The 140,967-nt window shown below is 49.2% G+C and overlaps 4 protein-coding genes and 1 long non-coding RNA gene across 8 annotated transcripts; 2 read left to right on the forward strand and 3 right to left on the reverse strand.

Annotated features, from left to right (window-relative positions):
• Positions 1-1,266: 1,266 nt before the first annotated feature.
• Positions 1,267-11,455, reverse strand: ATP6V0E1 (ATPase H+ transporting V0 subunit e1). Of its 2 annotated transcripts, XM_038149835.1 has the most exons (4): positions 11,297-11,454; positions 9,575-9,622; positions 4,514-4,640; positions 1,267-1,772 (listed from the first exon to the last, which is right to left on the reverse strand). In XM_038149835.1, exons 1-3 carry the CDS (start codon positions 11,398-11,400, stop codon positions 4,547-4,549), a joined length of 246 nt encoding a protein of 81 aa, XP_038005763.1. In that variant the 5' UTR covers positions 11,401-11,454; the 3' UTR covers positions 1,267-1,772; positions 4,514-4,546. The 2 variants fall into 2 exon arrangements, with proteins under 2 accessions (XP_038005763.1, XP_038005762.1); XM_038149834.1 differs by lacking the exons at positions 1,267-1,772; positions 4,514-4,640 and adding an exon at positions 4,647-5,841 and having other exon boundaries at positions 11,297-11,455.
• A 1,306-nt stretch (positions 11,456-12,761) lies between these two features.
• On the reverse strand, positions 12,762-17,364 carry RPL26L1 (ribosomal protein L26 like 1). Its single transcript, XM_038149832.1, has 4 exons — positions 17,298-17,364; positions 16,329-16,501; positions 14,891-15,031; positions 12,762-12,932 (listed from the first exon to the last, which is right to left on the reverse strand). The coding sequence occupies exons 2-4, from the start codon at positions 16,494-16,496 to the stop codon at positions 12,804-12,806; spliced, it is 438 nt and encodes a 145-aa protein (XP_038005760.1). The 5' UTR covers positions 16,497-16,501; positions 17,298-17,364; the 3' UTR covers positions 12,762-12,803.
• A 4,717-nt stretch (positions 17,365-22,081) lies between these two features.
• ERGIC1 (endoplasmic reticulum-golgi intermediate compartment 1) lies at positions 22,082-77,023 on the reverse strand. Of its 2 annotated transcripts, none has more exons than XM_038149932.1 (10): positions 76,851-77,023; positions 55,405-55,466; positions 49,079-49,151; positions 39,654-39,748; positions 38,894-39,018; positions 36,475-36,579; positions 33,296-33,356; positions 32,137-32,237; positions 29,438-29,560; positions 22,082-22,943 (listed from the first exon to the last, which is right to left on the reverse strand). In XM_038149932.1, exons 1-10 carry the CDS (start codon positions 77,006-77,008, stop codon positions 22,836-22,838), a joined length of 1,011 nt encoding a protein of 336 aa, XP_038005860.1. In that variant the 5' UTR covers positions 77,009-77,023; the 3' UTR covers positions 22,082-22,835. The 2 variants fall into 2 exon arrangements, with proteins under 2 accessions (XP_038005860.1, XP_038005861.1); XM_038149933.1 differs by lacking the exon at positions 76,851-77,023 and adding an exon at positions 56,121-56,165.
• Positions 77,024-77,048: 25 nt separating this feature from the next.
• Positions 77,049-81,806, forward strand: LOC119706355. Its single transcript, XR_005258510.1, has 2 exons — positions 77,049-77,089; positions 81,402-81,806. It is a non-coding gene; the product is annotated as an uncharacterized LOC119706355 (long non-coding RNA).
• A 24,531-nt stretch (positions 81,807-106,337) lies between these two features.
• DUSP1 (dual specificity phosphatase 1) lies at positions 106,338-108,948 on the forward strand. Of its 2 annotated transcripts, XM_038150416.1 has the most exons (4): positions 106,338-106,800; positions 106,915-107,063; positions 107,171-107,390; positions 107,894-108,948. In XM_038150416.1, the coding sequence occupies exons 1-4, from the start codon at positions 106,431-106,433 to the stop codon at positions 108,262-108,264; spliced, it is 1,110 nt and encodes a 369-aa protein (XP_038006344.1). In that variant the 5' UTR covers positions 106,338-106,430; the 3' UTR covers positions 108,265-108,948. The 2 variants fall into 2 exon arrangements, with proteins under 2 accessions (XP_038006344.1, XP_038006343.1); XM_038150415.1 differs by having other exon boundaries at positions 106,338-107,063.
• The last annotated feature ends 32,019 nt before the right edge of the window (positions 108,949-140,967 follow it).

Here is a 140,967-nt window from a genome sequence, read left to right on the forward strand (position 1 = left end):
TCAATTCAGCACTGGTGAGACACCCAGGGGAACTCTTTTACTTCTCTCTTGTAGAGCAAGTGATAGCTTAGCACCTAAAATAGAAAGCTTGTTAAAGGCAGTGGTAACACAATAAACAGCAGTTTGTCACTGAGGGCTTTCTCCTGGGACATTTCACTTCAGGCTAAATATGACAAGCAGATCAACATATTTCAAAATCTCAAATCTGTCAACGATATCTTGGAGTATTTCTCTCCCTCTCCTCATACAATGTCAACAGATTTTATTCTCCACACACTTCAAAAATCAAACAACTTTTCTATGATCACTTGGTTTCAATTTTCCTAGGAATTTTTGGTACCCAGTGTGTAACGTGGCAGCGTACAACATCTTGCATGGCAAAACACAGCTCTTAGAAGGTGACATGACAAAAAAATGTCCCTGTTCCAGTCCCAACAGCTGCTATGTTTATTTGTAATAACGGGCACGTTCTTCCTTCTTTTGCAATTCACACTGTCCTCTGTTGGATCACTGCAAGTTACGTGTCAGGATCTTGGAATTTCCTGTGTAGTAATGAGTGCTGTCCCACTGAATGGTGCTATCCAAGAGGGAAAAGCAAATAAAATATGAACCATTCCCTTTAGTCCTTGTGCATAACAAGGAAGGGAATAATTGCAGTTTATCTGGACGTGAGGTAAGGAAGCTTTCGGGGAGCAGCATTTGCACCCTTTGAAGCTGTTCCTCAGCAAACAATTGACCAGATCCATCCCAGTCCCAGGGACTCAGCTGGCACTGAGGAGCCTCGGGAACCTCCTGCCTGCACTGCCATGTGCTTTCCCAGGTCTGCAATCCGCACGCGAGGGTCAGGTCAGTGCACAACAACTGGAATGTTTGCTGTTCAACCCAATCCGTTTGCTCCTGTAATGTCCTCCAAATGTGCCAGGGATTAATCAGCCTCCTGTCACAGTCACAGTGAAGGCTTCACCCAAATTAACCACATCACCTTTGCTGCTCTGAGTACCCCTCAGACAATGGGAAGTTCCTGGAAAAGAGGCTCTCAAGCCAAGCACTCACTTATTCCTGCACCTTTCAGCAATTTTAAATTAAATTTAATTTAATTCTATTATAGATCTACCCCAGAGGTCTCGACACAGGCAAAAATCCCCCATCTATTCCTACTATTTAACTTCATTACAATTCATCCACATCATCTAAATATCCTCAGCTCAACTCCAAGGATCCAATTAAACCCACCGAAAAATAACAGTTAAGCATGGCACGAGAACGTTTTGTATCAAGCAGAGGATTAGTTTTATTTCCAGGCATGAGAAATTTAAGGCCAGATTTCTCAAGAATACAATTCATTTGGAGAAAAAAATAAAATTGCCAGCAGCATGTGGTAGCACTGCTTCTCCTCTCCTCACACAGTTTATTGCACACATTTTTGTCCAGTGCAAACAGAACAGGGGTGAAGAGCACAATGACAGACGAGCTAAGACCTGCAAATATGAAGAGTTATTACAGATAAAATGAACAGGAAATGTGATTCCGTGACCCGTAAAAACAGAAATTTCCATCACATCTGGAGTTAACAGTCAAAAATTGACAGTACCAAAGAGGAGTATAAATTGCATTAGGCACTCTGTTAAATGGAACAGTAGGAAAAACCACAGGACTTTGAAGAAGCCACTTGAAGAACGTGAGAAAGGTTAAGGCATTACTGCAGGCTTCGTACCCAAGCAGCTACAGCAAGGGCACCTTTGGGTCAGTGGAGGTTTTCATCTCTGCTGCACCTGCAAAGCAAGAGGCACCTTCATTATTCCTTCCACGGAGACATTGCTAACTGAAGGGCTGGCTTTAAACACAGCTGTTTCCATTCCACAAACGCACTGAGCAATGCTCAAGAACTGGAGATAATTCATCTGTGGGGATGTTTTCTTGGCAGTTTCATTTGTGAAGTTACTGCAAGTAGTTTTAGTTACATTATAAGCTGGTAGAACAACTATTTCCCTCCAGTGTTTTCACTGCTGTAACAGCACCCAGCGAGCTGGATGGCAGCCCTTCTCCACTTGCACAAAGACAGCTCCTGCCCTGAGAACACAGGCTGTGAATTCACCAAGCCAAGGAGAAAAGGCACTGTTGGATCACAGCTTGGAAGAGTGCACAGCCTGGATTTGCCATGGCTACAGAGCTCTGCGTGCTCTTGCACGCTGCCATCCGAGCCGTTAACTCGGTGATGTATCAAGAGAATTGCTAGAAAATCATCCCTTGGATGGGGGGAGACTGAAAACACAGAGCAAACTTGTGGAATTTGGCACAGATCAATCAAGGCAGCATATGCAGAGTTCCTCAGCAGAACACGAGGAGCTCACTGGAGCATTTTCAGGCTGCTCAGTTAAGTAAAATGGGTTTGCTGTAATCATCTTTATTTTTAAGGATCTTTCCACTTTGGGAGTTAGCACTTCATTTTCTTTGCATTTTCCATACCAATCCACCCAAACCTCAACTGAAAAGAACAGGAGGCAGAATCAAGTATAGTACACGTCCCCTGAATGCTGGAAAAGCACAGCTCAAAATCCAGAAATAACTGCTTGCTACACTGATGGGAATCCATGCGGTGTCAGAGAGATATCCCAGCTCTTATCAGATGGAATCTCACTCACAGCTCCTGTCTAGGCACAAACTCCACAGGAGCAGGGACAGGACATGGAGCACCTCAGCCCTGCAAGAGCACTCAACACTGCAGTGCTGTGACCTGGGACAGCACATTTCAAGCAATAAAGAACAGATATTTGAGGATTATTATATGCTTTTACTTTTCTAAACCTTTCCTTTTCAGAGACAACAACCTTAATTTTATTCCAAAATCAAGCCAATAAAATCAGATTAAAGGTTAAAACAAACTCCTCCATGTAACAAAACAGCATGTGCTATGCAGGGCTGAAACGCTCCATTAGTAAGTTTTAAAATGACAGCTCCTCAGAAACTCTGCAGTCAGCTGCAAACACACAAGGTCCCTCTCTTCCTTGGTACAAATTTAACTCCAGTTCTCTGAAAATCCTTCACTGGAATGGAGGGGAAAGGCCTGGTTCTGGTTCTCCTGGTTAGCAGGAGTTCTCTGGTTCTCCTGGTTCTCCTGGTTAGCAGGAGTTCTCTGGTTTTGGTTCTCCTGGTTAGCAGGAGTTCTCTGGTTCTGGTTCTCCTGGTTAGCAGGAGTTCTCTGGTTTTGGTTCTCCTGGTTAGCAGGAGTTCTCTGGTTCTGGTTCTCCTGGTTAGCAGGAGTTCTCTGGTTCTGGTTCTCCTGGTTAGCAGGAGTCCAGAGGTTGTGTCTCACCTCCTGCCCGTCCTTGCTGGTTTCAACACACAGACCGTGAAACCAAATTTTTGTGTCCAGATAACTCCAATTTCAGATCCCAGGCAACTGAATCATCATGGGATTCAGGGATCTCTGTGCCCATTACCAAAACACACCGTTCTCTGTTTTAGCTAACTAATTATACGTTAGCACCCAAGCAGTGAAAATGCTCCTAGGAAATGCTGCTTGACTGACTTAGCTAATTACAGGCCTGGAGCTGAAGCAGGGCCAAGTCTACCTTTAGCTTCTGCTGGGTGCTTAAAAGGAGCTGCAGACACACACACAGGCCCAGCCTGACAACATCCCAGTTCCCAGGGAGCCTTCTCTGAAACTGGGGAGCGAGTGTCCAGGACACTTCCCAGAAGGCATTTAACAGAGCTCTAACGTCAACTGTCGCTGCACTGAGCTGAGACTGTGTTGTACAAGGACAAACAAAAAATGTGTTTAATTATTCAGTTACCAGCTTAAAAACTATAATCGTGGCTGCTTGTTTCCACGTTTCCTTCATTTGAACCTTCAATTCCTAATGCTGCCCTCCTGAACAAGCCCAGCAGCGGCGAGGTACTTTTAGCACAACGCTTTATTTTTGCTGGCCCTGTCAAAAAGCCCAGGAACTGCAAGAACCACATTCCAGCAGCACTGCCCTGATAGCAACCACCAGGCTCAGGCAGGATTAAAGCTGCACACAGGCTGTCATTAAAAACAAAATAAACCATCAAGCTGTGAGCTCAGGAGATAAAGGACATTCTAATGGCAGCTCCCATTCCAGCTTCCCAGGTGAATGAGGGCAATGCTGTGTTGCCTTGGAAATCAGGACAGGTCTTGGATGAAATGGTTGCAGGCTTGAGGAGAGGTTTAACAGTTGGTAAAGATCAGGAAACCCACTCGTGTTACCCCAGTGCAATTATATCTTTTTTTGGAAGTAATGTTTTCTTCTCCTTACAAACCCCTGAACTACATGACAGGATAGAAAGAAAAACACCTGTCAATAATTCAGTTCAAGCTTGTTTCACCTATCCAATCAAGACTAACACCCAAAATGTTTTGTTGCAGCCTACAGAAAGACAGATTTCTCCTACCAAAGAGCGACAGTAGTTTGAGCACACTGCTCACATTTCTGTTCAAGGTCTCCTGAAGCTTTGACACAGCAAATGCATCAATGGATGTGATCATACTCACCTGCCAGGGAGCTGCAGCACAGCACACGCATCCTCAAGGCCAGTGGTATCTGAGGTACCAGATTGTTTCATTGCTTAACTGCGGCCCAAAGAGAGGGTTGAGCTGAGCCAGAATTGCAATCAGCCAACTGCAAGACACCCCCCCAGCCCAACAGAGACAAATCAGCCGAATGACAGCTTGTGACAATGGAAAGCTTGTCCAAAACGAGGACTAGCAGAGAAGAAAAGGCTATTTTGGGAAGGTCTAGCTCAAATAAAAATTCTACTCCAGCTCATGCACAAGGACCAGCCACCAGCAATGAAATTATGGCACCAAATCATTCTGCAGCTGAAATAGATTGTCCTGGTCAACTGAAAGCAACACAAAACCTCCTGACAGCACTGCCCTCACACCTCTCTTCTGACAGAAAAGTGTTTGGAGACACATGAAACTCAGGTATTTGGGGGCTCAGAAGAGGAAAACATAAGAGACAAGAGCTTTTTTCAGTGCCTTTGAAGCATCCTTTAAACAACAACCTCTGAGAAACATCCTCTCTCTCATTTGCTTCTCAGTGCACAACAACCTGTCCTTGCAGATGTGGGGTATTTTTCAGAGATTTAACAGAAGTGAATTTAAACCTGGCACAGAGGTCAAAAAACATGGACCTGAAGCAAAAGGATACAAAATAACACAAAAAAAGACAAAAAAAAAACCAACCCCACAAGAACAACCCCAGTATGACACAAAGCCCAGACCATCAGCACAGCAGCCTTGTCACTGGAGCAGAGCACAAAGCAGAAGCCATGGCCAGAACTGAGAACAAGAGGAATGTAGTTTGTGGAAAATATCCAGGAAAGCTAAACAGAAATAAATATTCCACTCTTAAAAGACAGATTTGCTTTGTAAACGTTACAAGAATCAGAAAAAGCAATGGATGCTTCCATGGATTTAAATCTATGTTAAATACTAACTATATAAACACATTTAGTGAACACACTGGCTCATCTGTCTGCTATTTCTAGAATGCTTTGTAAGGAGGAGAAAAAGCAGAGCAGCTTTGTAACGGGAGCTGCCACAAATGTATCAGAGTGCTTAGGCAGTCATGGAAAATTCCACACCAACCTCGATGCTCTGACCAGCAAACCCAGCGCAGGTCGGCCGCCTGCAACAGCCACGAAGGCAAAGATGTGGGTCAGACTTGGAGAAAACTCATCAATCCTCCTCAAATGGACCAATATCTCTCTGCAATGCCCCTTTCAGTTTTGCACGGGGTAGAACTCCAGCTAGAACAAGCAGCTGAGCCTGCAGCAGTCCATCGGGCACACAAGCCTTGGAACACGTAGCAGGCTCTAAAAAGGAATTAAAACATCAGCAAGACACCCCTGAGAGCAGCCAAAAACCTTGAGGTTGACACGTTTCTGCTTTGCTGTCCAAAGCAGTGACAACAATGTATTTTGAGACCACGGTGTTAAATCTACTTAAGGGAAAAGCAAATTAGCTCTTGAAATCATCAGGGAATTTCTTTTGCGAGGGTTAATTTTTCAGATCCAACAGACAGATCCAAAGAGCGCTGTGCCATCTGCCTCCAGCATCCTGAAGTCACACAAGTGGGAGGAGGGTAGAACACTAAAAGCCTGTTAAAGCACATTATTATTCCTTTTGTCACTGCGGAGCAGGAAGGAACTCCTTGCACGAATCTCTCACCTCCCGAGCTGGGGCTCAGCATGGCCGTGAATTAAAGGAGCTGGGAGCACATTCAGGAGCTCAGCCTGTGGGAGCAGGCTTTGGGAAAAGCAGCGCGGAGGTTTCAAAAGGCATTTGTTGGGGCCGTGCTGGATACCCGAGCTCGCAGCCAGGGAGGCATCAGGGCAGCAGCACACTCCTCCCCCTGCCCTGCGAGGGCTGAGGAATTTAAAGCACTTGTTAGGCTGCAACTGCCTGGCATTCGAGGTAAGTAATGAAAAAGCTTTTCCCGTGCTTTGTTGAAGGGATGCTGCTTTACACAATAATCCAGCGTGGCAACACAAACAAAACGCAGCACTCAGAGTAAAACAAACCTCTGTATCCGAGCTGCAATGTTCCAGAGCCGCTAAAAGCAGGTATGGCATTCGAGCCACCCACAGGTCCTTAAATTCTACCAGATCCCACTTAGAACAGTCGCTGTTAATTATCCAGCTCAGACAAGGAAATTAAAGTCCCTTCTGTTGCACCAGGGAGATTTTTTTAAAAGGTCTTCCCACCACAAGTGCCATCTGTCTGTGCTCGTGTTACAAATTAAGGTCCTGCTATCTCTGTTTAAATGTCAATTTGGGCATCCATATTTGAGTCCTGTTAGAATCAGCAGCAAATAATGCTATTTTCCAAGCAGCCTGTGCTCTGCTGGGACACGGTGACACAGTTCAGGAACTGCTTTGTGCACAGCAAAATAGATTTAGACTCTGACAGTACCTCACAATATGGTGTAACCTCTAATCTCTGCAGCAGGAGCTCCTTGGGCTTTGCCTTAGACTTTATGAGGTTCCTGAGGATGGTTTATTCCTCAAAAGGCTGCTGGGTACAGGATCTGTACACAAATCAGATGCAAATACCTTCCACAGAACAACCAAATGAACCCCATGTAATGAATGAGGTTATTCAAAATTATCACTGCTAAATCTGAATACAGAAGAAACAGCTTAAAGCTGAAACACATTGACTTCAAATTAATTTCAGTGACAATCAATTCATCCATCAAGTGGTGTTTAATGGAGACAGGAAATTGTTTTTTCCCCATTTTCAACTGGAAAGGGAACTCAGAGAGTATAAAAGCAGGTCCAGCAGAGACTAACCAGCTGCACAGAGAACACAGAACAGCCCCAGCCACCTGCTGAGGACACACAAACACCTGAAATTATTTTAATCCCAACAAATCTAATGAAGAACTCCCAGGAACAACTCTTTGGGCTTCTTTCAAGGCTGGTATGAAAAATTAAGCTCTTTCTTTAACCACACAAAATTAAAGTCTTAAATGTTATCAGTGCCTCCTCCCCCTAAACAAAAAGAATGCAAGAACAATAAAGTTCCCTACGTTTGAATAAAACACAGGGAAAAGGCTGGACCAGATCTTTTGAGGTCCTTTCCAAACAGGGCTGTTGTACAATTTTATACAGAATAAATGAGCAAATAAAAATTTAAGACTCTGTGATGAGGCAAGTTCTGTCTTGGAACATGATGAGAAAAATCTGCTTTTGTTGCATTCTGGCAAGCAGACTCTACAAATGCAATTTCTGTGGCAGGGTACAACTACAGAGCCTTGAAAATATCCTAAGATTTTGCTTTGAGAAAACAAATTAGAGCCCACAAAATTACCAAAGAAGCCCTGGACACACAAGAGCAGTTTATAAAACATGTTAATAACTGCAGGCTTTATAATGGGTCTGTTTAGATAAAATAATCAACTAAACCTACAAGTCACATCCCACTGTACATTTCAGAGTTCACAGAATTTAGCCTAAAGTTAAGAAATTCTACAAAAAATGCATTTCACATCACAATGCAGAGGATGCTGCAGATGCCACACGGCCTCTGCTTCAAGGAAAACTCTCCTTCAAACAATCCAGACACCAAAGCTCAAGGGTTTTAGAAGAGTGGGACATTGTTTCTGTAGGAAAAAACCCCAAGGGAGAAATTTAAATTAAAATAAAACCAAAAGAAAGCTCAACCCCCCTCCTAATTAAACCCACCCAACTTACTGGCAAGCCAGTAAAAATCACCAAAAAATTGTCCTTTCTTAGCCAAACATTTGGGATCTGTTATGAGACTGGGCTGCTACAAACTTCATGTGCAGGGCAAGGAGACCTCCAGAGCACTGGGAGTCCCAAATTCCAACCCCAAATTCAAGCTGCTTGCACAAATTCTCAAATTTCTCTATCCACTCAGCAAAACTTCAATTAAAAAACGTCGGTGGATACAAAACAGAGCCAGGTTTGCTGGATTTCAACAGTTAAGGGAGTTCTTAGGAGCTGATGTATCAAATATGAATAGAAATAAGTTTTCTAGAGTATAAACTGATACCAACCCTGAGCATCACACTGCTAACCAAAGCAAAGCTGTGTAAGCTACAGGCTAACCCAACAGGGCTCTCCTGGAACATGCCAACACTTCTCTAAATATTCATATTCCATTCCTTGGAATAGCACAAATAATGCCTGAATAGTTCAAGAAAGTACAAATACCACTGGGGTTCCAGTGGAGCTCCAAATGGTAATTTTTGTAACAAGTTAACCATTATGATAAAAGCAGACTTTTAGCACTTTACTCTCTCTGTAACAAATTCTTTCAAAGTTATTTCTGCACAGCAGTTTTTCACAAGATCAGCCTTACAGTCTTTAAAAGAGGGAGAGAAAAGCACAAGCAAGCTTTGTCTTGCACTCTCCAGCTATAGCTGGCTTAAATCCTGATGAAAAATCATTACATGAAGAGCTCCCAACAAGTCACTCTGCAATTGCTACTAAATCTCCTACAGAAAGGAGGCAGCCTCAAAATACACTGCACATTTAAAGAGAAATTGTCTTAATATATCAAAGTCTCCCTAAAAAACCCACCAGGCAGCAGCTTTTCCACCCACCACTCCACCAGATTCTGAGAATATGTCCAAGGAATCGAAAAGCAAAACTGATCAGGGGGTTTGAGTTAGTGTTACCTCAGGATTAAACAGAAAGTGGAAAGGGGGAAGGCAAAAAAAGCCTAAGAATCAGGAAAATCTTAGAATTATCATTCTACTGTGAGCAGATGAGGCAGGGAACTGGAGAGGAGGAACAGCAAGTCCGTGCAGAGGACAGCTCACAGTCATGTGGCACAGGACCACAGGAGGAGGAGGAATTCCACAGGAGGAATTCGGGTTCCTTTTAACACAGCATTTTCCAAGGGGAGCATTTCTTCAGCACACTGAAGGTGTTTAGAACTGCAAGAGCTGTCAAAGAACAGGTCTAAATTCTGTGAACATTCTAAAAGCTTCTGACTGCTCCGAGGCTGTAAGAAAGGAACTTGTGGTCACAAGAGGAGCGGGCCTTTGCTCAGAGGCAGGGCAGTGTTTGTACTTACAACAGGTAGCAGCAAACAGCACAGGTCACCAGCATGGTGTTGATCACTCTGCCAAGAGGAAGGAGAAACGCCATCAGGTGAGGTGTTGTGAGTGAGCACAAGCCCCACAGAGCCCACAGCAAACAAGGACAAGTTTAACTCTGGTCAGATGAAAGATGACTCAACGTGAATGTTCTGGCTTCTTCCAGCTGAGCAAACTGCAGAGCTGAGATCTGCAGGACTGACACAGCTCTGCCAAACCCGACTGAACCAAATCACTGCGAACAGCAGCAAAATCTGAGGCAGTGTCCTCCCATCAGTGAACCCTGGGGCTGGATGCACTCAAGAAGTGCTTTCTCCATTTGCAGAATTCTGCTTAAAGGAAGTTTTAGTGTCAAATTGTCCCTTTGAATTTTATGTGATGAACGAGGGGTTTACAAAGAGAATACAAAATAAAAACCTCAAAGCTGTAGTGTACACTAAAAATGTACAGTTTTCCTTTCTTGGTGAAGCACAGCTGTGTCAGAATCCACTGGAAAGCTGAAAAGAAGGAAGAACCAAGCTCTTGAAATTGAAAAGGGTAAAACTGCAGCTACACACACAGAAGGGTTTGAAATGGGAGGAGAGGAAATTTTTAACAGTGATCTCTGCAGCTCATTGAACTCAGTGACAAAGTGGGTTTTTTTTAAATCTTTAAATTATAAAAAGGCATTTCCATCTACGTATTTCCTCCCCAACTGAGTAACAAAACTTTATGGGAGGTCAGTAACTTCTGTTGGTGAGGCACACAATTCCCACACTTCCATGCCTGGAAGCCATTTTTCCAAGGCATTTCTGAGGACAGGCAAATTTCCAGGCATGAAACACACATCAGCTTTGGAAGTGAGGCAGGAAATATCAGAGCTTGGGGAATATTGAGGGTTTAGATAAAGAACTGAGAGAAAAGACAGTTGGTACCTGTGGAGTAGAGGGAGTGTCAGAGAGAGGAAGAGAGATTAAGAAGCCATTATCTCCTAGAGAAAAGAGAAAGACAAAAACTTGTCTGCTTTTTAATCTGAGCAGCCACAACCACTGCAGGAAAAACCTCAGCTGAGAAGCCCAGCTGCTGCCCCCAGCTACAAGGGCACCAGCACACACTGAACCCAGAAATCCACCACCAATCCTTTCCAGCCTCAGGCAGCGTGAAACCAGAGGACGGTGGAGTCAGTTAGGAAAGGTCAAGCAAGGGAAGAAAGAGGAAGTTGTTGCTCAAACACCGCCTGACAAGGAACCACCTTGACACAGGACGTTCTGCCTGCAGAGGTTTCACAAAATGGTTTGGGTTGGAAAACACCTTAAACCTCATCTCGTTCCACCCCCTGCCATGGCAGGGACACCTTCCACTGTCCCAGGCTGCTCCCAGCCTCAGTGTCCAGCCCGGCCTTGGGCACTGCCAGGGATCCAGGGGCAGCCCCAGCTGCTGCGGGCACCCTGTGCCAGGGCCTCGGGGAAACCCAAACCCTCGAGGGGCCCTGGGGGCACCGCCCGGCTCTGGCAGCCCCTCAGGGGCGGCTGTTCCGCTGCGCCTCGGCCGGGCCCAGCCCGCCCGAGCTGCGCCAGCGCCCGCGGGGCTGCGGCGGCCCCGGGCCCGGGCAACCTCGGGGCGCCTCAGGGCTCCGGGGCCGCCTCCGCCGGGGCCTCCCCCCACAGCCGCGGGGCACGGAAGGGAAGGGGCCCGCTGCCCGCCGCCCCCCGGTCACTCACCCGCGGTTCGGCCCCTTGGGTACGAGCCAGGGCAGGACGCCGCCGACCACCCCCCAGAACACGCTCATGACGATGATGGGCACCGCCAGGCCGCCGTACGCCATGGCCGCGCTCTGAGGGGAGGGGGGCGGGGCCTCCCGCCACGCCCCGCGCGGAGGGGCCAATCAGCGCTCGCCACGTCACCGGGGCCGGCGGGAGCGCGCGGCGAGGGAGCCACGGGGCCGCGGGAGCGCGCGGGGCACGCACGATGGGATTGGAATAGGATGGGATTGGAATGGGATGGGATCAGGACTGCGATGGGATTGGAATGGGATGGGATCAGGACTGCGATGGGATTGGAATGGGATGGGATCGGGGCTGCGATGGGATCGGAATGGGATGGGATCCGCGATAGGATCGGGGCTGCGATGGGATTGGAATGTGATGGGATCTGCGATGGGATCGGGGCTGCGATGGGATTGGAATGGGATGGGATCAGGACTGCGATGGGATTGGAATGGGATGGGATCTGCGATGGGAACAGGGCTGCGATGGGATCGGGACTGCCCTGGGATCGCCGGCCCGGCCCCGCTCCCCATGCCCACCCCAAAGAGGCTGCCGGGAAAGCGGACACGAAGCTCCTGCCGGGTAAGGGCTGGCTCTGAGCTCCTCGGGGATGCAGGACACGATCCCACAGAGCAGCTCTGCACCTGGAAAGGTCCCGGTAATGAAGAAACCTCATGGAATTCCTCAAACACACTCACAGTGAAGAAATTTGGTGTTGAGCAGCACGAACTGGAGGGGTAAAACCCCTGAGCACTCATGAGAGAAACGCACTCCCAGTCCAGGGGACACAGCTTCACTGCCAGGCGTGGGAATGGCTTCCAGAACAATTTTCCTCGGTTTTAGACGCCACTGCTGTGCAGGCAGAGGCATTTCTGTCCCTCTGCAGCAGCAGCAGAGGGCCATGCACTGAGCCGGCCAGGTCACTGAGCTGCAGCGCTGTTTCCAAGAGCAGCTCTCGCTCATGGAGGTACAAAGAGCCAGCAAGAGCTGCTCTCACAGGAAATTCATCCAGAACAGCACCAACAGCACCGAGACTGCTGCACCCCATCCCTTCCCAAAGCAGCCAGCTCTGCCTCAGCAGCACCACTCATAAACCCCCTTCTCCTCATTAACATAAGACCTGAGTTAATTATATATACAGTGCACAGAATGAACATGTTAATATTTAAAACCATGGACACATCTAATGAAGAGACAGAAATACAGTCACTGTTAAGATGGACGTTTCAAGATTGCACTGCTCTTTCAGGCTGGTTTCAACATTTCTTTACAGTTTGGAAAAACCTGTTTTTCTTCAACAGTAAAAAGGTACAAAGCACCTTTTAATTTAGTGTATTCTTTACAAAGTCAAAAGGCAAGTGGCAATATTTAAATGCTGAGCAGGACACATCAATATTTTTGAAAGAAGACACGCAGCAGGTTGAATTTTAGCAGTTTTTAATGGTGTCAAGCAGGAAACCAGCTACTCTTGCATCTTCTCGATTGTCTCCTCCTTGTACTTGCCCTTCTCCTTGCCAACCTGGCGGGACTTGGCTTTGCGCTCCAGGATCTTCTTGCGGTCCTTGTCCAGCTTTAGCCTGGTGATCACCACCTGGACAGAGCACAGGCACGTCAGGCTCCCTGTCCAGCCCCAAGCCACCCGAGCACAGAGCTGATCCCACCAGCACAGAGGCAGCAGTCAAAGCTGGCCCCGGACGCTTCCAGAGGCAGCCCCAGCTTCTCCAGGCACCCTCGGCCTCATCACCCCCCAGGGAAGAATTTACCCAACAAATCTGCCACAGTGATCTCTTATGAAAATCCTTTTGCCAGGATTTTTTCTCCTGAGAAGCTGAGGAGCCTCAGGAACAAAATGTAAACAGTAACTCCCTGCTGCTGTGGGATGCAACAGCAACTTTGATGGGTCCATGTTGGGTGTTTTTAATTAATAACCCACCAAGGATGCAGCTGGCTCAGACTCTGGTCAGTCACCAGCCTTTGTTATTCATTCCATTCTATTCTTGTCTTGCCTTCTGATGAATCCTTTCTCTCTATTCTTTTAATATAGTTTTAGTACAGCATTTTTAATATAATACATAAAATAAAATAATAAATCAGCCTTCTGAAACATGGAGTCCAGATTCTCATCTCCTCCCTCGTCCTGGGGACCCTCGAACACAACCACACAATTCCTGTCCTGCCTCCTCAAACTGGCAAAGAAATGAATGTGTTGGTATTACTGAAAGCACTAGCTGGAAAACAGAACTAACAATCAAATCCCAGAAATGCCATACAGGCATAATTTCTCCTTAATTCCTTGTGCATTTAGGTCTCAGCTGTAATTCCCACCTCTCTGCCCACGAGAGGTACAAACTGTTCACACTGCAAGTCTGTAACAAAGCATTCCTCTGCTCTCTGCGTTAATAACCAGAATCTTTATGCAGAGCTTTACTGAGGTCTAGTTCCCAATTAATGACAATTTTCCCAGAGTGAAGAAGCAGCAGGAAATTCAATTTCTCTCGCTGCTATCCAGCACACAGACACACGCACTGGCTCCACCACAATGTCACCTTATCAGTCAGCTGTTGTTGCTGCACACAAGTCGTGATGTTTTGGAAGAATTCTGCCCTCCCTCGGCTGAACACACCAACCATTTACACCAGAAAACCTGCTGCACCTGGATTTTTTCCACCAACACTTCCATCTCTGTGCCCACGTGGCAAGGCTGAGCAGACTGAATTAATCTGCTTCAAGCCAGGTTTTGGCAAGTTCTTGTGTTTACTTTGAAATGTTTCCTGTTATGATCTAAACAGGCTTTGCCTGGTTTTCACCAGCTCTAAATACCTCAGGCTGAGCCCAGGTTCAGAAGTATTCAGTTCACAACTGCCTGTGAGAGCAATCACAACTCTGAGCATCTGTCTAAGCCTCCCCAGCACCTCCTCATGCAGTCCACGTGCCACACAGCAAAGATGAACGATGGCTTTAAGCGATGCATTCTGTGCTTTGAAAACATCCTCTCTTCAGAGATGTATTTTAGCAAGATTCCAAAGTTCCTACTCCTAGAAACAATGAGGAGTTCATGGTTTCAACTCACATCTCTCCTCGTGACACCCTGACATTTCCTTGAGGCAACATCTCCATTTGTGACTCACAGAACCCCACAATGGTTTGGGCTGGAAGGGACCTTAAAGCTCATGCAGTGCCACCCTGCCATGGCAGGGACACCTCCCATTGTCCCAGGGGGCTCCAAGCCCTGTCCAGCCAGGCCTGGGGCACTGCCAGGGACACAGGGGCAGCCCCAGCTGCTCTGGGCACCCTGTGTCCACCCTGAGGGGGCACAATCCCAGCCCCTCCTGCTCCCCCCTGGGATCAGCCCAGGCCGTGGGGGGCTCCTGGGGGCCAAGGCAGGTCCAGCTCTTGGCCAGCAGCACCCCCAGACCCTTCTCCAGGGCTGCTCCAGGGCTGACCCAGGTGCATTCCCAGCACTCGGTGCCAAGTCCCACCCCAGCCCAGGGCATCCCTCTGTCCCCAGCGGGGCTGGCAGGTGCCAGGCAGCCCCGGGTGCCCCCGTACCTTGCTGGGGTGGATGCCCACGTGCACCGTGGTGCCGTTGGCCTTCTCGCGCTGCACGCGCTCGATGTAGATCACATACTTCTTCCTGTACACCTGCACCACCTTCCCGATCTGCTGGCCCTTGTAGTGTCCCCTCACCACCTGCACACACACAGCAAACACCCCCTGAGCTCCAGAACCAGCCCACCCCACACAGCAAACACCCTCTGAGCTCCAGAACCAGCCCAGCCCACCCCCCTGAGCTCCAGAACCAGCCCAGCCCACCCCCCTGAGCTCCAGAAGCAGCCCACCCCACACCCCTGAGCTCCAGAAGCAGCCCACCCCACACAGCCCACCCCCCTGAGCTCCAGAAGCAGCCCACCCCACCCCCCTGAGCTCCAGAAGCAGCCCTGCAGCACCAGCCCACCCCACAAACCATGCCTGAGCCACCGAGCTGAGCAGCACAGGATCCAAGCCACAGAGCTCACAATTTCAGCATTACCAGCATGGACATCTAAAGGATCAGGACTGTGCTTCCCCCATTTCCTCTGCAGTAAACCCTAATGAGGGAGCCCTGTAGTTTTGCAGCTGAGTTCCAATTTTGAACAGTTCTTACCCTAATTTTTCAATTATCATTGTGTTTTATATTAAAAAGACACTTAACTTGGATTCATTTCTAATCTATATTAAAAAGCCACTTAGCTTGGGTTCATTTCTAATCCAATCTTTCAAATATCACAGGGAGCAAACAGCCTATAGAACAGAAACAATTCTTTGCTTTGTGCTTTACAGTTGAGTTTTTAGCTCAGCACAGTGATCGCTGCATGCTGCTGAAGAGCAGAACTGCCAGCACACCTGTGTCACCCTCAGCACTGAGGTGACTTTAAAATGAATTGAAAGTGAATTTGAATGAAGTGAATTTGAGAAACACTTGACAGCCCAAGTGATGACTTGATTAACTTAGATTGTCTCTGCCATGCTGAAGGCAAAGCTCCAGCACCAGTATAAATCTGTCTCGTCCTTGCCTTCTGCACAGGCTGTACATGAAAACAGAACCCCAGAAGCAGCTGCCTTGAAAAACACTGCCCACATCATCAAACCCAAATCATGCCCCATCCCCACCTTGTCCCCAGCCCAGAGCCCCGAGTGCCACCTTGGACACCTCCAGGGATGGGGATCCAAACCTCCCTGAGAAGTTCCAGGGCCTGAGCCCCCTTTCCATGGGGAAATTCCTGCTGTGCCCACCCTGAGCCTGCCCTGGCCCAGCCTGAGGCCGCTCCCTCTCATCCTGGATGCCCCCCTGGCTGTCCCCTCCTGGCAGGAGCTGTGCAGAGCCACAAGGGCCCCCCTGAGCCTCCTTTTCTCCAGGCTGAGCCCCTTCCCAGCTCCCTCAGGGATTCTCCAGCCCCTTCCCAGCTCTGAAACCCCCGGAAGCAGCCGAGGAGGGGCAGGGCAGTACCTGCACCTCGTCGTCCTTGCGGATGGGCATGGAGCGCACGTTGTACTTCTGCCGCAGCTCCTTGGACAGGGGCGAGGACATGATTTTCCTGCGGATGTGGGAGGGGGCATTGAAGTGCCGTTTGCGGTTCTTGCTGCGGTCCGAGGTCACGAAAGGGTTGAACTTCATTTTGGCTGCACAAAAAAAATAAAACAACAAACCCAGAGCAGTTGGAGAGGGGCTCACAGCACGCACGCTGCACTCCATCACCCACGCGCAGAGCATAAAAAAAGCAATTCCACCTGGTTTTAATTTCACCACTGACCAACAAATATCCCAAAATAAGGTGAAGCCTCTGCCCTGGCTGCCAGTGAGCCTGTGACTGACACACGTGCACATCACACCGTTCTTCCAGCCCACAGCCGCCCGCTCCCAGCGCTCAGGACGCCGGGATGCTGCCCTGCACCGCTGTCATTTACTATATTAATTTATAAAAATGTGTATTGTGGGCTTGCAGAGAACGCGCACTGCTCCAGCACCCCCGCTAGCGCTCCTCACCACTACAGGTAACACATCTGCAAACCCCCGGTAATCCCGGCCTTCCCTAAACTTTACCAACAGCGCTACAGGACCGCCTGTCAGGGCACCACTGATCCTGACAGCAAAGGATAAATTAAATCAATGACAAATTAAACCAATGACAAATTAAATTAAAGGCCGGTTTTGCTCCACTCCCCAGCTTATACGTGCACGCCGCGGCGCCTCCCATGCGGGCTGGGCTGCGCTAACTCAGTAACGCGCCGGGGAAGCGCAGCCTGAGGAGGCCGAGCTCCCCCCGCAGCCCGTCCCGCAGCCCCGGGCGGGCTCCCGGCCACTCGAGCCCCTTCCCGCTCCCCGCCGCTGCCCCGCGGAGGCTCCGCCGGCCGGAGATGACCGCGCACGGCCCCGATGGCCGCGGATGGCGGCTCCCGGCGGCTCCCGGCGCCTCACCCGCTGCCGCCGCCGCGCCGCCCGCCCGGAAGAGGAGCCAGGGGCGCTTCCGCTTCCGCTTCCGCCCGCGGCCCCGCGGGCACCGAGCACCGCCCCCTGGCGGGCGGAGGACGGCGCTGCAGCGGGGACAGAGCGGGACAGAACCGGGATAGAGCCGGGATAGAACCGGGACAGAGCCGGGATAGAACCGGGATAGAGCCGGGATAAAACCGGGATAGAACCGGGATAGAGCCGGGACAGAGCCGGGATAGAACCGGGATAGAGCCGGGATAGAACCGGGATAGAGCCGGGATAAAACCGGGATAGAACCGGGACAGAGCCGGGATAGAGCCGGGATAGAACCGGGATAGAGCCGGGATAAAACCGGGATAGAACCGGGACAGAGCCGGGATAGAGCCGGGATAGAACCAGGATAGAGAGGGCATAGAACCGGGACAGAGCCGGGACAGAGCCGGGAGAGAACCGGGATAGAGAGGGCATAGAGCCAGAGCGCATCTCGGTTAAACCCAGGACACAGCTGGGACACAGCTGGGACAGACCCAGGATACACCTGGCACACATCTGGGCGTCATCCCTGGTGCCCAGCTGAGCATCACGCCCTGGTGGTACCCACCTGGCACCATCCCCTGGTACCCATCTGGGCACTGCCCCGGTACAGACCTGCTGGCACTGTCCCCGGTGCCACCTGGGCACCCCCCTGTCCGTCAGTCCTGCCCTGATGTTCACCAGCAGCTCCTCCTCTCCATGAAGGAGGGTGACACTGGTTCCTCCTGCCCAGCCCAGCCCAGCCCATGTCCCTCAGCCCCAAGGGACACCAGTGACACCAGTGCCATGTCCCTCAGCCCCAGGGACACCAATGACATTGATCCCATGTCCCTCAGCCCCAAGGGACACCGGTGACACCAGTCCCATGTCCCTCAGCCCCAAGGGACACCGGTGACACCAGTGCCATGTCCCTCAGCCCCAGGGACACCAATGACATTGATCCCATGTCCCTCAGCCCCAAGGGACACCGGTGACACCAGTGCCATGTCCCTCAGCCCAAAGGGACACCAGTGCCATGTCCCTCTGCCCCAGGGACACCGGTGACACCAGTGGCATGTCCCTCTGCCCCAGGGACACCAGTTCCCCTGCCCAGCCCCTGCTCCTGTGTCTCTGTCACCTCCGTCCCTGTCCCCATAACCCAGCTCACCTGCACAACCCGTTCCCCCCTCAGGTAGATGTGGCCCTAGGACATATTTTCAGGACATAGATTAATTTATTCTCAATAAAAATCGGTAGAAATTAACCAATTAATTGGCTTGGTTGGGTTTGGGGTTTTTTTTTATAAGGATAGGCTGGAAAAGTTTGGGACTGTGTGGCGGCAGGCTGGGATTTGGACAAACAGCTTCCCCAGAGCCTTTATTTGCCATCTACAGAGAAGGGACTTCCAGCAGCACCCCATCGCTTGTGGAAGTGTGAGTTCCAGGCACTGGAACAGGCAGGAGCTCTTCCTTCACAAAGATAAAGGGAACATAAAGGCAATTGTTTCCCTTCCCAACATAAAGGGAATTGTTTTCCTGAGATGGTGCAGATTTCCTGGGCCCAAAGTCACTGTGCTGTAACCCCCTGCTGTTCCATCCTTAAAAACTGCCCCAGACATTTATTTCTAAATGGTTATGAAGCAAGGCTAAGTGGGCATTAAAGGAGGGGAGGGGACAAAAACTGGGTTATTTCACATACCAAGGAGCACAGCGGCTAAAGCCAAACCCAGCAAGTCCCAAACACAGTCCATTCACCTTTCCTTAAAAAAAGGGAGGCTGGGACACTTGGTACCGTACAAAACCCAGCACTGAATGTCCAGACATGACTCAGGGCTGATTACAAAAGAGCCTCGTGCTAACTTTCACCACAGTGACCTGGCTCCCAGTGATTTCACTGTGTGATAACGCTCAGTCCACTGAAATCATAACTGAAAACAAAAGAAAAAAAGCTCCTTTGGATTGATTTTGCAACAAGGAGTGCAACAAGAAGCCAATCAAAACACGTAAGAGTTTTATTTTTAATTATGGAACTAAAAAGGCTAATAGTTTATTAACATAAGGTTGCAAATTAAAAAGACAAACGCCAGAACTCCTTAACAGTCTCCACTGTAGAAATGTAAAAGACTTGTGCTTTAAGCATGGCCGTACCAGACACCCAGGGCTGCTCCTCCTCCCTGCCCCTCTCCCACATTCCAGGGACAAACCCCTCGCTGACTTCCCCAATCTGCAAATTCAAACAATTCCTGTAAAGCAGAGACTCACCACAGCCATGGCCAGCCCCAGCAGCCCGTGTGTCACACAGAAAGGAACAATAAAGGAGGAATTCTCAGGAGCTGGTGGCACCCGGACCCTGCAGATCTCATTTGTTACAGCGCACATGAACGCAAGGATTTGAGGGATCAGATCAAACATTCACAGACTCATCTCTCCCGGGTTTCTGTACCCCGTTTCCATTTTATTTTCTTTTAAAAATCCTCTTCAGCAGTCCAGACGCTGCCTAGAATACACCTAGTAACCTTCCCTAAAGCTGGAAGTTTTTAACTCCACCACTGCAAAGCATCCTCAGCCTCAAGGTCTCACCGTAGGGTGGAGTCTGGAGTTACAGGGAACAATTTCAAGTGGGAGTTTCAAATATTTCCTACAGGGTTGTCTTTTTTGGAAACCAAATACTTTTATGAAAACACTGACTTGAAAGGGCAAAATCAGAGCCCTGCAACTGAGGGTTTCCTTCTGCTCTGACTGGAAATTCTTTTGTGTGCAAGGACGTTTAAAAGCACCACTAAGCTCATTTTCTCTTCAGAAAATTCCGATTGAAAGTGAGATCTGATGGGTGCAGAGGCAGTAACTGCCTTGCTTTCACATCTGGAGAGATGAAGAGCAGATTCTGCTGTAAGCACACGATGCAGTACCACGGAGTGACCCCGCAGGACAAGCTCACCACAAATCCCAGCAGCCCCAGAAGTGGCCTTGGCTGGGCAGCTCTCAAAGGCTTAGACCTGGTTTAGAGAACCCAGGTACAGATGTTTCTCCTGCCACAACTTGAGTACAATTTGGTTTCCATATTTTGCAAAAAAAACCCCAAAAAATTGATTTATTACCTTATTGCAGGGCATGTTTTGGCAGAGAGAACAGGCACGCTGAAGTGTGCTACTTCCAAAAAAAAAAAAAAACAAAACCCAAACAAAGCAATTTCACTGGTCTGGTTCAGAGAACTGGCCTGGACTGCACAGGAGGCAGCTTAATACAGACAGGGAAAAGGATGGGAGTAACACACCAGGGGACACAAAGAAGCTGCAACCACCTTTGTTTGTGTCAAGGAAATTGTACCAGAGGAGAAATTTCAGGAAATGAACTGTACTGCAAAGATCTCCCCTTGCCAGCTTAGGAGAAGGATGCACGAAATAAATCTCAGTGTAAGGAAGATGCTAAAATATTCAAAATCTCCTTGTTGGAATCCACTGCTCCCAAGCTGTCAGCAGAGACTGACCACAATCAGGACATTTTAGCTGTGAGTTTCAGCTGGTCACAGTGGATTAGAGGAAATCCTTCAGCCAGCAGGAGAAGCAATTGCCATGGAAAATCCCACATCCAGGGGTTCCACTCACAGGCACACGGACACACTCCCAGAGGAGCACAAGCATCTCACTGGAAACGTTCATTTTTGTAAATGGGGAATTAAAAAACCTCATACATGAACAGGTACAGGAAGTTCCACAATCCAGTTTGCACCTGAAGTAAGAGCAATCAGTCCAGAGAAGAACAGGGCAAAATTCCAATGCTGTCTGGTCACTGCAGGGCAGAGCATGGCAGGGGCACAGGAGCTGGCTGCTTCTTTTTGGTGGGTGGATTAAACTGGCTACACCTTCCCTGCTCCCAAGGCAAGGAGAGAATTTCAACAGACAATCAGGAATTCTTTTGAAATGCATCTGACTCTAACAATAACACTGAATGCTCAACAATTCATATCATCACAGCGTCAAGTTTGGATATTTTGCCTCCAGGAAAAGGCAATGGATATCATCCAAGAGAAACCCTGCACCCATCTTAGAATTTACAGCACTGAGTTCAAGATCTTTTATTTTATGATTATTTTTGTTTAATCCATCCTGAAAGACTTAAAATTTGTGTCTCCTCAGCTCAGACATTCTCAAGGCATGTGGAGACTGTCACTACTCAAGGAACACTGATGAGGCTCTGGAAAATGCACTGCTGGGCATCGGGTCTCATTTTTGGGACCACATGACATGCAAGACACCCCTGGCAGGAGTTTTCCCCTCACACCTCTGTGTTTTGGAGGCTCCAGAAGACAAGGCTTGAAGGAATGGACAGGGAAGCTCAGGAATCTTTTTAAGGGATCAAACAAAACTCCCAGCAAGGGTCAGCCTGTGGGAATGCTGCCCTGGGTACCTGTGGGAGAGCAGTGTCAGTCCAGGGCTCAGAAAAGATGCCTGGCTGAGTTTTGAAGGAAAAGGGAGGCACCTTAAATCCTGAAAAGTCAGAATTCCTGTGTTTGACAGGTGTATTGAATACACACACGCAAAGCAAGAGAGGAAGCTGTGCTCACCCACCCAGAGGGCTGCACCATTTTTCTGAGCACAGAGAACAGAAAACCTCTTTTCAAAAACAACAACAACAGCAATAATAAAGCAGAAGTGCAGAATCCAGACTTTTGGGCGGTCTGTGTTCAGAAACAGAAGAAAGAAAAGCTAATGCTGCAAAGACAACTATTCCCTTTGGAAGCAAAGGCCACGTAAAACTCTGTTGCTCAGTTTGGTTTTTACTTCATGCCACCTGTAAACACAAGACTGGATAGTCAGTGAGTGGGAAGGAATGAAACCACTTTTACATCCAGAGTAAAAGAAATGCCCTCCACTGCTGGGATCACAGATTACCTAGGAAAAGGTAGCTGGGGAAGGCTTCCTGTTCTTTTTTCACTTCATTAGAAAGGTTGTATCTGAACAACTGAGCTTTCAATAGAAGCACAAAACATTTCTTGGTACGTTATTTCTGCCCTCTGTCTCTTAGGTTTGTGTGGGGACTAACACTTTCCACTCCTCACCAACAGATACATCACCTTTTTGGCACCACGGGTGGAATTTCTTCCTCATGTGTCATTTTGCCCTATACAAAAGTCGATTGTCTGATCATGCAAATCCAACAGAACTCCAAAAAGTGCCACAAGACAGTTCAGCTCTTTGCCATCTACTCCCTAGTTTGTACACTGCCATAGGAACCTCCCAGAGGACAGACTGCCATCCTCACTGAGATCTCAAATGGCATTTCCACCTCTCTTTCTGGGGGGAGGGAATCCACACCCTGATTCCACCGATTTTTCCCTCTCAGAGCTCTGAAATGCATGGAGATTTCTTTGATTTGTTGAAGATGTCTTCACTGAGCAGCCTGATTAGAGAAAAACATACTGATTCAATCAAATAGAAAATAAAGACAAAAACAGGTAGTGGTAGATTTCTCAATCTTTGCTCCTGTCCTTGGAGTCGAGGGTAGAGTTTCACTGCTACTGCATTTTGCCCAGCTGGATCTTCTTCCAGGCCTCTGATGCTGTGAAAATGCAGGAGTCCAGGATCCCAGCCACAGTAAATGTTCCTCCAATGATGGCACATATCTGCAATCACAGAGAGAGGAAACACCTTTGTCAACAATGAGAGGAACTTTTACCCAGCTTGAGCTGCAGGAGGGATCCTGCTGCTCTGGAAGCACAGTAAGACGTGGCTAACAGCACTGGGGATGGAATTCCATGAGGATCATTCACAAAAAGCATTCCCTGCAGTGGAATAAATGAGTGCTGGACTCCTCACAGCCTGAGCCCATCACAAATCCCAGCTCCACAGCTCAAACACTGCTCCTGTAAGGGCTAAACTCCACCTAACTCAGCTTTCCAGAAGCTCTGTGTTGCTCACATCTTCCAATACTGTTTTCTGTTAAAAAAAACCACAGTCTTCTGGTATTTTCCCCATTTCTCAAGGTAATTTACAAACAGGCAGAAGACTCTGAGATAGCACGTGAAGGGCAGTGAGTAACAGAGAAACCCAGCTGCCAGGGACACCACAGCTCTGCCTAACACTTTCCATGACAGGGCTGCTCACAGCAGCCAACTCAACTCTTTGTGGGACAGAATTTTCCACACAAGATGTGGATCTTGGGTCGAATTAAGACACGTAATTACTTCCAAGAACAGGGCTAGGAAAAAAATTAATCTCCTGATTAGCATTAACAGCCTACTTCACTTCTCAAGTGCGACAAAAACACAGAAATATTCTGTGTATTCTGTCAAACCAGAGTCTTTGTGGAAACAGAATCAGAGTCCTCTAGGCTGGAGGAGACCAACAACACAAAGTATTTCCCTGCTACAATGGCTCACTGGTTTGGGATTAGTCTCTCCTTCAGCCCTAGCTCATAAGAAATCCCCTTTTTCCCAGGCAGGCCCTTGTCAGGAGATAAGCTCCATACTCTGTTCCCCTTCTCACAACCCCGCTGTTATTCTCAGAACCACCTCATCCTACACAGCATAAAAGACCAAATTAAAAGAGCACCAAATTATCAAGTAAAAAATGTGGGAGTGGGGAAGTTAGAGCTGTGTAATTAGAACCTGGCTGGTACCATTGGTAGGTCACGCTGTGGTGTGTCACACTGCCTGCTGGCACCCTGGGACTTTCTTCCCCTCCTGTGGTGTTTGACTTCTGCCTCCCCACCAGGTGGTTTGTCTGAAGCCAGTCTTGAGCAGTACTCAGATGTTCTTCTGTCAAAAACAGCGTGGCAGCAGGAGCAGGGTGTGGCTGTCCCCTGTGCTGGCACTGCTGAGGTGACACCGTGGGGCTGTGATCAGCTCTGGCCTCTCGTGGTGAGAGACCCTGAGGGGCTGGAGCATGCCCAGGGAAGGGAGCAGGGCTGGAGGAGCTGAGGGAGCTGGGAAGGGGCTCAGCCTGGAGAAAAGGAGGCTCAGGGGGCCCTTGTGGCTCTGCACAGCTCCTGCCAGGAGGGGACAGCCAGGTGGGCATCCAGGATGAGAGGGAGCGGCCTCAGGCTGGGCCAGGACAGGCTCAGGGTGGGCACAGCAGGAATTTCCCCATGGAAAGGGGGCTCAGGCCCTGGAACTGCCCAGGAAGGTTTGGAGAGCCCATCCCTGGAGGTGGCACTCGGGGCTCTGGGCTGGGGACAGGGTGGGGATGGGCACAGCTGGGACTCGATGGGCTGGGAAGTCTTTTCCAACCGAAATGATTCCATGATAAACGTTATAAAAGTGCAACACAGCTGGCCCAGAAGGGAACTGGTGCCACACTACACACACCCTGCCACGTCTCTGCTCCCACAAGCACCCCATGGGCCAAGGCACAGACAAAAACCAACGCAGGAGCAGCAGCAGCACTGAGGAGAGGGAACAGACAGCTCATGAAGGGTGAGCAAAGGCAGTGAGCACCACAGCTCCTTTCCACCATCTGAATATCCAGTGAGCTCAGTGAAACAAGGAGCTGCAGGAAAGGGGGCTTTTGCAGCACACTCAGCATTGCTGCAGAGCGAGGCTGCTAAAACCAGAGCACCAGCCCGAGGCAAAGTCAGGATTTTTAGGGGACAGCTCCTGCTCCTGTACTCCCTCCCTGCTGTCCCTCGGGGTGTGACACAGGGTGACTTCCCAGGGAAATGCCCACCACGGAGCTGGGTTATTTCAGCTCAGAGCAGCTCAGCTGACGGGAGATGTCACACCACAAACACAAAGCCCGTCCAACACGCAGGCTCTGCATCACAGGCAGGAAAATCTGACTTCAGTGCAGCAGCACAAGGGGCTGGGGAATAGAAAAAAAAATCTAAATTCATCTGCAGAGCTCTGTGGTGCTGAGTGGGGATGAGTCACACACACCTGGCACTGGCTGGGGCCTCCTGCACACACAGCTTTGAGTCCTGGTGACGGAAGAAGGGCTTGGAGGGCTTGTGACCAGTGCTGGCTCCAGGTCAGCACAGGAGCTGCACCAAATGTTCCTTGATCATCACAGCTCTGATACGTAAGGGAGGCATCAGGCACTCGCCTGGGTTTAATGGAATGAGTTCTTGGCAATGATCTGCCTTCAGCTCCATGAGGTCTGTGGGATCAGGCCCAGCCATGAAGGATGAAGGGAAAGAGACACAGAAGGGGAATAATCCCAGCTGTGAGAGCCCTCTGGACAGGAGGGATTCACCTTGAGCAGAAGGAGACCACAGCAGAGTGGGATGCAGGCTGGTGCCTACAGTGGGTACACAGGAGGAGGCAAAGCTGCTGGCAAGGTGACAGAAAGGCAAGTGTCAGACACATGACTGTGCCCCTCTGGGATGTCCTAAAGTCTGAAAATGACTTTTAAAGTCAGAGGGGACCAGGAGGACCCTCAGGCAATTCCTAGGAAGGTAAGCTGCAGAATCCCAGCCAGAGATTTTCAGCACATTTTGCATTATTTGGCTTTAAAAATGCCACAGGACTGAACCTGTGACACCTGCCAGCACCAGCTCCCATGGCTGAAGTTACTCTGCTCCAGCTCCCACCTTCCATTATTTCCAGTTTCACTTTTTTTCACACTCAGAGGCCAGATGAGTCCTCTCATACCAGAAAAAAAATTTCTTTGGATTTTGAATGGTTCAGCAGAACTTTGGCTGCTTTTCTGCCTGCTCTCCCCTCCCAGCCCCTACACTGATCTCATGATAAAACCTTCTTTCAGTTTGGCCACTTAGAATAACTCATGAATTTTCAGCAGTGAAACTTTTCCCCTTGCTTCATAACCTCAACCAGGAGCTCTTGAAGGCTCCTCTTTATGAGGGATGAGTTGATTTTAAGCACTGCAGTTTGACAGGCAAAAAAACCCCACGTTTAACACGCTGCCAAGTGTCTGTGCTTAACTCCAAGATCCCTGGCAAACTCATGGAACAGTGACAGTGGCAGCACTGACCCACAAGAAACATAAAATCTTATTTAGTACTGATCTTTTTTGAGCATGACATGCAAAGCAAAAAAAAAAAAAACACCAAAAAACCTTATTTTAAACTAAAAGCTTTGGTTTAAAAGGAAGCACCTCTCACATGGTACAGAAAATTAGGGTAATTCTTCACACCACAAAGATCTAAGGAGCAGGCATGAGTTAGAATGGGGACAGAGAGGATGTGGGAATGCTGCTGCAGGGCTGTAACCCTGCTCTTGGCAGTGCTGAGGTTTGGGAGGGCAAAGCCATGAGTGACAAAGAGCAACAGATAACCCTACCAGCAGCAGGACATGCTTTGGCTCTCTGCTGAGCAGCCAACACCCCTCAGCAGCGTGTCCTTCCCTCCATCAGTGACCCCTAAAGCCTCTCTGAAGTCCCAGGATCACCCCCCATGCCAGCAGTAATTTGAATTTAGTGAAAGCCACAGGGGAGCCCAAGTAAACAGTGAAGGAGCCCCTCTCCCAGAGCCTGTCTTGTGGTTTTTAACCTGAGCAGCTGCTGCTCAGAACAAGCTGCTGCTTTCCATGGCCAGGCAGTGACTGCACAGGCTCCCAGTCCCCGCTGGCCCTCAGCCCAGTGCTGGCCATCACTAACTGGTCTCCAGAGCAACTGTGATGCAAAAGGCCAGGCTGGAGAGACAGGAAGGGGCTAAAGAACAGATCATGTCACCAAACATGTCACTGGAGGGGCTCAGATCCTCTGCAGTGCTGCTCCCCCTGCCCGCCGTTCAGGGCCACTGGGAGGCTGTGGAGCTGTGATGCAGAGCCAAGGCTGCTCTCCTGAGCAGCAATCCTGGCCCAAAGGAGCCCAGAGCAGCTCAGCAGGGCCAGATGGCCCGGACTGAGCCATCCAGCCCCTGGAACAAGGCTCTGCCTGCACACCAGGAGTGTCTGTCACACCTGTGTGACATCCCGACACGGCCACCAGCATCATCCTCATCCCCCAGAGAGAGGACATCCAGCTGGAACAGCCCCAGGGAGCTGCCTGACACCACAGCCATGTACAGGACCAAAGAAAGCAGCCCAAAATCAACTGCAAAACTCCCCTGAAGTAGTCAGAAAGTGCCTGGCTACCTTTAAAGACAGAACAGGGCAAAATTCATCCTGGGGCCAGTGATTCAACACTCAGTCCAGTGAGGAACAGGGTGTGTGGAGAGGACTGTTATTTTGGGGGAGAGGAGAAACTGAAACTCTTATTTAATGAAAGTTAATCAACCTGTAAATCTTATCAGAAACAGAAGTGGAACTGCTGTTCCATTTTTGGATTCTAAGTAGGAAACACACACTTCAGTTTTTGAGGTTATGGGATTCAAATTCAGATGAGATACAAACCCAAAATGTCACTGTGGCAAGCAGGGAGGAAATTCTCTCCTGTGGTCCCTAATGTCAACCCAGAAGCAGGATATCATTCAAAAAACATGCTTTTTATAGGCATATAATGGCAGATCAGCAGTGAATCAATGCTGATAATAAAATTAAAGAATAATCCCAGCTATCCAATCATTTCCCTTGAAAACACCTCCACACCCTCGCCCCCAACAAGATGTGTAAGAAACTTCTGGGAGCACAATTTTAGGGAAAGAAGCAGAGGCAGAATGAGATGCCAAGCCGTGAAATACTGATGTTTGACCTTTTTTAGGATTATGTTTTGAAGGCAAGTAGCTGTGCTAAGAAGAGAAAGTCTTTCACCACAACATTTAGGTTTGACTTCAAGCCCTCTTATGTGGTTATTTGTGTATTCTATTCTCTGTCTAAAGTTCAGTGAAGGGGACTCGCTGTTTATCAAAAGTTGCAACATCAAAATCTTGAAGTGCAACTCAACCACACTGTTTATGTGAATTCCAGCTGAAACAGTCAAGCAGTTTAAAAATCAGAATTTGAGATCTTCACTGCAGCCAATTTATCAACTGCTTCCCATTCCACCATGCCTCACTGGCACAGCTCACTGCAGCTTCAATTTTAAGCCAACTCCCTGAAGACACTTTTTTTTTTTTTTTTTTTAAAGTTCTGGAGGATCTTTAAATAGCTCCTTGCCTAATGAGCAGTTTGGCCAGCACAGCTTTGTTCTGGATGCTGAGATCAGGACTGCAGGATGCTCTCTGGACAGATCCAAATGTAACTCGTCAGGAAAACACCTCTGGAATTTGATCATGCAGCTCTTTTCCACTTCTACTGAGAACTCAATACCTGGATCTGGCACTCCTCATTAAGCCAAGCAGCAGAACTCAATAAAACTCAGTGTAAAAAAAAAATATTCAGTGTCAGGAGAGGAGAGGAGAGGAGAGGAGAGGAGAGGAGAGGAGAGGAGAGGAGAGGAGAGGAGAGGAGAGGAGAGGAGAGGAGAGGAGAGGAGAGGAGAGGAGAGGAGAGGAGAGGAGAGGAGAGGAGAGGAGAGGAGAGGAGAGGAGAGGAGAGGAGAGGAGAGGAGAGGAGAGGAGAGGAGAGGAGAGGAGAGGAGAGGAGAGGAGAGGAGAGGAGAGGCTGCTGATAAAACCTTCACTGCCAGTTTTCTTCCTATTTACTGTAAAAATCACCCAAACACCAACAGATAGCAAGGGCAGGCAGCTCTGTGTTATCTGACAGCTCTCCTCCCCTCACTGGAACAACAGAAAACCCTCTGGTGAGACCAGGATGACTTTGGGGTGGAAAAGGGTGGGCAGGCCCTGGCACAGGGTGCCCAGAGCAGCTGGGGCTGCCCCTGGATCCCTGGCAGTGCCCAAGGCCAGGCTGGACAGGGCTTGGAGCAGCCTGGGACAGTGGAAGGTGTCCCTGCCATGGCAGGGGGTGGAATGGGATGGGCTTTAAGGTGTTTTCCAATCCAAACCATTCTAGATTCTCTGCACATTTGACCTCATCATTACTGAGCAGTTTATTGCAGTTTTCAGCTCCACTTCCAAGCTTCTGACGTGCTGCAAGAGAGCCAATCCTGCCTAGACAGAGCCTGGCCCTTCTGGAATAGGTTCATTTCCCTTCTTTTTGTGTCCAGCTATTAAATCAAGCTGTCATCTCCCACTCCAGCCCCACCCCAGTGCTGTGCTGCTTTATCCCCACCACATCACAGTGCCCTGAGGCAGAAACTCAATTCCTGTGGGCAAGAAAGGCTCAGGAGGGACATGAAAGGCAGGCAGAGGAAGGGAGAAGGAGAGGTTAGGGTAACTCACCGATGTGATGAACCTGTACAAAGGCTGCCTCCTCTCTGTGTACTTCACTGTGATGGGGCTCAGGTCGTAGCGGAACCAGATGGCCGGGATGATGCGGCCCGTGTGGCTGTAGGCCACGTATTCCTGGGGAAAAACGGGCAAAAAAAGGGGAAAATGGCACAAAATGTCAGCAAGCTCACTGCAGAGAGTGTCTGCCAGAAAACTGCCTCCGTGGGCTTGGCCTTCACCCGGCAGTTTTGTAGCAGTGAGCAGATGGAAAGAGGCAAACAGTGAATTCCTGTGTGACTGCTCACCTCCCGTCCTTATCCAAGAGGAAAACAATCTCCTTCCAGCCTGATAATGAAAGAGCTGGGGACAGAGTGATGGTGATTACTCTCACCTTCATTCAGAGTCACAGGACTAAACAGAAAGGCTGTCGTGATTCTCCATCCTTCATCTCAAACAGATCTGCTCTGTTTAAACACAAACAGCCTGGCTGCAGGTGAAGTTTTGATTCTGTAAATCACATGTACGACTGTATTTTGTATATAAATCATTCACCAAACAGATGGAATTTAGTTTGTAAGAACCTGAAAATCCCTCCTTGTCCTTGCATTCCTTTGTCAGGCCCCCTCCCCACTGGCAATGGGAATGCTTTGCCCTCTTAGTATGAATCATCAAACCACGTTTAAAACTCCTGCTGAAAGCCAGGATGAAACTGCATACAGAAAAATATTGGCAAAGGTTCAAAAAATACCCCAGGCTGCTTTGGGAGAGACATCTTCCACATTCCCAGTGCCAATTTCCTTTAATCCATTTGTTTCCTGCCAGGTGCAGTGGCAGGCACAGCCACAGGACAGCACCCAGCAGGACACACTGCCCACTACCAGCACCAGCTTGCTAACTAAAGCCACATCTTCCCGAGATAACATTTTGTCTGTGCTGTCCGTGGAGATAGGCATCAGTTTTCAGACATTCACAGGGTGAAGAAAAACCCCAGGAAAGCAGGCTGGGGAGCCAGCAGTCCAGGGACAGCCCAGCGTGGCACAGGCTGCCTCTCCCTCCCTCAGCCCTGAGACAAGCTGCCAGCTCACATCTCCCCTCCTGCTGCAACTCTCCTTCACAAAGAGGCAAAGACAGCCTCAAACACCTCAGAAAGATGAAAAAAGAGTAAGCAACAGGACACTCGTGAGCATGACACCAAAAAAAATTAATTTTGCTCTCTGTGTGCTGGTGAAGCAGTATTTATCTTCAATCTTCTTAAATAAACCCCAAATTTCCCTATTTTTAGGTGGTTCATCCCATGATGACAAGAGAAGCAGAAGTCCCCAGTTGTGACATTTTCAAGGTTTTACTGGAGTTCTGCAGCTCACTTTGGGACAGTGGTTCTGTGGGAAGTGAGGAGCCAGAGGAGCTAAGAGAGGAGACAGAGTTTACACCCTTCAGACTCTCCTCATGGCAGCCACTCTGTGCCAGGCTGCGCCAGGGGCTTCCCATTTCCCCTTCCCACTGCTCAGTGTGGAGTGAAGGATGGAAGCACCACGAGAAGAAAGCACAGCCGTGCTTCTCAGCACCTCAGTTTTGACAGGACTGACCTCATTTTTTCCTTCCTCTCCCCTTCTCCCCACCAGCACTCCTGCCCTAATGAGTCAGACTTGGCTGAGCGCCCCCATGTGCAGCCAAGCTCACAGAAGTGTCAAAAGCTCCTGCTAGTTTCCAAATTACTTTCAGAACTCCTGTCACAGGAGCCTTATCAGAACAGCAGTTGTGACATTAAGCAGAACAAATACATTGTAATCTGAACAGAGGGAGATGTCCAAATCCCTGGGATGCAGCATCCAAGCAAGCCCAAAAGTCACCAGTCAGGAACATTAATCTGAGAACTAGTCCAGCAGAGCGTGTGCTTAGGGCAAACTTGAAGTAATTGGATATTACAGATTTTGGACTTTCATTTAGCATCTGAATGGCAAATAATTTTCAACTGGAAGATGCTTTCTACTGTAAAAAGTGAATAGAGTCCTTTTTATTTCTCAAAAAATTCAATACATTGAACTATTAAAACGCTGGATGTGGCACTCATGCCCTGGGCTGGGTGACAAGGTGGGAATTGGTCACTGGTAGGATTTGGTGATCTTGGATCTTTTCCAAAGGAATGGATTCTGTGGTAATTCACTATCATAATGCCGGGACTGTGAAATACTCAACCAACACATATTTGCTGCTACAGTTCAGTGATTTAATGTCTGAAAGAAACATTTGTAAAAAGCTAAAAACTCTGCTGATTTATTTGTCTCATCCATCCATCCCAAGTGAGACTGCTTAGTTACTGAAAGCAGGTGTAAGCGATGTTTTGTGCGCTCAGCTGGATTACAGTTTCCATTCAGATGCACCTTGCCAGGCACAGCAGCAGCTCCTGCAGCCTGTAAACACCTCCCACACCACCGACAGCAATCCACCCCAGCCAAACTGCCAGCAGGAAGAACACCTTCCTCAGGAATGAAAGCAGCACCACCACCTTTGACAAGCCCTCCCAACCCCAACCCTGGCAAACCAGCGGCAGGAAAAGCCCCACTCTGAGCAGCTTCAGTTCCTCCTTCTCCCAGCAGAGGCTACTGCTCACCTACGAACCCACAGGGCACGGAGAGCAGCAGGAGTGCTGGCTGAACGTGCCCTGGGATGCAGAGAGGAGCCTCTGGATGGAGAGGCAGCTGCTTCTTTACCTTGTTGGCCACGGTGTACTGGTAGGAGTATCGCTGCTTGCCGCTCATGTCCTCGTACACCGTGGGCACGATCTTCAGGATGTAGTCGTGAGAGGCAAGGGCTGTGCTCGGGGAAGGAGGGGAAGGACACGTTAGCACCGAGAGAAAGGAGCCAGCCCACAGAACAAGTCACAAAAAAGGGTGACTCCCTCCTCCTTATCTCAGGGACAGAGCCTCACATGCCACATTTGTGCCCTCTGTTCAGAACTCTGGCAGGTGCTTGGGTGACACCAGAAGCCGCCCACCACTTCTGTAGGACCACAACCCACCCAAGGTTCGGGTTACTCCAACCTTCCTAACTGCTTGCAACTATAAATGGTAAGACTTTTACCACACCACAAACAGCCTGGTTAAATCAGGAACTGGCTGAGGTTAGGGCTGCAGCCCACTGAGATCATTTTGACTAAAAAACCTGAGGTATCACAACCTGAGTACTTCCATTTCTTTCTTGCTTTCTCTTCCTTCTCCTACAGCTGCTTAACTCTTTTTTTTTTTTCTTCATTATTCAAATGGCTCATTCAGTTTTTTATGTCTGCTAGAACAGTTCTAAAACAGAATTCTAAATGACATCTCTGAAGGATCCTCTAGCCAAAGTGTAACACGATGACATTTGGCTCCTGGAGGTAAAAAAGCCCCACAAACCCCAACTGTACAGCTTCAGGAACAGCCATAAAAATTTCGTTCCAAGAAATGGACAGGAATTATGTCCTGGAGGAGTCTGAAGATTTGAGAGACAACTCTCTACACTGAATTGGAGCATGCATTGAATTTTCCTTTCCGTGCTGGGCCATGAAAATGCCCCTCTTGCCATCCACACAGTAGAAATTTCAAGGCAATTTGCAACACAAGTGCAAGGCAAAGTTCTGGTGGAAGTAACAGCAGCAAAGGGACACTAAAGGAACAGGATATGGATAAAAGCCTCCATAAGGACTGCAAAGGACCTTTTGGGCTAAGCCTTTTCTGTAGCACCGGAGGAAATGGAAACGTCAGCCAGCAATGTCTGGATCATTTTGGCTACAGAGGCAAATGAAAGACTTCTGGATAAAGCAGTGTTGCATGAATGGCCCTGCTTTCCCTCCTGCAGAGGGTGGCTGAGAGCTGCAGTCCCCAGGATACCCACGGTTTGAGCTGAGCTTGTCTGCTCCCTCCAAGGCATTGAATGCTCCGTGAACGTTATGGACCTGGAAAGCAAAAAGGAGGATGAAGAAACTCTGCTCTGACTTGATACTCTTGACCTTTGCTTCCCTGCCCTGTAACCAGGGGATCAGCCTGATTCAACCCTTCCAAAAAACAAAGCCTCAACCCAGTAAAAGATGACCCCAAATATCTTTCAGTGACCATCATCACAGTGGTTGGCTCCAAGTGAAAAAGCTGATTTCACAACACCTTACAAGATGAAACTCCAAAACGACTCCAAAGCTAAAGGAATTGCAGTTGGAAGAGGCCAGTTGTGAAATTTTCACCGTGAGGTATTTCCTAAGAGCTTTGCAGAGTTAACTGTGAAATTAATTTTATCAGGCTGAAAGGGAAGCAGATGGGAGTCACACTGGGGTTAAAACTCAGCAGTGTTCTCCTCTAAAGGTGGCTCCTGTCAGGGCAGCTGGGTCTGTACAACTCAGCCTTGCAGATGGCAAGGACACATCCCAACACCGACATCCCTTCAGCTTTCCCTGCAGCTGATTTCAGAGCTGTGAGTGTCTGTTTGCTCAGAATAACAGCATTTCCATGCCCTGCACACGCTGTGACCTGGAGTCTGATCTCCACCAACACGATAATCCACATGAGAACTCTCCAGACAGGGAAAAGCCCATGGCAGCAGCTGTAGGTCAGAGGTTGTGCTGCTCACAAGGTACAAAGAAAGGACAAAGAATTCCATAACCCAGAAATTCCTGACCTTAAGTCAGACAACAGAGAAGAAGAGTTTGGAAGGAGGATCTGGTCATGGGTGTGACAGTTTCACCTCACCAACAGGGCAATGCCATCTCCCTCCCAGACCCTCTCAAGAGCTGACAGCACATGGATGTGTCTGTCTCATCCTCACGGACATTTCCCTGTTCCCAGCACTACAGAGTGGATGAGGGAGGAAGCAGCAAGTGAACCAGTTCTGCTCAGCAAAAAGGAAATTCTGGACAGACAAAATCAAGCACGTTCAACTGGAAGGTGCTGGGAACAGGAGCAGAGCAAAAGCAACAGCTGATCCTGCTGCAAGGCCTTTTGCTCTGCTGGAATTTCACACAACCACGACCATTCCCAAACCACATCTGCAGGCTGTGCTCATTCTTTACCCACTCTAAAAGGCAAAAGAACAAAAAGAAGCCCCTGGAGTGGGCTCCAGTGTTGTGTTCCATTCTTGATACAGCTAAAAAGTCTCCTACAGAATATCTGGGCCAGAGACTTTAGGGTCCACTTCAAACTTGTGGTAGATTTTCCCCTCATCAAGAACAAAATTCAAACCAATGAGTTCCTACCTCCAGCCATCAGGTAACCCAGTAAAGAGAGAGATGTGGAAATAGGAGATCTTGCATTTTTAATCATAATTTCTACTGAGTTCTACATTATGGTGTTGAATAATCCTGGCTTTAACCTTGTCAGGAGAGTTGTCTGCCCCTGACAGTAAAAAGGCATCATCTCCTGCTCTCCTCATCCCCCTCCTTACTGGACTACCTGCATGAGTTTTAATTCTGCAGGTTTTCATTCTGATCTCATCTAAATGAGGATGAAAAATCTACAGGAAGTCTGCCACTACTGTGCACGAGGTACTGATGAAGACTCAAAGCTCATTCAGTGCCAGATGATATTTAAATCTCTGCTTCAAAGAGATTGGTTTTTCTGGAGAACACAGCCTGTCCCTCGGTGGATCACTGTGGCAGAGTCAGTCCCAACCCACAAAGAACAAACTCCCAGCACATGACACAAGTGAATGAGAAGCTCCTCACCCTCTGCAAGGAATATAAGCTTTTATTACATCAAAGCAGGTGGAGACAACCTGAAATATTCAAAGGTGCAGCTAGGCAGATTTAAAGCTCCCCACACTTGCTGGCTCTCGCTGCTTGCTGAGTCGTGGTAGCACCTGTTTGGTGAAGATATCCTTCTTTAATTTGTGCTGCTGAGCTGCTGCTTGCCTGCAGCACCGAGGTGCTCCCTCGCTGAGCACTCAGACCACGAGCAGTTATCCTCAACTCTGAAAATATCCTCTGAACTTGCCCCAGTCAGGAGCCAAGTCCACATTTGCTAGACAGGTTCCTCACCACAAGAACTGAAGACACTTGCTGCTTGTCTCTCCAGGCTCCTCCTTCCTGCTGATTCACACTCCAGCTGCCTTACCCCAGCCCTCCATGATACAACAATGGGAGTGCTCCCTCAGAGCACCCATTTCCCACGCAGGCTGCACAACTCCCCATCACCACTCACCTCCTATTTTTCATAATCTCAGTGTGCTTTACAGACATTAAGCCAAGCTTATTTATACGCTAATATTTCCTGGTTCCCACACAAGATAATTCCTAAAAGAAGCCCGGAGCAGAACCAGAAGACTACAAAGCAACGCTTAGACTCGTTAGCATGAAAAAGGGTTTTGGAAGTGGGTGTACAAGGAGCAGACTAATGAGACGTCTGTGCTGAGGAAAGAAGATTACAGAGAGACTAGGGCTAAGCAATGTTTAGGGTGAGTCTCAAGCTGGGTGTGCACATGTGGAACTCCCACCTGTGAGGGCAGCTCCTTGGAAGTAGGCTAGAGAAGTGCTGTAATCTGTCCTTATTGAGAAACCAGGTAATATTACATAACTTGCAGCACTTGGTGAAATTCTATCCACTGGGCAAGTGCATGCATTCAGCTTCTTCCCAGCAGGGAATTGGCAGTGCTAGGCCTAACTTGTGTTTCACAGAGCAAATTTGACTAATAGGTGTCTGCTATACAAGCAGAGTGAAGTGAATTAAAAAGAGCTTGACTGCTGCTGTGGTGAACACAGTAGCCAGCACACATCCTCCCTGAGTGCCTCACTGCTCCTCCACAAAGGTTTGTTTGCTGTGTTCACGCTAAAACCAGGATTTTGCTGAGCCACAACCCTCATTTCTAACTCTCTCTACAGAGTTTTCCAAAAGCACTTTGAGTTTCAGAAGAACACAGCACAGTTGCTCTGTGACTGGACACTGCTCCTGCCCCAGCTGGTGGCAGCTGTGAACTCTTCCAGCCTAGAGCTTACATTGCAGGGACACACAGGCCTTCCATAAAACCAAAGTGTCTAATGTTAAACCACTCTCACTGCATTCCCCTGGAGCCAGGGAATTTTCAGGACTCACCTGTAGCTTGTCCCCAAATGAGAGCTTGTGGATGACGTGAGTCATGTCGGGGTTCTGGGGCTGCGCCGTCGCGCTGTGCGTCGACACGTGGAAGTTACCAGGGACCTAAAATTAGCCACGACAGGGAAGACAGGATTTCACGTTTTATCCCTCAAGGCATTGCTAGGCTCTGTGATGTGACCTGGGAATGCCTGGATCCATCCAGGAAGGCGGAAGAATCCATGATACCTTCCTGCAGCTGACCAACACCACCACCCTCGAGTCCTGCAGCCCCGGAGCCTGGCACCCCCAGACTGCTGATGTTCCTGACCAGGGGATGATGGGTGGGTCACTCCCAGCTCCAGGGATCCCCAGCACTTAAGGCTATGTCTTTCATCCCTGTTAAAATAAAATTCCTGTCTCTCTTGCTCAATGTCTTACTCCCACATCTGGCATTTGCAAAAGGGGCCCACTGCTGCAGAGCAGCCCAGGAAGCTGGGGATGTATTTCTCTTCTGGTACCCGTCATGAGCAACTTTACCTCTGGGATTGTGTGCAAGAATGAGTTTTATATAAAGAGAAAATCCACCACCAAACCCACATGGGCATCCTGTACAAACTAACCTAGATCTTCCCCTTGGCAGGAGCCAGCAGGGGCCCTTCCTTTTAATTTTTTGAATGGAGGGAAATACAAAGAACTGAAAAGCACAAGTTTCACTTAAAGGCTCAGTTCCGAGACAGAAAATGAGCCCTGGTGTCTCTCTGATGGCACCACTCTGCATGCACACACTTTTCAGGTCACTACTAGCCCTGAAGTCCTTCAGCAGATTCAGCTCAATCATGGAGGGTGCAAGAATATTTTCCTATTGAGAAAAGGTTGTGAAATGAAGCAACCCTGAGGAGCAATGTGGCACAGCCCAAGGCAGGAGTGGGAGGGTGGTTATACAACTGCTGCCCAGCTGCTCTCTGCAGAGACACCTCATCAGCAGGGCCATGGGAGGCCACATGCCCTTCCATGTGCTTTCAGGAAAGCTGATTTAATGACCTGAGGAACAGCAGAGCACTCCTGGGAACACTTTCAGGTGTGGACAGCAGCTGTGTCACAAACAAGCTGAGCAAACAGGGCGTCAGGCCCTGCAGCAAGCAGCACACAGCATCATCTCGCTGTCACCCTGTCCTCCCTCAGCAGCTGGGGCAGCAACACCCAAGTGAGAGCCTTGGTCAAGTTTCCGAGGCTGGCCGGGTCCCACTGCAGCTCCCAGCTCAGCCCGTCCAATTCCTGCCAAGGGACTGCAGACTGCCAGGTCACACACAGGAGATTTGGGCTTCCAGAGCCAGAAGTCCTGGGTCAGCTCCCCTGCCTGTGACAGCTGTCCCAGCCACCAAACGGGACACAAATGAGCAGTGGAGGAAGCTCCTCAGTGCCGCATTCTGCACCCCCTTCTGGAGCTGCTTTGTGAGCAGGACACCCCACATTCCAGCAGACAAACCCCCAGGTACCTCAGCTCTGTGCTCTGGGAATCGTCTGGACAAGAACTACCTTTCCAGAAGCCCTTTCCCAGTTTTGTGGACCACCAGCTGCCAGCGATCCTGGCGGCTTGGAGATGAGGAAAAAGTCCTCTTTTTACAGCCCTAATCCTTTCCATGCCACAGAATCAGCAAGAGGTCCTGCCTGTTATTTTTAGATGTGCTTTAACACGACCTGGGAGGACAAGAAGGAAGTAGGATTTTGTAGCCCGTGGTACACCAAGAGGAGTGAATAAAGGGTGTGCCCTTCTTAGGACATCAGCGGGTCCCACCAGTGCCTCCCCCACCCCAGCAAGTCATCTCCAGCATTACATAGCAAGATTATTCAATCTTGAACACACCCATCCCAAAGAGGAGCCTCCTCCAGGCCTGGATTTTCATTCCTTGAGACAGAAGCAGAGCATCCCCACCAAGCATGCGTGGGGCCACGTGCTGTATTCCAAACATCCCAGCACGGAGCCCTGGCAGCCTCCAGCAGGGAACATTCCAGTCATTCTGCAGCTCAGAACAAAGGAGAGCTGGGATGCAGCCACTGCCAAAGACCTCTCCACACTGAGTCAGGTTTTGGAGGTGCAGAAGTCGTGAGGAGTAAACCCAGGAGCCCTTTGGCATCTGTAGGGTTTTCACACAGCCCCTGAACATCGAGCTGCTGCACAGAGCTGCTCTCTCTGATCAGCAATTCCTTCTCCTTTACCTGCTTTGGAGAGTGCAGCAAACCCCTGATCTAACACGTTCCCTGTGGGTCTGGCCATGCAGCCTCCTCTCCCCACACTGCCTTGAATTTCTGTCTGACCAGGCTCATAAACACACACACAGCAGGAGAGACACAGATTTCCAAATTTTCATTTTTACAAATGGATTCTGCCAGCATTTCCCCAGCCAGCACACCCTCACCCCCTGTCAGTGCCACTCGCCTTGTTGATGCTGAAGTGGCCCTCAAACCTGCAGCCATCCCCATTATTGAGAGGGATCTTCATGGAGTTGTCAATGTGACCCACTTCGTGCCTTCCCATTTCATCCTGGATGTCCAGTCCAACCACTGCAGGGGTGGGAGGGAAAAGATAATTTAAAAAAAAAAAATCAAACAAAATAAGTAACAGGAGGGTTGCACAGGAAAAGCATGTATTGCTTTTATTTGAAAAAAAATCCACACCTTTTTTCCTGACATTTGACTAAACAGAGGCAATAATGCCCTTTGTCAAAGATTGTTATACCAGAAAAGCTTTGTAACCAAACTTTTCACGCTGCCTATTTGACACAAATACACCTCCCATGTCCTGCCAGCTGCCTGCGCTCCCAATCACACAAACAAACTTCAGGCAGACAAGGCAGGTGACCTGGGAAGAGCCAACAGCCAGCTGGTGCATTCACAGTTCCAAATGGAACTTGGGAGGTTTCTTGCTCCCAGACACAAAAAGGTTGCTATTAAAAAAATAAAAAAAAAAAAAAAGGAAATGAGATTCAGAAAGAAGCCAGTGAAGGAGATCAGCCACTGACACATGGTCCAAGAAAACAGGTGCCCTGGCCTGGAACAGAAAGCAATGGGATATTGGCAGAGGCTGCAGCTACTTCTTTCCATCCTGTTACAGAAGAAGGGCCACTGTGTCAGTCTGGGCCCACTTGAAGTATTACTTGAAATTACAAAGAAAAGCTGCTAAGTGAAGGGGTACTCACATTCACAGTGCAGGTTTGGCAAACTGATGTTCAGGTTCACTTCTATTTTCCCTCCGCTGTCTTTGTCTGGGTCATCCACGTAGAGCTCATTCACTCTGGAGGGCAGAAACACAGGTGGGCTCAGGCACAGGGCTGCTTCCCACAGGGAAAACCCAAAAACTTGCATGGGCAGGGGGAAAAGGGGACTGGAAAGAGGAGGTTTGATTGTGTGATGGCTACAACAGAGTTACAGAGAGAAGGGAAAGCTCTCCAGGATGGAATGGGGGCAAATAATGGCTTAATTTGATTTCTTGTTCAGCAAGTGCAGGAGGCTCTAAAAAAGTTCTGCACCAGTAAAAACCAAAAAATTCTGTTCTGTGCTTCCTATATCCTTCTCCACCCTGAGGTTTCAGAGGTGCTACAGAACAAGAGCCTGATGCTGAAGAGATGGCAGGTTATTGATCCAGCCTGCCCTCCCCTGGGCTGCTACTCCTTTTAGGCAGGAGGGAAGCATGTGTTTTTCCATTTGTGCCACAAATAGCTCTAGAGAAAGGCTGCTCTCAACTACCCCCAGGAAAGCTTATTTGTGTCACTAATTGCTTTTTGTTATTGCCACCCAGCTGACAGAGCAGCAGCAAGAGAAGGAAGGCAGCAGGACATATTTGTATTCCTCTCCTTAATATCACATTTCAGGCTATGAATGGTAACCAAAAGTGGTGACTAAAATTGAGGAGAAGGGGATTTGAGCCAGGAACAGATGGGAAGAAACATCCTGGACAGCAGGATCTCACACACTACACCAGCCTCCCAAAGAGTAATGTTGTCTCATAGCACCCACAGTGCTGGCACGCATCTCGCAGGAGACAAAACACAGATAGACAGGCAGAGGAATGCAGGAGTAGAAATATTTATTGTTGGCACGCACAATCCATCCGACAGGTAAAAATAAACCCAAACAACCCCAGTGCTGAATGTGCTGAATGGTCCTGGAGAATCCACTCTGGGGAGACTCACCCCATTGATCTGAGACGATGGTGAGATTACCTAGAAGCTCTTTTGCCCGTTCAACAAATAAGATTTGACAATTTATCTTCCAGCTGGGCAGATTATAAAGCGATGGGAGCTTAGATTCAGGCAAATTACATAAAATAAAAGACTAAGTGCTCTGCAGCATTTTTATTTTACATTCAAAGTGCACTAAACTCTTTGACGAGCCCCACTGGAGAGTCCACATGCTAAGAGTCAAAGCAGACTAAGGCAGCTACAAGACAGATTCAAAGTGATTTTGCTCTGCTGCTACATCTCTGGGCCACGGTGAACTGTTTGCCCCGTGGATGCAGAAGAAACAAACCTTCACACTGAGAAACACACTCGCTGCCAGGTTTTTTGGAGGCAATTACTCACAGGTCAGTGGGGTTTACAGACACTCATTTAAAACCAGCACAGCATTTGTCTTCAGCTTCACAGCCCTACCTTTCTCTGTTTTTAATTGGCTTGACAAGTTGCTTGCAATCATTACTCAACCTATTTTTCAAGTGATTAATAAAAATGACACAGAGGGAGGGGAAAGATTGCTCATCAGTGACCTAGTTAGCAGCTTTTTGGCTGAGCCCTCTCCTCCTGGGTGGAATGCATTCTCTCCTCTACGTGTTCATTACTGCCAGATTGGGCAGATTGGATTAAGTCATACATCCAACTAGGGCCGGGAGGAGCAGCTCCAGCCAGGATGGGCACTAATCCCCCAGAGCAAGGCACCTCTCAGTGCTGCCGCAGTGCTCCCATCCATTTCTCAGCCCATTTCAGAGCTCCTGGCTCCTTCCCAGGGCTGTGCTGGCTGAGATGCCCAGCAGTGCCACAGGCACCTTGGCATTCCTGGCTAAAGGAGCGTTCACAGCAGGGCTGGCAGAGCACAGTCAGGTCCAGCAGCTCAGCTCAACATCCCAGCTCTCTGGAGAAAAGCCCTAGCATGGTCAGTGTTTGTATTTGCTGATTTCTAACCCTGAACCTGTCAGAAATCATGCAGCTCCCACAGCGAAGGCGCAGGAGCCGCTCGGTGACGAGCGAGTGAGAAAGAAATGTCTGATTCCTCTGGCAGAAATCAGAGGATGAACTGTGCACAGGCAGCCCGTGGGAGCTCTGACAGAGGAAGGCAAGTGCTGAGCTCACCTGGCTGCTCGCTGGATCACTGAGGCACAGAGAAGTAGGGCAGCTCGTGCAGGTCACACAGCCCAGGAGCTGCAGGTGAAGGAAACTGGTTTCCTGTCCCACAGTCCGGTCACTGGACCAGTGACTCCCAGCCTGTCCCTTGGGCAAGGCTCACAGCCACTTCCTCCTCCTCCTCCTCCTCTTCACCCAGTAGCCCCCTGCCCCTCTCCTACTCAGGTTCCAAATTTCACAACCCACTCTATCACTGCACAGACATCAGGCAGCTCATACAGGGGATCCTTCCTTTCCTTCCCCTCACTGCAGCCTGCAGCCTCACCTTTCATGGAGCACCCACCCAGCTGGTTCCAGTCCAGCCACTGTCTCCTCATGGCACGATCGGCTCCTGCTGAGGCCCAAAGTGACAAATCCAGCTCCAAAGTGCATCCTCTGTGTGTCACTGATATTCCCTCTCACCACGGGGAACCAAGGGTACAATGACAACCCACCACAGGCTGCACTTGCTGGGGCAAACCTCACAAGAAGCGTTGTTGTCAACAAACTGGACATTTCTCTCCTCAAATATCTGGAGTATTGGAATTCTGGAAATCTCACATGCAAATTTCCATGCTCACAGCTATTCCTTCCAGTGAACCACTGGCACCCAGGTTTGGGGGGCAAAGGGCTGGCACTCACATGTCCCTTGCCATCCTCCTCCCCTGGGCCACGAAGCCAAATTGCACGCAGCCTTCCTACTATTTAATCAGACTCTCCTGGGATGCCAGGAAAAGCACTATTTACCCCCTCTAGCCACTCTCCCTGAAGGACTAAGGTCTCTGGTGGAAGAAGTTGACTCTAATTGATAGCTGTCTGTCCTGGAATACAAAGTGTCCCAGGAGGAAGAGTGCTTTAACGGTAAATCTGGGATGATCACAAGGGAAATAAAACCCGAGGCCAGGCAGAGAGAGGCAGTGATACTGGTCATATTGTGGCTCCAAAGGCAGGGTTTACCTTCTCCACACATGTAGGAGTTGGTGTTTTCCTGGCTGCTACTAAGGAATATTGGAATAAAAGCAGCACAATGAAGGAGGGTGCAGAGCTCTGAAAGTACAAGGTGAGAGCTGGACCTCCCACCCCCACAGAGCCTCCCACCACTGACCCGAGGAACAGCAGGGAAGTTTCTCCATGATCCACACATCAGGAATCTGCTTGACTTCTAGAAAGAGCCACTTGCAAATACTTCACATTCCTGAGTGATGCTGCTGGGCTGCTTACCCCGTCTGCTTACAAACTTCCAGCGTTCCACGCAAAAAGCTGGAGGGACCCTTTGTCCAGATCATGCCAATGGCACGAGAGAGCCAGGGAAAGGGGGCCACAGCAGCCAGAGGGCACGCCATGGCTTCAGGGTTTTATCCAAAGAAAGTCAGACCTGTTCCCTGTGCTTTAGGTCTCAGATTTATGACACAACAGCTTCGTTTCCCCAGAAACAAAACTTCCACAGTAACTTGTTTCCACCCAGCAGCTCTGGCCACTAACTGCAGCATTTCAACAGCTGAAGAGCCTTTGGATCCGAGGGTGGGCACTGCACCCACCTTCCAGAGCTTCACACACTGTGTGGGTGCTCTCTAAACACGTCTGCCTTGGCCTCTGTCCTCCTTGTCCCAAGTCCCTGCTTCAGGTTTAGCCTTTTTTCCCCCCTTTCACAGCAAACAATCAGCCAGCCTCCTCCTCAGTCATCAGCCACAGAGAAAATACAGCCACTTCCTCCAGAAAGCTGCACCTTGTCCTCCAAGGAGGCACCCTCTGATCTCCAGGACCCCATGCCTAAGAGGGAAAATAATTCTTCCTTCTTGAGGAAGCCCAAAGCTTCTCAAAAGACTTTCTCAGGTGAGCCCTCTTGGCTCCACTTGCCCTTTCAGCTCTAATCAACCACCTTCCAGAAACACAACCCTCCAGTGCTGAGACTCCTGCATCACCACATTTTCAGTGGTGCCAGAGCAGAGAGCACTAGACAGATCTTCTTTTCCATTTGCGTGAAGAAACAACAACAAGCAGGTCAGCAAACTCTCTACTGCGTCATGTGTCTGTTGCTCTGACATTTGTCATCTTCTGCATCCCAATCAGCTCCTCAGTGTGAAGGTGCTTGTCCCAGGTCAGCTGTGGAGCACAGCAAACACGGTGCCCTACAAAGGAAGGAATTACAGCTCTCCAGGAGACAGGAAGAAGGAGAAGGGTTGGAAAGACGTCAATGTAGACTTGAGTCAGGAATTGCAAATGACATCATGACACGACCTTCCGCTTCCTGCAAGCCCACACAGGGCACAGCAACCTGCACAAACCCCTAACACCTCCTGTTAGGTAATCCCCACCTTGCCTCACAAACATCAATTAAGCTTCTTACCTGCCTACCTCTCTCAGGGCTGCTGAGGATTACATCCTTCTGCAGAAAAGTCTCTGTCTCAAGGTCAGTCCGTAGCAGGAGCAGGATTACAACTCCAATTCCCTTTGCCTACAAAGCTGTGCTGCCTGTGCTGGGCTGCTTGGCTCCAGCGTTTCATCTGCCTCAAATGGATGAGCCAGCAGGGCTGGAGGTGCATCTCCAGCTCAGTGGCAGGACACAGGAATTGTGGCATCTCTGGGCTTGTGCTCCCAGATCAGGGTCCCCTGCTGCAGCTGGATCACACTCTGCTGGCTGGTACCATTTCCATGGGCTGAGAGCCACAAAACACACCCCACACACTCTGGAGAGCTGTGGGATAAAATACTCTGAAGACAGGTCTGGTGACAAACCTGCTGCTCTGCAGGATCAGTCCTGGGCATGCAAATGAATCCAGGGGATTCATCCAAGGGAATCCAAGGGAACACTGCTCCCTTAAACTCCTGGAGTTTTGCTTCCTCCCACACTCCTGACAGCCTTCTTGGGGCTATCCTGTTTCAGGCCAGGAACTGGGCTTTGATCATCCTTGTGGGTCCCTTCCAGCTCAAGATACTCTGTGCCTCTGTGATTCATGGTTTATGCTTTCATGAAAAGGCAGTAATTTTCCTGCAGATATTCTGCTTAAGTAATTAATTGCCTTGCGGGGGGCTCAGCTTTCCAATTAGCAAACTTGTCACTTCAGATAGGTTTTTGTCTGTTTATTACATAAAAACAAAAAAAAAAAAAGCAAACACTGCCAGGAACAGTCTGTTGCTTCCTACAGTGTGCTGTGGCAGAGGAATTAGTGTTGAGCAGAAACATTCATACCACGAGCACCACATTCATACCCTCCTACCCCTTCCCCTGGCTGCCAATGCAAGGCAGACTAGATTAGTTAATTACATCTTTAATCTTTAATAATGATGGAATACTTGGAAAACTATTATTGATCTTACAGGACATAATTCATGACCTAATTAGGGTGATAAAACGGTGAGATTATCATCTTGCCAGCTATTAACGTCTAGCACTGATCTGAGCTAATTAGAGAAGAGAGGGGTGATTTCTATGCTTCTGATTTAAACACAGCAGCAGAGGAACGAGGAGGCTACTAAAGGCAGAACAAGCCATTTCTAGCCCTCAGACGACTTTCAACTCAACCAACTGTTGGTCTTGCCCAGGAAAAATCGGACACGTTTAACCCTTTAGCTGAATTTCTTCAGCCACTTGAGTCATTGGCTCAGTGGGACAAGAGCGTTTGATGCTGTTCATCTTTCAGAGGTTCAAATGTGGAGCACAGACCTCCTTTTCTTTAACAGAATTGAGGAGATTCATCAAGGTTCTTGCTATGGAATCACTTAAGTTGGAAAAGACCTCCGAGATCATCGAGGCCAACCTGTGACCCATCCCCACCTTGTCACCCAGCCCCGAGCACTGAGTGCCACATCCAGGTGTTCCCTGGACACCTCCAGGGATGGGGACATTCCAATGCCTGAAGTTTGGACTAAGTCTTCAGTCACTCTTAGTCTGGACTAAAAAAAAAACAACTTAAAAATCAAGAGGATCCTTGACTTCCAGAGTTAAACTCACTCTCCCCTTAATGGCAATGATGGGTTGTGACTGAGAAAAGAATAAAGCTCTTTTCCCTCACCAGCCCTTCACTGTGCTTTTCCTGGGAAGGATGCAGCCCCACCTAAGTGCCAAGCTTGGATTTCCTTCATGGCTGCTCACAGGCCTGTTAGGGTCACACGATAAATCTGGAAGATGAACAACTTGGGAGTTTTCTACCCTCCTCAGGGCTGGTCTCCCCAGGAAACCCGTCAGCAGCAGAATAGGACGTGCCTTTAGAGTGTGTTACCTCTTCCATGAGCTTCCTGCAGTGTCTTGGTTTGACTTCCTAACTGGAGTCAGCTCCTGAGCACAGCCCCAGCCCCGGCGCTCATTAGAAATGCCCACACGAGTTATGACACAGCTGCCGCCCTCCCCACACAGGTAATGTTTGGGTTTAGGGCTATGACTGTGATCCTCGAGATGAGGGCGTCATTTCTTGGCTCTCTGCCACCCAGACAAGCCTTCAGCAGCTGAGACTGTAAATGCTACCACAACGGGCTGGTCAAGGAAAAACAGCTTTGAAGTTGGGCAAGAGCAGCCAAACCGAGATTTCGAGTAATACCAGGCACCGAGGCTGCTGCACTCCTGTGAACGTGAAGAAAGTGCAGCAGTGGGCAGGAGCCACTGAGGGTTTGGGGTCAGCGTGGTGCAGAGCAGATTCTTCTTTTCTCATGTTGCAGCGCGAGCTCAACAAACCACACCAAGCTCTTGCTTGAAGTGCAGCCACCAAGGGAAGCTCTCGGTGCTGGGAGTCAGACAGGGAATCCTGTGGGCACCAGTGCCCTGAGGGAGCTGTCCCTGCACACACCCCACACACAGTAACTCTGTGGAACAGGCTCTGAGGGAAGCAGGAGCGCTCAGCAGGGAACCTGCCACGTCTCGGATGTAAAACACCAGGCTAAGGGCTCACCTTGTCATCAAAATTGTGCCTCTCTCCCCACCCAGCTTGGCTCTGTCAAGTGCTTTAAGGGAAATATGACACAAAAGGAGAAAGAGTGATGCAGTCTCACAGCAGGGCTGGCAGTGACAAAGCAGGAAAGTTCATCCCATGTATCTGCACACCTGGAATCATTCAGGCCCTGGCTGGCATTGGGAAACTTCAATCTGGGTGAGGTATCTGTTGTAGAAGACTCTTAATACTAAAAAAACACCTTGAAACTTGCAATAAAAGTTGATGAGAGCTGAACAGTTTGCACATAAGGAATCTTCCACATATCTGTAAGTATTTGGATCACGGGAAAGCAAGGCTCAGAAACCTTTCTGAGACAGTATTTCCTCTGTTATTTGCTATTACCCAGCTCAATGGCAGCACAGAGCTCTCACAAGTTCCAGACCACGCAGAGCTCCCCAATCTTATTCCCAATGATGAGGCTCTGCTGCCTCACAACACACTGCCAGTAATACCTGACTGAAAGGGAACCACAAGAGGCTCACAACAACTTGTGCTGGGTTTCTCAGAAGAGAAACCAATGAGTGAGAAATGGAAAATAAAAGTTTACTCCTGCTTTCAAAGTCGCCGAACTGGGAAGGACTTGAAGTGACTTTCTGCAGTATTTCCGCTGTTCTGGGAGAGCCTTTTCACAAGTGCTGGGGGTGAATGTTCCCAGCAAGAGTCTGGTGACTTGTAACTCACCAGAAGGAGGTTTTCCTACTCTTTTGTGTGAGCTTTTGTGTTGGACAGTCCATGACGAATCAGGTTCCTGCAGTCATTTGTCCCAGACTCCTGTATGACATCCCCTCTCAAATTTTACTGCTTTATTGCCTGCAAACACCTCCTCCCCACACAGCTCCTGCTGGGAAAGGCACTTCACCATCTCTCTGAGGTTTTAATGAGGAACTCATCAGCTGAGCGTGCTTACAGCACTTCCCAATATTTCTGTGGAAAATGCATCATCTTCTTAAGGAAAAAGCGAGGAGATTCCTCAGAGAATGATGCAATTGTGCTGTTCAAAAAGGAATTTCTAGTCAGGAAACTGCCACTACATAAAGATGTGCTCTCCAGTAACTGGGTCAAAACTAGGTAAATATTACTAATTCCTCCTGTAAAGCATCAACTGAAAGAAAAAAGAAAACCAGGCACGAGAATGAGATCTAAGAGGAGAGCAAGAAAAAGCAGTGCTTTACTTGAAGCAGTCTGCCTAGCTTTTCTGTGTTTTAAAACAAGAAACCCAAGGAAACTCAGCTCTGTGAAGAGGCTGAAAAGGTGACCCCGGATTTCACAAGCAAACACACGGAACTGAAGTCAAAGAAACTGTGAGTAAGCAAGAAATCTGAGATAGCATCTCTGAAGCAAACGTGCAACAGGCACAAAAAATGATCTCCAGCTTGATTACACTCCTGCCTTCAGTTAAACATCAGTCAACCTTAACATTATTCCTGAAGTTATACTCTTGATCCAAGACTGAGCTGCACAAAAACAATGGAAGAGCCTCTTGGTTATCAAAATGGTCAATCTGAGCAAGGCTTCAGAGCCTTTTAGCTCAGCAATGACATCTGTTGCTATCAGGACCATCATGGGAGCCTGACAGAAGTTCCACCCTTCCCAACTATCCAGGAACCGTGCCTCACACTCTGAGCTCGCTGCCACATCAGCAGGGTGATGGAGAAGGTTTCCTAGAGCCCAAAACAAAGGCTGATGTGTTAAGAGTTACTAAAAGTTTACTTTGAGGCAGGAAGAATATGAGAACAAGGGGAAAAAATAAAAATCTGATTAACTCAGTGTTAATAAGTACTTCATACTTGTTCAATGAGCAATTTTTAAAAGTAGAAATTATTTCCTTTTTTCTCACAGCTGTCACCACCTGGGGCAACTTGTCCTCAGGCACAAAACCTGTGAATAAGGTTTTGTGCCTAGTAAGGCTCTACAAAAGAAGAAAAAATTCACACATTAATAAAACTACCTGCATGAATCAGAGATTCAGCTCTGACATCATAAAAAAAAAGCAATTATTGATATTAAATTAATAATTTTTATTTTATGCAATCCATTTCTCCATGCTGCTAATTATGCAATCCAGCACGCAGCTAATAAAGGATCAAGCAAGTCTGGAACAGCTTCCTCTATCAAAAATAGTTCAGAACCAAGTTTGCCTATTAATTTTAGCAAATTAAAAAAGCTGAATAGATGTCTGAGAATTTGGACTCAACCTAAAGGAATCCCAAACCCATTAGGCAACTAAATGACCTAGTGAAATTACAGGAATATTTCTCTCAGATAACAGTAAAGCTGTAAAGATTCACATCCACACAAACAGGGGAAAACATGACTTTTACTTACATTTCAGTGGCTATGAATCCGGTGAGCTCAGACAGGAAGAGGAACAATATGAAGAGACAGCAGCAGACAGAGACTGGAACAGAGGCAAGGCGAGGAAAAGGTTAGTTCTGAATGTCTTACAAAGACAAAAACTGTTTTCACACAGCCATATCCCTGCCCCTATGGATATGCCACCCATACACAACAGAGAATTAACAAGGACCCAAAGGAGCCCACCAGAGCAGTGACTCCAACGCCATGCCAATATCCAAACATCCTGAGGAACCGTTAAAAATTCCATTATTTTATGAATGCATAAATATCAAACTTGTGTCTTTCCCACTGAGCAAATACTAGAAGATTCTGCACAGACACACACAAATAAAAGCCCTCAAATTCACATAAAATCCTGACCACTGCATCCCCACCCTTGGGACTTACCAAAGGCATGTCTTAATTCTGCTCAGAGGCAAGATTATCTAGAAAAGACTCATATTAATTTCTTAGCCTCTTGCAGTGAAAATATGAGCATCCTTTGGCTTAATAATTAATGACCCAGAACAGGGATATCTTCCACTTTTGGGCCACTTTTTCTGTCATGATTTCCATCTCCCCACAGCTCCTGCATTCTCCAACACTGCTGGTCTGCCAGCACTCCTTCTTCTTGACAACATCACTTCTTTGGAGCCTTGGCTCCCAATTTTATCACTATTAAAACCTCCAGAAGGCAAAGAGAACCAGCACCTCCTTGCTTTGAAAGGACATAGCCCCCTAACACAGTGTTTTGGGGATGAGGAGACATTTTGCCTCTCTGTCAGGTTCCAAAGTTCTGTGCAAGGCACCTCAGAGCTGGACAGCAGAGGCATGGCAGGACTGGAATTGTGCAGCCGGTGCCTGGCTTCTCTCATTTCTCCATTTGCTGACAAACTGACTCTGCAGAGAGGGAAAATCCCCACTGAAGGAATTGTGAGGTACCCAGACAACAATACCAAGGAATTACAACCTGGAATTGCATGGAGGGAGCCCAAAGTAAACTGGGATTTTACTCTTTGCTCTTCACCAGGGAATTATTCCAACCCCTGAGCAGGGACATTGAAGCAGCAGTGACAGTCACCCACACAGCAGGGGCTGGAAGGAAGCACAGCTGTAAACCCTATGGATCAGGGATGACTGGAGCAGGCAAGGATGTGCCAGCTCAAAGGGACAGGGCTGCTGTGTGTCCCTGTGTTAAATACAATACCCAAATTCACCATGAATCACTCACAGAAGGGCAAAGCAGGAACACAATCCCAGCACAACCCCTCCATCCCAGCACAGCCCTCTGTGAAATGACCACTTCACCAGAGCCACTAATTAGGGTTGAGAAATAAATTAAAAAAAAAAAAAGAGCCATGTTCCTCAGCTTTATTCCACATGACCTGCACAGCCTGACTGCCCATTCCTGCGGGAAGCTCAAGCAGCAACAGGCTGGGAACAATTTTATCACTCCCTTGGTAAAGAATGTGAGAGGCAAGGGAAGGAAAGAGGTGCTGAGGGCAAGTACTGAGACAGAGCCCTGAGTGACCTAAAGCCTTGTGCCTCATTCTTTCAGCTCTGAGGAAAGAGAAATGCGTTGCTTCCCCTTCCTCATCAGGGTAATTTCAACTGTGGATTCATTTATTGACCCACTCTAAAGTGCAAGGGATTAACAGAGATGCCAAAAAATCCACTAGCTAGGATGAGGAAAGAGAGGAAAAAAAAACCTGAAGACCAGTAGGAAAACAGGAAGTAAGAAGGGATATTAATTCCTGAAGAGAAACCTCAGATGGGCACACAGGTGCTCCCAAGTCTTGGCTGCCAGGACACAGAAAGTCACCAGGGCTGTGACCCAGCTGAGCCCTGGCACGGGGCACCAGGAGAAAGAAAGGTCTGCTTAAAGCACAGCAGCAAATTCTTGTCAGAACATCCACACCTACATAAGAGCCCAAAAAAAGAAACCAAGGCAGCACATGAGTAGATCCAGTGTTTGTAGTGCTGATCGCTGACAGAGAGACACGAGATCTCTGATCTCTGGCAGCTGCAGGGAGAGTGTTTGACGTAGACAACCCTTTTTTCTTTAATTGCTTCCCATTTTCCTTGCTGCTTGTTATAATCCCATAAAGGCTTTCCACAGCATCAGCCAGAGCTCTCTGCTCTCAAGCACTTCTAGGAAAGCCTGCTACTACCAACTCTCTTAACTAAATTCTCTCCCACAGCTTCCTCTCTCTTCCAATTTTTAAACTTCCTTCTCTGCTACTTATATAATCAAAATACCTTCTTTTCCAGTACTTGCTCCCTCAAGTCCATTTTCAGTTCAGCTCTTGCAGTGAAGGTTCGTGACAATACTTACCAAACACAGCACAGTAAAATTCCACTAACCTATATCTAAAAAACCCTGCAAGAATGCCCTGAAGTGCCTGGCAGGGGCTGACTTCCAAAGCTCCTCAATGCTTTTCCCAGTCTTCAAACCACAGAGTCACTTTTGAAGCTGTAAAAGAGATTACTGAGAGGGTGGACATGAGAGGGGGATATAAAATCATGAGCAGCCTGAAGGAGGTGAGTGGGGAACAACCACTCACTGTCTCTTCCAGTATGGGAACTACCTGGAAAGGAGAGGTTAAAAACAAGGGAAGGTTTTCTTTTACACAATTAAATTCTGAGGATTCTTGACTACACATGCTGAGGTTGATAAGAAATAAAACCTGTTAGATTACAAAAAGGAATCGTACAGGCTCTGAGGAAGAACTCCATTGAGGGACACTAAACACAAAGGAACCAACTCCAGCTTAGGAAGCTCAGGAGCCAACTGAGCAAAGCCTGGTGAAGTGTTTAACCTGCCCCTCCTGCTCTTTCTCAGGCCTCTGCTGCAGCACTCTGGGAAAGAGGACACTGCTCTGCTAAACTCTTCCTAGACACACACATTTCCAGGGCAGGGGGAGCTTTTGGCATGAGACTCATGTGACAGCACTATCAGTTACTCTCTCCAGAGGCAGCATTTCCTCAGCTGAGGAACAGGAGCTCCTCTCTCAGCGTGGAGCTGCAGGCACAGACGACGTTCCCAGCACAGGAATTCATGCTTCTTTCACAGTGAAGGCTTTTACCTGCTTCCATGCAAATGTGCAGTCCTACCACCCACATTTGACAAGTGTATTATATTTGGAAAAGTAGATTAAAGGCTGGGATCAGACAGAATCAAACAATTCATGCATAAAGCTTCGTTAACTGCAAGAGCACGGCGACGTTCCCACAGAGCTCCAACAACATCCGAGACAGGTTTTTTAAAGCTCTAATATGATAACATGATCAATATATCAAAGGTTGCTGGTGTAGACACACTGGTAATCTGCAATCCCAAAAGGATGGGAAACTCTGCCAAGGTTTTTATTCCTGCACTAACCTTTTTATACTTATCCCTTCCACTACAAACCCTGTCTGCGTACATTCCTGGCTCTGCCTCCCCACCCCACGAGAAATGAGAGAAAGGCAAAGTGTTTAACACATCACACAGACTGAGAACATGGAGCCATGTCTATATTAAGGCATAAAATTAATAGTATTTATTATTCAGTGGAGCAAACTGTTATGAAGCACCAGGAACGGGTCCTGTTACAGGCGCCATGTGAATCATAACTTCGATATTTCCTGATGTGTATTTAAAACTCCAGCCCCCAAACAGCACAAGAGTATTTCTGGATAACGTTTCCATGTGTGCATACAACATGTGCATGCAAACTATGCATCCACACCGATGGCTGGGGAGCAGGATGGTGCCAGCAGCTGCCTGGGCTGCAGGCTCCTCTCCAGAGCCCAGTGCTCCTGTCCAGCCAGATGCCAACTGTCAGCCAGCCAGGAGTGCTGCTGCTGCTGCCTCTGTACCCAAACATGGCCAGGTTGTCACCACGTCTGTCACAGTGGCACCACAGACATGCTACACACGGTGGGAGGACCTGCAAAAACTGGTGGAAGAGGGACAACAGCACAACAGGGATGCTGCCTGAAGAAGGGACTTTCATTGAGGAAAAGGAGTGAGTGACTTCTACACACTTCCCAGAGAAGTCCAGAGCAGTGGCTGTGCTGTTCTAGACAAACCTCATCTTAATAAATTCTTGGTTCCTTCATTCCTAAAAAAATTTGTTTGTAGCTGAGTGGCTGCCACACAGATCTGAAGTGTCTTGTATGCAGCGTTCACTGCAAATTTGGGAATTAAAAATCCATACCTAAGAAAGCCTCAATAACTCCAGCTGGTTCTGAGCTTGCTCATGTTTGAGACCACCTGCTCTTCTCCCTCAAAATCCCCAACACTTACTCTCCCTCAGCTGCTTCTTCCCTGAAAGCCTTGGCCCCTTCAGCCCTGGTGAGGAGCAGAGCTGTTCCTTTCCATCTCTTTTCTTCTGTCATCTGATCTGTGCCTTCTTCCCTAATAAACCTCAACCTTTGTTTTTGAAAATAGACCTTTTTACAATCCAAAAGCCAGTGTTGAAACCCTGCAGTAAGCCCATTCCTATTCCAGAAAGCCTTCAGCACCAGAAGTGATACTGAACTGAGGTTTCAGCAGAAATCATATGGAAAAGGCCTAAATTAATAGCTGGATATCATGGACTATTTTATATCTGCTCTGAAAAGCTTGGAGGACTTAAAGAAAGCCAAATTAAACTTGCAGTCGTAGTAATTCCACATGATTACTAAAGCCTAAAAGCTTTTTTGAGAGGCAGAACCTTCCCCTGCACTCAAGCTCCCACTGTTAACACAGGCTGACTTCCCTAAAGCAGTTTTTCACCAGGTCATGCAACGTTCCCAGGCCTCCAACTGGCCTGGCAATGGGCTGGTCCCATCCACGGCCTCCCACAACACCTAAGATTAGTGGCTTTCAAATTACAAGCCACAGGCTTGGTCAGACAGAGAAAAGCCCATTAGAAAAGCTGCTCACAAGATCCTCACAGGCGAAGCCACCAGTTTGTTGGCTGCCTGTGTGGTTCAGAAGCTTCTATCAGGCTGCCTAAAAACACTGTGAGAAAAAGAAGGAGAACCAGTTAGAGAAGAAAATCAAAGCCTGAGAAGCTGTAAATAACAATAGAGAGAAATAAGTCAGCTAATAATTGTAAGTAAGAGTCACAACCTTGAAGCCTTCCCACAACAGACTTATCACTTGAGCTGTTTACTGCAGATCTGAAAGCCTAAACTCTGGTGGCCTTTGATGGTTTTTTTTTGCTTCTAAAATACTCTTTTGCAGGTGATTCATAACAAGACAAATTCTCAAAGGGAGCCCAGTGGCAGTGTGGGAACTCTTAGTTTCCAAAACAGAAGAAAAGGCAGGATCACTCACAAGTTCAAAGTGTTCTTTCAAAACACCAAATCTCATCCGCCCCTGAATTCCCAAACACTTTGAGTCAAGCTCTTTGTTCCCAACTTCAGCAAACCCACACGGGAGCTGGGATACAAGTAATCCAGTGGCCAGGAGAACTCGGGGGACAAGGACTCTGAGAGTAAATATTTAGGGAAAAGTGTTATCTTCACAGCAGCACAGGACAGTTGAAGCTGGCAGGGACTCTGGAGCCCATCCCATCCACCTCCCCTGCTCTGGGCAGGCTTCTCGGGGCCAGCTCTGGTTGTTTGCAGCATCCCCAAGGACAGAGACTCCACACCACCCTGGGCAACCTGTTGTTCGACCAAGCCAGGAGTTTCTCCAGCTCACAGAAGGCTTTCCTTTGTGTCCTGATTCACTGGCACTGACTCAGTCCTGCGTGCTGTCACCAAGGGATGTGACATCACTCACGTCAGCAATGACACACAAGACTACTGACCCATCTACCAGCATGGCTGAGTGGGGCACAGCTCCCTGATCAAAGGAAGTCCCTGCTCAAAGGGACAGGAAAGCTGCATGAGCAGGGTAATGACAGGCCTGGCAGGATCAGCCTGATCAATGTTTACCAAGCCCTCTGCCCAGCCAGCTCGCTGCACATAATTGTGTGAAATGGCATTACTCAGCCTCCAGCCTCCCTCAGGAGCAGGAAGGAAGGAAAAGGGGCCCAAGGCAAGAGATGTGTATCAGCCAAAGTCTGTGGATTGATACACGGGAGTGAGAGTGGATCCCTATCAGTGGTTGGAGCTGGAGGCTCTGTAGGGTCCCTTCCAACCCAAACCATGCTACAATTCTGAATTCACACAAACCATTCCACTGTTTGATGGGCAGAACAAGCCACCTCAGCAACAAAGGACACCCTTTCCAATGCTTAACATCCCTTTAAAAGAATTCCCTGCAGACAGAGAGGCCAAACAATCTTTAATTTTAGACCAGGGCTATGCAAGGACATCAAAAAGAAGTTACTTACTAATGGCCCCTGTGTAGGTTGGCTGTGTAAGGTCTTTTGGCACCTTCCTGTAGATGTCAAACCTGAAAGAGGAAAAGCACCAGCCATAAAACAGGTGGAACATTTCAATACATTTCATGTCCCCACAGGGATGAACGATGCTGAAGTTTTTTCCATCCAGCTTTCCAACAACATTTTTTCAGTAGGCAGGAGGATATGGGAAGGAAAAACAAAACAAAAAAAAACCCCTTTTCTTTTGTACAATTATGTAACTGTGCTCTGTCTTGGCTCCCATTTCCAAAGCACTTCCCTCCCCCTCCCTGCTGTGGATCTGTGCAGTCTGAACTGTGAGAGCAGCCAGGCAAGAAGTCACAGTGGACAAGTTTATAGACCACTGGAAAAAGAAAAGGATACTCTACAGACTCCTGAACAAAAAACCCAGTAAAACACAACCTGTATTGCCCCTTGTCATTTATATCCTGCAAAGCCAAAAATAGACAACCCCTAAGTCAGAAATCCAGGTGTTGAGACCAAAAATCATCCCTTGGACATCGGATACGACAACAGAAATTGACCCAACAGGTTTGTTCCTCCCCCAGCAAAGTCCAGTTTAATATTAGCCCGTTGTTTTGATTCAGTCATAGTTTTTAATATCCATAGGGCTCAGCTTTGCTATTTTAAACTGCCCATGGTTAAACTCTCCCTGCCCTCATGTTAGCTGTATTATTTCCTACCACCTTGTGCTCCTGCACGCCCAACCGCAATGCAGCTCTGACATCAGCTTTTCCATCACTCAATAAAAATTAATTAATGCATTAAAAACACCCACCCACCCACCCTAAAGAAGGAAGTGACCGGTTCTCCCTAAAAATAGACTTTTTTGGATATGCCACAAGTGGCTGAGAGCTGATGCTTTTTCCAGCCCTGGAGAGGGCTTCCAAATTCCCAGTCTGCACTGCACCAAGATGAAACACCCTTTGTGTTTATTATGTTTAAACACCCCTGTGTTTATTCAGGAGTTCCTACTACATCAAGTATTTTTCTGGGAGTTTAAAAACTAGATAACTGTTCTTTTCTTTAGTCTTCAACTGCTGAGATAACTCTGAGGAACTGCACGAACAAAACAGCATTTGCCTTGCAGGAGATCAGAAGGATACTGGGCTTCACTCAGGAGCTGAAGCTGGAGGAAGGAAGGGAAGAGAGGCAATGGAGAGCAGCTAGAAAGGTATTTCAGGTGCCCGGATGGAGTCCTGAATAAGCTGTGCCATCACTTAACACCCCAACAAACCTCTGTGAGACACCTGACAGCACAGGAGCTGTGTTTTCATCACCCTAAACAGACCAGCAGTATTCCCCAACCAAACAATCCATGTATGGTTTTCCAGCTGCCCTGAGAACATCTGGAAAGTGCTGTTTGCATTCTTTCCACATCCACCGAGGCATCAGGATGGTGAAAGAACCCAAAGTAGCTGATGACATCATGGTCTCACAGGCAGAGGAAGCTGCTGCTCTCCCAGCCCATTAAATGCTGAAAGCTGGCGTCGTCTGGCCAAAGTCACAATAATAGATCAACAAGGCTAAAAAAGCTGAGAGAGAAACAGAGGGAGGCAGAGCACGTGAACAGCAGGAGCTGCTGAGTGTGAGCCAACACTCAGAAATAGGAAACAGCTCCAGGCTGGATTCAGTAAAAACTGCAGCGTGTGGATACTATAAAAGGAAGTTTGTTCTCACCATCAGAAATATTTACTAGTATTGAAATGATGACCCATCACAGCTCTGCAAGAAAAAATAATCCAGCTTTTTAAACAGCTCACTGGAAAGCTGATGTCATATGAGGCAGAGTTCTCTCCTCTGAGATGGTCATTTCATCACATAAGTAACACCCAACACCACAAATTAACTTTTCCATGGCCTAAGTAAGCTTGGATTAGGCAGAAACACTACAAAAAGTGCTTGATTAGGGTTTTGTGGATGAAAGCAGAAGCTTGAAGGATGGCATCCAGAACCTGGCCCAAGCAGAAGGGAAGGGAAGGGAAGGGAAGGGAAGGGAAGGGAAGGGAAGGGAAGGGAAGGGAAGGGAAGGGAAGGGAAGGGAAGGGAAGGGAAGGGAAGGGAAGGGAAGGGAAGGGAAGGGAAGGGAAGGGAAGGAGGGAAGGTGTAACCTTGCACAAGGATGCTGAAATGATCACAATGATCAAAAAAGACAAGTTTGAGATAAGAGGCAAACACTGCCAGTTAGGTTTTGCTCACTGATGTGTGACACCAGCAAATCCAAATCATCACCAGCCCAAAAGAAAAAGGACTGGCTGTGTGCAAGTCTCCTGCAGAACAATCAATTGCCTGGAAAAGACACGTTCTGAGCTAGGAGGGTTCATGGTCTGCCACAGGAACAACACTCCTCAGGGTTCCAGGCAACTTCTCATCTGATACTGGCCACAATTTCTACAATTTCCTCAGTCTGATCCCTGTTAGTGAAAACAGCAGTGGGGTTATGCACTCAGAGAAGGCAAAGGGAAAGCCCAAATGGCATCAAAGTTTGTGGAGAATGATGGAGATGGCATGGCCAGGACCAAGAGCCACCTTCTTCACTCTATTTAAACTCCAAGTTAGAAGATATGAAATGTAAAGGATTCAATGACAGCTGGAAAAGTATGTTTGTGAGACACCAGAGAGATCAAATGCTAGCAATGAGGACAGAAGCCCAAAGAAGGCTTCATTAATTACATATAATTATAAAAATAAGTAAATGAAGCAAACGTCTCAGACAATTCTGGAAAGTTGACAGGAGTTATTGTAACAGGAGACCCGAAACCCCAAGAAATGAGAGATTTGTGGCAGCTCCTCTCAGACCTCAGGGTCAAAAATCTGCCTCCACTAGAAAAACCTTTCTCCTTTTGCCACTGGCTCAGAACTGAAAGCAATCCCAGGAGAGCACTTACACTGTGCTGGGAAGAGAAAAGAATGAGGATTAGACACCAGAGATGATTTGTAATGCACGAGGGAGGAGCTGTGTGCATGGCAGAGGGGAACAGGTTTTACCTGCCCTCAGGTCAGACGTTCCTGCGAGCACCTGCAGTAAAAATTCCAACAAGCCTCCAGGTTCCTGAGGCATTGGTCACTTGGAGGAGTATTTGTAGCCTGGGAACAGAGAGGAACCTCGTGCTCTGTTGCAAGAGCTGCCTCCCCGCTGCAGCCAAAGCGGTGGAAGGTGCGAGCAGTGCTGCAGGGAGCCTGGGTGGGCAGAGGGGCTGCAGCTGCCAGCTCACAGGGCACACACACCCTGTGCCACCCTGAGCATCCACGGGCAGAGCCTGGGAGTCATCTTACGTGGCCAGGAGGAACCAGGGTGTAGATTTACAACTGCTCAGTGAACTCCCTTAACCCGCAGCTCGTGCTGCTTTAGGAAGGGAGACATCACTCCACACTCCCACAGCAGGCACATGTGCATTTTCCACTGCACCTTGTTTATATTTAGCTTTTGGCAAGTTTCTTCCTCCACTCAGAAAGTCGAGACTTGTAAGGCGAAGTTGTATCTTTGAGCTGATCAATTAACATCGTTTCAGAGTGGAAACAACAAACTTGCTGCTAGGAAAGTTCTTCCTCCAGGTCATCTCTGCTCTCATAAAGGGGAGGCTGGGCCTTGCAATTCCAGAATATGAGGCTAAAGATAGAATTAGGCTGTCATCAGTACAACAAAGGAATTTCCTGACACATCTAGAGTGTCTTTGCTTTCAATGGAGAGAAGGGTTGCAAACAAAGAAATAAAAAAAAGCCCGTTTGGCAACGTCAGAGGTTTGCAGGAACCAACATCTATAACTAACATGAGGGAATGCTACAAAATGGTTTTTTATCAATCCAAGAGTTGAAAGGACATGGTAAAAAACCTTTCTCACCTTCCCGGTGGGAATGGCAACAAACTGGTAAAGCAGCATCACAGAGATGAGCAGGGTCATTCCTAACCAGCTTCAAACAGAGAATTCACCAATTTTTGTGTGATTAAGGTAGGTCTGGGGCAGAACTCCAGCTCTCTGATGCACAGGAGTGCCACAGTCCTCTTGGAAAGAGTGAGGTGAGATCTAGGTGGAGCCAAACAAAAGGGTGGCACATTTCAAGTGCCAGCAAGTGTCAGAAGGATTTCAAAAGCTGTGCCTACACTAATATGGGTTTTTTCTTCAGACAGAAGGATATCATAGAATCACACAATGGTTTGGCCTGGAAGGGAGCTTAAGGAGCATCTCATTCCAAACCCTGCCATGGGCAGGGACACCTCCCACTATCCCAGCTGGCAACCTGGCCTTGGGCACTTCCAGGGATCCAGGGGCAGCCAAAAGATTTCCAAGAGCAGGTGAAAGAACTGTGCTGGTCCTTAAAGGAACTTATCATAGAATCATGGAATGGTTTGGGTTGAAAAGGAGTGTAAAGATCATCCAGTGCCATCCCTTGCCACAGGCAGGGACACCTTCCACTAACCCAGGTGGCTCCAAGCCCTGTCCAGCCTGGCCTTGGGCACTTCAGGGATGCAGGGGCAGCCACAGCTGCTCTGGGTACCCTGTGCCAGGGCCTGCCACCCTCACAGGGAAGGATTTTTTCCTAATACCCAATCCAACCATACTATCTGTCAATTTGAAGCCATTCCCCCCTGTCCCGTCCCTCCAGGTCCTTGTAAAGTCTCTCTCCATCTGTCCTGCAGCTCCTTCAGGCACCGTGAAGCCACAATTGTGTCACCCCAAAGCTTCTCCTGTCCAGGGGAACAATCCCAGCTCTCCCAGCCTTTCCTCCCATCCTGGTGCCTCCTCTGGGCTCTCTCCAGCAGCCCCAGCTCCTTGCTGGGCTGGGCAGCTCTGCAGGTGGGGTCTCAGCTGAGCTGTCACTGCCAGTGCTGGGTGAGGACAGGGAGGGCAGAGGACCCAAACTGCAGTTTTTTTCCTAGAGTTGATGCTTCAGCTGCCTCCCCTGAGCAGAGGATGAGCTCACTCCCTCAGCAGGAGCTGCCTGCCAGGGCTTTATGTACACTTGAACAGTTTCAAGTTTGGACCCGAAATATTTCAGGAAATGAAGTAATAAATACATTATTTCACTGAAGATTTCCACACCTCCGAGCAGAAGAATCCTCTCTGACATCCCTGGAATCTGAAAAGAGCTTTTTCAACAACTCTGTAAGACGCTGTTAAGTTTTTCATGAACAAGAAGCAAAGAATGCGAGGCAATAAAAAAACCCCAACAACTTTTAAGTAGAACTAAGTGGACAATGGTTAAATTCAAATGTCCTGTAGCAAAGGGAAACTCTGATACACAAAGGAGTTCATAACAGAGAAGGAAATCCACTAATTCCTCCTTCAGTTTCCAGCATTTGCCCATCCCTCCCTGGCTCAAAGACAGGAGGGATGCACTGGCCATGGCACCCAGGCTGAACTTCTCCCAAAATGACTGATGCCTCTGTGGAGTCCCTGCAAAGACCCAGCAGAAACTCTGGGGTGAGCAGCAATGGAATGTTCTCATGTACCATTCCGCAAGGCCTGGTTTTACTGATTGACCTGTGGGGCCAGGGAAAGGCTGGTTTGGAGCTCTTGGACTGTATTTTGGATCCCAGTTAATCAAGCAGAACTGTAACACATGCTCATGTGGCACTTGGTCACAGAACAGAATTTGGGCACTGTAAATCCACAGCAAAAAGATTAATTTTTGTCCCTTTCCAGAAATTAATGCTCACAGACAGGGGAAAAATTTTTTTGGTCTTCAGGCAATTATGTTTTTCCCCAGGAGAACCAAATATTTAAACATCAGTCTTCTTTTTGAAGCATGCTGGCTCTACTGTAGGTACTTCAGCATGTCCTGACAGTTAGAGGCTGTGAGCATTCACTACAACAAATTACACCTTTGATGTCAAAGATGATTAAGAAAAAATAAAAACCCAACCGGTATCATGGCTGACATTCCACTTTTAGCAGGTCAGTGGTGGTGTAAATACACCATTGTCATCTTGGCTCAGCAGAAAGGGTCCATGGCTGTGATTCACCCAGAAGAATGTGGGTGTTGAAACAACACTTGGTTCTCCACCTCCCATGTTCACCAGCTAGGAGAAGTGACATCTATTTTTCAGCAGATACCACATTTGGAGCTGAGGTCACTAATTCCTGGTGACATTACTCACTCTCAGTAACGAGTTCAGTGTGGAGTGAACAACTACCTTAATTTCATTACACATCAGTAGCTTTGAGATCTCTTTGAATAAATGAGACGGCCTGGTGCTGCTGAACCAATTTGTTTCACTAACAAAAAACTTGAAGTGACTTGCAGGGACAACACATTTTCCAGCAGAAACAGAATTCACTGTGAAGTTAATCAAACACCTGGCAATTCTACAGCAGAAGTGACTGAACTACACAAAGGAGGAAGTATCAAATACAGAGAGAAAAGTCAACTTTGAGGGTGTGGAGGCTCCCTCACTGGGGATATTCCAGAACTGTGTGGATGTAAAAGGTTGGACCAGTGACCCACTGTGGTCCCTTCCAACCTGACCCATCCTGGGACTCTGTGATTCTGAAACAACGGGTTTAGGGTCAGTTGAAATGCCATCCCTGATTGTTTCCTTCTTGGTAAGAAACATGACTTCCCTGAGAAACAGATGGGCTGCAGGTTGAAAAAGAGAAAGGCAAGACAACTATAACACATAGACATGAGATGGCAATAAAGAATAATACACCTTTCCAGGCTGAGATGGCTTCCTGATCAACAAAAACCCTCACTCAAGGGCTCCAGTTGAAAAGAGCACAAAGAAGCAAAGAAATAACAACCCCTCTCTTCAGTGGGAGGCTGATGTGGGCAGTAGCACTCAGATTTCTGTGGAGATCCCTCTTCTCACACAGAATTTATGTACCTGCAGTACAATTAATTCACTCCCATGGCAGGAGGCAGGAATGAGTGTGTCTTTTCAGAGCCCCTTTGGAAACACGGCTGTCACACCAAAACCACTCTCCTTTTTTTGCTCCAAACCTTGCACAGCAGCTAACACTGCATTTTTAGGCAATTTTCTCTGCTGTCTCAAGTGAAAGAAGGCTAAGTTGGCCTTTGAGAAGCTTTTTCATGCCAGAAGTGTTTCCTTGCCTCTGCACAGGGAATACACGTGGGTTAAAGCAGTTACCAAACCTTGTTTGCTGGTAATGCCCCTCCCCCATTGATCAGCGAGGAGCTGCAAACTGCAGATAAACTCCAGTGAAATATTGCTGCAGGTTTCCCCCATTTGTCAAGTCCTCCTCGCAAAGGGGATCAGAGCATGGCTGCAAACCTCAAATCTCAAGACGTCAAGAAGGCATGAGGTCACTGTTCCTCCACACACACCAATTCCTGGCTAAACAAAGAGCTTGCCTGTTCTTTACAGAAGTCCACTCATTACAAACTCACCAGTAAACCCAGTTACAACGTGGCAGAGAGAATTTCCGTTACGTGCTGTACTTGTACTTGTTCAAAAAATGACACACAGGCAGCCCATGCAGACATTAAGTTTTAAAAAACTCAGTCTTGGGAAAAAAAAAATAAAAGGTGCTTTTTGTCAAAAGAAGATAAAGTACTCTATTTGTTACACTGGTTTTCTTCTTCAGGTGGACAGAAAAACTGCTGCACTGTGCATTCCTGGGAACATTCATTCGAAACAACAATCCCAGATGGCTTTTGGTGAAAAAAAACATCAAAAAAATTACAGCACTATGGAAGATACAGAGAGAGCAAGGCAGGTGCTAAACAGCCCCGGACAGTCAAGCCTATGCCAGCACCCATTTGGTTTTTGGTAAGAGTCACTTTGAGGCAGGTCTGTCTGATAAAAGGCCTCAAAACATCCACTGCCTTTTCTTTGAGAGCGTCTGTCATTCAGACATTCTAAACAAATTCATTTTTAGGCCACATCCCTCAGAATTACACAAGCCTCTCTAATTACTTCATGTAGATATCAGTGAATCCAGCCAGCTACAATTTCTGTTTAAGTGCCTTTAGAGAGACAAATCATCCTCAGCTCTGAGGATTAGTTTTCCCTGGAGACAAGGACATAACCTTGGGATTTGTCACTCGAAACACTTCTGTTCTTCCTCTTACCATCTCCTATCTGCCTCCTTGAACCTTTTTGTTGTTTTACTGAGCAGAGATGGTTGGTTCCATGCCCTTTATTTGGGTTCCCCACAGGACCTACAGACCTGGTGTAGAGACAACCAGCTCTTCCCACAAGATTTGTATAACTGGGTCTGTTTTGAAGTTTGATTTCACGACAGAAGAGCTGCAGTGGCAATTCAGGAAACCAAGACAGGTGTGAAGCAAGAAGAGAATGAGAAACCTCAAGCCCCACTTGAGGAAACACGTCTGAGTGCACCTGAAATGAGCTGGAACAGTGGTTCTGGAGAGTTTCCCCCATCCCACCACACAGCTTTGTTTCCTCATATTCCTGCTGCTCCCACCTCTGGAAGACCCTTTCCTAGAGACAGCAGAAGAGTTTATGGACTATGATTCATTCAGTAGCTGCTACTATTAAGGCTCTTAGCAGAGACAGCAATTACAGCTGAGAATCCACTTTGCATAAAACACTTCATCATTTTTAAGGAGGACATGGGAGGCAGAGAGAAACTCAGTCATGGTAAATATAACTTGGATTAAGTCCATCTGACATTCAAAGATGACTGTGCACAAACAGACTCCATTTTCTCTCTCCAGGAACACTTCAGAGGAGCTTGGTGTTACAAAGGGGAGATCAGAGTTTAACCACCCTGTCTCAGCAGCCTCCCTTCTCCCCTTCCCCAAATCAATGCAGCTTGGAGGCAGAAAGGGAGGGAAAAACCCAGGCCATGTTGGTTATTTTCCATGTGAATTCATGGTATCAAAAGGAAGCTCTGCCTGCTGTCAGAGCAGGATCATTCAGGCTGGAGACACAAACGGAAACGCCCTGGCTTTAATCCCCAGTGGTATTTCTAGAGAAACCTTCCCACCAGAGGCATGCTGCTGAGTGACAAGGAGCATTTTTATCTGTGTGCTCTGCTGACCTCTCAGGCAGCTTCTCAGCTCATCTCAGCAAAGCTTGAGCATTAGAAATGCCCAAAAGAAAACCTGCCTCCTCCAGCTTGGGCACGGTGGAGTCTGATCAGCCCCTGGAACACCCAGGGACAGCATTCCCCATCCTCTCCCCAGCATCCAACACGTCAATATGAAGCAAACCAGATCCTCAGGCTGTAGCTTCTAGATCAGGAATGGACACTTGGAGCTCCTGGGACCAGTGGAGGCTGCGGAGCTGAGCAAGGGCCTGGAGCATCTCAGGAGAGGCTGAGGGAGCTGGGGCTGCTCAGCCTGGAGAGGAGCTCCAGCTGAGAGGGGGGCAGCCCTGGGTGTCCCTGTCTGTCCCTGGGTGTCCCTGTCTGTCCCTGGGTGCCCCTGTCTGTCCCTGGGTGTCCTTGGGTGTCCCTGTGTCCCCCCGTCTGTCCCTGTGTGCAGAGGCCAGAGCAGGCCCAGCTCTGCCGCGGTGCCCAGCGATGGCCGCAGAGCCACGGGCAGGGCCTGAGCCCAGCAATTCCCCTGCCCAGGAGGCAGAACTGCTGCCCTGGCAGTGCCAGCCCTGAGCAGAGCCTGGAGGGGCTGTGGGGTGTCATTCCAGAGCAGGCTGGACACACTGCTGTGCCCTGAGCTCGGGGGTGGCCCTGCTGGAGCAGGGAGGTGGCACCAGGGACCCTCTGTGGGCCCCTCCAGCCTGAGCCGTGCTGTGAAACTGCTGCCCCCAGACGTGATCTCTTGAGACAGACAAAAAAAAAAAAAATAGATGGGGCTAGAAAAAAATAAGAGAAACTAAGATGGCATAGAGAATACTCCAGAGTCACTGAAAAAAAAAATAGATTTTAAATTAAAATCCAGTCACTTAGCTAAGAGCGTCCAAGCTGTTTAACAGGCAGCAACTGTTGCTCTGTCTCCTTGGGTCACTGCTCCCAAACAATGACTTTGGGACAATTCATCCCTGCTTTGTCAACAAAGCTACTGGGCACCAGGAGCCCAAGCACACCAGCTGAGGAGCACAAGCCATCAGGTGGCTTTCAAGCTCTTCAGAGGCCATCTAGCTCTAAAGAAAACCAAGCAGGCTTAGACACAGTCTCACTCCACCAAAGGCAGGCAGGAACTTCTATCAGAACCCACTTTTCTGGCTTCATTCCCTCCTACTAAGCACATCAGACACTCGTGGTAAGATCTTGAAAAGCAAAGCTGTTACTTCTGTAAAATGGATAAATCTAAAGCCACCAATTTAGCTTTCAACGTGACAGCTCAAGCTGAGGGGAAATACAGAGGTAGAACAAACAGCACAGCTGTGTCAGGTTTGCACACAAGGCACTCTTTTGATTAGCAAAATACCATTTACTTAAAAAATAAAATCCCAGACGCCTGTCTGAAGTAGTTGGGGGGAGTTTTACTGCTCACAGTTGTTGAAACCATCCCTAGAACTCCTGTGCCCAGGACCAGAGATAAAAAGATTAACCTCTTTACTTGTTAAATTGATTTTATTCAGCAGTTTAACAGCTGGGATGTTCAGAGATGGCCTGAAAGATCAGTTACCCCATTCCCAAGGACAGAATATGTGAAATAAAACAGCAAAGATGGCCCTGGAGAACAGCTGGGGTCTGGGAGACAGAGAAAGCAGGAGCAGGACACAACTGCCCTCTGCTAGTGACTCTGCCAGGGGCTGGGCATCACCAGACTCCTGGTGAGGAGAGGAATAAAAAGACTGAGCAAGGGACACACACTGCTCAGCAGTGCCCTGGGCTGGATTATGTTCCCCAGGTGCTTGAGAGTTGCTACAGGAAAAAGTCAGATGTGACCAGCATTTTGGAGCAAGACTGTGAGCTAGGAAAGGATGGGCTTTAACTGGGGAAGCATCAAGAAAAACTTGTCCTTTTAAAGCAAAGCCTCTCTTACTTGACACTGAAAAAGTGGTGAGTTCCAACACCCCTCTGCATTTTTAGTTCCTGTGCTCCTTGCTGTGCCTGTGCTGAGCAAAAATCTCCAAGCTTGCTCCACAAACCTAGCAAAGAAAGAAGAATTGCTACACATAGCAAACTCATTCTAAAACTGGTGAAGTAGAGCTGCCTTACTCTTACATGTGTATAGAAAGCATTAATTTTTCTATTTTCATTGAGAAATATTAGCTCAAGATTTAATTCTGAAATCCTTTCTTTAGCTGTTTTTCTTCCCACCCTAAGTGCATGTTCTGACAACTCTACTAGAACACTTAGCTCCTACAACCCAGCACAGACAATAAAATCAATCACTCTTCTCCCAGTCCAACCAAGTGGGTGAAATGTGTTTAAATGAATGGGAAAACAATTGCAGGAAGTCAGCAGCAGGGGCAGAAAATAGGAACTACTGACTTTGGAGCCCTTCATTCTGCTAATTCTTTGTTTAGATGACATTTCTATGTTTCCTGTCTGCTGGCAGATGAGAACATGATGTGCAGGGAGCAGCTCAGGACAGCTCGGGCAGAGCCAGGCTGTGATCCCAGGATGAGCAGTGGGAGCCAACAGACCTGAGTTTGTTCTGCTCACTGTGTCATTCCTGTTCCACTCAATTAAACCTTTCTTCTTCAGCTGGTTCATTCTGCACAGCAGCACCTGGCAACATCTGCCCACCTTTCCTCGAGCACGTGGCAATCTCCAGATGGGAAAATGCAAATATCTGAAGCTAAGCTAACAGAGCTCCAAGTTCTACCCGAAGGAATGGCTGGGGTTGTGCTGGGGGGATTTTTAGGTTGGCTTTTAGGAAAAGGTTCTTTCCCCAGAGGGTTGAGGGGCACTGACCAAGGCTGCCAGAGCTCCAGGAGAGTTTGGACAACACTCCCAGGGATGCACAGGATGGGATTGCTGGGGAGTCTGTGCAGGGCCAGGAGCTGGGTCAATGATCCTTGTGGGTCCCTTCCAGCTCAGAACATTCTGTGACTCTCTGATTCTTTGAAGGTCTGTACAAGGAAAGCAGCAGGAAGGTGGCTTTAGGAAAACAAACTGGCTGTGCTCTGCAAGAGCTGAGCTTGGTTCATACCAGGGCTGTGCCTAGAGAGTAGTTTGTGAACAGCGCTGATGGTTTTGTGAATTGGGACACAAACTTTGAAGCATGTGCAAACTAAGATAAGTGATCCTGCTAATCGCAGTTTCACAGAGAAAATAAACACTGAATACACAAACACCAAAGCTTGGTCCCCAGTGTGAGCTGGAGATGCAAATACACATTCAAAGCTGGACCAAGAAGCAGATACCTGTAAATACCAAGAAGTTATTAACACATTTTATAAGATTAACACCCCCGTAACAGCAGATAAATTACACACCTCGTTATGCAATTGGCCAGTCCTCGTTTACATACAATGGGACATTCACACACACTGCAGAACCTGGGCTTTACAGGACAAACTCTCAAGGCTTCAGAATTACATCCTAAACTGGTTAATCCTCAATTACTTTGAGCAAGCTCTGATATGAGAAGGACCAGACAGGGAGGTGGAGGGACTGATGGAGTTTTAAACCAGTTTATCTGGACTGCAAGCAGGTGAAGACTGCAATTTTTCAAATGCTGTATGACTGACTTCTCACTCCCAACATCGCAGCAGTTTTCAAAGCAAACAGGATTTTTTCTGACCTGCTGGCTCTCCACACTTACAAAGCCAGGAGTGAAATGTAGGAATACATTTCCTTGCCAGCCAGCTCCTCCCTCTTAATTCCAGTTCCAAGAACATAATGAAACCAACAGAGGAAGTGTCTGAAACAAGGAGGAGTACTGAGAACAAGAAAACAAGGTTAGGCCAGGAGGACTGTCATTAATTATATAATCCAGCCTTTGGGTAACTGGACATTTAGGGAAAGGGGCTGAGAGAACCTTGGAGGCACCAGCCTGAGCACATTATGTCATCTGGCCTGCTGGTTACTTAGCAGGTACAGGATCTGCATAGGGACAGAAAAACAAACCCATTTATTTCTAGGACAAAACACTTTCAATCCTCACAGCAGCTGCTGAAAAAAGGCACAAGAATTCATACATTCTGCTCCCACTTAGATTGATTCCAGCTCTCCTTTTTCCTCCCTTCTGCCTGCTCTGTGGCTCTGTTATGCTGTCCTGCAGAACACCTTTTTGTCAACCACGTGCCAAATTTTGTGGTTTTATTCTTCCAGTGCATATCAAGCTTGTTCTCTCAGGAGTACACTCAGCAATTGTATTGCTGCAATATGCCAAAAGTGCAACTATTTTAGGTGACACTGAAGGATGGAAGACAGGAAGCGGTACATCACTTTTCTTTTTCCTGCAAAATAAAATGTTAGGCTCAAACACATTCCAAAGGCAATTAGGAGGAGGAGGAAAGTATAATCTCAAATACTCAAAGGTGGAGTCTTGCCAGCAAGCATTTTATTTCCTTTTAGGCAGCGAAGCAGGTGTCAAAATGAAGGATGGAAGAGGAATGTATTTTTAATAAAGTGAGCAAATTACACTTTGCTTCATCAAAACAGGAGAAAAGTGTCATAAAGAAAAAATGCTCAAGTAAGGGGACTACAGTAATCCCTGTATTTAAAGGGATCCAGCCCTTTGCTGGACTGTAAGAGCCATTGTATCCTGAGTGGGAGCAGCATTTTCTGGAGAACAGAGAGAATGGGGAAGAGCATTAAACACAGATGGCTGCTCCCCAAACCAAGCAGATTGTTCAGATACTTGAATGCCATAAGCTGACTGGAACCTTCCTGGCCCAGAGCCTTCAACTCAGAGATTCTGGTTCCTGCAGCTCCCCAGCACTTCCACCCTTGGTGATCCCCTTGGTCCTGAACATTTCTCCTTTTCCCAGTGGGACACCTGTCAGTTCAGGATTCTTAACCTCCTGCCACATTCGCTTCCCACAAACCAACAAAAGTCCTGATCTGCAGCAGACACTGAACAAAAGTCAAAGCTGGACTGTGATCTCCAAGAATTTACCTGCATACAACCAAAGAGCTATGGAAAAAAAAGAGCTGTACCATAGTCCTTTCCACAGCTTCCAGGAATCACAAAACACTAAGACTCTGCTGCTGCCTTGCACTGCCGAACACCTTGAAACAAGATCTGGGAAGAACTATTTTAGCATCAGAAATATGCAGGTTTTGTTTGGAGAAGCTGCTTTCTGGTTTAAGTCCCAGCTGCGCTTGCTCAGCACAAACATCAGAGATTGGTACAGAAGAGCATGAACAAGAATAACATCTGGGGAATCAAGGAAAAAAAAGGGGAGAGAGGGATATGTGAAGAAAACAACTGAATAAGGCTTCCCTCAAAAGCACACAGGCCAATCCATACCTACTGCAGAGAGAGATTGCTCCGTATCAGTAAGAGAAACTCCTGTCCCATACATGGGATTAAAATATATTGTACTCTTCCAGAATATCAGTGACTCTGCAGTGACCAGCTCAGGTTCTCCTCTTTAAATTCCAATCCAAGAAGACAAGAATTTCTGTACAAGCTTCTACAACTCAGTCCTGGTTTTTATTTGCATGTTGTTACCTACAAGCAAGTACAACTCTTCTGCATTGCCTGGTTTCCAAGTCAAGTCCCTGGTTTGATACGATTTCCAAGAAATATCTGTATGGATTAAAAAACATTAAAAAAACCATAACTGATACTGACTCAGCTGCAACTTGCAGGTTTACCACTGGTTTTTGGTCCAGATATAACCTGTAATAATGCAGCAGCCACATTCAGTTTTTCAGTGCAGTTGGGTCACGTTTTGTTTAGAATGACACAGAATCCAAGCAAGGCTCAAAGACTTCACCTTTATCAGAAAACAAGGTCACATTTACATTACTGATGTTTTAGGGGGCACACAGTGGTCTGCAGAGAGGGACAGTTGGGAAGCAGGTGATCTGCTTTAGGATATAATTGTTAAATAAACACTAAGGAATCATGACCTGAAATCCTGTCAGCAGTAATACAGGCCTGCACATTTCAATATAGCATTTTGAAGGCTCTTCTATTACATGCCAATCTTTCTGGCTTCCCTGAATTAAACTAAATACATCTCATTTGGAAACATCCTTCAAAAAACCAAACAGAAAAGCAAACATCCAAACACACGCAATTCAATGAGCTGCATTGGCCAACTGCATCTTGTGTGTGTGTCTGCCATGATTATTACTGAATACTCAGGCATTTCAGTAAAAAGAAGATTTACTACTAAAATACTCAGGCATTTCAGCACAAGGAAAATTTTGTTGATTGTGGCAAGGCTGTGGTTAATTTTTTGGCAGACCGAGTTTTCCATTTCGAGAGCAGCTGGCTCTGTACAGCAATGCCTAGACATCACTTCAGGGCTTGTGCTTGGACAGAAGACAAGAAAAACAGATGATTCCCCACTCCCTCCTTCATTGCAAGACTATTCTTTCCTCACCACCTCCACCATTTGAACTACATGCCTAAAAAATACACCAGCACGCTTCAAAATACAAGCTGAACAACGTCCACAGCTCCCAGTCCAGGCTGGTGGCATTGCTTCAGCTCTGTTTACAGTGTGATTCAGTCATTTTCACAGCAATGAACTATGATGGCATGAAGGAAGCATCTGTGTCACCAAGCACCGAACAAAGGAGGACAGTTAAAGTTCAGGAGGAACAATGCAAAACTTTCCTACAAAGCCAGACTTTAATATTTCCCTACTTACTCAGAAAAAAAAAATCTCCACTCTGATGATATTTTGAGAGAAATGATGCACTAGGGACACTTAGAGAGAAATATTTACATACATGCACACCACGTATAATCAGTTATTTGTGGCACAAACATCAATAGACTCTGTCTGTACAGCTCTGCCTGCCCATCTGACTGCTGTGACTGCAGAATAATGTCTCAGGTGCCCTCAAAGGGCTATTGTTGAGCCAAAGTTAGTCATGGCACTGCTTGGCACCCAAATCCACGTTGGTCATTACGTAAGGTGGCAGCAATACCACTTGGAAGGCTTGTTTACCAGCGGCATTGCACAATGTGAACTGGAGCAGGCTCCAGACGTGGCTGCAGGTGGGGATGGAAATGCAGCTACTGCTGAAATGAGCTCCGTTTGTCACAGCATGCTGCCAATAACGCCAAGGTCACGGGGTTGGACTCGATGATCCTTGTGGGTCCCTTCCAACACAGAATATTCTGTCACTCTGTAATTCTGGGAATCTGGAACTGCCCAAAGCAGAGCTGTGCTATGGCCCCTGGACACTGATTTAGGAAGTGATGGCTACCAGCTCAGTCACATATAGGAATTAATATTTTGGACAAAATCATTGCAACCTTACTGCTGTTAGCAAACAGAGTATGTTTCAGTATGTTTTAATGTAATTAGACCTAAGGGTTGTGGTGGGGAATGGACAGACTGATGCTCACACTTGTGACCTGGCACGGTTGTGAAATCGATTCCTGCCCAGATTAATGAGCACAAACCAGGGCATTTTAGGTGATTTTGAGTCTACAGAGAAAAATCTTTTCCCTCAGACACCTCCTCATTCACTTGTTAAGGCAAATAACTTGATTTTAGTCTTCAGGTTTCAGAAAAGAAGGAACAAAACAGTCTTTCATGGTCCCCTCATTTTTCTTTTGGTCAGGAATCGATTTCACAGCTGTGCCCAGTCACAAGCGTGAGCATCAGTTTGCTATTCACCATCACAACCCTTAGGTGTAATTTAAAACCAAACAACCTCCCTTTGCTAAGAGCAGAAAGGCTGGAGTGTGTCAGCTTTGGTTAAGACTGAACAATTTGATTTAAAAGAAAACCTTCAGGAACTAAAGCAAAGACCTGCCTGCGTCCCAAAACAATAAAAATGATCCATCGGTCTGAATCAGCACACCCACACTAAAATACCATTTATCACAGACATGCCAAAGAACAGCTGACAGTGGGAGCCTGTCATACTGTGCAGATGGAATAAAAGTTTTTGCCTTCTACTCTAGGTCAGCATTTAAATCTAAATCCTTTCTAAGCCTGGCTCCTTTCCCATGACCTCCAAAATCCGGGTGCAGCATATTGTTACTTCATACAGGTTATCACATTGTGAAAATAAAACCCAACCAAACCCCAAAACCAAACAAGGAACAATAAAAAACCTTAATGAAAACATCACAATGATTAACTGTGGGAAATAAATTCTGAATTTCTCAGTTAAACATAAAAATAAGGATTCACAGGTATTTGCCGCTCTGTGTGAAACACCTGGCCAGGGCACAACTGTGAATTACCCACCATTAGAACAAAAACTTGATTTCAGAGTGGTCTATTTTAGTTTTTCTCAGTGTAACCAACTAAAGTGACCAAGATGACTCAGAAGTTTCAGTATTTTACAAACCCATCAGTAACTCTTCCATGCAGCTAGGCAGGTGCAAGGAAAAGCCACCAGAGCCAAGAGACCTTGCAGCAATGCTTCTCCCCACCGTGTCCTTCTCCACTGCAGGGGAGTCACTTCATTCTCACAGCTGTAATTCTCATTTTTATTTGTGTCACTCTCAACACCTGAGCAGTTCGAAATCCCAGCACCAGCTCAGCCTCCTGCTAACAGGATCACACAACATGTGGGATCCCTTCTGGCTGGCTCACAATCACCACTCAAGATGACCCAGGCTTAGAGTTTAATCCAATTATGATTTGAACCATCCTCAGAGGCTGCGAGTGTGCAGGTGACACCAGATCTTAAAGGCTCCAAGGGGAAATATCCTTTCAGCTCCAGTGAGAGAACTCAAAATCCCCCATCAAACACATCCAAAGCTGCTTTGCTGACACAAGTTCTAAAAACCAGGAGATGGGCAAGAAGGGAAAAATCTGTTTCACTCTTTCAGCCAAATGGGTGTTAAAAGATAGGAAAGAACCAGCTTGTATTTCTGGAAATACAAACTGATTTTGTAGCTCTGTAGGAGGGCTGGGTTCTTGTGACATGCACTGAGCAGACCTGTACTGAAGGATCCAATCTGGAAACTGAAAACTTGGTTCTGTACCAACAGCACAGCAGGACTGGGGGTGATTAGTCTGAATTAAATGCTTTGAAAAATGAAAAGCATTAGGTAAATACTGAGTGTTATTAAAACCCTGAAGATACTTGACACAGAATAATTATTATTCATGTGAGAGTACTGTGAAAATATTGGTTTATTTATGAATTAAATGAAGTTTGTATTAGGAAAGGGAACACTGATAAACCAAGAAAACAGAAGTCCTACAGGAAAAAAAAACTGTATAAAAAGTACATGTAACAGACCAAGCTACTTCCATATCAGACTGACTGGTGGAGAAAACTCCCAAGAAAGATTTTTAAGCAATTTTGGTTCTTCAATCTAGCTAAGTTTAAGACAGAGCAAAGAGACTTAGTTCCATGGAAGTAAATTATTTCTTTGACTTTTAGTTGGTGAAGAGCAGGGACATTTCTGGTCCTGGGCTGTTTTAATTACTTGTCAATTGTGTCTCCATCATCTCCAGATGAGGTTTGGGCAACCTATTCCTCCTAGAGCTACTTCGTGTGGAAACAGCTCAAAGCCTAAAGTTGCAGCTGCTCTACAATGCCCCTCTCCACAGCTGCTGCCAGCTACCAACATCCTGCCACCCTAAAATACCAAAAATAAAGCCCTAAGAGGGGGGAGGATACAAAACCAACAAAACCCTGCCTTCCCAAATGTCCTTGGCAGAGCAGCTAAGGCCAGAATTCCTTCAGATGCAAGGTGAAATGGGTGGCCTCCAGAAGAAGGCAACACATGGAATTCTGAATTCCACAGGGAATTCTGCGCTCCAGAAGATATGCAGGGGCATTTCTAAAAGTTGCTGAACAATCTAAACCCCTAGTCACACACAGGCATGTAAAAGGCAGGGTTCCAAACTGCACCTGCCAAAGGGAACATCCAGCTGAAACCTCTGAGAGAAAAACCTTGAAATTTATACGGTGAAAATGTAATTTCTTCATTCAGAAACTTACTCGAGGTGGTGACCTTCCTTCTCCAAGGGCCTTGTATTGCATGTTCTAGAGTTGTCAGGAAGTACCTGTGTGGTTTTTTTTAAACGTGTGCATCGTATTTTACCTACAACAGTAAAATTTTCCAGCCTCAGCAGATTCTGTTCCACTCCCTGCACTATGAACAAAACCCACAACAGCTAAAAAGGGCTCTAACCTTTGCAAACCTTTTGGTCCTGAACTCTGCTCATGCTTCTAAAACAGGAAAGTGGTTTGCTGCACGTGACAATAGCTCCTCTGTACTTCAGCTAGGAAATTCCTGTTATCAATGGCAGCTTTTGAAAAATTCATCCTTGCAGAAAAGCTGAAGTTCAGTGAGCTTACATTATTTGAGAAAGAGCTTTGAAGTGTCTATTTCTAATCCTCCACTCTGAATGACAAAGAAGTTATTTGCAATTGTGAATCTTTAAAATGCAGATCTGAACTGATGTCTCTGTTTGTGTAACTCATTAACACAAACCCTGCAATTCAGCTTTCACTGAACATCTTTTTTCCATTCCAAAGCGAAGCACTAGTGCTGTCTCTTAAGATGATTATGCTCTTGGTGAGCCAGTGTTTCCATTCTGAGACCCAACAGAAATTACATTTTCAAAGACATCAGAAATAACATTTTCTTTATCTGCTATTACAAAGTGACAGCCACAGCCCAGGATCTCTTATTGTTCATGTATTTTACAAGTCTGAAAATGGATGGCAATAGGATTCGCAGCTGGCAGAATGTCTCCAAAGAAGAGTTTTTCTATCAAATTTTACAGAAAAGCAGAAACGAGGCTCTGGGCCCCGGATCCCACATGATCCAGCAGATGCTGTTTCCAGCTTCAGCAAGTTTTCACTCAGAAGCAACTGCCTCCATGTTCAACAATGCCCCATGGATCACACAAGATCCTGTGAGCCTGTATAAATGAGAGGCCTGGTTTAGAATTACAGTAAAAATATAATAAAACACTGCACTATCACCATTTCCCATCTCAAAGGGGTGCACGTGTAGGGGTCATGATGATCCTACATGGAAAGGACTGAAGTTAACTGCATATTCCCAAAAATGTATGTATCTTTTATTGTACTATTAATGTTGTAGTAAAATCTGTATTAGAAAACTCATCTGTGCATCTTCCCCTTGGCATCTCTGAACTTGGAAAGATGCAAATTGTCGGTTCAAGAACAGCTCAAAAAAGAAAATGAACCTTAAGTTGCTATTTTGGCTCCAGTGAAGTCAAAGAGGTCTTTTTCACTTCTGCTTTGGTACCTGACACTGCCTCCAATGGCCCAGAGAATGGAGGAGCCGCACAGAAAGGCCAAATCCCACAACCTGCACCTGCTCAAAATGGCAAAACCAGAGCTGGAGGCGTCGATGTTGGTCCTCAGCCATCAGACACGAGGCAAAGCTTTGTCACATGGAGCCTCGCTGCAAAGAGTGACACTTAAAGATGCTCTGGGAGCTCCACCCTAAGCAGTGACCCCCTAAAGCCACTGTGGGAGCCCCCCTGTGATCTCCTAAAGCTACTGTGGGAACCCCACCAGAAAAAATGACCCTCTAAAGCTGCTGTGGGATCCCCACTGTAAGGAATGATGCCCTAAAGCTGCTGTGGGAACCCCACTGTAAGGAATGATGCCCTAAAGCTGCCATGGGAACCCCACTGTAAGGAATGATGCCCTAAAGCTGCCATGGGAACCCCACTGTAAGGAATGATGCCCTAAAGCTGCCGTGGGAACCCCACTGTAAGGAATGATGCCCTAAAGCTGCCGTGGGAACCCCACTGTAAGGAATGATGCCCTAAAGCTGCCATGGGAACCCCACTGTAAGGAATGATGCCCTAAAGCTGCTGTAGGAACCCCACTGTAAGGAATGATGCCCTAAAGCTGCCGTGGGAACCCCACTGTAAGGAATGATGCCCTAAAGCTGCCGTGGGAGCCACACCATGACCTTCTAAAGGTTCTGCAGGAGCCCCACCACAAGCAGTGACCCCCTTCATAAAAAGTGAGGCCGCAGACACCTGCGGGAGGAGCAGCAGCCCAGCACCGCCACCCCAACACCCGCATCCATCACCCCGCAGGTCCTGCTGCTCCCTCCGTCCTGCCCAGGCAGCCCAAACCGCACACACCCCCTTCGGCTGGATGGAACCGCATTATGGAGCTGGGCACAGCCTCCTCGCTCCCCTCCCTGCTCACAGTCCGTCCGTGCATCCATGCATCCATGCATGCATCCATCCATCCATGCATCCATCCATCTGCCCATCCGCCCATCCATCCATCCGTCCATCCGTCCATCCATCCGCCCATCCATCCATCCGTCCATCCATCCATCCATCCGTCCATCCATCCGTCCGTCCATCCATCCATCCGTCCATCCATCCGTCCGTCCGTCCGTCCATCCATCCATCCGCCCATCCCACGCGCACCCGCGGGCGGGGAGCGGCGCGGGGCGGCGGCGCCGGGCGGTCCCCACGGGGGCGGGCGGGCTCTGTCGCGACTCTCGGCGACACTCACCTCCTGAAGTCAAAGGGCATGGTGGTGGCGGTGGTGGTGGCGGGCGGGCTGCGGGCGCCGCCGCCCCCGGCCCCGGCTGTGGCCTCGCTGCCGGCGGCTGCAGGGCCAGGAAGTGACGGCCCCGGCCGCGGCCCCGGCGCCGCGCAGCCCCAGCCCATTGGGCGGCCGGGCCGGCCGGGGCTTCCGCCGCCGGGTTACGGAGCGGCTCCGCGCTCAGGGATCCGGGATCCGGGATGCGGGTGAGGGATGCGGGGTGCGGGGTGAGGGGTGCGGGGTGCGGGGTGCGGGCGGCCCCAGGGCCCGCTCGGTGCTCGCCGTGCTCCGCTCAGCCCCGCGGCTCTCAGCGCGCTGGCAGCACGGAATGACGGGGTTATTTCGGCTGGAAAAGAGATCTAGGATCATGGAGTCCCAGCTGTGCCACATCCCCACTTTGTCCCCAGCCCAGAGCCCCGAGTGCCACCTCCAGCCCTTCCTGGGACACTCCAGGGATGGGCTCTCCAAACCTCCCTGGGCATTTCCAGGGCCTGAGCCCCCTTTCCATGGGGAAATTCCTGCTGTGCCCACCCTGAGCTGCCCTGGCCCAGCCTGAGGCCGTTCCCTCTCATCCTGGATGTCCCCCTGGCTGTCCCCTCCTGCCCAGGGAGTTGTGCAGAGCCACAAGGTCCCCCCCGAGCCTCCTTTTCTCCAGGCTGAGCCCCTTTCCCAGCTCCCTCAGCCACTCCTGGGGCTCCAGACCAGAGTGTGGAGGTGTTTCAGGCTTTGTCCAGCATCTTCTGCACTTTCAGCATCACAGGAATACCACACATCAGTGTGTCAGGGGCTGTGCCACGGGCTGTGTCTGCAGACAGGGCAAGGTCTCACACCTCCAAGTGCCCACAAAGGAAGGAAGAGCACCCACCTCTCCATCCCTGGGCACCCCTGCAGTTTAGTTTAGATAGCAGGAATAAATTCTCCCCTGTGAGGGTGGCAGGCCCTGGCACAGGTGCCCAGAGCAGCTGGGGCTGCTCCTGGATCCCTGGCAGTGCCCAAGGCCAGGCTGGACAGGGCTTGGAGCACCCTGGGACAGTGGAAGGTGTCCCTGCCATGGCAAGGGTGGCACTGGATGATCTTTAAGCTCCCTTCCAACCCAAACCCTTCCATGATTATGTAATAAGGTCTTTTAAGGACCAGCACAATTCTTTCACCTGCTCTTGGAAATTATTTTTTTTTTCACAATTTTACTGGAGACAAGGGATTCAAGTTAGAAAAAGCTCCCCATTTGTTAGATGAGGCATTTCCCCAGTCTTTCCATTTTGCCTGCATGTCTTTTTGTGGCTGCATCCCTGGCAGGTTCAGTGCAGTGCAGGAGGCTGATCCTGTCCTGCTCCATGCACCATCCCTGTTCCCACAATTCTGTCACCAGCTATTGCATCCCTCAGGGATGCTTTGCTGCAGGTAGTGTGACTGCTGCTGTGTTCAGAATCGCTGCCACTCACATGCACTGCAGGTTAGACTGCACTGCAGGGACAAAATACAACTATTCTTGCCTTAAGTCTAAAAGCAGGGCAAGAGAAAGAGTGAAATGACAGCGATCTGAGTATGCAGTATACTGCATTTCTAATTGATTCTGTACCTTTCTTCCTCCTCCTCCTGCTGTCATCATTTCTTTACTTAGAGATGTACATCTTTCCATTTTTTCCCCTTCACACAGAAACTAGGTCCATACCTGGTTAAAAAAAAAAATTCAGATTGAAACAAGCAGGGGAAAACTACTGAAGAGTCAGAGCTGTTAATCAATACCATTTTCATTCAAAGAGATAATAATTCATGCTGGGAATATGAAAAACTGAACTGGAGGAATCCCAAGTATGAGATAACACAGCATTATCCCCTAGAAGCCCCCAGGGAATAAATAAAAATACCTAATTGGTTTTTTTGGTGTTTTTTTTTATCTCAGACACCTAAGTTATCCGACTGCATAGTGCGAGCACGTTCAGCAGATTGCTAACAGATCAGCCACGAAATCCTGCTGCACTTCACACTGTGCTCCAGCACTGAGCAGCCCAGTGAAATTAATGAGACAATTCTCATCTCTCATGAGGTCAAGCCGTTGCACAGGCATAGCCAGGGGGGACGATCGTTGTGGAAAAAAACCAAAACAAACAGTGCCTGACGAGGTGGTTACACAACCGAGTGCTCCTGGCAAGGCCCCCACATCATTAGCTGTTATTAACTGTCTTGTGCAGCAGCATCAGCTCTCTCAGGAGCCAAGAGAGTGCTGAAGGGTTTACAAAAGCTCTTCACTTGTACAGTAGATAAATCTGGAGGTGGCCTTGAAGAGTTCTCCTCCTGCAGGCTCGAGTGTCAGGAACGCAGCGCAGCGAGAGCTCACCTTGTGGGGATTTGATTTTATTTTCCACTAAAAGGTCAAACTGGAGAGAGCAGTGGGCTCAGAGCAGCTTTGCAGCTGGGTCCAGCTCGCTCACATCCTTGCCAAGGGAAGAAGAAGTTAATGCCCTGAGATAAGACCCTCGTCACAATATTGTTTAATTGCATAAGGCTTCCATCGAGCTGGAGATAAGAACAGGAATTTGTCCCCAGTCCAGCTGGGTGGGGCAGCTGAGCTCATGGTGTGTGATAGAATGGGAACCAAAAGCAGGGGGTTCATTTGAGGTGCTTGTCCCACCATTAGAACTGTAATGAGCGAACTGATACTGACAACTGATGGAAAAGTTAACTTTCTTTTCCATGGGAGCAATAAAACAACCTTTTTTCTGGCAACAGTAGACTTAAAACTATCATTTCTCTTCAAATTACATTGGGAATGTTCATTGAGCCAAGCTGCTACTCTTAAAACAGCAAACCAATATTTTCAGACCTCTTTAACAACCAAGAAACCAAAGCAGGAGGATGAATTGACTCACCTAAGACTCCAGAGTAAGATCAGCTTCAGTTCTAAATTAGCAAACAAATCCCTTCAGTCCTAATTCGTGTTCATAATTCTTCTTGCAAAAAAGAGCATTTTCCTCATTCCAGATCACTTTGTTACAGATAAATCAGATCATGGATGAGTCTATCTGAGTTCCTGACTAATTCCTCACAACAACAAAACTGGTACCTCCTTCCTATGAAAAAAAAAGTGGCCAAAAAGTGCTTAATTTGAATCATCTTCTTGGTTGTTTATTTAATAAATTTGTTTTTGCAGGTAAAATGATTCATGTCATGGGATATTCTTCATCTCCAGTTGATACGCTGTTTTTAAGTTTTGACTTCACATTAATGAAGTTAATTTACAGAGTTTATAATAATCCTTGATAATCCAGCCTTGGGGAGACTGAGGGGAGATCTGGAACTTCCTCCCGAGGGGCAGCTCTGATCTCTGCTCCTGGGACAGGGACAGGACCCAGGGAAGGGCTGGGGCCGTGCCAGGGGAGGGTTGGGGTGGATTTTGGGAAAGGTTCTTCCCCCAGAGGGTCCTGGGCACTGCCCCAAGGCTGCCAGAGCTCCAGGAGCTCTCAGGAATGCCCAGGGTGGGATTGTTGGGGATCTGTGCAGGGACAGGGGCTGGACTTGGGCCATCCTTCCAACTCAGCATATTCCATGATTCTCCGAATTTTACTTCTCTCAGTTTTGTACTCTCAAAGTTTTCTCTTTCCCAGAAAAGTGCAGCCTCAATCCTTACCTGCTCACCACAGCTGGGGCTGATCGAACATCCTGTAACACTCATAAATACAATTTCCTTCTTTGTTCTCTTTGTGATTCCTTACACAGGGCTGAGTTCTGTTTTAGCCTCTGGCTCCTGCCTCAGCTCTTGCCCTGGGAGCTTGGTGTAGGTGCTGTGCCTGCTCATGAGCAGCACTGTTTGCCAAAGGTAAAGCTGGGTACACACACTCATCCTCCAGGTCAATTGGGCTTCGTTCATCCATGGGGAATGTGCCATGACTCTTAGGAAGGTGCAGTGCTTATTCACTTGTTCCCCTTCTGTCACTGTGATACTTTAATGAAAATCCTTTTGCTAGGATTTTTTCTCCCGAGGAGCTGAGGAGCCTCAGGAAAGAAATGTAAACAACAACTCCCTGCTGCTGTGGAATGCAGCAGGTGCTTCTTTGCTGGGTCCATGTGAGGTGTTTCTACTCAATGACCACCCATGGTCCAGCTGTATCGACTCTCTGAGGGTCACGAGCTTTTGTTATCATTCCCTGTTTTTCTTTTCCAGCCTTCTGATGAAAACTTTCTCTCTACTTTTAGTAGAGTTTTAGTGTGGCATTTTTAATACAATAGAAAGATATTAATATAATAAATCAGCCTTCTGAAAAATGGAGTCCAGAATCTCATCTCTCTTCCCTCATCCTGGGACCCCTCGAACACAGTCACACCCTTCTGCTACAGAGGTGTGTAAAAACACAACCCAAAGCTGCCCCGTGGGATGTTGTGAGGCAGGGCCCACCCCAGGCCATTTCCCCGGGTGATTTTATTCCCTTCAGTTTGCTGCTGTGGCGGGGTGGGCTGGGAATGGAGTGAGCGCATTGCTCTGCAGGGCGTGTGCCCCCGATTATGTGTTGTGTTCTGCAGGGTGTGGCCCGGAGCCCTGAGCACAACTGCCGTTCAGGAAAAGGAAAAAACATTGCAGAGAATGAAGAGAAAAAAAATGTTATAAAGCGCTTTCAAAATATAAATAACGGCGTTTGAGGAAATCTTGCTGAAGGAACAGGATGCGCGTGGAGGTGAAGAATTCAAATACAAGTGCTGTGCTAAGTATAATCAGTAATGAAAGCTCAGCCCTTCCTCTTAGGATTTGGATAAGCTACGTGTTGGCAGTACTTCCCAAATTCCAGGGAACAAAAAGCAAGCTTTAAATGTTGTCTTAAAGTCTCGTTGGAGTGTAGTTTGTTTATCATTACCACTTGTAATGCTGTCCATCTATTTTTGCGAGACTGGACTTCAAATACACAATAGAATAAATGAAAATCTACTGAATTTACTGTGTAAGTTCCTTTTTTATTGAATAGCTACACTCTTTCCTTAAGAAGACATAACAACCTCTGTTCTTCCTGCTCAATAGGCAGAAGAAATAATCTGATTATTTTTCAGTCACAGGAATGGGCACAGCTGATGAGTACAAGTGTGGAGAAGGGGATCTGTGCAGCCACATGGCCTCTCCCTTGTCCTGTGACAGTGGGCAAATGCTCAGGGGAATCTGCCACTCTTAAAGCCCCTAGAAAGTTTACCCTGCTTTTCATACAACTGCCTGTTTTTAAGCCTGTTTCCTGGCACGTTTTGGGTGCCAGGAATTTACTATGGGAAAGTTACAGCGAGCAGAACATTTTTTGTATTTTTGTATTTTATTTCTTTTTCCACTGTGGAAATGAATGCCACAAGGAAGTTGCAGCCCCTGTCCCAGGCTTACCTCATGCTTTGTTCAGCACCCCTGTGGTGGTGAGTGTTCAGTGTGGTTCAGGAGACTGCAAACATCTGACCAAAGGTCATGGCCAAAGGGAAATGCAAGTTAACAGTTAACTAGGCTGAAATCCTGGATAGAGAACTTTGAACACTAGGAGGGCCGGATCTCAAGGAGATTTGGGATTAGCAGCAGAGGAGAGTTGAGGATTACACCTGATTTTCAATGCTCTGTAGTGAGTTAAATGCCCTAAATTCCCTTTACACTGGAGAGGAATGGTTCAGGACCAGGCCTTGAAGGACTCGAGTGCCCTTAGCCTGTACACTCATGCTGACATTCCTATGTCAGCCAGTGGGGAATACTCAGGAGAAGGGGACATCTGAATACCTCACTGTGAAACTCACACAGGGCCACAAAGTGTTTACTTCTGGGCTTAGATTACACATTCGGCATCCGCATCTAAATTAGTCTTGTCAGGGCAAATATGCCTGGGAGATGAGCCACCCCTCTGCTTTAAATACTCACCGAGTGCTGGAGAGCCCTTCCCTGGAGGACAGGTCTGGACCTTTGGACACAGAGGGTATGAGAAACTTTAGGGATGAAGGGAGAAAAATGTGCTCTGCCCAGCCTCTGAAGGCTGAGCCACTGTGTAACCAGAAGTGCAGAATTTCTGGTGTTGAATTAGGGCTTTTGGAACAGTGACTGTGCTTGGACACCGGAGGAGGGGTTCCTGACTCCCTGATGTTAAACACCTAGAAGCACTCCTGAAACTTCCCTTCTGCTGCCTCCATCGTGCCTGGGAAATTGGGTCCTGAAGGTCTTCCTGACAAAAGCCCCAGCTGATTTCTGGACCAGGAGGCAAGGAGCAGCTGAGGGAACGGAGCCCACCCAGAGCAGTGGGGCACGACAAGGCGCCAGACCCTGCGGCGCCTCGGGAAGTGTTCCCCAGGAGCTGTGGGCACTTACAGCATCTGACGTAGCCGAGCAGGGCAGGCAGAGCTTTCCTGGGCTGCTCTCACCAGCACAGGCGCCAGCAGTCTGCACAAGTTGCACTTTGGTGCCTGAGTGCTGTTTTGGATGTCGCCCAGAGCTGCTGCACGGGCAGGCTGGCAGCGGGCACTCAGGCTCAGCAGGGATGGGGATGCTGTGCCACAATGACCTGTCTGAAGGGGTGGCTTCTTCCCAGGTGGGAGCTGTGCAAGCCAGCTCAGGCAGCCAGGTGCAAGGCCAGGTCTCTGTGGAGCTCTCTGTGGCCAGCAGTACATGGAAACCAGCTTTTTACAGAACGAGTATGGGGGGATTCAGCAGCACTAGGCCATCACAAAGGCCCTCAGGCAGTAAAGAAGTGAACCCAAACAACAGCGTGACAAGGAGGAATTTCTCAAACAAGGCTCTGGAAGTTTCCTTGGAAGATTTGCCAACTCCTGCTGTGGGCAACCAGTCCTGCTACTGCAGCTTACCAGGTTCTCTCCCGTCCTCTGACCCTCTGGAGCCAGCCCTGTGCGTGAGATGTTGAATTGCACTTCCCTGCCTTGCTTTTGGCATGTCCTCTGTGCTGCCTTATCAGCCTTCTCAGTGATTTCCTCTAGATATTGTCTAGCTGAGTAAGCCCAATGGGACATTACAGACAAGAAATACATACCCTTTTTAAAAATCTTTTTCGTAGTAAGGATATGGATTTTTAATTGCTGCCTCTGCTGCAAATGAGACTTGTGTTTTCCTTGTTCTCACTTGGTCTCTTGGCACTGCTGTGATGATCAGTGGCTTGGGGAGGTTTTGTCAGTGCTAAAGAATCTGTTGCAGAAATCAGGGTGTGGCCAAATAAAAATTATTTTATAAAGATGTTTTTTTAACCCTCTAATGAATTAAGGCAGAAATCATTATCTCTGGCCTTGTTTCATCTGCAGGGACACCTCCCACTGTCCCAGGCTGCTCCAAGCCCCGTCCAACCTGGCCTTGGGCACTTCCAGGGATCCAGGGGCAGCCCCAGCTGCTCTGGGCACCCTGTGCCAGGGCTGCCCACCCTCCCAGGGGAGAATTTCTTCCCAATATCCCACCTAAACCTGCTGTCTTTCAGTTTGAGGCCATTCCCCCTTGTCCTGTCGCCACAGGCCCTTGTAAACAGTATCTGGCCTCAGATTTGGAGTGGGGCTGGTTTTGGGGGTCAATTCCAGATGCCTTGTGACCCAGTCCATCCTCGGTGCCAGCTTCAGCAATCACCACTTGGCCAAACAGACTCTGAACCCTCTCAAGGTGCTGGCTTGAGATGGGGGTGAGCAGAGTGCTGTAAGACACAGAGCACGCAAGGGAGCGTGGAAAGGTATGAATAAATGGAGAGAGAAACTGCTGGAGAAGGGAATGCCCAGCAGAAGGGAACTGGGGACAAACAGACCACACATGTAGGCAGGCCTGTGCAAGAACTAGAGGAGGATAAATCCAGCTTAAGGCAGAAGCTAAGAGGAGATGTACTTGGGGGAGCTGAATGGTCAGAAACGAAGTGAGAGTTTCCTTTCAAATGACAGCATGCAAAAATCAGAAATCACTGCACCAAAGTAACAAATAAACCCTTCCAGAAAACTCCTCCAGCCTCCAGAGGAAGACAGGCCCAGCAGTCTCCAGACTTCTCCCTCACCAAAGAGCACTCCTTTCACCCTGTCTCTGCTGAGGCCACTTCATGGTTTCTTGCTCAAGCTTCTCACAGCAGAAAGAACAAAATCCTGTCCTCCTCACGCTGTGATGATAAGCCTGCAGTGGAGTTAGCCAGGATTTATTTTAATTGGACTTTTTCGCTTTTTTCCTGGCACTTTAAAGTTTATGAACGGAAAGGATCAGTCTGACTCAGAGACTGGGCTACTTCCAAACATTCATCTTAGCTGCCATATGCTAATGCACCTTGGCTCCATGCATCCTATGGTGTAAATATGTCTGTACCTTTCATCTCTGGTGTCAGAGGCCACCAAGGGGAACATGTCAGACTTCTGGGCAGATTATGACTGCCTGGCATGCAATCTGCAGGCGCTGGATGAGGTTCTGGGAGGAAGAAGGTCTAGAAAACATCTCCATCGTGTTCTCTTGAAGTTCCTGTTTTATCATTCTGCAATATCGGTTGCCAAAGTTATGATGCCCAGGGAAATTCTTGGGCCTGTGCTGACTCTGAAATCTGTACACAGATTTTGGTTATCCCAGTTCTGAGCTCTAGGCAATAAACCTTGGAATACTGAGTACAATGTTTAGCCCCTTCTGTTTTGGTTGGCTTCGTTGTATGGGTATAACAAACACGTAAAAATGACTGTCCTGCTCATCATGACTTTTCCAGCCCTGAAACATGAGTCTCTCATCCTTTGTGTTTCACTTTCTTCCATCCTTCATCCCAAATGTTTCCATTCTACTGATTTCAAATTTCATTTACTGTTTGAGGGCGTAAACTGAAAGTGTTTGGTATTTCCCTGCCCCTTCCTCATCTTCTTACTCACTCACTCTCTTCTCTGAAATCATTGTGGGAACAACCCTATTAAAAAAAAAAAAAAAAAAAAAAGAAAACTTTCCAATTCTACTTATTTCAATGGAATTTCCCTGATGTCCTTTTTCCATATCAGTGGATGTTTTTTGCTGGTGACAATGGTGTGAACAGCGTCAGGAAGAAGAAAACTTCATTACAGAGGCAGCCACTGAGGCTAACATTAGCCTAATGAAACTGATTTTCCTGGATTCCCCCTCAAGGCTATGTGCAGGAAAAGGTCTCCTCCAGAGGGAAGTCAGAGCAGTAACCTCATTCCATGGAGGACACAGGCTGTCCACAGAGATTAACTCCTTAAACCTAAAACTTAAAAGCTTAAAGAGATTGAAACCCACTCTTGTTCAGGGGAGTCACGGCAGACCAATACCCAATCCCAGTGTTGTGGGCTTGTTCCTGACATGGAGAAGGATGTTCTCAGTTGAGAAACCACTGGCTTATGGTGCAGGACACCATCCCTCAGCCCTCTTCCAATCTTCTAAGCAGTCCTCTGGCCTTGGTTGATGGATGGGAAATGATGATGTTAATTGACACAAGATCTTTCTCCAGGAGGACAGAGATCTGATGGACACTTGGTGGACACCAAGCTAGAGCCAGCAAAGCCTTGCAGATGAGATGTAGGAGATGAAGTAGGAGAAGCTCAGCTTTCCCACGCTGCAGGGAAATTTCCTGGGCACGCTTTACATTTTGCTATTTCCCCACTTGCAGGCTCTGCAAGAGCCTGGACGTTGGGGACACGGGAGTGACGGAGGACGCAGCCGTCCCCTCGCCATCAGGAGCCTCGTCACAGTGACAAGGCAGAGATGAGTCATGGCTGGAGCTGCTTTATGTAAATGAGGAACCTCTGGTGTTCCCCTGGTGCCCGTGGGGCCACGAAAAGTTCACGTAAGTGACGCTGTGTTCCCATGTCCCCGCTGAGGCGGGGCAGGGAAGTGGGGTAAGGTGGCTGGGGTTGCCCCAGAGAGGGCAATAATTGGTCAAAACCGGTGGGAAGCTGAAAGTGAGCCCCTGGAAGGGGAGGTTCCTTCCCAGCAGCAATGCCTGGAGAACATTTTCTGTTGCCTTCTGCTGTTAATTGCAAAAGTGATTGAGCCACTGATGGTAAATGCTGGGGGGCAGCCAGAGAAGGGGGAAGTGAAGGATTTCAGCAGAGAGCTCTATCGCTGCGAAATCAGTCGGTTTTGGTAAGATTTATGGGCCATCTGTGACACAGCTGAGAAACTTATTTGGGAATAAATAAAGAAAGGTCCTGCTGCTGAGTGGCGCGATGCTGCAGTCCCTGTCCCGGTGGCCTTGTGTGGGCAGCACATCCCAGGCAGGAGCACTGAGGGGGAGGAGTGGAAGCGTGAAAAAGCAGCGCACTGGAATCGTGCCTGTCCAAAGCCACAGATAATATTATTTCAGGTGGAGGACCAAACTCTCTGACTCACCCCCACAAAAATCACGTTGAAGTGCACTGAAGACAGTGGAATTAATCTGGTGTAGAACAAATCTGAGGGAGAATGCCAGCCTCCAAAACGCTGGCCTCGGTGGCGTGTGGTTCTGAGGGGCTGTGATTCATGTGGACACAGCATTGCTGCAGATGACTGCAGGCAGCCAAGAGGTGTGAACAAGCTGACAAGCCTGAGAGGCTTTGTCTTGCATTGGTTATGTTCTTTCAAATCAGAAGGAAAATTTAATTGACTCCAGTGGGACTTTTGCTTGAGTGAGGACTTAGGAGCTGAAGTGAGATGAAAAATTAAATGTACCTTGCTAGTGCAGTACGAACAGAAGTGACTCCCTTCATTTACTCTAAAAGAGATGCAAAATACTTTCTTTAAATCATTTCAAAACCCATATCACTTTTTTTTTGTCAGTACTCAACACGTTTCCTCTTACATATGATTGTTTCTTTATCTGTAGATGTTATCTGTCACACTCTACAAAAGTTTTCTTATCCCTTACAGTCATCCAAATTTGATAATGCCCAGAACATTTAATTACCCTTTTTTCATTTTTTTCCTTAATTGATTCAGCCACCTACCTATTTTAACCCTACCCTTGTTACCCTTGTTAGCAGTGCAGCCACAGCACGCACGTGTGCTTTGACTTCCAGAGAGGTCTGCAGTAAATTTCCCAGGCAGGTGATGGATTGATGCAACTCTCATTTCTCACTGAATTTAAAGGTCAGTCTTATAATGCTGAGAGGTCCTCATGAGCTAAGTCCTTCGTGTGTTTTTGCTCTTTTCATTACCTGTTCCCCACTCTGTCCCACAGGGTAATGGCTGATAATTGAGCTCTTTTCAATGGTGTGGCTCCTGCTCCATTGAAGGCAGGAGTTTTTTCTCAGCAGAAAGCTGACTCATAAGGATGCTGCCTTCTATCCTTAGGAAAAGTGAGTCACTAATGGATTTTTCATTATACATTCAAGTACCATGGGCTGAAATTTTGTTCTACCAGTCTCGTCTTGAGGTAGTGTTTGGAAGCCTTTTAGATTTGGTATTTTAGTTATGTCTCAGTGAGGCTCTTGAGATACAAAAGACGCTGTACGAGGAGCTGGTTTGTATTATATGCTGTGAGTATTCCCATTAACCTCAGCAGTGCCATGGTTTCACTCTGTGTGCTGTGTCCTTCCTTAGCTAAAATCCCACAAAAACCTTTTACACCTGCATCAACAAGTTCAGCATCTGTTTTCAACAGACATAAAGAGATGAGAGTTGGTTTTCAAAGCTGTACAAAAGCTGAGAAAGCTGAGGCATAACTGAAATAATATGAATCCCACTGCCTCTATTGCATTAATAGAAATAGTCCATTTGTTCAGGCAGTCATAATTTGGTTTTCCTTCAGACAAGCAGTGAAGATTCACCATTCACCACTTCACAATGGCCCACGAAAGAAAGTTAAATATTATTGTTTCTATTTTATAAATAGGGGAATTAAATTTAGAGGAGATAAAGTTGTGATAGGGAGGCAATGAGACTATTGTGGATGGAACCCAGGAGTCCTGTATGGTTTTTTCCCAAATGAAACAATATTTTTCATCAAAGATTTTGCTGTATTTACAGTCAGTGCTGTTTAACTCTGAGCAGTGTCCATGTGAAGGAGATCTGGGGGAATCTGTGAGGATTTGCAGTTCACCAGCTTTTGCCTGTCCACGTTGCATTCTGTTTAACTCCCTTTGCAGAGGGTTTTTAGGGGGAAGTCTGAGTCTCTCTGCTGCTGACTGCAGCTGTTATTTAAAGCTGTGTGATGAGGATGCAAAGGGATGCTGTTGGGTGGTTGCTTTGTTCTTCGTTGCACAGAAGTGGCTGGGCTGCAATGACAAGTTTGTAAATCATAGGTAGTTCCGTTCTCACACCACCCAAATACCTCACAATCTCTCTGTCAACTTCCTGAGGGCCTTGGGAAGCTATAATCTGCGATAAAAATGGGAGTTGGAATGGCACATGTATATCAAAGCTGAAAAGTTGGGGCTGGCTGACCTTTTCATTTTGAGCAAATGCACTCATTTCCTTTGCGTTGCTTCGCCGTTTCCTCCTGAAGCTCGGCATAATAGGAAATCCTCGAGGATTGTTCTCCTTAATCAGTGGCTCCATTGTGCCGGCTTCTGTTCCCTTCAGGAGCAGTTTTCCTCATGGAGCATCACTCTCTGTGCTCTCAGACATCAGTGCCCCACAAACTCAGACGAATTTCAGCTGCCGGGGCTGAGAGCACACCAGGGGCAGCGGGTGCTAAATTCAGTGAGCTGTCAGAGGAAAGAAACAGCCCTCTGATTTTCAGTTCAGAAAAAGAAAAACCCTCACTGGATTTTACAGTGACATTTCCCAGAGCTTGTGATTAGGCTTAGATGAATAATGAAAATGAGTGGCTCGTAAATTTAGATTTCGCTTCATTTCCATACGTGGGGGGATGTCATCTGTTGTCATGTCACTGCTAATATTTGCATAGTCATCTGGCAATTATAAAGCAGGCATATGAATCTTTAGGACAAATAACTTCTCCAGAAATATATTCTGGAATGCCTGGTAATTATGACTAGCACATCATTTTTCATTTTGTTTTTTACTTCTCTTTGCCATCCAGTCAAGAAATTCCACTGTACAGCCCAAACTGCAGATGGAGCAGCATTTGTGTACACACATCTTTCTCAAAATTAGGCCAGTATTCAGAAATAAAAGATGTACTGGCAATCACCTAAAACTGTTTGGGAAATAAAAGTAAGGCTGAAGTTGCCAAAAAAGATTATTTGTGTTGGTAACCTCGGCTTTGTCAAGCACAACATAAACGAAAACAGTGGCAGGTCAGTTCTCAGGAAGAGCTGAAGCTTCACCAAGTCTTATCTCCTGTTTCCTGTTGCAGCACGGAGTTGTTGACATCATGTTCCTGCACATGCAATATGCAAAAAGAGCTCAGGGTTCAGCATTCTGTTTTGGCACAAACACAACAACTTCTGCTCGTTGCTACTGGTTTTCTGCTGTCCTGCTTTTCTCCACTGGAGCTGGTGTCTGAGGGGAGCCAGGCAGCCTCTGCAGGTGTCCCACAGCACTCCCAGTTTTTCGCTCTCTTATGGCTCCCAAGTGCAGCTTGCAATAAAACCCAGCAGCGTTCAGGGGGCTTTGGGCAGTGTCTGACCCATTCCTTAGGCACAAAGTTCCCCGGGAAGGACTTGTGTGGCAGCACGGTTGGCAAATACAGCACAAACCCCAGGACAGCCCTTCATGCATTTCCACTGGAGTCAAATCCCCAGGGAAATGAGGTTAGGGATGGTGATGATGATGATAATAGCAAATAATGCACGCTCCCCTCGGATCTTGGCTGCCTATCAAGACAGACTTCCTGATGAGGAGATGCATCTGTCTGTCTCCAGTCCCTTCAAGGTATCTGCAAGGCACCATTTTTTGCAATTACAAAGGACTGCAGATGAGAACATGCCCCATAAGAAGCAATCCAGCAGCATTTGTCCCAGACTTCTGTCTCTCATTTCCATAATCGTTCTCATCTCAACTCCTCAGACATTAGCAAGCCAAATCTCAGAACAGCTCTGTCAAGTGCCGACACTGGTGGCAGTGGCAGCCCAGGAACCTCCAGGTTTTTCCTTTTCTGCTCCTGCTGTGCTTTGTTTGCATGGGGATGAGCCAAGGGGGGCACAGGGAAGAGATGAGGGCCAGTGAATGGATCTGCTTGCTTCCAGTGGGGACTGGGACTCTGCCAGAGCACTTTGCCAAGGGTTTCTTTGTGGAGTTTGCAGAAATCACCTGGGCCAGCCGTGCAGCACCGGGGAGGGCTCTGTGCCAAGAGCGGAACGGGACAGGAGCACATCCACGGTGACGCTGGTGGCTTTCCGGTTGCTGGCAGTGCCACGTAGAAAAGAGGAAGGGCAGCCCCGTGGGGAGCACTAGATTGGTTGCAAAAGGTCTGGGCTTACCCCAGAACACTCTCCTTGCAGTGCCTCAGCTTCCACTGGCTCTGTTCTTCCCAGGAAAATGGGACCTGCTGTGCTCCCCTTCCTCCCTGGTGCTGTACAGGCCATTCTGCTTTCCAGAGAACAAACCCAATCCCATTGTCTTTCCAAGAGAACAAACCCAATCCCAGTGCCTTTGTGAGGGAGCAAACTCCATCCCAGTGCCTTTGTGAGGGAACAAACCCCATCCCAGTGCCTTTGTAAGCAACAAACCCCATCCCAGTGCCTCTCCAAGAGAACAAACCCCATCCCAGTGCCTTTCCAAGAGAACAAACCCCATCCCAGTGCCTCTCCAAGAGAACAAACCCCATCCCAGTGCCTTTCCGAGAGAACAAATGCCATCCCAGTGCCTTTCCGAGAGAACAAACCCCATCCCAGTGCCTTTGTGAGGCAACAAACCCCATCCCAGTGCCTGTGTGAGGGAACAAACCCCATCCCAGTGCCTTTATGAGGGAACAAACCCCATCCCAGTGCCTGTGTGAGGGAACAAACCCCATCCCAGTGCCTTTATGAGGGAACAAACCCCATCCCAGTGCCTGTGTGAGGGAACAAACCCCATCCCAGTGCCTTTGTAAGCAACAAACCCCATCCCAGTGCCTTTGTGAGGGAACAAATCCCATCCCAGTGCCTTTGTGAGGGAACAAACCCCATCCCAATGCCTTTCCAAGAGAACAAACCCCATCCCAGTGCCTTTGTGAGGGAACAAATCCCATCCCAGTGCCTTTCCAAGAGAACAAACCTCATCCCAGTGCCTTTCCAAGAGAACAAACCCCATCCCAGTGCCTAAGAGAACAAATCCCATCCCAGTGCCTTTGTGAGGGCACAAACCCCATCCCAGTGCCCTGGTTTGTCCACAGGATCCCCTCCTTTGCCACTGCAGGCAGCACCAAATGGAATTCCAGTAAATGATTAGGCAAGATAAACAGGCTTTGGCAGTAGCAGGACAGGTCTCCCCCAACACCTGGACTTTGTGTGAGAGCAAACAGAGTCCAGCACCCCTCAGGGCACACAGGCAGCACTGAAAAACACTTTTTTCTGCTAAAGTGAAGTTGGTATTTGCCATGATTTGGGATCGCAATAACCTTCTGCACTCTCCTATCTAATCCTGTACTCACCCAAGGTTGGGCTCAGTGTTTGTTTTGGTTATTCCTGACATGTTTGATAAGGAGGAACCCAATGCTGCCTGGCCCATCCTCTCACTCTTGGGCTGGTTTATTGTTGCTGATTCTCATCATTTTATCTTTGGTCTCGTGGCATGCAGCCACTCAGCTTTAGTCACATCTGCCATTCCATATGACCTATTTAAAGTATGTACAAAGGAAAATAACCTTTGTTCAAGGTATTTGCTCTTGATTCTTCTTCCACAAGCCGCTGATTAGCAGTGTTGTAAAATGAGATGATTTTTCCCGTCATTGTTGCTGGAATGTGACTCTTGATTCATTCTCATGAATTATTTTGTCCCAGATACTCTAAGGAATGAGCAGGATTTGATTTGTCCCTCTGGTCTCTTCTAGAAAGTTTTCTCAAGCACATGGAGCACAAGCAGAGGAACAAGCCTGAAACCTGTAGATCACTCTCAACTGAAAGCTGAAATTTTAGAGGAACTTTGCTACCCATTTCCTGTTGATAGCCCCTGAAAACCTGGATGAGCTCATCCTTAGGCTGCACGGAGCTGTCAGATAGAAACAGAAGGTTATCTCCTAGAAAGTCACAGTGAAAGTGGCAGCTTCCCAAGCCCAGGAGGTGCTCAGGGCTGTGAGTGTGAGGGTTCCTTGGGTGGTCCCTGTGGTGCCTTCAGAATGTTTGACAGAGGAAGGGGGAAGGAGTGATCCTGGCACCTCCAAGGAAACCCCAGTAGGAAATTTCCTGGCAGACAGAGCAGCTTTAGGACTCCACTGGGTACATCTGTCACTCCACCTCCCTTCCTACTGCATGGACTGCTCTGGTGCTGTAATTGCCACATAAACCCTCAGACAGCACTTGTGCCAGAGGATTCGCTTTCTCAGCCTTTGAAAACAAAGTTAAATATAACCATTCTTCTCCTACAGACAGAGAAACTGAGGCACAGAGGATCTGAAGGAAGGTTAGGCAGCACGTCACAGGCAGTAAATCCCAGGTGTCCTGATTTCCTCTCACCCAGATGAATCCCTAGAACTCACTATCTCCTGTAATAAAGCTTAGCTCAGAGACTTATTCTGAAATGTAATTAATATGCAAAGTGCTTTGATCCCCTCTGATGAAAGATTCCGTGTAATTTGATATCATTTTTGAAATTAATACCTCTAACTGTTCTGCAGCAGCGAAACGAAATATGGATAATTCATTTGCTATTTTTGGGGAAAGGACTGAGTCTTTTACTCCAGGAGTTTTAGGTTACAGTCATTTTCAAGAGGAGGGCTGGGAGGTTGCTGCTGCTGTCGAAACACTTTAAAAAGTGAGGATTAACAAACATACAGTGTGTTCTGGGATCCTGGCTCTGGAGGGGCGAGTTCCCCCCCGAGGATGACTAACAGCAGGATGTGGGACATAATTTGCATGTTCTCTGCCTCTGCTGCAATCATTTGTGTATTGGATACTTGAATTATACATTACACAGAAGGTCACCCACTTGCCAAGCTGACAGCCCTGCTGAGCAGAGCACAGCCCTGGACAGGGGGCTGATGTTATTTCAAGAACTGCTCAGTGCTGGGCTCAAAAAAAAAAAAAAATAAAAAGAAAGTTCTATGTATGAGAGTGGAATTTGTCACTGAATACTTCAGGGATTGTTTACTCATTCTGACCACGCTCCTGCTAGCTCTGACTTTCACCTATTTTGCATCTGCTTCTGTTCTTGTCCTGAGGTGAGTTTGATGCTGCTGGGAGGTGACAGAAGACGTCCCTGCGCACTCCAGTGCTCCCTCTCCCAGGAGACCCAGCCCAGGCAGGGGCACATTCCCCCTGCTCTGCCTGCTGAGGCTGCCCCTGGCATTTCACAGGAATCCCAGCTTGGAAGGGACCACAGAGGGTCACTGGTGCCACCTCCCTGCTCCAGAAGGGCCATCCTAGGGCACAGGATTGCATCCAGAAAATTCCAGAATACCCTCAGTGAGGCAGGCTCCATCCCCCCTCTGCTCTCTGTTCAGGGCTGGGCACTGCACAGGAGAAAATTCTTCCTCCTGCTCAGGTGTATCAGTTTCTATCCATTGCTTTTTGTTCCTGTTTTCTAAAGGAAACAAGAGTCCCCTGCTCTCCTTGCAGCCTGCTTGAACTGTTCTTCACCAACAGAAAAACACCAGGGGTGCTTTTTCTACTGCCCTGCTCAGAAAAAAGCCCAAACCCCAAAAACTCTTATAAAAGCCCACAAAGTCATTGTTGTAGATCTCCTCTCCAGAAGGACAGACCTCACAGCACCTCCCAGTGCAGCCAGCCTCTCTGAGAAATCACCCTTCACATATTGAATCCCATGAGAGAAGCAGTGATCACACTTTTCCCCTTCAAAATGTTATTTTTTCTGGCAGTACTGACCGCAGGAAAACAAACGAAGAAAAGGAAGTGATTCAAAGCTAAGTGACAGAGTGCACTCATCCATCATCTGATCAGCTTTCTGCTGGTGCTCACACTACCTTGCTGTACCCAGGCTTAAAATTTAAGTCTGTATCATCCCAAATTCCATTTCCCAAGCAAAAATATTGGATTTAGTAACAGGTTCCAGTAGGCCCCGTGCCTTTCTTCTGCTTTGGAAGTGGATAACCCAAGGCAGTGGGAACCATTTCATCCAATGCATTCTTCCAAAACCTGTTTGTTCAATTTGGGTCCATCAGAAAGATGTGAACAGTTTCCTTTGGTATTTCCACTGAGAGCTCAAATCTTTTAGTTAAGAATTGTTCATTAGCCCACATTCACATTTCCCCTTCCCTTCTTTTCCTCTCCCTTCCTTTCCCATGGTCTCAAAATCTGAATGGGAGCTGCAAAAGCCCATTGAGAACCTCTGAGCCATTCCCTGTGGAATGACATTTCCCTCTCCCCGTGCTCTGCTGGCTGACAGAGCTTCCAACACAAAATGTGTTGTGATGGGTGATGCAAGATAAGCAATGCTTATCCAACTGAAGTCCCCAGTGCCTGCAGGGCAGGTGAATTTCTGGGGAGGTGGCCTCATAAACCCTTGGAATTGCAGTTGCCTGCTCTCCTCCTCACTGAGCCAGGCTCCTGCCTGATGAAACTCAACTTTTTCCCATTGATTCTGACCAACAATTTCCAAACAGATTCCCAAGAAAGCCATGAGCACTCCCAACCTGCCCCAGGTGCAGTGCTTGGCACGGAATGTGCTGATGCCAGAGGCTGTCTGGCCCCCACATTGACTCCATCCAATATTCCAGCAGATTCCAGGGAAGCTGCACACATTTACTCCAGGCAAGAGCCTGGCCCAGAGCAGAAATTCAGATATTTTGTTACTTTATAAACAAAAGTCATCGTTTTTCGGCGTAATGTGCCACCCTCCTGTTTCTAAGTAAAAGCTACATCACCAAAGCCTCAGGGGGAAGGGCTGTGTGAGTAACAGCAATGGCAGAGTCTGCATCCCAACCAGCGTGCCAAACAATATTCCAAGAAAATACTTCTAAGTTACAGCAGTTGCGTAAGGCTGATTATTATTTTTGAAGCGCAGAAAACCAAGTCCAGTTTCTAAAAAAGCAAACACATATTTTTAGCCTTGCTGGTCTCTTGATCTCAGGCTAATGAGAACCATCTGCACTGGGCCTGGCTGACGTTCCTGGTAAATAACCTTTCACTGCAACATTCCAGATGTTTCAGAGGCTTCTCTGTGGAGCAGAGTTTGTCTCCCTGCCTGTCAGTCTCCCTTTCTGCCTTTCCTGTCCATGTTTGCTCCAGGAATACACATTCCTTTAGTAAAAAGTTTTCTGTTAAAAATAGCTGCCCAGGATTTTTTGGCTAATCTTCCTTAGGGTTCTTGCTCGCCGGCAGAGAATGAAAGCTTTTGTTCCTTGGTGCCAGTGTTGAAAGATAAAATTGGAGATTTGAGAAAGAAGTTACAAGATTTAGATTAAAAAACAAACCAGAAATCAGTTGGAGATGGAATTCTACCTCATCTTGATCCCTCTGAGGATTCCAGCTATTGAACAGACACGTTTCTTTTGGTATTGAGAAATTCAAATGTGACAAACGTTTACAGAATGCACAAATGTACCTTTTTCTGAACAAGATATCTCACTAGAAAACCTTTGCAAGTCATTATGTAAAGGAGCCCTGTGGTTTGCTTTGCTGCCTCTGCTGTGACATATCCTGGTACTGGCTGTTTCCTATGCAAAGAAAACATCCCCAGACACGTGGGTCACTTTTTGTGCCAGCCAAGCTAAGCCGAGCCAGCCTGGAGGAAAAGAAGGGGATTTAAACCCATCCTTTGACCTTTCTGTTATCTCCACCTGGAGCCTGCCTGAAATCTGATGTGCTACAGCTTCATTAACGCTGTCACTTGGGCTGGGGTTCAGGTAGATAAGAGCAGCTCGGGTGTCAAACCTCCTGCTCAGCTCTGGGAGCTGCTGTCTGTGTCATCCACTCACGGAGTGCTGCTCAGGGGCACCGAGTGCTTCCTCAGGAGCAATTCATTGCCCTGCAGAACACCCTCTCCACTGGCTCATCCCTTCACTGTAAAACCTTCCTGTCACTGCCCCAGCGTAAAAGCTCTGGAAGGTACAGGAGAGTCTGTGTGGTTTTTTCTTTGGGTTTGGGGCTGTGAGGCTCCTCAGTGCTCAGCTTGGAGTGGCTCATTGTGATGGCAATTGCAGCAAACTCTGATTTCCCGAGGTTCTGTGGGCTGGGGCACGCAGCAGGACTGAGCGCGGCGTTTTAGCAAGCGCTCCTTTGTTCTTCTCTTGCCTGTTATCAAATTTGTTTCATAACAAAGGTTTCCTGAGCTTGGGGGTTTTGTGTGTGTTAATACTGGTAATATGATTTAAATATTCTGATGATTCATTTTCACTCCAGAGAGCTGAATCAGCCATGTAGAACATAACTTGCTTCTCCCAAACCGTTACCTTTTTCATCCTTTCTCGTCATTTCTATAAGGGGATGATTCATGCTCCTCTTGTATTTACCATCTGAGAATGTGCCCCGCTCCTTCAGCTATTTTCACTTCTTGTTCCTCTTTTTCAAGAAAAATAAAATGAAGAAGAAACAAAAGGGATTGCTGATCGATGAGGCACATCCCACTGGTGAACATGGCACGTGAGCTGAACCTGAACTGGACAGACAGGAAAAAAAGAGGGAAAAAAAGCCTTGAATTATTAAGTTGATCAGAGGCCAGATGGAGAAGTTCAGCCCCTGGCTTACATTTCACACATTTTTGAAATCCTGTGTGTCCAAGTCAGGGGTTGTGTTCAAATAAATGTGCTCAAACATATTCAGTATAATGATTTATTTTTTTTCTTTGGCATGTTGAACAGAATTCCCTTATTTTATTCAGTTATTCAATTCAAATTTGTTTATTCTCTAGCCTGGAGCCTTATAGTTGTGACAACCCATTAACTGGGGGATGGCAGTGTTAATTATTGATTGACCTGATTACACTAGAGCATTCTCAGAGATGGCTCTAAGATATATAAAAACATAAGGAAATAACTGTGTCAGGCCTTGGGAAAACACTTGGACTCTTGTCCTCAGTTTCCACTGTGCTTCTCAGTGATGAGATCAGTTTTAAACTCAGAGAGCATCTCCTGCCTTCCCTCCCTCACTGCCAGCCTCACCAGAGCCAGGGTTCCCCTCCAGGTGAGGCTGGGACCATCCAGGTGAGGGTGGGACCATCCAGGTGATGCCAGGATGATCCAGGTGAGGGTGGGACCATCCAGGTGAGGGTGGGACCATCCAGGTGAGGTTAGGACCATCCAGGTGTAGCTGGGATCATCCAGGTGAAGCTGGGATGATCCAGGTGAGTTTAGGACCGTGCAGGTGAAGCTGGGATGATCCAGGTGGGGCTGGGACCATCGTGAGGCTCCCTGGCTGCTCGTGCCCTCCAGGAGATGCCTCACTCAAAGGAAAGTCTCCCTCAGTTTTCAACCATTTCCATTTTAAGGCTCCCCTCATCCTTTTATGGGTGGCTTTTCTGGGATTTTAAGGGGAATGGAGTTCTTTACAGCACAGCAGCTGTAAGAATCCCTCTCTCAGAAGTGTGTTCATGTGAGCATCCCTTGGGCTGGGCCTCTCTCTAAACACGGCTCTGGCTTTTGAGCGGTGGCCAAGGTGAAATCACAGCTGGAGCTCCAAGAGCCACAGGGCATCTCTCCACACATGTGGCCACCCTCCGGAGAAACGTCCCATGTTTGGGCAAATTCATTTGAGCCAAATGCTGCTGTGTGACCTCACTCCTCATCCATCCCCACCAAGAAACATTTTGTGCAGCACATCGGAGGACAGCACGAACCTGGGCTCACCTGCAGGTTCCACAGCAAGGCCATGACATCAGCTCAGCCCTGCGTTTTATCAAGTGGCCCATGAGCAACGCGGGAGGGTCAGGAGCGGCCATGACAAGGCATTTCAGGGACAAAGAGAGGGATCATCAGATCCCTCTCCTGGATCTCACACCCTGTCCCCCTCGAGCGGCAGGGAGGTGACTCACCCTGCCCCGTGTGCGCTCCTGGAAACAACACTGTGGGCCAAAGTTTGGCTTTTTCCACAGCCTCGAGGTTTTCATGTCCCAAAGAGCCGAGTGTTCTTCTCCCCTATGAGTAATGCTGTGTTTTCACTGACCGCTGTTACACACTCATCACCTCCCTCCATCACATGAGGGAACCGTGTCATTTTGCAAACATTGTCACAAACTGCAGGGCTCAGAATGAATAAGCAGCTCTGCATTTCCCGACACGGGGGGGGGTTTCTGAACAGTTATGGTTTAAACACCACCGTTGGTTATAAACACCTTGGAAGCTCGGACTAAAAAAGCACAGAAAAAGGAACAGGAGTAGCAAAGGAGCTCAGCTGGAGCAAGTGCAGTGTAACATCCACTGGAATCTCTTTGTGTCTTGCTTTCCTTGCAAGTTTCTTTACTTTTTGATGTGCTCTCGTGAAGGGTCACTCTTGAGTCCCCACACTGAGTTACTCCATAGTCCAGGAATGCAGGACTTGTGGTTTTTGATAACAGAAACCTCACTTTATTTTTTAAAAAGGCAAAGTTTAAAAGGCAAGGTTTCCAGTTGCCTTTGCTGTGACAGCCTCCCTCTCTGTCCCCTTTTAACGCCATTAGATGTGGGACAAATTTAGACCTGGAGGGTGGCAGGAGTGGCACGGATGAGCAGTGGAAGTACAGCAGGAGCATCTCCCTTGATTCCTGCACTTAGCACAGGACTTCAGGAGGAGACAGAAATGCCTTTCCATCAGCTCTGCAGCTTTCAGCCCTAAAAGTCCTGTATTATCCCAAGCTGGCCTTATCCACCTAAAGTTATTTGTGAGTTGGGAGAAGCTGTTTTGTGTGAACATGAAATTGTTTCTCACAGCAGCTGGTCACACCGGCCTTACAGACCCTTCCCCGGTGGAAGCTACGACGAGTGGAGAGCAGGTTTGTGGTGGCTCCAGGACGGGGAAAAAATGCCAAACTCCAGCTCTACCCCTTCCAGTTCTGTTCTGTCCTAGTGGGCAGAGTAATCCCAGGCTCAACACCAGCCTCCCGTGTGCCACGTCTGTTTATGAAGCCTTCGCCTCTCTGGGAAGATAAGAAGAACAGAGGAACAAACGGCAGTGCCTCAGCAGCTCTTATCTCAATCTTTATGAGAATGGATGGTTCTGGGAATCTGAAGCTCTTACAGAGTCACTGCGCCCACAAAACGCTGACATCACCTGACAGGCAATGAACCCGAGGCTCATGTTTCTGGGGAGGAGAGCACGCCTCTCCCTGCTCCTTGGTGCGAGCTACGTCATTTGTTTTCTATTCAAATTCAGCCTCCTCCCACGGAAGCCTTGCCTTGCCCTCCCAGCCATCGGAGATGTTTTTGAGAAAAATACCCGTCCCGGCAATAGGAAGAATAATTTCCCATAAGTATATTGTATTGTGGATCTAATGCCTCTCATCTTGAAGTAGGAGAACTTTCCAAACACAGCGATTTTATTGAATAAATACCCTTATGCCTGGTGCAAGGCATGATTCACGGCAGATTAATAGAGGCAATTAAATGTAAGATTAAATTGCCTAAACCATTTGCACTCCTAAGCTGATCCCAGAGCTGTGAAGTGTATCAGTACCACTAATTCCCAGAGATTTTCCTTTGCAGGCAGGTATTTAAGGATTTTGAATATCAAATCCAGGTATCCCAGGCTGGCTCCCTAATGCCTGTAATCATGTTAAAACGCAGCACTAAGCAACTTGCCCGAGGCAGCTCGGTGAGTCACTGAGGAGAAAGCAGAACTTCTGCCTTGCAGGAGCTGCTCAAGCAGAGTGGAGCCTGGCAGAGGGGATGGGGCACTGTCCACGCTGCCAATCCCGGGTTTCAGGCTGTGACACGCTTTGCTGGGTGCTGTGACAGGGGGACACACGGCTCCAGGGTCACAGGGTGCTGGCTGCGGGCAGAGCTGCTCTGGGACCCTCGGTTTTGGGGTGCTTGGAGCTCTGCCTGCAGCGTCTGGAAGAGCTGGGAGCTCCCAGCAGCTGGTGAGAGGAGCCCAGCGTCCAGGCAGTGCCCACCGGGGTCCTCTGTGTGCAGGACTGGCACCCACTGCTGCCAGCCCCGGCTGTGCCAGCCCCTGGGAGCAGCCAGCAGAGCAGGGAGCTGAGATTTCCCCAGGCAGGGCTGGGAGAAAGGGGTTTTCCATATTCCCCAAAGTCCACCAGGGTCCAGATGTGTCCCCAGTTGAGATATCCAAGCTCTGTCACCAACTCTTTTCACTCGTGGCCCACAGAAATAAGTGTACCACATTTTCCAGGCAGGCTCGCCAGGAGTGAGACCTCAACCCAGAGCTGATTTCATGCTGTTAGGACTTATCTGTCTCCCACCCTATTCCTCCTTCTCACCAGCTCTGAGAAGAATGATTTGAGGCAGTCTGAGCTTGGCCAAACCATCGCCAAAGGGTTAAAGCTTGGGATCTAAAGGCATAAAAAATAATGTTTTCATTGTAGCGTGAGTCATCCGTAATTCTATATTGTTTGTGTTCTCTTTATTGTGACCTTTCATCTCTGAATGCTTTTTTTGTTTTCCTTTCTTTCTCTTTCTTTCTCTTCATCTGTCCTTCCCTCCTTCCTTGCTTGCTTCTTTTTTTTTATTTTTCTCTCTCCCTATGTATCTTTCTTTTTCCTTCTGTTTCTTATGAATCCGTGCCTCTGTAAAATCTGTCCAAATATTTACAAAAGGAAATGCTGGGTTGTGAAACTGAATTCAGAGAAAATGTTACACATGCTGAAGAAATGCATCCAGCAGGGTTTCCAAATGTTCCCACATGCATTTTTGTCCTGTGTCTCAAATGTTGGGCCTCGATACTCGGTACCTTTATTCAGGCAAAACTTGCACTGAAAAGGCAGCGAGATCCAGGCTGGGGTCTGTTCCAGAGGTGCTGTAATTCTGGAGTGGTTCCATTTCATTCTGGCCATGGGTGACTGGTTAAAAAGCCTGAATAACCAGTGGGACTGGGGAACTGCTTTGTGCAATGGGCCCGTTCCAGGCCAGGGGTTGTCGTCACTTGTCACCAGGCTGGGACAAAGTGGCATGGCTGTCAGGCAGGGCAGAAGCTCTCTGCAGCTCTGTCATCCCCAAAAAACATCAGCCAGGCTGCACTGGGAGACCCCTGGTCCCTGGAGGAGCCAGGACAGGTCTCAGCTCCTGCTGAGACCAAAAAAAACCCCGCACTCAGCTGTGCCATGATCCATGAAGTCATTTCCCCAAGAATTCCTTCATGCTCTCATGTCCTCATGTCCTCATGTCCTAGGACATGTTTTGGCAGAGGAACAGGGAACTGTTTAAGCCCCGGGGATAATGGGACTGGGTCCCTCCCACCCCCACACTCCAGCTCGTTTCTATTCTTACCCTCACAAAGGCACCCAGGCAAACAGGGATTGTTTGGGAGGAAGGGGTTAATTTTGTATTTCCTGGCTTTTGTTAGGGCAGGAAAATGAGCCCTTTAGCGAGTCCTTCAAGGCGGTATGAGCTTCTAAAAGCCACTTCAGGCCTGGTTCGTATTCCGCTTTCTTGCATTCTTAGGGCAGGTTTATTTAAGAAAAGAAAACAAAAATAAAGCAAGGAAATAGCCAGCCCAGGATTGTGAGTGGTTAGGTACACACTGCCACATGTGATGAATTTTTTTCTTCCTGATTTACACCGGGTATAAACAAGACCAGATTCCAAAGCCTCACAGTTACATAAGTGCTTCGAAAAGCAATTATCATTGCTGTGGAGGTAAATTCCCTTTGTGCAAAGGCCTCCGTGGGGTGTCATCCCTGCGCTGGCTCATATTCAATATTTGTGTGGCGCTGGTTAACATCACCATGAGAAAAGTGGATGTCATTGAGAGCTCGTTGTCCCTTGGCTGGGCAGGTGGCAGGCCTGGAAATTTCTTTAAACTCGGGAAAAATTGAAGATGCCAGACTCGGGGGGAAAAAAAATATCTCTGTTTTTTAGATTTGTGGGACGCTGAGAAGGGTTTAGGACAAGGAGAGAAAAGCCTGTCAGTGGCACAGAGATACCTGAGCCAGACAAGGGGTGGAATAGATGCTCTTTATTCCCTCGCAGCCCAAACCGTTTTGGGATTTCATTATTCTAAGGATGTCCCCAGTTCCTAATCCCACAGGGGTTCTCCACTGTGGCTGGACAGACTCTTTGCCTGTCCCATGCTCCTGCCAGGAGATGCCTTAAATCGCTCCCACATCACACTCCAAAGGAGAAAATGAAGCAATTCCTGGGTACAGACCCACAGAAAGCTCCGTGCCTGAGGTCCATGTCCTCCAGGGAAGATGATGAGCACAGCCCTGCCTTGTGGCCATCTGTCGTGCTGGCTTGTGCTGCAAGAAGTTGGCAAGGAATCCATCCCGGAGAATTCCTGCTGCTCATCTCCTCAGAGCGATCTGGGCAGGCTGGTGCGGCACAGATGATGTGCAAGGTCACCAGAGCTTGGTGTCACGGTGGTGTCACATCTTCTGAGGTGCTGGCTGGCAGCACATCCAAGGAGCACAGCTGGGGCTGCTGTCACCAGGAGTGATGTCCCTGTGGTGGGACATGTGTCACCTGCCCAGCTGGTGGGTCCTGAGGGGTCCCTGGGCGAGTGGGGGCTGGTGTGATGGAGAGGAGTCATTTCCCAGCACCCAAGTGTGTGAGTGTTCCTCCCACAAGCTGCTTCCAGCCCGCTGCTGAAAGAACAACAATAAATAAATGGAATGAAAAGTGCAATCCTGTGTTTATTTTAAAGGAACGTGTTGAAATAACAGATTCACTTTGAGGCTGCAGTTCTGGCAGAAAAAGCCAGTGCTCAGCAGAGCAGAGACAATCCTGTGGGTGAGCCAGAGCTGGCACTCACCCACCCCTGCCCTTGTCCATCCCCCTCCTCCTGGACCCCTTTGGGATCCTGGAAAACCCTGCAGATCTCAGCTGGACACAGAGCCCGGCTGGGCCGAGCTGCTCAAAGCCTGGGGGACCTTGGGGGAGACAGAAAATGTGAGGAGTGATGGGGGGGAGCCTGGTGGGGCAGGAGGGGGACAGGAGCCCTGGGGTGAGGGCTGGGGGGTGCAGAGGCCTCCTCCAAAAGGAGCAGCTGCAGGGGGAAGTGAAAACGCAGAGCTGCGGGATGGGGTGAGGAAGGAGCAGCTGGGAGCAGCAGGGCAGAGAGGGGGAATTGCTGGGGGAAAGGGCTGGGGTGGGACGGGGTGATGGCAGAGAGCGGCTGGGAGGGCTGGGGACACACGGAGGGGACACACGGAGGGACACACGGAGGGGACACATGGAGGGGACACACGGAGGGACACACAGAGGGGACACACAGAGGGACACACAGAGGGGAACGTGGAGGGGACACACGGAGGGGAACATGGAGTGGACACACAGAGGGGACACATGGAGGGGAATATGGAGTGGAACACGGAGAGGACACATGGAGGGACACACAGAGGGGACACACGGGGGGACACACAGAGGGGAACACGGAGGGAAACACGGAGGGGAACATGGAGGGGACACACAGAGGGGACACATGGAGGGGACACATGGAGGGGAATATGGAGGGGAACATGGAAGCGAACATGGAGGGGACACACAGAAGGGAATATGGATGGGACACATGGAGGGGACACCTGAAGGGGACACACAGAGGGGACACACGGAGGGGAACATGGAGGGGAAAATGGAGGGGACACACAGAAGGGAACATGGAGGGGACACACAGAGGGGACACACGGAGGGGACACACATGCACAGAGCGGGGCAGGGGAAGTGGCAGCAGCGCTGACTGGAAGCCCTGAGTAAGAAACACCCGAGTGGCTCGGTGGAAACTCGAGTCATCCACGGAAAAAAAAAGAAAACTTTTGGGAAGTGCTGATGCACCGAAGAGAGAGGGAAAAGAAGAGAGCTCCCAGCAGTGCCCTGCTGGTTATGGGCAGCCCCGAACCACGGGGGCTTTGGGTGAAAATGAACTTTGCATGGGTCTGCTGTGGTTTTTTCTATATCCATGAAACGTGATGGGAACGACTCTCCAAAACGTGTTTACATTATAAATATATACACAAATATATGTGTACACATCTCTGTTTGTGGGTGGGTTCGTCTGTACATGGAGCTCAGCCTGTGCACCAATACAAATATATGCATGTGTGTGCTCGTTCCTTTATACATCCATGTATTTTAGGGGGATAATGACAGCCTCATCCAAAGCTCGCCATCCCCACGCTGCTGCTCCCTGCCTTGGATTCTGTGGGAAAGGGGGGAGCAGCCCGTGCTGCAGAACCCCCCCTCCTCTGCTGCCCGTGCTGGGGGATCAGCCCAGGGCATGGGGGATTTCTTGTGCAGAGCTTTTCATCAACCATATATACATGTGTATATATATATATATATATATATATATATATATATATATATATACATACATATACACCCCCATACAGATACATATACACACCTATACATGCACACAGGTGTATAAATATACATATTTAAAAATATATATAGAGATATATACACATATTGATAAATATATAGCCACACTTATATACATAGGTACATAGACATAGGCGCATATGCACACAAACCTATACACACATACATGCATCTATAAAAATACGCATATATATGTGTGTGTATATGTATATATATACATATGTAAATATATTTATAAATATATTATATCTCTGTATATTTATTTCTTTTATATGCTTATATACCTGTATATATACATATATTAATATATATTATATTTTTGTATATTTATTTCTTTTTATATGTTTATATATTTTTACTCTTATCTATTTTATATATAATATATATTTCTATATAATATATATTTTATATAATATATATTTTATATAATATATTTTTATGGAATATAAATTTTAAATATATTTACATATATATATAATATATTTTTATATAAAATGATTTATTTTTATATATAATATATATTTATAAATTATATAAATTTTAAATATATGTCCATGTATATTTATATATAATATAAATTTCTATATAAAATGATATGTTTTATTGATAATATATATTTATATACAATATGTATTTTCATATATATATAATTTTAAAATATATGTTATATATATTTATATATACAATATATATTTCTATATAAATGGATATATTTTATATATTAAATATTTTAAATGTATATTAAACATATATTTAATACATAAAATATATAATATAGATTTAATACATAAAATATATGCATAATATATATTTAATACATAAAAATATTTTTAAAATATATTTATTAAATACATATTTTTACAGATGAATTACATTTTTACGTAGACCACCCGTTCACACACACCTGTGCGCGCCCCCGCGCCCGCGCGCCCCCCGCCCGCCCCGCGGACGATGACGTCACGCCGGCGGGGCCGGGCGCGCCCGCGCTGGCGCGCGGCCAGGGTGACGTCACCCCCTGCCGGCGGGCGGCCCCGCCCCCCAGCGGCACCACGTGACGCGGCCCCATTGAGGAAAACGCCGTCCCGCCGGCGCGGCGCTATAAAAGCGCGGGAGCGGCCGCGACACCGGGACAGCCGGGGACAGCGGCTCCTCCGCGCTCTGCCCTGCCCTTCCACCCGTCCATCCCGCCCTCCGCTGCCCGGCCATGGTGAACCTGCGGGTGTGCGCGCTGGAGTGCGAGGCGCTGCGGGCGCTGCTGCAGGAGCGCGGCGCTCAGTGCCTCGTCCTCGACTGCCGCTCCTTCTTCTCCTTCAACGCCGCGCACATCCGCGGCTCCTGCAACGTCCGCCTGAGCACCATCGTGCGGCGCCGCGCCAAGGGCGCCCTGGCTCTGGAGCACGTCGTGCCCAACGAGGAGCTCCGCGCCCGCCTGCGCCAGGGGCTCTTCCACACCGTGGTGCTGCTGGACGAGCGCAGCGCCGACCTGGAAGCGCCCAAGCGCGACAGCACCATGCTGCTGGCGCTCGGCACCCTCTGCAGGGAGGCCCGCGGCGCCCGCATCTGCTTCCTCAAGGGTGAGTGGCCCCGCGGGCGCCGGAGGGGACGGCAGCGCCGGGCCGGGTCGCCCCGCTCGCCCCCCGGCCGCGCGGCGCTCACCCCGCGCCCCTCTCTCCGCTCTGCCCCCGCAGGAGGTTACGAAGCCTTCGCGTCCGCCTGCTCCGAGCTCTGCACCAAGCCGGCCGCCCCCGCCGGGCTCAGCCTGCCCCTGAGCGCCAGCCCCGCGCCCGGCAGCGCCGACTCGGGCTGCAGCTCCTGCGGGACCCCGCTCTACGACCAGGTGAGCGCCGGGGGGAGCGGGCGGAGCCGCCGGGAGGGGAGCGGAGCGCGGCTGCCCCCGCGGAGCGCCGGCCGGGGCTGACCCGTGATGTTCCTCTCTGTTTGCAGGGCGGGCCCGTGGAAATCCTGCCGTTCCTGTACTTGGGAAGCGCCTATCACGCCTCCCGCAAGGACATGCTGGACGCTTTGGGGATCACGGCGCTGATCAACGTGTCGGCCAACTGCCCCAACCACTTCGAGGGGCACTACCAGTATAAAAGCATCCCCGTGGAGGACAACCACAAGGCGGATATCAGCTCCTGGTTCAACGAGGCGATCGATTTCATCGGTAAATGAGCTCTTTTTGCAGTCCGCGCTTTTTCTGGGTTAATGTCCCCTGGGAAGTGATTTTTGGCATGTTTTTTTCCGCGGTAAAACCTCTACTTGAGATTGGGGAATAACATTCCACTGGGAAGATAAACTCGGGGACCATTTCCATTAGTTTAATTCTACTCGCAGGCATAATCTTAGCTTCCTAAAGCTGTTTGAAACCTTGATTCAAGAGGCACTGGTCTTGCAGAAAAGAGTGAATTTAAGCGGATCAGTATTAAAGTAATCTTGCGAGACTGCTAAAGTGACCTGGAGGAGCTATTAGGATAATTGGAATTGGAGCCCAGAGTGAAAATAGCTGCTTTCCTCGGGACAAAGACTCCCTTTGTCTCAAAAGCTCCGGGTGCACCTATTAGGCTAAGGAAGGGATGGATTAAAGAAATGTAAAACAGCAGCCTGTGCTTTTCCCACCTCTGGAAGCAGTGGGACTTGTTTGCTAACCGTGTGCTTTGATTCTTTCAGACTCGGTGAAGAGCGAGGGAGGAAGGGTCTTTGTGCACTGCCAGGCTGGCATTTCCCGCTCGGCCACCATCTGCCTCGCTTACCTCATGAGGACCAACCGAGTCAAACTGGATGAGGCCTTCGAGTTTGTCAAGCAGAGGAGGAGCATCATCTCCCCAAATTTCAGCTTCATGGGGCAGCTGCTTCAGTTTGAGTCGCAGGTCCTGGCCCCCAACTGCTCGGCAGAGGCCGGGAGCCCCGCGATGTCGGTGCTGGACAGAGGGGCATCGACCACCACGGTCTTCAACTTCCCTGTCTCCATCCCGGTGCACACCACGTCCAGTGCTCTAAACTACCTTCAGAGCCCCATCACTACTTCCCCGAGCTGCTGAAAAAGCAGTGAGGAACGTGGCCAGGACTCAGATTGCTGTCTCAGAAGTGCAATAACCACAGGGACAGTGTCGCTTGTGTTTTGTGGGGAGTTGTTGGCGTGTCCCAGAACGGTGTCCGTGGAGAGGAGCTCACCCAGTGCTGGAGAAACCGGGTGTTTCTGACTTCTCAAGCAGATGTCTGGATGTCTGCACAGAGATCAAAGGACCTTGGCTCGTCCTGAGCTGTCCCTCCTTGTCTTCTGTCTGTCCCCAGCCTGCTCCATGTTTAGTAGCATGCTCACCAGTATTCCCATTCCTGGACACTTTGAGCAACACTGATGCTGTCCCCTTTTATATGACAGTCCTATTTATTTATTTTTACATTAGTGCATTGTTGTTGGGTTTTTTGTTCTTTTTTTTTTCGCCTCCGCAAACGTAAAGTTTCAGTTCTAGAGAAACCAAATACCTCAGCATTTTTTGGTACAATAATCCTGTGTGTGTATATCTGTCAGCTCTTCTTGTTTCCCAAGCACTGACATGAAAGCACCAGGCGAGTGCTTTTTTTTTTTGAGTTGCCAAGGGTTGTATGTTTGCTGATTTATTTATGATGTGAAATAATATATTTCTTCTTATGAAGACATAGTTTTGTTACATGATTATAACTTTTTTTATACCAAACGGAATAAATTATGATATTTCTATTCACCTGGATTATATATTCTTTAAAACACTGCATTTCACAGTCCCAAAACTCATGTGAAGCTCCAGGGTGTAGAGCTGTAATTTTCAACTCTTCTGGCCTCAGGTCTTGACTGAGAAAAATGGGTTTAAGCACCATAATTGACTAGAAACTACTGCAGGTTCTTAACCTGAGCTTTTCTTTGTCCCCGTGTAATTGTGTGCAGTGGCAGGGAGCCAAGGCTGGCTTCTCAGCTGGGAGTGGATTTGGCTGCCCTGATGGCTGTAGCAGTTAGAACCAGCTGAGACTTGGGCACTGGGCTACGCTGAATTTAAAATAGTCCTTCTCCTAAGAAGGAGCAATAAGCTTCCTTATTCCTTGTTTACTTCTAATGCTTGAAAGGTTAAGTCTAAAAATTAACCTGTTAGTAACAGATCTCTAAGGCTTGGCACAAACTCACAGAGTGTTTTTCTGTCCCACCTCTTTAAATCCTTTTTGCAACTCAAACTGCTCCTGATGCCTGGAGTGAGGCATTTGGCTGGCTGGGCTATGTCTGTAAGCAAATCAGGGCATGACAAGGGATCAGGTAACCAGCAGCTCCCCGATTTTCTTACCCAGACCCAAATAAATTCTTTCCTGCTGGAGATTATCACTGGAGTGACTCGGATCTGGTGTTTCTGTTGAGGCAAGGAGGAGAGTTGGTGTAGCACAGCCAAAGCCAGGCAGGGGAGCTCCAACAGCATCTCTGGGCAGGAGCAGGATGATGGGCAGCACAGGGGCAGAGCTGCACCTCCCCTGGGCTCTGTGGGGCAGGACAGCACCCCTGCTGTGCCCCCCCCCCTTCCCAGGGAAGCTGAGGGCTGTGGGATGCAGCTGGAAGCTTGATTTCCTAGGCAGGGTGGTGCTGCTGACAGGGAGAGGGATGCTGAGGGAGCAGCAGGGCTCTGGCTTTCCCACACTCACTCCAGAAGGGGCCAGTTCCTGCATATCTGATATCCAAAGAGCCAGATCCAACTTTTGCACCATCAAAAATGGTTTTGTTTGGGCACACACTAGGTTTTGAGTGTAAAATCAAGGAATTGAAGCAGCTGTGATCTTGATCTGATCTTACAGCTGTGCAAAGATGAGCAAAGCACCACAAACTCCTGCTGCAATCCCGCAAGCTCCCTGGGGTATTAATGGTGCTAAAATCCAGGCCTGTTCTCCCGGGAGAAGGTGCCCTTGGAGGAGGGGATGATACAGGGCTGCCTCTGAAGTTGGGCTGCCCCTCCGAAGCTGCTCTGTCGTCAGCGCCGCGCGTCAGCCCTCCCCGACTTTCAACCTGACACCCAGGGAGGGAAAAATGGAGCAGCTAAAACAGGAGAGATCCCTGGGCGCTGAGGAGTGAAGTTAGAAACTCATGTTTTCCTGAAACGTGCCTGAACCTCCAAGTGAATGTCCTCCCCAAAACCTGTCCCGTGCTGCAATCCTGCAAAACCCCTTTGTCCGTGGAAAATCCCTTGGCACCTCGAACCTGCCATCGCTGTCCTGATTAAATATGCACGGCTGTCTCTGAATAAGCCAGCCTTTTTACACCTGCAGTAAAGGGTGGAACAAACTTTCACCTTCAAAGCAAAGCAGAGCTTGTTCAGTGGAAAAATACAACCTTGGCAGCCCTGGCCGTGCAACTGATAAAAAAAAATCCTGCCTGTTAATCGCAATTCAAACAGAAATCTGCTCCCTGACAGCCGCGGGAGCTTGTTTGTGTGTTTCTTGGAACAATAAAACTCATTACCTGGCAGCAGATCAGCTTTTAGAACCTAAGCGGGCACCTGACAGAGGGGTGCAAAAGAAAGGAGCTGCTTCAGCACAAAGGCTGCTGTGAGCCCCTGTCAGGCACCGCCGAGCCCCTCCAGCTCTGACATCCCATGCCCTTTGCCAGGTCTTTATCGGGATCCTTCTGCCGTTCCCTGTAATCCGACTCTGACGCTGCCCAGGCTCAGACTCCTGCGAGCTTTTTGTGGACGGGATGGCACCCAGATCCCAAACTGCTCCCGGGGTGAGGGGCAGGGAGGTCAGGGTGAGACTGCCCAGTGTCACCCCAGCGGGACAGCTGTGGGCAGAGGGATGGGGTCGGCTGGGGGTTTGCTGGGAGGGATGGGGAAGGAGCAGGATGAGGGCCAGAGGAGGAGGAGGATGCCTTGGGGGCACAGCCAGGCTGAACTTTGTGAAAGAATCTTTACTTCCCCCCCCCTTATTTATTATTATTATTTATTCTCCCAGCTCTGCTGCTTTGTTTGATTGGAATATTAAGGCACACAGTTCACCCCGGTTTAGGGCTTCAAATTCCCATTTCTCTGCCTCCAGCATGAACTGGCTGTCCCCCCCATGCTAGCAGGACTCAGCTGAGACCATCCCGTGGTCTCCGATCCCCAGTCCTGGCTCCCCGCAGGCGTGTGTGGAGCTTTCAGTTTGTAGAAATCTGTCACTCTCCAGTTGCACACATCCCCATGGAAACCACGAGGAGTTTCCCCCGGCTGAGGACGGCAGTAACATCACTTCCTGCTGCTGACAAACCAATTTGTCACGAAGTGATAAAAAGGCATGTTTTGTGTTTGCAGGAACTGGCTCGGGGCTTTGTTCCTCCCCAGCCAGAGGCTGCTCACCCGCCCCGAAGGCAAACAATGGTCATTGTGCCCTGCACAGCAGCCACAGGGACACATTTTCAGCCCTTTGTGTCCCCAAAACGCCGCCAAAACACCCCAAGTTGAACACAAGCCATGGCAGCGCTCAGCACAGCACGCACAGATGTGTCCCCACAGCCCAGGGGTGTCCCTGGCCAGCCCTGGGGACACAGCACAGGGGCCCCGTGTACTCCCCCCAGCAAGATGCAACGCTCAGGGGACACAGCCTACCCAGTTATCACATGGCAGACAGAGCCAGAGCTCCAGATTAGATGTGTCTTGGGTAATTCCCTCGTCTCAAAGCTTCTGCCTGTTGTCATCAGCACTGGAGAGGTGCAGGGTGTACTCAGGCTTAGGGACTATCCTGAATTAGTCACCCCAGGATCAGACTCGCAGGGCCACAAGGATGTGTGATGCCATTCTGTTGAAAAAAAAAAAAGAACAGGACACCAGATCATACACAGGCAAATCTTACTGGCCTGGTTATCACCTGGGTTTTTTCCTCTGCCTGGCTCCAGGGGAGCAGAAAGGGCAGAAAGGGCACTGAGAGTCGTTTGGAGGTGATGTTTAAGTGCAGCCCAGTCCCCAGCTCCACAATCACAGCAGGACGGGGAAGGAGAAAAGGTCGTGGTGTGTGACTGTCACAGTGTGGTGAGAAATCACAACACCTCAAAGCCCATCTAAACCTCTTCCTTATCCTTTAGCTGGTCCAGCAGCAGCATCTGTGACACTCCCAGTGCAGCCGGGGAGGCTCTGCCCAGGGCTTTGGCCTCCCCAAATCTGCTCCCATCCGAGGCTGGTGGGAGCTTGGGAAAACACTGAAAACAGGGGCTCAAATCCACTGGTGCTGACAGAACAGATGAGAGAGATTTGTGCTGTCTGTGGCTCCTCACGGCCCTCTGTTCACTGCAGGGCAGAGGCCACAGCTGATGGAGGCTGGCAGCCCGGGAGGGGCACAGCCCAGCTCGGTGCTGTGAGCACCATCAAGGGTGTGAAAGGCTAAATGGGACCAAGGTATTAAAGGAGAGGCTGGGGGGAAGCAGGATTTCCTGGCATTGCTGTGAGGACTCTAAGCTGCCTGAGGCTGTCTGTGACCCTGAGCACACCCTCCAAGAGATGAGCCCGGGTACCTGAGGGGAAGCAGCTGAGTTGCTCTGCTGCTGGGCTGGGTGAAGAATTCCAGGTTTTGGGAGCTGTTTCCCACGTTGGGAGTGCAGTTGTACAAACCTGTGCCTGTCTGGGGAGCAGTGCCAAGCTCCTACCTGGCCCTGACACTGTCAGTCTGGCACAGAGCTAGCTGGCTCTGTTATTGTGAGAAAAGCAGCCAAAACCAGGGCAGAAATCAGCGTTATTTGTTGCCTTTATATGGTGTGGGCAGCCTGTCCTCCAGGTGTGGGGTTGATTTTTTTCCCCCATACCGGTGAGTTTTCCCTCCCAGCGCTCTGTAGCTGCCCTGTGCGGCTGCTGTCCCCCCTGGCAGTGCCAGGCTGGCTGTGCTGGGCCACCAGAAGGGGCTGAGGGTGGCTGAGGTTGTGCTGGGGCTTTCCTGAGCCGGCTTCTCAAGCTGCAGCATTTGCATGCGTTTCCTGCTGACTCGCCCTGGGCTTCCCCTCGCAGCCCTGGCACGCAGGGGAGGGGGTGACATCAGAGCCCAGACACCGTGGGCAGCTCCCAGCTCCCCTCCAAGCACGGCTGAGCTCCAGGTGGGCACCCAGGGGCGATGTGCTGTGGTTTGGGGGCTGGAGGTGTTCTGGGAGCCAGCACAGAGGCTGCTCGTGGATGTACTTGGGTCTGGGAGGGGATGCTCGTGGACACGTTTGGTGTCTGGGAGGGGGGTGAAGCAGCAGGGACCTCGTTAGAGCTCATTCAGGTTCTTGCTGGTGCTCAGAATGGGTGAGTCAAGGCTGTGGAACAGTAATTTCATCAGCCCGTTCATTCCAGCCTCCTCATTGTCCACACCGTGTCAGGGCCACAGAAAATGCTTTATTTCCCATCAAAGGGTTCCCTGTGACACCAGCTGTCGTAATACGACACCAAAAGACGACAGGGACACTGCTGCTCTCCAGGTGAGCAAAAAAGAGGGACCTTTATTTTCTGACTCCAACATTTATAGTTTTCTAAAAGTGACAGTGGATTGGAGGGTGACAGTGCCGCCTCTCCAATGACACTGGACAGACCAAGAGTCCATCAGTTCTCTCCTCCTCCATGAAAGAATGCAAAACATAAGTTGTTTACAGAACTGTGTGTGAGAAAGTTTGTTACAAGAATGCAAACATCAGAAGGCTTAGCAAAGTCTTAGAAAATCAGGGTGACAACCAGCCCCTCTCATATCAGTACATTCTCATCCCTAAACCATAGGCCATGTTTAAAAATGAACTCCCAGAGGTGCTCGTGGATGTATTTGGGGTCTGGGAGGGGGCTGAAGCAGCAGGGACCCCGTTAGATCCCAGCCAGGTTTGGTTTGGGCTCAGGCTGGGTGAGTCAAGGCTGTGGAACAGTAATTTCCTCAGCCTGGGTGTCAGGGCTAGCAGCAGGGCCACAGAAAATGCTTTATTTCTCATCAAAGGGTTCTCTGTGACACCAGCCCTTCTCATATCAATACATTCTCATCCCTAAACTATAGGCCATGTTTAAAAATAACCTCCCAGAGGACTCTGAGATGAGGTAGTTATCTTCTAACTCAGTCACCAGTTGGCTACAAATTAACAGGTTCTTACTACGCAGTGTATTTTTTGAATTACAGTCTGTCTCAGAGCCAAATCTAACTCCCACCTGTACTCAAATAATGATCTACAGTGTCATTTTTAGTCTTCTAAATTCTGTGATAATTTAATTTTATTTGAAAGGAGGTTTTTTTTTTGTTCTCCAGCAGTTGTGGTAGAGATGGCTAATGATGGCTTTTTTCAGGTCTTTTACACACTGGGAAGAAGTGTTTTATTTTCAGTATATTCTCAAAATTCTCGTCAAAATATGATCTGTGGTCAATTTTTCACACCATCAGTATCTTGTTCTTCTTTCAAAGCTTGTTAAGGTTTTGGTAATTGGCAGCTGGGTCATAGCACCATGTGGTTTTAATGGCAGGTTTTTCTAATTTAGGAAAGATATCAGCCGCACATGTGCATTGACTTTACTGGTACTCTGTGTACTTGCAGGCCAGCTGGTAACTTCTGTCCTTCCTTGTTTTCTGCAGTGAGGTTCTGATGATGGCAGAGGTGTATTTCAGGGATTTTTGGGTGAGAACTTCAAAATTACATCCATTGTTTGCTGTCCCAAAGGCATGTCCAGTCTTTGTGACAGGGACAGCTCCCAGGGAAGGGCTGGGGCTGTGCCTGGCAGGGTCAGGCTGGATTTTGGGAAAGGTTCTTCCCCCAGAGGTGCTGGCACTGCCCAGGCTCCCCAGGGATGAGCACAGCCCGAGGCTGCCAGAGCTCCAGCAGGGTTTGGACACCCAGGCTGGGATTTTGGGGCTGGGCAGGGCCAGGAGCTGGGCTGGATGATCCTGCGGGTCCCTTCCACTCAGGATATTCAGGGATTGTACAAACTACAGGACAGAAAGAAGGGCTCTCAGTGATTTGAGGCACCCAGCACTCATTCCCACCAGCCAGGGCACTGCTGATGTAAACAAGAGGCATAAACTCTGTGCCTGGTGGCTCTTTCTATTTCAATCACGTAGGTGCTGGTTTCAATGTTACATTACAGGATGTTTTCTTGGTCTTTGTTGTTAAAACAAAGCCCGGAGTCCTCCACGTGTCAGCTGCGATAGCATCAGCTGTGACCTCGGGCTGTGTCTGGGCACATGTGGCACTTGCCCCGTGTCACTGGGCTGTGCTGCTGGGCTGGGTGCCAGCCTGGAGGGGAAATTTAGCTCCGTTATCCAGCAGAAATGGTTCCCTGGGAGGGTGGGCAGGCCCTGGCACAGGGTGCCCAGAGAAGCTGTGGCTGCCCCTGGATCCCTGGCAGTGCCCAAGGCCGGGCTGGGTGGAGCTCTGAGCAGCCTGGGACACTGGAAGGTGTCCCTGCCACAGCAGCAGGGGAACGAGGTGATTTTTAAGGTCCCTTCCAACCCAGGCCATTCTATGCCCCTGTAACCCTTTCTGTGGGATGGGCGCTTCTCCCGCTCTGTGTAGGTCACACCTGGCACCTCAGGGCAGGAGATGACCCCTGGAAACACCTTGAGATGACCCCTGGAAACACCTTGAGATGACCTTTGGGAACACCTTGAGATGACCTTTGGGAACACCTTTAGTCCTCGCTGATGGCTGAGAATGAGGAACCCGAGCGCTCAGGGCTTTCCAAGGTGCATAGATGCATCTGTAGCATCCACCGAGATCAGCACAGGGGGATGGAGCAGCCCAAAACTGAATCTGCTGGCTGCTGCAGCTTGGCTGGAGCCTGTGTTGCATCACCAGGATGCTCTGAGCGCGGGGATTTCTGGCTGCCCTGGGAGCTGCGAGGAGCCAGCTGAACAGCGGCACCAGCTCCCACCCTTTCCTTCTGACGGGGAGGAACAGAAGGGAACAAAGCTTTTCGTAAGGAGAAAAAAAAAATTCCTTTCGGTCTTTCTTTCGCACTTCCGACTCCATTCGGAGATTTTCCTCCGGCAGCGCCCAGATTTCAGCACCTTCCTCTCGCTCCTCTCCATCCTTTCTGCAGGCGCCAGCGAAGATGGGTGTTTACAACTCCTTTTGTTCCTCTGTTTACAGCTTCCCTTGCAGCCTTGCGGGGATGCCTGACGTCAGGATGCTCCATTCGGGCTGCTCTGTGTTTTAGCTGGCGTTAATGCCCTCCCTGAGCCGCAGGAATGTGGGGAGAGGGGTCCCGGCCAGGGCAGCAGGGAGCCCACCGCGCTGTCCCTGCCAGGCAATCGGCTTGCTGGGCAGCACCATGGTCATTTATGGCCTTGCGAGGGGAGGACATGCCCCCTGGCACCCCGTCTGTCTGTCCTGGCAGCTGGCACAGCCCCGCCTGGCACCGCCAGCTGCTATTTTTAAGGCGCCCGGGCTGCATCCCAAGTTTAGCGAGCTCTATTTCTGGTGCAAAATGATCTTCCTGGGTGAGGGGTGGGGGGATTTTTTTGGATGAAACTCATGGGTTTGGAGGCAGGGAGAGAGAGGGAAACAGCTGGGCGCAGCTGGAGGAGAGGCAGGAGAAGAAGCAGGGTGGCCCGGAGGGTCTGCTCCAGAGGGAGAGCTCTGCTCTCCAGCGCTCCTTGCCAATGGTTTGCTCACGGACCAGGAATCAGAAAGGGCTTGGTTTGCAGCTGGGGTTTGCTGAGGACGCTGGAGGGCTTTGTATTTGTTTGAAATGGGCTGCTGGGCGAGTTTGAGATTCCAGAACATTTAACGGGGCTGCGAGGGATGAAGAGGGATGCTAAATGCAGAGCCATAAACTCGCTGGGTGCTTTGGCCAACTTTGGACCCGTTTCTCACTGCAGATCGAGCAGGTCTCAGGAGGAGCACAATGCCATTTGTCCACCGGGGCTTAAAGAAATCCCTGAAAAGAATCCAAAGGAGTTGCTGGTTCACTGCACGCCTTGTAGTGATACAGAGAGGCCCCAAACAGCGCTGCAGGCTGCTTTAGAGAGGGGATGTGACATTGCTGGGGTAGCAAAAGACAGCTCTGCTCCTGCCTCCAGGTGCTGGAGCTGAGGGAGCAGGCCCTGCCAGGCTGTGCACTGCAGGAACCTGGTCCCCAGGCAGAAAGGGATGTGCAGGGCCATGGATTGGGCTCCTCGTGGCTGTGGGTTCTGCCATGCAACATCTGAGACTGGAGGTCTGGGGTGCTTCCTGTTCTGACGCACAGGTGGGCTGGTGGTGACACAAAGGCTTCTGAGAAGATAGAAAAGGATGTGAAAGGGTTTTCTTAAAGGCTTAAGAAGAACTTGCCATTCTTAACTTTTTCAGTGCCTTCTAAGAACCCACGCTGCGATGACAAGTGGCACAAAAAATGTGACATTAATCACGGTGCTAATCCAAGTCCTGCTCCTGAAACCTGCTGTTCTCTTACCTCCACCCGCCCGTGCACCAGGAAAGGCTTTTCTTCAGCCATAAATTCCAAGTGGAAATAGTTGGTATTTCCAAAGCTGACAGCTTTTCCTTTGTGATGTTCTTCTGGAGGAACATTCAGTGGTTCTGAGACTGGATGAAATGTTTCTGACCTGTGTTCTCACCTAGAGCCAGGCACTCGTGTCCAGCTGGGGTCCTTCAGGGAGAGAGCTCAGTTTCTAAGGGCTGTTTTCTGGGAGGTCTCCATCCCCAACACACTGCTCCGTGCTGAGCTGTGCAGACCTGCAGGTGGATTTCTCCTCTCCCACAGCAATCTGGGGCACTTTTCCATGGGCAGGTGCTGCACGTGGGGCCTCAGCACTCCCAGCTTTGAGACTTTGCTCCTCATGGAAGGGGGAGGCACAGCAACGCAGGGGGAGGAGCAGCTGGTGCAGGTGAAGCTGCAGAGCTGTGTTTGATGTTGGTGGGTGAAGGATCCAGGCGCTGGAGAGCCTGAAATCTGTCACAGTGCTTGCCCAGGGCGCTCAGCAGCTCTGGCTGGCTTGTTGCTGCCTTTCCCCTTCCCCTGCACGAGCCAGTTTCCATCCAGGAGCACAGTTTAACCCTTGGAGAAGTGCTGATTCCCCATTGTTTTGCCCTTCCCACCACGACATAAGTGCAGATAAAATATCACCGCGTCACAAGTGGCACCAGTTGCTCTGGGCTGCTCGCCTTCCAGCCTGGCTTCCTACCAAATCACCGCTCCTCGAGGTCTCAATTTCCTCCTCCTCCTCCTCCCCTGCAGCCAGGGTCTCAGACAGGCAGCTAAACAGATGAGAAATGGCTTTGCAAGGAGCGTGGTGGCAGCTGAGCTGCCACTTGTCACGGCCAAAGGCTGGGGCGGTGTCTGCAGAGGGGCTGTGCTGTCTGTCCGTGTCCTGCTGGCTCTGGGGATCTCTTTATCCTCTCCCTGAGCTGTGGAAACTGCTGTTCCCTCCTGCTGCAGGGTGGGAGAGGCGCTGGAGCTCTCTGCTTGTGAAAAGCCATTCCCAGCTGCTGTGCTGGGCGCTCTGTGGGAGCAGCTTTGCATCCCGGGGGGCAGAGCCCGGCTGGGCAGCGAGGGTGCCACGGGGCAGCTCTGCAGGTGAGCAGGTGCTGCCCGTGCCAGCAGCCTTCATCCTGGAGAAGAGGAGGCTCAGGGGTGGTCTTATCCCTCCCAGCTGGCAGGGGGGTGCAGCCAGGTGGGAGTCAGGCTCTTCTGCCAGGGAACAAGTGACGTAGGACAATAGGAAATGGCCTCAGGCTGGGCCAGGGCAGGCTCAGGGTGGACAGCAGCAGGAATTTCCCCATGGAAAGGGGGCTCAGGCACTGGAACTGCCCAGGGAGGTTTGGAGAGCCCATCCCTGGGGGTGGCACTCGGGGCTCTGGGCTGGGGATGGAGCCCAGGCTGGATTTGACCTTCAGTGGTTCTGGGATCACTGCCTGCCCAGGGGCTCGTGGCTGGCTCCTTCCTCCCCCTGCTCGTGGCTGGGCGTGTGTGGGACCCCTCAGCCTCCTCCTGCTGCCCACGTGGACAAAGTGGCCGTGTCAGGCCAGTGCCCAGCCAGCCCCTCTGCAGGGGTGGGCAGAAGAACCAGCCGGGTCTGTTGGGTTTCTCCTCTCACATAAAGGTGGAGAAGATGCTCCCCAACAGCCAGGGCCACTTCTGGAGGTGTTGGCTGTGCTGGGAACCCCCTACATGACCATGGGGGGCTTTACAAAACCCTTGGCTCCATCTCTGGGAGCAGTGTGAGCACCCCTGGCCTCTCTTTAGCTCACTCTCAGCTCTGGGGAGCAGCTGGCTGCCTGGAGCCATGCATTTCCCTCTCCTCCCCTGTTCCCCTGAAAGGGCATGTGTTTTTGGGGCTGAGCACACAGGATCCCTGGGGCTGGCTGAGCCTTGCTGTGTTTGTGGGGCTGAGCACACAGGATCCCTGGGGCTGGCTGAGCCTTGCTGTGTTTGTGGGGCTGAGCACACAGGATCCCTGGGGCTGGCTGAGCCTTGCTGTGTTTGTGGGGCTGGGCACACAGGATCCCTGGGGCTGGCTGAGCCTTGCTGTGTTTGTGGGGTCGGGCACACAGGATCCCTGGGGCTGGCTGAGCCTTGCTGCCCAGCGGTGACGTGGTTGGTGCTGCAGGAAGGAACAGTGAGTTCCTGAGGGGACATTCCTGCCATAGCTCTGCGGGGCCCTGTCCCCTCCCCGCTCCCTCTCCAGAGGCTCTTATTGAAAACCATTTCCATGGCACCTTGCCAGGCCCCTATTCCTTTTCACACGCCAGGGGTGGAGGCAAACCCCCCCTCCCTGCCCCGGAGCCTGCATCCAGAGCCTTCTCCCAGCAGCTGCACTTTTCCAGAACATGCAGGACAGAGCCCCAGGCTTCCTTGAGAGCTCCTGGAAAGCAGAAGGGATGCACAGGCTGGTGCTCGAACACAGGTTCCCCACGAGCAAAAGCATCCATGTCCTTGTGCCTTCACCCCTCTTGCTGTTCCTTAATTGCTGATGAAGGTCTAATGAATGTCTGGAGACTGCTTTTATAGAAATGACTTCAAAAATCTGTTGCTCACTGCATGTTGCTCCGTTTTCAGTCCGCGAATATTCTCATTTTTGTAGCATTTTTCATTTACTTCGCTGGAACACAGATTGTTTTTTTGGCCAGCAGCACTTCAGCAGCTGTAGGACACTCAGAGAGGGGACAGTGTGCTCATCCCTGCCCCATCTGCCTCGTGGGGCAGGTCTGCCTCTGCCAGCTCAGTGCAGCAGCGGGGTGATGAGGCTGATCTCTGGATCTGGGTATTTCTGCCCTAGATAGCCACGGCCCTGAGCTGTCTGAGGGATTTTTCCCTGCACAACACACAGCAGGTCCCTCAGAAATGCAGTGCTCGAGGCTGAAACTGAAAGTTCGGAGAGAATTAGTCACCGCTGTACCCTGGTAACGCTGGCAAAAACCAGCCTCAAACACGGCCAGGGTTTTGCAATCCCAGCAGCAGCAGCCCTGAGCCTCTCCTGACCCTCGGGGAGCTGCTGGGGGAGCACCCCAGCCCCTTCCTCCTGCCCCGGGCATCCCACAGTGCTGGCAGTGGGGTCAGGAGGGTCTGGGGGCACAGCCCAGCATCAGTCCCCACCAGTTTGGGGGTTTGTGCTGTGTCGCTGCCTTGTGGGACAGCAAACGCAGCCCTGAGTGCTTTGGGTGACAGGGTTTGGGTCCCCACAGGTTACCAGGGCCATGGGAATGGGCTCCAGTCTCAGAGAATTCCAGAATAATTCAGGCTGGGAAAGAGCTCCAAGACCAAGCTGTGCCCCATCCCCACCTTGTCCCCAGCCCAGAGCCCCGAGTGCCACCCCCAGGGATGGGCTCTCCAAACCTCCCTGGGCAGCTCCAGGGCCTGAGCCCCCTTTCCATGGGGAAATTCCTGCTGGTGCCCACCCTGAGCCTGCCCTGGCCCAGCCTGAGGCCGCTCCCTCTCCTCCTGTCCCTGTTCCCTGGGGGAAGAGCCCAAAAACCCCCACCTGGCTGCACTCACCTTGTCCCAACCTCAGCTTGGAGGATCCAAAAATCCACTTGGGAACTTTCCGAGCTGAACTCCAGCTGTTTTGGTGTCATTGTTGGCCGCAGCCTTCCCTGAAAAGTTTGACCCTCTTTGAAATCTCTTTGAAATCTCTTTGAAATCTCTTTGAAATCTCTTTGAAATCTCTTTGAAATCTCTTTGTTTGTCCCCTGCTGGGCTCGCTGGGGGTGTGGGGAGGGGGCTGTGGGGCAGGGTGGTCCCACGCTGTCCCTGCAGTGCTCTGGGGCTGCTTTGACTCCTTCCAGCCCCGGGTTCACGTCAGTGCTGGCCCTGGGAGCCGTGCTGTGCTTCACCACCACAAACATAGCAACGGCACAGCAGCGCTGGCAGCCGCTCAGAGCTGGGGAAAATCACACAAAATCAACACGAAACAAAACCAAACGGGTTTTTCAGGCTTGCCTGGGCTGCGCGGCACAGAAAAAAAAAAAAAAAAAAAAAGGCAAAGCTTCCAGGAAATGGATGAGGGCCTGTGGAAGGGTTGTTCTGGATGCTCTGGAAAATCCCACCCCTTTCAGCAGGGAGTGTTTGAGGCAGGGCTGGGCTGGTGGGGAGCCCTGCTGGCCCCTGGAACCGGCTGTGCAGGCAGGGCAGGAGCCTGACTGCTGCCCTGCCTGCTCTGCCTCCTGCCCTGCCAGCTCTGAGCTGCTCTCTGCCCCTGGGCACGGCCCGCAGCCTCTGGGCACAGCTCTGTGTCCCCCAAGCCTTCACAGCACCGAGGGGTCGCAGCCACAGAATGGGTTGGGGTGGAAGGGATCTTAAAGATCACCTCATTCCCACCCCCCTGCCACAGACAGGGACATCTTCACCAGACCAGCAGGCTCAGATCTCCGGCCAACCTGGCCTTGGAGGGGTTGGAAGTCCTGGAATTCACTTCAGAAGAAGGGGAAAAGCTGTAGGGAGCTGCAGGGAAATGTAAACCCCCATCTGTGTCACATCTGTGCCTGGGATCTGGATCAAATCCTGGCCTGGGGGAGCTCAGGAGGGGACTCTGACCCACATCTGTGAAAGAAAGACGAGTCCTTGTGTGGGTGGGCACAGCCCTCCCTGGGCAGGACGGTGCCTTGCACCTCCTGCCAGCCCAGCGGCACCAGTGCCCCTTCCAGAGCAGGGAAACTGGGATCAGAACTGTGGGACAGATCCCTGGGCAGCTGCTCATCCTCTGAACAACTTCTGGGAGAACCTGAGCAGTGTTTTGGGTGGCAGAGAACAGCAGGAGGGGGAGAGGGGCTGCAGGGGGCCAGGGATCCCTCACCCTGGATCCTGAGCTGTGGAGGGGCTGACAGTTGTTTGTAAGCAAAACTGAGTTAACAGGAGAAATAACAACTGATGATTTTTGAGTGTGTTTATAGTAAGGAGGAAGATAAGGCTGTCAGCAGGGGAACAGATTAGAAAAGATAGGTGAAAATTGCTGTAAGCTGGACTCTGTGCATAAGTAAATGTGTACATGTGCCTTATTAAATTTCTGTAAAATTTCACCAATTATATTGACACTAATTGCTTTGCACCAGTGAATAGAATAAGTTATTGTGATGTAGTTAATGACTTAAGATCACGCTTTGTTAGGAGTATATAAGCTAGAAAACACGCAGAATAAAACCTTTTTTCTTCCTAAACCCTAATCACGCGTGTCTATGTCACATCTGACCTAACAGTAACAGGGAACAACGTGGCCAGGGAGGTGAAGGCAGCCCTGCTCAGTCCAGCTGACGGCTCCAGGCCTGGCCATGCAGCAGGACTGAGGTCAATGTTCTCATTATTAGTAACAGAAAAAAGCCCATGCTGTCCTTGCACAACTGAGCTCTCCTGACCCTCCTGGCCATACATTCTGAGGCTTGCTAAGCGCTGCAGACACAGCCGAGTGCTGCTGCTGCTCCTGGGCTGCCTGGGCACGCAGAGCCTCCCCTGTGAGTGTGGCTCTCCTGTTCTGAAGCAGTGCAAAGCAGGAGGATGGATCAGCTTTCCCTCTGTGCCTCCCCCATCCCTTGCTCTTGCTGCCTCCAGCACTTCCCCTTCCCACACCGAGGCAGCTCTTGGCAGGTTGTGTGTAGCCCACAGTGCTAATGTTATTTGCTGCTTGATCTTTTTTCTGGACTTTTCTGGCATTTGCTGGGTAAAGCCAGGCCCTGTCCTCAGCCCTGGGGGAGGTTTGTCCCAGCTGTGCTGTTTCTGTGTCACTGTTGTCACCGAAGAGCTCTTGGAGCTGCGTGTTCCCAGGACTCTGGGAAACAGCTTGGACAACTCAAGGCTTTCACAGTGAAATGCTGGATGCAGAGAGAGCCAGGGAGGAGAAAAGCAGGTTGTGACTCACTGGCCTGCACCTCCAGAGTGTGATGGGACCTCAACCGGCCATCTGGAGCCTGTTGGGGAAGGAAAAAACCAACCCAGGTGGCTCCTTTCAACCCAAATTCTGCCACCCGAGGGGGAGTGCTGGTGTGAAGGGGTGTCTGGGAGTGCCAGCAAGGTGGTGCTGAGCGGGCAGGGCCGTGCCTGGTGTGTCAGTGAGCACGGTGTCACTCGGTGTCACCTCGGGAGACGTCGCGTCAGCGGCGGCCACCGCAGAGGTGCCGGTGAGCTCAGGCTTATTCACTCCAAAGGCACATCTGCTGCAGAACCTGCTGTGCCTTATCAAGGAGCTGAGTGTCCAGCACCTCCACACAAAAGACAGAGAGGGCTGAGTCATGGAGTAACCTGTTAGAAATCAGCCAGGAGTCACTGAAGGAGAGGGAGGGATGGAGATGGAAATGGAAAGAAGTCAGGCTCAGGTTGCTTGAGTAACCCTGCCAGGCCCCAGGCACCAAATGTCAGTGCTTTTATCAGCTTCCACTCACTCTGAAATATTCCTTAGCACATTTTCCACCATTTGTTTCCATTTGAAACGAGAGTCCACTAAATCCTGTGACTTCTGGGAGTGATGGAGTGACTCATGCTAAGCCGAAGCAGAAGCTGCCCTCAGACTCCTCGCACATCTGGACTTCCAGCCCCATTTCAAACTGCTGCTGACTCTTAGCCCTGAACCTGCAGCACCACCCACTCTTCCGTGGCACTGAGGGATGGATCTTGTGTAATAAACAACATTTTCTACCTAGGATGAGAAAATGGCACACCTGGATTTTCAGTCTGGTAGAAAAAGAGTTGAGAACCTCCTTAAGTGTGATTTAACTTGTGGACATGAAAGTCACAGAGAGATTCCTCTTGTCCAGCTTTGCTGTCACATTAGCCAGAAGTTTTTGGGTGTTTTTTTTTGCTTTAGTTTCCATCTCATATGACAACCTCTAAAATAGCTGTGGCAAAATGAGTAAATAAATAGCTGCCAGGAGTTTAAATACGGCTACCTCGCTCATTGTGCTCTCTGGAAGGATCTGTTCTCCCGCACAGAAATCTTTTTCCAGGCTGAATTTAAGTGACTGGGACACTCATCTGTGAATTCCTGGGTGTTGTGAGGCCACAATAGTGGGGCCGTGGGGGGCTGCCAGATAGGTTTTTTGTGGATGAGGGGGCTGGATGAATGGTCTGAGGAGTGTCTCTTGCTGTGGACAGGCTGCAGGAGAGCACAGAGCCCTCAGGGCAGTGTCTGTGCACCGTCTGCATCCACTCCACACCAAATTCCCAGGCAGGTCCAGCCTTGAAGGAGCTCTGGGGTGAAAAGGGACATGGAAACATCACCCGTGGTGCTCAGCCCAATAAATCCTGGAGCCGTGCTTGGGAGGTGTCGGCTCCCACTCCATTAGCGGCGTCTGTAATTAGAGTTCTGTGTGTCTGTGTCCGTGTGTCTGTGCCCTCTGCTGGGCTGGCGCTGGCTCCAGACCTCTCTGGGGACACATCTCAGGGAGCAGGGTGCGGAACCGCCAGTGATCTCGTTCCGTGTGGCACTGCAGACGTGTGGGTTTGCTTTTTCTTCTGGTTTTCCGTGCTCTTATCTGATGACATTTAGGTGTGTGCGGAGCTGCCCGCGGTCTCTGGCAGCTCTGCTGTGCCCTCCCTGCCCTCTCGTGTCCCGGGCAAGGATGTTCACGGGAGGTGAGGGATGTGGGCACAGCATCCCCTCCCTCTGCGGGCTCAGGGCTTGCTCCGGAGAGCTTCTCCAATACCGAAACCTTCCCCGGAGTTCTCTCCATCTTAAATGTTGGGGAGGATGAAAGTTTGACAAGGAAGTCTCACAGGTGTGTGTGCTTAGCAGAAAGATTTTTGAATGTAGAGTCTGAAGAAGGAATAGAGATGGAAGCAAGTTTTGATATAGAAGAAAAGAATGGCTGGGCCAGTCTCACTGGATAACCAAGGAGGCAAAGGGGGTGTGAGTTAGAAGGGGGGTTTGTGGCTTTGAGCAAAGGATAAACCCACCTCAAACAAGAAGATGCTTTTATCAAGCAGAAAAATAACACAGGCAAGCAAGCCTGCGGATGTTGCAAGTAGAAAAAAAAAAAAGTCTCTGAATTTTCCACTGAAAGAAAATTGAAAACCAACTTCTAGCTTAAACTGTAATGCACTAACTTTTAGTGACTGGAGAACAGTGACATGGATGTGGTAATTACAGTAGTTGTGATAGGCTAGAGGTAAAAGTTAAGGTGTAGATTGGTTCCGCTGTGTTAAGATGCTCAGCAAAGAGAAGTATATAATGCATTGTAACCAAAAGAAAAATATATAATGCATTTGTGACCTAAACTCAGGGTCTCCAGGCCTGCCTGCAGCTGGAGCTGACAGCTGTGGGCACAGGCTCTGTCGCCCACGACCCTGGCCTGCTGTAACTCTTGGATGTAATAAACTGCATTTTGAAGAGCCGCTGGAGTCCCACAGCTCTCATTTGAGCTCTTACACTCACAAAACACTTTAATGGCATCAAAGCGTTCACCTTTGTCTGGGAAGGAGCCTGGACAAGCTCGCTGGAAGGATGTCACCCTTTTTTGGCTGCTGCTGGCTGCCTTGGCATCGTTTTTGTGCAGCCAGAGCATCGTGATTCCCCTCCCGAGATGAACTGGAGGACCTGCAGGGCTGGGGGCATGCGTGGAACCACCAGGACTTGCCACAAGCCCCTTCCCACCAGCTAAACCAAGAGAAAAACTTCTCTTGTCTGAGGAGAAGAGGGCCAGTATTGTATTTGTGGGGTTTTTAGATGAAGGAAGGAATGATGAATTTGATTCCATGTTTTAGAAGGCTAATTTATTATTTTAAGATACTATGTTATTTAAAGAATACCATACTAAAGAATACAAAAAATACTTACAAAAAGTTTAATAATAATAATAATAATAATAATAAATTTCATGGCTCTCTCTCCAGAGTCTGACACAGCTTGGCTCCAATTGACCAATAAGTTAAAACAACTTACAACAAAAACTTACGAAACAATCACCTGTTAAATAAACAATCACCAGCCATATTCCAAAGCAGTAAAACACAAGAAAAAACAAATAAAATAACATTGCTTTCTTTTTTCTCTGAATCTTCTCAGCGTCCCAAAAAAAAAAAAATCCTAGACAAAAGAATTTTTCAAAAAACTATGACTGTAACAAAGCAGGAGCGGTTTTTGTGAGAAGCGAGCCCGGTGAATGCGGCTCCCAGCGGAGGCCGGGCTGTTCGCGGGCAGGAGCTCCCCTCTAGCGGGGAATTCCCGCAGCGGCACTGCCGGAGAGAGCGGCTGGGAAACCGGGAGAAGAACCTGGGGATGCTGGGGACAGAGGCTGGGAAACCGGGAGAAGAACCTGGGGATGCTGGGGACAGCGGCTGGGAAACCGGGAGAAGAACCTGGGGATGCTGGGGACAGCGGCTGGGAAACCGGGAGAAGAACCTGGGGATGCTGGGGACAGCGGCTGGGAAACCGGGAGAAGAACCTGGGGATGCTGGGGACAGCGGCTGGGAAACCGGGAAAAGAACCTGGGGATGCTGGGGACAGAGGCTGAACAGGAGCCAGCTGCCCCCAGGGACAGGGACAGGAGGAGAGGGAACGGCCTCAGGCTGGGCCAGGGCAGGCTCAGGGTGGGCACAGCAGGAATTTCCCCATGGAAAGGGGGCTCAGGCCCTGGAGCTGCCCAGGGAGGTTTGGATCCCCATCCCTGAAGGTGGCACTCGGGGCTCTGGGCTGGGGACAAGGTGGGGATCACAGCTGGACTCGATAATCTTGGAGGTCTATTCCCACCTCAACGATTCTGTGAAAAATTCAGAGCAGAGGCATTGACTGTGTCTCTGCAGAGCCAGCACGAGGGGGTCCATAATTTGTTATCTTGTCTGTAATGAGAACAGAGATGATGCAGTTGAGCTGCCCAGTCCCTACAACTGTGTTTTCAGAGCATTAATTTCCTTTACAAGATTTGCCTGTTTAATTCTGAGGGGAGAGTTCAGTGTTGTTTGTCACTAGAGGACACGAAATAACACGACACGAACACAGCGCTCCCTTTAAAGATAAAAAAGGCTATTTAATTTCTGACTCCAACTTTTATAGATTGATAAAAGTGACAGTGGATTGGGGGGTGACGCTGGACAAACCAACAGTCCATCAAATTTCTCTTCTTCCATAAAAGAATGCAAACCAGTGAGTTATTTACAGAAAGTGTGTGAGAAAGTTCGTTACAAGAATGTAAACATCAGAAGGCTTAGGAAAACTTAAAAAGTCAAGGCAACAGTTGTTACCTGCTTTTTACAGAGAGAGAAAATGGAAAAGTAGGGGAAGAACATTGCCTGGCAAAGTCATCCAAGGTCAGGATTCAAGTGGTGCTGGAGGGAGCCTCACTCGAATCAGCTGTGCTGATCTGTCACATCACTCCGCTGTTCTTCACACAAAGAACAAAGTTTTGCTACTTTGCAAGCGGCCCTTAACGGAGTTGTGCACTGAAAAATGTGAAGTGACTAAAATGGAACTCTTTGCTCTTCAGTAGCGTTGTCGGAGCGGAGGGGGAGGAACTCAGAGCATCCAAATGTTGGGTGAGATCACAGAATCATGGGCTGGGTTGGGTTGGAATGGGCTTTAAAAACCATCCAGTTCCAGGCCCTTGCCCTGGGCAGGGCCATACCCTAAAGGTGTGGGATACAAACCCAGTCTGAGCACTGGGAAATGAGGGGGTTTGTACCAGCACAGCCCCTAAGCCACTGTGATGATTATTCCTCCTCTTCCCTGGGGACTGGGCTCTCTCCAGCTTGGGGACAGAGGTTTGTGAAATGCTTTGAGATCTGCTGATAAAACTACAAAACCACCTGATTGTTATTGCTCTTACTGCATTTATCAGAGTTTTGGGAAGGAAAATGCATTTTTTTGGAGGGTCAGACTGACAGAATTAAAAATATCACTGTGTTAGCAAGGGCTTGATCCTTGCTGCTCCATGCAGGGTGTCTCCTGCACCTTTCTGGCAGCACAAGGGGACAGGGAATGTTGAGGGCATCTCCACAAGCCCCTGCCAGTGCCCAGGCACCTGCTGAGCCCAGATGTGCCCTGGGCACTCTCACCAGGGCTCTGCCTCTTCTTTCATTTCATTTCTTTCATTTCATTCCGTGTGTTTGGTTATTCCAGGGCCTGCAGAGCAAGGCAGAGGAGAGGAATGCAAACCAGCGTCCTCCTCCCCCATTTCTTGTGGGAAAGCTGCCCCGTGCAGCTGTGCCAGCCACCTCACAGGGCAAACCCCCTGTCCCTACAGCTGAGGGGGGGAGTTTAAGGGAGTTAAACCTCTCTTTGCTGGAGGGTTTTGGTTCCAGGCCAGTAACACATGTTGAGGGTTAGTCCTGCCTGAGAGATTCTTGGTGGTCTTGGCATGGAGTGAGTGGGTGAAGCTCAGCTCAGTTCTCAGCAGAGACAGATGTTTGTGATTAAAAAAAAAAAAAATATCACTACTATGGGCCTTGCCAGCCAGATTGCCTGGAATAAAAAAGCCTTTCTTCAGGTTAGGATCAATGCATTTTGGCTCCAAATCTCCTCGGGAAATCTGTGCTCCCTGGGATATTTCAGCCATGGAAAAAACATTATGAAAATGTAACCTGATTGGGCTTTTGTCCAGAGCACGACCCTGACACAGGGAGGGTCCAGGATAATGCAGGGGCTGTTTTGGGGGATGTGATGTCTGAAAACCCTTTCCCTGCTCAAGACACTGTCAAACAATTCAGGCCAGTTTTAAACACCAACCATCCAACCCTTCCTGAGTGGTGTTATCCTTCTTTTATGGGGGGAAGCTGCAAGGAGGGATTAAAGGGATTTGCCAAAAGCCCAAGAAAACAGACAAACTCTGCCAGAACATCATCTTCTGAACGTCTGTGCTGTGCCAGCAGCTGGGGCAGAGCCTCCTGAGAGCCCTGTCCCAGAGGGACCAGTGGGATTTAAATGGGAAGGCGCCACACAACTCCCCCGGGTGCCCTCTTGGGGTTTTATCTTTGTGGCTCAGTGACATGCTGTGACCTGCCTGGGCTCCTCCTCCTCTTGGGGACAGCCTGGTGGCTGCCGGAGCAGTGGTGGGAAAAGATGGAGATCAAAGGAGGCTGCTCTGATCGGTTGGGAAGTTCTTGACAGGAGGGCAGGGCTGTGATTGTGGCCCAGCTGCAGAAAAAGGGCAGAGTTTGTGCAGCGGGGTTTGTGCAGGGTTTGTACAGAGGGTTTGTACAGAGGGTTTGTGCAGTGTGGTTTGTGCAGAGGAGTTTGTGCAGAGGGGTTTATACAGAGGGGTCTGTGCAGGGTTTGCGCAGGGTTTGTGCAGAGGGGTTTGTGCAGAGGGGTTTGTGCAGAGGGGTTTGTGCAGGGTTTTTGCACTGTGGTTTGTGCAGGGTTTGTGCAGCATGGTTTATACAACGGGGTTTGTGCAGAGGGGTTTGTGCAGGGTTTTTGCTGTATGGTTTGTGCAATGGGGTTTGTGCAGTGTGGTTTATACAACAGGGTTTATACAGTGGGGTTTGTGCAGGGTTTTTTGCAGTATGGTTTATATAATGGGGTTTGTACATTGGGGTTTGTACAGTGGGGTTTGTACACTGGGGTTTGTGCAGTGGGGTTTGTGCAGTTTGGGTTGTACAGTGGGGTTTGTGCAGGGTTTGTGCAGTATGGTTTATACAATGGGGTTTCTACAGTGGGGTTTGTGCAGTATGGTTTGTATAGTGGGGTTTGTGCAGGGTTTTTGCAGTATGGTTTATACAATGGGGTTTATACAGTGGGGTTTGTGCAGTATGGTTTATACAATGGGGTTTGTGCAGGGTTTTTGCAGTATGGTTTGTGCAATGGGGTTTGTGCAGGGTTTTTGCAGTATGGTTTGTGCAATGGGGTTTCTACAGTGGGGTTTGTGCAGCTCCTGCCCCGGGGCCCTGCCCTGGCAGCAGCAGCAGCTCTGCACGTGCTGCCTCTGCACTCAGGTTCCCACTGCACCTGCTCAGGTGGAAGCAACTTCCCTGTCATTAGAGGGCTGGGAAAGCTGCTCCTGTGCTGCTCGCCCTCCTCAGGAATGTGAGTGTGTCTGAGTGTTTTCTGGGAGCAAACAGAGCCAGATGCCTCCTCCCTTTGTCTTTGAGAAAGGCACTGATTTCTCTGACTTTTGTGGCACCAGCTGCAGCTCCTGTCTGCCACCAGTCCCAACCTGCTCAGGGTCCACTGGGAACACCCAGCACTTCTGCCTTGTGCTGCTGTTGTTATCCATTGAATCATGGAATATCCTGAGCTCCCACACGATCATCCAGCCCAGCTCCTGGCCCTGCCCAGACCCCCCAACAATCCACTCTGGGATCCCTGGAGCGCTGTCCAAACCCTCCTGGAGCTCTGGCAGCTTTGGGGCTGTGCCCATCCCTGGGGAGCCTGGGCAGTGCCAGCACACTCTCGGGGAAGAACCTTTCCCAAAATCCAACCTGACCCTGCCCTGGCACAGCTCCAGCCATTCCCTGGGTCCAGCTGTGGCTCACAGAAATTGGAGCTCCTGATGAGGTCTGACTTCAGTCTCCTCCAGGCTGCACTGCACTGGGATTGTTGTTTCAGGGTTATTACCAGGAACCCAAGCCACACTAAGCCCCCAAACCTGGCCATGAGGGACAATGAATTGCCACGTGTGAGGACAGCACAGCTCAGCAGGCTGCTCTGAAGGTCACTCAAGTACCAGGCTTGTCACAGCCCTTGCACCTGAGGGAGGAGATAAAAAGTGCATTAGCAGCCAGATAAGGAATATCCACATGTCACTGTCACCCTCTGCTCACACACATCCCTTCCCCAGCCGGGCTCCCAGCCCTAACCTGGTGTGTGGTGTGGGCACTGGGAAGGCAGCAGCGCTCCTGCAAAAGCACCGTGGTTCCTTTTTTGCTGGACTCAGCCCTTTCCCAGGCTCTGAGCAGGAGCACACTCGTCTGCACATCATGTTCCCATTATTTTGTCCATGGTTTTCAGGGCAGGATGTGTCTTCATCTCTATTTCAGCAATTCAAAGCTGCTGGCACCCAGAAATGATGCTCTGGATGCAGCTGTGGAGGAGGAAACCGGCACAGGGACAAATGGTGGCTTCCCCACTGTCATTTTCCTTCTTTCTGTTATTCCCAGGGGTGGCTGGGCTGCTGTGACAGTAGAAACAGGAATTTCACCCCTTCTAATTTGCTCTTTTACTTCCTTCGAAGTCCACATCAGCCCCGTGCCAAATAGAAGAGTAAATGAGATAATGGGGAACAGAAGGCAGCAGGACTCATCCCGGCTGGAAATCTCCCAGCTCCGTGGCACGGGAGGACCACACGCTGCTTGGGATGGGGAAGAAATCCTCACCCTGTTCTGCGGCATCGGCTCCTGACCTTCCCTAGGCGCAGCTGTGCCCCGGGACAGGCGACAGCGAGGGCTCTGCTGTGCTGCGGGGCTGTGTGAAAAGCCTTTGGGGAACGGAAACAATTCTGCCTCATCAGGGAGCGTGGAGAGACCCCTGGGTTAATTCCCCCGCTCTCTGCGCTCGGGATGAGCACAGGGGGACGGGAACCTTTGGGACTGCCCCGCGGCGGGATGACAGCGGCGTGGGCAGCTCCACCTGAGGCGCTGAACCCCGGGCTGAGCCGAGCCGAGCCGTGCGGGGCTGCTCGGGGCCGGGCGGGCTCATCCCGGACCGTGCCGTTCCGGGCGGTGAGAGCCCCCCGGTGCCGCCGCTCCGCTCCGCTCCGCTCATCCCGGACCGTGCCGTTCCAGGCGGTGAGAACCCCCCGGTGCCGCCGCTCATCCCGGACCGTGCCGTTCCAGGCGGTGAGAGCCCTCCGGTGCCGCCGCTCATCCCGGACCGTGCCGTTCCGGGCGGTGAGAGCCCCCGGTGCCGCCGCTCCGCTCCGCCCGGGTCCCGCCCGGGTCCCGCCCGCGGCCGCGGTTGGCGCTGCGGACTCGGGGCGGGGCGGGGCGGCAGCTTCGAATCGCGGCGACAGCGCCGAGCTGCCCGAGCGCCTCCTGCCACCCGCAGTGCCCCGCACCGACCCTCCCGGCCCCGCTCCGACCCTCCCGGCCCCGCTCCGTCCGCCCATGGGCAACGCAGAGTCCGTCCCGCGCGGCGCCGCCGCCCCCGGTAAGTGCGGTCCGGTTCGGTTCGGCTCGGTTCGGTCCCGCTCCTCTCCGCCCTGGGGCTCCCCAGCGCTGGACACAAACCCGGCTGGGGCCGCCCCGCCGTGTCCCTTTGGGTGGGGAGGGTGCGGCAGAGCTGTCGGCGATGCCGAGGTGACAGGTGACATGTCAGCGCTCGGACCGCGCTCAGCGCAGGTGCCGCCGCTCTGAGCTCACCTGTGCCGGGGCCGCGCAGGTACCTCCGAGAGGCTTTGGGGGCTTTTTGTCCCCCTGCCAAGCCGGGGCTGAGGCCGTGAATGTACTTTCATCCCGCGCAGCAGCCCTGCCAAATCCGCCCGCCGTAATTCAAAGTCCTGCGCTCCAAAATCGCCTGCCAATCCCAGCCCCGGGCTGCGAACGGACCTGGCAAAACAAACGGCCTGGCGCTGGCCGCGCTGCCGGGTGTCAGGTTCTTGTTGCCTTTTCTGCGTCTTTTCTTTCGTGTCCAAGAAGTCCAACAGCCGCCAGCCCGGTTGGCTGGATTTGAAGGGAGCTGATAACTGAGCTCAGCCAACCGGCACGAGATGCCAGCGCTCCGGAATACAAATAATCCTGGGTGGGAGGAAGGAAAGCATTGAGTAACGTGCGGGATAACACGAAGCAGCATCGTGGTTACTGGTGTTGCTGAAGAGCAGCGAGGTTCTGCAAGCCTCGACTTGTTTCTTGTTAACCTCTCCTTGGCCTGGGGCCTTTGGGATTTGCAAAAACTGCAGAACAGTTGTTTTGTTTTAATTTTTTTTTAAATTTTGGATGTGCGTGACCTGCTGCAGTTTCAGGTTTCAATAAAATGTTGTCATTCTTCCCACCTGGTTCTTAACGTCAGAAATGCGATCAGTTCTTTTAGGCATTCACAGCGGGGTCTGATTTAATGACATCTTTCACGAACTCCTTAGGTTTGTTTTCTCTTCCTCTGGGGGAACCCAAAATATTTTGCTGCTGGCAGGATGAGGGTGTTGTCATTTACTCGGTGTGTGAATTCAGCGGCGTGATGTGCACTGCTGATGCTCCTGCCTGAGCCTCCTACAGGTGTGTGTGGTATGGAGGGGAGGGAAAAGTCCCTCTGGAGCTGTGCCAGGAACCTTTGGAGCAGGAGGTTGCATTGCCCTGAGTGGTGAGTTCATTGGCAGAAATCCAGAGCGGGTTCCAGGATGCTGCAGTGGGAGAAAAAGGAATGTGGGTCAACGCAAAGGGAGGCTGGGGTGTCTGCACCTGGAGCAAATCCTTCTCCCTGCAGGAATTGGGCAGAAAACAGAAAAAAAACCCCAAAACCCAAACCAAACCAAATAACTCCTGATGCTTGTTCCCTACTGGCTGCTGCTCCCAGGTGTGTGCAGCACCACTGGGCTCAGAGCTGTGTCCCTCAAGGGAGGGTCTCTGCTGTGCTGTGGGGTGTTACTAAACCCCAGGGATTAAGAGCTGGCAGTTCCTAAAAAATGAGTGCTTTGGGTGCTTTTCAAACCCTGCTGTAGTGGGTTATTCTTCCCTTTCTTGTATTTCTCTTTCCTGGGAGCTGCTTCTGCTGTGTTTGGTTTTGGGGTGGCCAGCCCCCATCAGATTTACACGTTTGCTGTGTAATGCGAGATTATTTCTAACTGGTGAATAACTCTGCTCCCTGATGGTGGTTTTCGTTTTGAAATCCAAATATCCAGTCTCTCATTATAAAGCCAGTTCTGCAAAACAGAGTTGGAGATAACATTTTGGAAGGTAATGAACTGTTGGGTAAGTCAGACCTCAATAATACATTGTGTCAACAGCTGCTGCTGCTCCTATTTGCTTAACAGCAAAGGTAAATAAATGCATTTGATCCTACTTCTAATATTGGACAGGATCGTTTGAACCAAGATGGAATTAATTGTCCAGGGCTGAGAGAAAGATCATCAGTGTTTGGGGGGAAAGCAGGAATTGGGATTGTAAAATCAGTAAATCCTCAAAGCTGGAGCTGTCACTGAGGCACGAGGGTTCTTAATGTAGAATTCTTGATCTGCATGTCTGTTCCAAGTGAGGTCCTGCAGCCTGGTGAGCTGTGCAGGTCCCCATGTCCCCTGGCCCTGGCTCGGGTGGCAGTGGGGCTCCAGGGTGGACACTGTCACTGGAGGGCAGCCAAGGATAAAAAGTCAGCCCTGTTGCTCTGTAACTCACTGGGAAATAAAAAAAAAAAGGCTGAACAAATGCCAGGAAAAGGACGCTGTGAAGTTGGTTGCTCAAGGGATTGGGAGAAAAGCAAATAAGCATGCAGCAGCTGGTCCCAGGAGAGCAGAGCTCGGAGGGGGACACCGCTGAGGGTGACTCCTCACTCCAGGAGCAACGTGCATCCTTCTGAACAATCAGGAGCTCTTTCAGTGGGGGAGAAACGCTGAATTATTTGCACCTTGTGCAGCTCAACAAGGTCAAAAGTCGCTGAAAGGTTTCTTTGCATAATGCAAGGGGAGTTATGCCTGTATTAGATAATCATTCCCTGACTGAACTCTGTTAATGGGCTCGGAGTGTAAAACCAAATTGCAGTGCTGGGAGTGTTCCAAGTGAGCACAGAGCACACACACAGCTGTGCTGGGTTCCTTTTTGGTGGGTCTGACCTTACTCAGTGCTTGGGTTTCTCCCAGAGTGTCATTCTGGGCTTCTCTCGGCTCTTAGCTCCCAGATTCCTCCCTCTGTAGGAAGTTTTCCAGTGCTGGAGGAGCAAGAGGAGTTTGTTCCCGTGTGGTTTTGTTTTCTCTTTGCTCTGAAGGGCAGCGGGAAGGATGAAGGATCCCAGCTCTGGGCTTAGATGGCGCCAGAGCCTCAGGAAAGGATCTCCCAGGGCTGCAGCACTGGCACCTCTCACCGCTGCTCACCTGAGCACAGGTGCGAGCCCAGCCCTTCCCTCACCCATGGGGAGCTCACTCACTCACTGCCTTGGGCATTTAAGTGTAAAGTGTGGTTGGGATCTTCATTCCTGCAGCTGGGGAATTCTCAACTCGTGTTTTGTCTCCACTGCTGTGCTTCTTACCCTGAGTCACCAGTGCCCAGCTGCCAAAATATCCCACAGCACAGCGAATTCCTGCATGGGTTGTGCTGGCACGGCCCCTCCTGCATGGATTCTCACCCGGGAGCTCAGCTGCACGCAGCAGGCTCCAGGCTGTGGGGACAGCAGCACCTTCCCCTCTTGGTTTGCTCAGGGACACTGTGGTTTCACAGGGCACAGGCTGTTCTCTCCTTGCCAAATCCCTGCTGCACTTCTGCGCTCCCCAGAGGGCTGTGGGTGTGCTGAGCTCTGCTCACCTGGCGATTGGAATGGTTGTCCCAGCTGGATTTTTTACTGATGAATCAACAGCATTGATGTGTTGGATTTGCAGGGGTCCCAGGACGAGGGAAGAGATGAGAATGTTGGCTCCATGTTTCAGAAGGCTGATTTATTATGGTATGATATAAATTATATTAAAAATGCTATATTAAAACTGTACTAAAAGAACAGAGAGAAAGGATTCATCAGAAGGCAAGACAAGAATAGAATGGAATGAATAACAAAGGCTGGTGACTGACCAGAGTCTGAGCCAGCTGCATCCTTGATGGGTTATTAATTAGAAACAACCAACATGGACCCATCAAAGGTGCACTTGTTGCACTCCACAGCAGCAGACAGTCATCATTTACATTTCTTTCCTGAGGCTCCCCAGCTTCTCAGGAGAAGAAAATCCTGGCAAAAGGATTTTCATGAAATATGTCTGTGACAATTGATGTGGATTTATCATGAAGGTGATAAGAGAGCACATGTTGTGGTTCCTTCTCAGTGCAGGGTGTGAACTCATCCCAGCAGTTTGGCTGTGGGGGATTCCCTGCAGCTTCATCTGGTGCAATCCCAGACTGGTTTGGGTTGGAAGGGACATTAAAGCTCATCCTGTTCCATCTGCCCTGCCATGGACAGGGACCTCCCACTAGACCAGGATGCTCAGGAATGCTGATGCTTAGTAGTGATGTCTTTTTTGCAGGTCTGGATGAATTTTGGTTTGCCGGAGGCACCTTTGCATTGCTCTGGGTCAAATACAAAGTGTTCACTGTGACACAAACCTCCCTAGGGCAGGGGCTGTGCTGAGGAGGGGACACAATGATTACAGCCTGAGGGGAGATGGGAATGTCTGGTGGCTGTGTGTTCCCATTAGGTCCCCCCTGTTCAGGGCTCTTTGCTAGGACCAAGCATTTTATCACCTCTGAGGCTGCTGCACACACCTAAAAAGGAGCATCCATATGCCCTGACCAGAAAGGGCTCCAGTTTTCATGTTTGGCACTCAAACCATGCAGTTATAAATGCTGCTCCTGCCTTCAACTGGAACATAAATGTTTATAACTCCTGTTGCTCTCTTGTCAGTTTGCCCATTAATTTACTGTCGAAACACCTTTTAATTTCTGACCTTATCTGGGTACCAGCTCAGAGTCTGCTGAAGTTGCTGACTTTTTCCCCATCAAGGACAGAAGCTTTGCTTTTAGAATTCTGCCCTCAATTTGCAGAGGTGAGGTTTCTCACACACGTCCCACCTCTTCTCCCTTCCTGGCTGGGGTCACTCCTGTGGGTCTGAGAGCCCCTCAGGGAAACGTTCCTGGGATACAGCTACAAATCCTGGTGTGGTAGGGCGAGGGTAGACAGGAATGACAAACTTTAGGTCTTAAAATGATCCAAAAATTCACCCAGCCCTCCATTGTCTCTATTTCTGGATCCCTGATAAAACTAAAACTCAGGTCTAAATAATGTGCAATATTTCAGCAAGGAAAAGCAAGACAAAGGGGCTATTTAAAGCCACCTTCTTTGCAGGGCTTGGCTGGCGGGCTCTGCCTCTTTTGTGTCATTGTGTCTGTGCAAAACACAGACGAGAGGCTGGGGAAATACAATGTGCACTCCAATTTAGAACACATGCAAAGGTCAGCCCTGGTGCACGCTCGGCTTTGGGGAGGAGGAGGAGGCTTTGGGCCGAGCAGGTTAACTTGGATTTCTGTAAAGCAATGAGGGGTGTCATAAACAGGCAGCTACAGAGCAGAATAACCTGCCTGGCCCATGCCTGGCTGCTCTTTTTGCTCTGGAATTGAGGCATTACCTTCCCTCCGTGGCTCTGTTCTGTGTTGCTGCTTGAATCCTGGAGCTTTTACCCTTCGGTGTCCTTGGGTGGATAAGGAGGCGGGACTATCTGTGTGAAACGTTTGGAGAGCCATAAATATAAAAGTGAGGTTCACAACGTGTGCCCAGCTTGAGAGCAGCTGCAAAACCCCCAGGGGCTGCTAACCTGGCACGTGTTTGTTCCAGCAAGGGAGGGAACACAGTAAAAGCACTCGCAGGACTGAGGGGAAGTGCTTGCTGCGGGTTCTTTGGGAGGACAGGGATGGCCCAGGAGGAAAGGAGAGCACAGGGAGTGTGCTGGAGGTGACACCAGCAGGGCTGTGCTGCGCTGGCGGGAGATGGGGAACCTGGCTGGATTCTGGACCTGCACAAGCTAGGGAGGGTCTGCTGCAGCCTGAGGATTGAGCGGGATTTTGGGATCCTGAAGGAGTCCATACAAAGAAAAGCCTGTAGAGATTTACTGAGGAGGTGGGGCAGGTTAGTTTTTTGTTGTTGCTCTTGTTTTGGAGGGGGATACAAGTACACTCGTCAAAGGCTGAAGTGTGCGTGGGTATTTAAGGAGTTTCAAGGCAATCTCAATGCTTTGGAAAGCAGCTCTGATGTGCCCCTCGAGGATGAAGTGCTAGACCAGCAAAGCCAAGAAGGCAGAGCATGACAAGGGAGGGTTAGGAAGGCACTGGGGTCTGTGGTGTCTGGGTGTAGGACCATGTGGGCATGGGCAGGATGCCCACAAGCACCCATTGGCTGCTGTAAATGTTGCCTTTTCAGGGCATAACACACACCCAAATATCACAATTTATAATATGGAAAGGGCTTGAGAGACCCCCCCCTAGCTGTGGGGCTGTCCCACAGTCTGGCTTGTGTGAAGGGGAAACTGAGGCCTGAGAAGATGCAGCTTCTCTGGAGTTTGCAGCACCTGCAGTGGAGGGGGTTTCTCTTCTGCTTGCAGCAATCCCCCAGATCTTGAGGCAGTTCAGGAGTCCTGGCTGAGATCCCTGCTGTCATCTCTGAACTGCGCTGCCTTCCCAGTGCCTGTGGGTATAAAAACATCACATCCATTTGAAAGCCTTATCTGTGCCTCCTTTCTGCAGGGTTGTGATGGATTTTTGGCCTTGTTAAAGTAATCTTCTGCGAGGATTTATCTATTTTTCATGTGTCAAAGATATTTTTTATTTTTTTTTCAGAGCTTCTTCATGCTGAATTAATTTGTTCTCTGTCAAACCTGTTTTGTTTTTCGCTGGAGCCCTGTGAGTGGGAGAACCTATCTCCAAAAAATGCGTGTGCATCTCTTCTCCTGCGCGTGGCACTCCCGTGCCAATAAATCCAAACCTTCAACCTGCAAACCCCGGGAAGGATCCCAGCCCTCCCTCGGTGCCTCAGCTGCTCCAGGGATGGCTCTGGACAATCCCACGGGATGCAGCCCAGCTCAGGCATTCCCACGGGATGGGGTTCCAGCCGCTTTTGAGCCATTGACAAATCCATTCCCTTCATTTGGCCAGGGAAAACCACTTTAATTTTGGGAGATACGGAGCCTTCTCCTCCTCTTCCTCTCCCGTCCACTTGTGCCTTGCAGACGGGAGCTGAAGGTGGTGGGATGCTGCAGGGACAGCTTTTTTCTCTCTTTATCCACCCTGGGATAATGTGCTTTGTTTTATGACCAGTGCTGGAAACTGGGAAAACAGGTTACTCAGAGCCTGAAAGCTGCTGCTAATTCAGGATTTTTTTCCCCCCCTCTATCTTTAAATTGCTGAAGGTTAATGGGGCTGAGACAAACAACCCTGTTAAATACCACAGGGTAACAATAACCCCAGCATTTCCTGCTGTGGGCTGGGACCAGGGGAGCTGCCTGGTCCCTGTCCCTTGGGAATGGCCTGGATTGTCACAGCTTTGTGACAGCTGGGGGCTGAGCTGGATCTCTGCTATGGCCAGAGCATTCAGGGGTGATTTTAGGATGCTTCAGGGCTCCTGCTGATAGCAGGGATGCTAAATCCAGGTTTACTTGATGTCCCTACCTGCATGTACCTCTGGCGGGACTTGTGCCACGTGGCTGCTGAAGTTTTTGGGGTCAGGAAGAGCAGCTGGGGACTGGAGAAGGCTGGAGAGGCTGAGCAGGAGGCAGGATCTCCCACTTCTCTCATTCCCCTCATGCTGAGGTGGAGAAACAAATCCAAACTGAGCTGCCCTGGCTGGGACAAGCCCCCTGTGAGGCTTTGCCCCTTCCCAGCTGAGTGGGTTTGGAGGTTCTGGGCGCTCCTTGCTGGGTCTGCTGTGCACTGGGTGTGAGGGGGAGCTGGGGCTGAGCAGGGTTTGGGAGAGGCTGTGCAGAGTAAGAAAAACAAGGAGCAGTTGTTTGTTAAGCTGCTTTGTTCTCTCTATTTCTGTAGCTAACCTTTTGCTTCTCGAAGCAATAAAAAAAAAAAAAAAACAAAAAAAAAACCAACCCTCTTCAAAAAATATTGCAGGGTGTTTCTTTGTGTGCTTTGACTAAGCTGTTCCTCATAAACCAGTGGCTTTTGCGTAAACACAGGCATGGCAGGCAGAATTATCTGCTTTTCTGCAGCTGTCAAGTACCTTTGCTCCCCCAGTAACGTGTGAATGGGGGAGTGAGGCTGGGAGAGGCACAGCAGGCACAACTTGGGGTGCCCTCCTCTGCCAGGGCATCCCTCCCTGCTCCTGCTCTGCCACGGGGGACCCTGAGCCTGTTTGTCCCTGGATGCCACCGGCTCTGGCCAGAGCTTGGCTCCAGGCTGGACATTAAACCAGCCAAGGACTTCAGAGCTTGATGTAGGCATGAAAACCAACCCTGGGCTGCATCTTTGGGCAAGGGCCATTCTCAGGACTATAAATGTGCCTCTGGAGATGGGTGTCGTGGGCTTTGAGGTGAACTTTTAATTGCTTGCCAGTGCTGGAGTCCCGGCAGAGCTGGAGGTGGCAGCAGCAGCTGTTTGGTTGCTAATTGCTGTGTCTGCTCCCTCGTGGCCTCCAGTCAAAGCTGGCATGCTGAATCCAGGATCTGCTGGAGAGAGGGAGACCTCCCTTCCACCCCTTTTAGCTGTGGGCTTCAATAATTTTTTTTTTCCCCTAGATAAAATGAACAAAAATTCTGAGTCCCGTGACAGCCCTGATAAGCTGGAGGCTCCAGACATGCCCAGCACAGACTGCCCATTACAGCCTTTGTTTATTTAAAAATAAAAACCCAACCTCACTATCTT

The sequence above is a fragment of the Motacilla alba genome, chromosome 13 (genome assembly GCF_015832195.1).
Source record: "Motacilla alba alba isolate MOTALB_02 chromosome 13, Motacilla_alba_V1.0_pri, whole genome shotgun sequence".
Lineage (NCBI taxonomy): Eukaryota > Metazoa > Chordata > Aves > Passeriformes > Motacillidae > Motacilla > Motacilla alba.

Coding starts and splice junctions, on each gene's coding strand:
- ATP6V0E1 (XM_038149834.1), bottom strand. CDS start 11,400: ATGGCGTACGGCGGCCTGGCGGTGCCCATCATCGTCATGAGCGTGTTC. Junction 9,623..11,296: donor CCCAAGGGGCCGAACCGCGG/GTGAGTGACCGG, acceptor TCCTCTTGGCAG/AGTGATCAACACCATGCTGG. Junction 5,842..9,574: donor GCTGTTTGCTGCTACCTGTT/GTAAGTACAAAC, acceptor ATTCCTTTTTAG/AGCCTGCTACGTGTTCCAAG.
- RPL26L1 (XM_038149832.1), bottom strand. CDS start 16,496: ATGAAGTTCAACCCTTTCGTGACCTCGGACCGCAGCAAGAACCGCAAA. Junction 15,032..16,328: donor GCAAGGACGACGAGGTGCAG/GTACTGCCCTGC, acceptor GTGTGTGTGCAG/GTGGTGAGGGGACACTACAA. Junction 12,933..14,890: donor TGGGCATCCACCCCAGCAAG/GTACGGGGGCAC, acceptor TGCTCTGTCCAG/GTGGTGATCACCAGGCTAAA.
- ERGIC1 (XM_038149932.1), bottom strand. CDS start 77,008: ATGGGCTGGGGCTGCGCGGCGCCGGGGCCGCGGCCGGGGCCGTCACTT. Junction 49,152..55,404: donor AACCTACACAGGGGCCATTA/GTAAGTAACTTC, acceptor CCTCTGTTCCAG/TCTCTGTCTGCTGCTGTCTC. Junction 22,944..29,437: donor TGTACAGGTTCATCACATCG/GTGAGTTACCCT, acceptor CTGTGATTGCAG/ATATGTGCCATCATTGGAGG.
- DUSP1 (XM_038150415.1), top strand. CDS start 106,431: ATGGTGAACCTGCGGGTGTGCGCGCTGGAGTGCGAGGCGCTGCGGGCG. Junction 107,064..107,170: donor GGACCCCGCTCTACGACCAG/GTGAGCGCCGGG, acceptor CTCTGTTTGCAG/GGCGGGCCCGTGGAAATCCT. Junction 107,391..107,893: donor CGAGGCGATCGATTTCATCG/GTAAATGAGCTC, acceptor TGATTCTTTCAG/ACTCGGTGAAGAGCGAGGGA.